Raw genomic sequence first — 144,179 nt, forward strand, 5'->3', positions numbered from 1 at the left:
TTGCTTGTTTTTTCAAGGGGCAACCAGAAAGCTGTTGACTCACCCGATTCTCCGCTCCAGTGGCAAACGGAGCTTCCTCATGATCCATCGATAGACCGTTCCTGACGTCTTCATGTCCAGAGCAAGTCTAATGTCATGATGACATCAGAAACAGTCCACTGTACAAGACTGGTAGACCATGGGGGGGGGGGGGGGGGAGACTCCGGGACCGGTCTTGTGCTGGGAGGATCAGAGGATTGTATAAGTTCACCTTTTTACAAAAAATAAATGCAATTTTTTTTTGCAGGCAAAAAGATTTGCATTTTTTCATTTTTATTTTGTAGGAGCCTGAAGCATTGCACCAGTGATCAGGAGATCGCTAATGCCATGCATGACTCCTGCAGACCTGTCAGTGTATCTGCTTGTTCGTACCTCGTATGGGCAAGCCGATGCACTTGGGAAGAATGAATGGACTACAACGGCGCTCACAGCACTGTGGTAGTTCATTGAGAAATAAAGCTGCTGAGGCTGGTTACCATGCACAGCTGCACCAATTTTAGTAAATCTCCCCCCCCCCCCCAGGGTCGTCTATTATTTCTCCTAAGCACCTGCCAAGTTGGCATAAACTCAGTGTAAGCTTTGACACCCTCTGACACAGAGCTTACACAGGGGGTTTGACTCCCAAGGAAAGAGAAAAAGTGGATCATTGGGGTGGACTTGTAAAAGATTGTCACTTTGACTTTAACGCAGTGACACCGTCTCCAAGAAAAATCATTAAATGATATTGGCAGAGCCCAGGTTATGTCATCAGAATACTGGAAGGATGTTTTGTGTATCCTATGGAATGGGTCACGTGTCGCAGCATCTGCAGGTTTGCTATAACCTGGATCCATAGATAAACTCCGTGTAGCACCTCAGGGTCTCATGCCGCGTACACACGGTCTTTTTTCGGCATGAAAAAAAACCCAAAGTTTTTCAGCATGTCCAAAAAACGAAGTTTTTCCAACTTCATCATTAAAAACGATGTTGCCTACACACCATCGTTTTAAAAAAATTATGAACAAAGCGCGGTGACGTACAACACGTACGACGGAACTCTGAAAGGGAAGTTCCATTCGCCTTTGGGCTGCTTTAGCTGATTCCTTGTTAGTAAAAGACGTTTCGCGCTTTTTTGTCTGTTACAGCGTGATGAATGTGCTTACTCCATTACGAATGGTAGTTTTACCAGAACGAGCGCTCCCGTCTCATAACTCGCTTTTGGGCATGCGCAGGTTTAAAACGTAGTTTTAGCCCATACACGATCATTTTTTACAACCCGAAAAACGACATTTTAAAAAACTTTTAAAAATGCAGCATGTTCGAAAAAAAAATTTGTCGTTTTTCAGAAGCCGAAAAACGATGTGAAGACCACACACGATTTTAAATGACATTTTTAAAAACGTCGCTTTTTTTAATGGCGAAAAACGACCGTATGTACGTGGCATTAGAAATAAAAATGTCAGCTTGATGATATTCAAGTTCCTGCATAACTTGTAAAATGTAATATAACATATAATTTATCAGCAGAGCTAAGCATGCATTCTGCCATAGAGTCTGCCAGGAAGGGGAAGTTAGCGGTCATTTCCTGCAGTGTTTTTAGAAATGCGTTTTTATAAGCCAAAGCCGTCTCAGATGTGTGGAGAATTGTCCATTTCATACGTCTGGAAATTGCTGTGTAATGATTTTTCATGAAATGCAATTATACCCAACGTCCTGTAAAGTGGTTAATGTCTCTTTTTATATATTAAACCTTTTGCCTGTTAAAGTGTCTGTGTGTTGTATTGCTTTGCTTTTCAATCAAGTGTTAAATATCAGTTTCATATTTAAATTAGGATAATTGTCTGCTTTAAAGGGGTTGTAAAGGTCTGCATTTTTTTTTAAATAACAAACATGTCATACTTACCTCACTGTGCAGCTCGTTTTGCACAGAGTGGCCCCAAACTGCGTTTTCTGGGGTCCCCGGCGGCTGTCTTGGCTCCTCCCCGCCTCAGATAACCCCCTCCCTGGGAAGTGCTCTCCCAAGGGGGTTACCTTGTGGGCATGCTCCTGAGTCCTGCATTCGGCATCCATAGCCACTGAGTACAAGACCCCCCCCCTCACCTCAGGGTCTGCAACCTCATAACTAAGTTTGGTCAAAAATACAGTTGAACCACCTCTTGGCTCTAAGTTAAATGGACTCTGCCGGTTCCCAGGTATTCCAATGTTGCTGTCCTCAGATCATATATGAATAAATAGGCTAAATAGTGTAATACCATTTAAACACTGGTTTTATTAAAAAAAAAATACCCAGGATACTCACACTTTAAAGGTGCTTCCAGCGCACCACTCTACAGCAAGCAATTCGAAAATCCCAATCCAATAGGCAATAAATACTTGTTTCTAGCAACAGCTACTCAGATAGCGCCTGAGCTGCCTCCTCCACCCTCCTGTCCCCTCAACAACGCGTATCGACACCGGGATATGACGTGTCTTCCTCAGGGGGATTCAGCTCTGAACCTCCACTTCTGGGGTCCCCTGCTGGCGATCTTGGCTCCTCCTCTTCCGTGTGCGTCACCATATTAAGCTGCTTCCTATGGGGGCGCACGTGTGGGCTCGCTCCTTAACTTGGCCGTGTGTGTCCATAGATTCGGCCCTGTTCTCACAAGATTTGACTGACAGCGAAAGGAGCCGGTGGCTCCCACTGCTGCCTGTGTCCTGTGAATGCAAAGAGAGAGCCGCTGGAGACGGGTACAGAGCTGGATCGAGTGAGGATGCAGGTGCAAGCATAAGGGGGGTGAGGGAGCGATGCAAATACTGGGAACCACTTGAACTCTGGAAGCTGTGCACAAAAAAAAAGAACTAGTCCCTATTATTGCTTGTGATCTTCCTGCAGCTGATTTTCCCCGTTACCGACTTGCCTTGTTCTGCATTGTGTCTCTGTGTGAAGGCATTTTTGAAAATATTTTATTACATCTTTTCATGTGACAACACTATCCAAGAGTCCTCTCTTCAGTGTTGTTACATGAAAAGGTATAATAAAATATTTACTAAAATGTGAGGGGTGTATAAACCTTTGTGAGATACTGTATACCACTTAGAAGCTGTTGGCACAGGGATGCCTAGGAACACTCACATACTAGGAAGTGCTCATCTGTTTTTTTAGGAGGAATACAAAACAAAAGGTAGATTTGTAGGATAAGTTCACCCTCTGGACAACGTTGCACTCATTTTTAGGGTTTAACATGCTCCAGACCTGTCCCCTAACGTGACCCCCCCCCCCCCATACCCTGTGACAGCTGGCAGCCCCCACAACCGCTGTCAAAGTTTAAAAACAATGTGGCTGTGAGGGGCTCCACCCACACAGCTATGTCATTCATTCAGAACTGTCTGTGAATGAATTAACTACAACTACCATCTTGTACTACAGCAGATAGCTTGTAGTTCTCAATGAACTGCGAAGGCACTGAATGTAAAGAAAACCCATTGCCGGCAATAAAAAAAAAATTCAAAAACGGCATGGGGTCCCCCTCCAAATCCATACTAGACCCTTATCCGAACATGCAGTCCAGGAAACGGGGGGACAAGCGAGTGCCCACTCGCCCTGAACCATACCAGGCCACATGGTGGGGCAGGATGTTAAAAGAGGCTTCCAGATTCCAATAAGCCCCCTGCCTGAAGACCCCCACAGCCACCAGCCAGGGTTGTGGGGAAGAGGCCCTTGTTCCCATCAACATGGGGACAAGTTGCTATTGGGGGGAGCCCCCCTGCCCCAAAGCATTCCCCCACGTTGAGGAGGGCATGTGGCCTGGTACGGTCCAGGAGTGGGGGGATGCTTGCTCACCCCGCCATCCCACCCTCCTTTCTGGTTTGCCAGTCTGCAAGCTCGGATAAGGGTTCAGTATGGATTTTAGGTGGGATCCTACACCATTTATTTTTGGCCTGGGGGTTCCCCTTAAAATCTATACCTGACCTAAAATGCCTGGTATGGATGGGGGAGACACCCCCCATGCTGTTTCTTTTTACAATTTTTTTTTTTTGCCGGCAATGTTTTTTTTTATTTAATGACACTTTAGACAGCCCATACAGTCGACAATTCAATTTTTTTTTTCTTTCCAAAATGGTTGAAAGAAAAAAAAAAGCTTGTATCCCCCATCAACACAGTCATTGTTGGTACAGGAATGCCTCCCGCAGCACTCTTGTGTTCTGCTGGCAGGGGGGCCCAAGGAGCTTTCCCAGCCAGCAGAACACTATTATTACTGCTAGCGGCTATAGCCACCGGCAGTAATTGCGTGAATTTTTTTGGACAGACTGGTTTCACCCAAGATAATTGATGGATCAACTTCGGTAAAATCAGCCTGCCCATAGATGGATGGAATATTTTCCGGTCCCCATTGAACCAGTCCAATTTTAATCCATGTTTGGCCACCTTTAGAAACTCAAACACAGAGGCCTGGATTCAGATACATTGGAGTATCTTTCCGGGTGGAGTAACGTATCTCAGATACGGTACGCCGCCGTAAATTTGGCCGCAAGTTCCGTATGCAGAAAGAACTTGTGCCCTTAGTTACGGCGGCGTAACGTATGTATGTCGGCGTAAGCCCCTCTAATTCAAATGGGGATGATGTGGGCGTGTTTTATTTAAATGAATGGTGACCCCGCATATTTTACGTTTTTTTACGAAGTGCACATGCTCGAAATTACGCCGCATATCGTCATTGCTTTAGACGTGGACGTAACTTACGTACAGCCCTATTCGCGAACGACTTACGCAAACGACGTAAATTTTTAAAAACTTGACGCGGGAACGACGTCCATACTTAACATTAGCTACGCCTCATATAGCAGGGGTAACTTTACGCCGGAAAAAGCCTAACGTAAACAAATGCGCCGGCCGGACGCACGTTTCTGAATCGGCGTATCTACCTAATTAGCATATTCATTGCGTAACTATACGGAAGCGCCACCTAGCGGCCAGCGTAAATATGCAGCCTAAGATACGACGGTGTAAGACACTTAAGCCAGTCGGATCTTAGGGAAATCTATGCGTAACTGATTCTCTGAATCAGTCGCATAGTTACGACCACGCACACTCAGAGATACGACGGCGTATCCGGAGATACGCCGTCGTATCTCCTTTCTGAATCAGGGCCAGAGATTTTAGAGTTATTGGGAGAGAAAAGAACAGTCAGGTTACTGGACTCACCGGCATCTACCACAAACTGAAATAATCAATCAAATATCAATTTTGGGTGCGCTGACTCTTTAAAATATGTATAAGAAGATATCAAATAGTCTGTTCCAATAAGCTGGATTCAGAAGCAGAGGGCACCCCAGGGTCCATAACAAGCAGATATGAACTTTTATGTGATCAGAGATAAAGGGTTTGTATGTCATTTTTTATATATTTCTATATAAATTCCAAAATATTTATTTCTATATCCAGTATACTGTATATTTCTATGTAAATATTTATTCCCGTATACATTTCTATACAAATATTTATTTTCATACTGCTGTCTTACCTTTCTGCCAACACTAGAGGGCAAACACAGCATAGCAAATGGTCACCAAAAATGGCCGGCCATCAGACCAATAACAAATCGCTGGGTTTTAAATAACCACATACAAGAAAGTTCTGACAAAAAAAACTTTATTAAACAATATATTTCAAACAGCTTACAAAATATAAGTGGTTTTTAAAATAACTTTGGTCATAAAAAGTAATCTATCAATTGATACATCTACAAATACAGAGTGTCTTGTATACTTTATTTATCTATTTACAGTGATCGGTTGTATTCGAAGAACCTGATTGATTTTATACAGCCAGGAAATTACCTAAAAAACGATTTGACCTATAAACGTTATGTTATCCGCTCCCCCATCTTCCCGCGGTACCCACAGGAAAAAAACGTTGGCAGTCTCATATGTATAATTATGATATGAAATCAGACACACAGAATTGTTCTGAATTCTCTAAAGGTGGCCATACATTGATCAAAATTCATCTGGTTCAAGGACCAGACAAATTTTGATCCATGTACGGGCAGGCTGGTTATACAGAAGTCGATCTATCGATCAGCTTCTGTACAACCAGCTTGTTGGTTTTTTCCTGAACGATTGGTGCCGCAGGCTATAGCCGGCAACACTGATCAGTGTGTCCTGACTGCAGGGAAGGCTCCAGGTGACCAATGGTGGGGCATCGTTTACTCACACTGGCCATAGTCCAGCCCCCCCAAAGTCTGAAGGACAGTAAACTGGCTCTTTGGAAAGATTAGAAACCCCTGCCCTAGATGAGCAGTTTACCCGTGCAGCACAGACCAGAGCTGGGCTTTAAAGTATATTGAAAGCCAAAACTGGGGAACTGGTTGAAACTCCTGTTCATTTTTCTCGTCATCTGCCTTTGGTGCACCAAAATCTCAACCAGCGTTGTCTTCCCTGCCTGGTTTCACCCCCATTGGACTACACAACACTTCCACCTTCTGGTATGGAGATTAGGAGGGGGTGTTCTGTAGTCCAGTCCTATTTAGGCGATTTCTATTCATGTTTTAACCTGTAGATATGACAGTGAGGGAACGATTTTCACCTTCCCGGAGACTTCTGCTCCATTTCTGTACTGGTGACAACCCAAAAATTTTTGATTTTCCCTTACTTTCAGCCCCAGTAAGGTAGAGCTGCACGATTAATCGTTAAAAGATCGTGATCTCGATTCAACCCCCCACACAACCTTAATCCAGCATTTCCACGATTCATGTAACAAGTGCAGAGCAGTTCCTTGCTCACAGCTGACAAAAAAAAAAGAAGCAGCCGGAAATGTTTATCAACAACATTGCTCAGCGCTGAAAGAGAGATAAAAAGAAACATTGGCCTAGATTCACGTAGGGCCGCTTTACGTTGTGCGGGCGTAGCGTATCTTATTTACGCAACGCCGCCGCTACTTAGAGAGGCAAGTGCTGTATTCACAAAGCACTTGCGTCCTAAGTTACGGCGGCGTAGCGTAATTCAAAGTAGGCAGGTCGTGGGCGTGTTGTATTTAAATTAAGCGTGACCCCATATGGATGCATGGGTGAACGAACGGCGCATGTGCGCGCATGCTCAGTATCACGTCGTATTTACGCCCAAAGATATGTTGGCTCAATGCCTGTGACGTGAAAGTAACCTACGCACAGCCCCATTCACGTACGACTTACGTAAACGTCGTAAAAAGATACGCTTGTTCCGATGTCCATACCTTGCATGGGCTGCGCCACCTAGAGACCTGCTTTATCTTTACGCCGGCGTATGTCTTGCGTAAACGGCGTAACTAATTTTGACGGGCCTACGTACGTTCGTGAATCGGCGTATCTTGCTCATTTGACATATTCGACGCGGAAATCAACGGAAGCACCACCGAGCGGCCAGCGTAAATATGCACCCCAAGATACGACGGCGTAGGAGACTTATGTCGGTCGTATCTTGGCCAAATTCAGGCGTATCTGGTTTCCAGAATTCGCCTAAAGATACGACGGCGCACATTCGGACTTACGACGGCGTATCTACTGATACGTCGACTAAGTCTCTCTAAATCTAGCTCATTGTATCTTTCTGTTCATTTACAGATCAAAGGGATGAACTTTGGTCTGTAAATGAAGTCAGCTTTAAGCAACATTGTCAAGTTAAAAAAATATATATCTTTATTTTCTTTGGTTTTTATTAAATTGTTCCTCTGTTTAACCCCTTATTAACCCTTGATTTACTCTAATCGGCCTTATTAACTCCTTATTCTCCTCCATTTAATTATTATTTTACTGCCGATTAAATTTTTTTATTTTATAAACTAATAATAATTAAAACTTTTTTTTTGTTTGCTTTGTTCATTAATATGTTCACACCTTTAACATATATTTACACATTGAAAAAAGTGCAAAATTTAAAAAAATGTTTTATATTTAATTTGTAAAATAACTTTTAATGCTTTGTACCATTGCTGACAGCTGAAGTGTAAACAAAAAAGTTGCGATAGGTATCGGTAATTGGCGAGTACTAAAAAAAAAAGACCCTAATATAACTTAATGGTCATTTTTTTTATTTATTTACACATTACATAATTTTTATTACATTTTTTTAAATTTGATTGAGGCAAAGAGTATTCTGTCTTATTTTATTGCCATCTTGTTTTAGAACCTAATGTTCAGGGGTTGTAAATCTTTAAAAAAAATAAAAAAAAGTTATTGTGAGAGAATCGTGATTTTTTTTTTTTTTTCGAAGCGAAAAAATTGTGCTTCTCATTTTATCCACAATCGTGCAGCTCTACAGTATGGTAATCAGGACGAACAAAGGGCAAATCCCACTAACGGGGGCACACAGCAAAAAAAAATACATGACGGAGTTTAACCCCTCGCCACTAAAAATAAAAAAAGGTTTACATAAATTTAAGGCCTATTGTGATCATTAAAACGTGAAACGGAGCATTTTTGAATTTACAAACAGGGTAAAGGCACGTGGGTTAAAGAAATGTCATTTCACAGCGATTTGATTTTCTGCTATACAGCATGCAGTTGAATTGCAGGATTTTAAATTTTCCGTTCAAAGAGATTCTCTGGCTGAGGATCAATGTGGTTGAGGTGCAACAATTACTTTCTTATGCCTCGTACACACGACCATTTTTTTCGGCAGGAACGTTTTTCCTGACGTGATTACTCTCCAGCCTGACTTGCATACACACGTTCATGCAAAAAAACGTCCGACCGAAGCGTGGTGACGCACAACACGTATGACCGGACTATAAAGGGGAAGTTCCTTTCAAATGGCACCTGCTTTTGGACTGCATACTTGATTCTGAGCATGTGCGTTTTTTTTCCCCCTCGGAAAAGCATACACACAACCGTTTTTCGCGACGAGAAAAAAACTGACGAGAAAAAAGAGAGCTGGTTTCAATTTTTTTGAGGGCAGTTTTTTACGTCGAGAAAACTGCTACGGAGCATACACACGAGCGGTTTTCACGACCGATATAAAAAATGGCAGTTTTCTTGTCGTGAAAACCAGTTGTGTGTACAAGGCATAATAGTTTGGGGCCAGCATTTGGTGACAAATATGATATGAAACAATATACACCTGCAGGTCTTAATAAAGGTGACGGATTGTACAGTTTGTACAGAAAAGTCAGGAAGTAAGTGATTATGTTGGATCTATTGCAAAAACAATTCGCTTGAGACATTCGCACAGCCGTCACAAATAATCTCATAATTTGTATATTTTCTTGCTGTGATCTTCAGCTCTATCTAGTGGCCATAATGCGGTATTTTCCTGAAATACTTCAATCAGGAAAATATTGGATTATGGCCACTAGATGGATCCCTCAATCATGGAAAAAAAAATTACAAGGATTATTGTTGATGCCCGTGCAAATGCTTGAGGAATTTGCATAACAGTTTTTTTTTTTTTTTTTTTATAAATTGACCCCATAGTGTTTGTAGATAATTTAACCAAAAATCTAAAATCTTATCTAAAACAAACACATGGTCAGTCAAATGCAGTTATTACTCGTCGCCTAGTATTTGTGGCATCACATTTAATAGCTTATCCATTAAAACAGCAGTGGGATAATTGTCCCCTTATGGCAGTGTTTGTCAGGCTAAAGCCTGGTACACACGATCGGATTTTCCGCGGACAAAGCGTATGACTTTTGTCCGAAGGGTGTTGGTCATGAACTTGTCTTGCATAGAAATGGCAAAGAATTGTCGGCAGGGCTGGTGCAAGGATTTTTGACACCCTAGGCAAAACCTAATTTTGCCGCCCCCCCTTGGCTCAACCCCCTTTTCCCTGCCCATGTAACACCTTTTTAATGAAGCGCCCATCTAATGTAGATATATAAAGTATACCCGCACTACCAAGGTGTGGGGGGGGGGGAGAGAGGGGAATCAGTGATGGCGGCGACAGCATCGAATGTGACACGCACATGCTCGTCGTAGTCAATGACGTCACCGCGTTCTTGCCTTTCAAAATAACCACAGTTCTTTTGAATGGCGGTAAGAGATTCTTGCCAAGAATCTCGTCAGGAAAAACAACGTTTTTTTCCTGACGAGATTCTGGCCCGTGTGTACAGGGCTTTAGTCTAGTTTATTAATAAAAGTTCTTTACTGTGGCACAATTCCACAGTAACATTGCATAAAATGATTTCCATACTGGATCAGTATGTCAATACAGTAAAACCTCGAATTGTTTGTAACATGCTTTACGAGCGTTTTCGCAATCTGAGCCGTTTTCTTTCTTAAATGCTGACTCGGTTTGCAAGCATTGTCTCGCAAGACGAGCAGGACAGGATTCAAGCCTCTGGGATGTGCAGTACCATATGTGGCCAGATGTGTGGGGGCGCCGGTGACGCTCAGAGACACTTGGAAACACTCCGTTCCCCAGTGTCTCCTAGTGGTGTCTCCAAGCGTCTCCGGCGCCCACGCCTCTAAGTGGTCTCCAAGCGTCTCCGGCGCCCACGCCTCTAAGTGGTCTCCAAGCGTCTCCGGCGCCCATGCCTCTAAGGCCTCGTACACACGATAGGATAGCCAGAGGACAACGGTCTGAAGGACCGTTTTCATCAGTCCAAACCGATCGTGTGTAGGCCCCATAGGTTAGTTAACCTTAGGATAAAAAATTAGAACTTGCTTTAAAATTTAACCGATGGACAGGTCAAAACCGATCGTTAGTATGCAAAAGCATCGGTTAAAAACCCGCACATGCTCAGAATCAAGTCGACGCATGCTTGGAAGCATTGGACTTTGTTTTTTTCAGCACGCCATTGTGTTTTGCGTCACCGCGTTCTGACACAATTGTTTTTTTAACTGATGATGTGTAGGCACGACGGACCATCAGTCAGCTTCATAGGTTAACCTAAGACAACGGTCCTTCAGACCGTTGTCCTCTGGCTATCCTATCGTGTGTACAAGGCCTAAGTGGTCTCCAAGCGCCTCCGGCGCCCACGCCTCTAAGTGCTCTCCGGCGCCCACGCCTCTAAGTGCTCTCCGGCGCCCACGCCTCTAAGTGGTCTCCAAGCTTCTCTGGCACCCTTACCTCTGGCCATATGCAGTACTGCATACAATAGCTGTGACACTAGAACAAATTATCTGAGTTTCCATTGATTCCTTCGGGGGAAACTCGCTTTGATATACGAGTGTTTAGGATTACAAGCATTCTCCTGAAAGGATTATTCTCGTAATCCAAGGTACTACTGTGTTTGAAATGATTGGAACGTTTAGATCATCACCCTCTTGAAATCATAAAAATGTATTATAAGCAGTTAAATGTCCGTCGATGATACATTTACATCATGCTTAGACATGGTGAGACTATCAGAAAACAGAATATGATGAGATATTGCAGATTGTTCTCCCATCAGGACGGGATACATACAGGGTTCATGCAGCATTTAATATGGTGATCATGCTCCAAGTTTGAAGTTTAAAATGCCCAGTGATGGTGGAAGACGTTTGCTTATAAATGGACAGAAATGATTGCTACATAAGTGGTGTTCCATTTGGTTCCATGGATAGAAGTGGAGTTTCCAGCATTAGGTTCTTCTGAGTGATGGAGAGTCGCTTGACAACCTTAGGAGAAAGTCGATCTATTTCAATAAAAAACTTACTCCAGATGTGTTTATGGGAATTTAGATCCGTCTTCTGTCTGCATGCCAGATCAAAAGAGCCCAAAAAATCCCAGTGGGCCGTATATTTGACTAAGTGGTCCATATAAATTCCATACATTGAATTGTGGACTCGGAGGACAGTGCGTACTTTGTGATCCCATGGCTTTAGCTTTCAAACGACTGAGAAAGAAAAAAAAAAAAGATGTAACCAGTCTGGACAAATTGCTTATCATCTTAAAAAAACGAAATGGTTATAGCGCCTCCAAATGGACATTAGGGGTCCATATTGCCAGTACTGGGCGAGACTAAACTTTCAGCTTAGAAACACTTAGGTAGATTCACGTAGGGGCGCCTAAAATTAAGGTCGGCGTAGCCTAGCGTGTTTACACTACGCCGCCTTAAGTAAGAGAGGAAAGTACATGATTCAGAAAGCACTTACCTCCTTACTTAGGGCGGTGTAGTGTAAACACGGCGGGCTTAAGGGCGCCTAATTCAAATGGGTTGGGGGGGGGGCGTGTTTAATGCTAATGAGGCTTGACCTCAAGTTTTTTGACGTTTTTTGCTACTGCGCATGCGCCGGGCGCCTACATTTCCCAGGGCGCATTGCGGCTAAGTACGCCGTACGGGCCTATTGATTTTGACGCGGACGTAAACGACGTAACTCCCGATTTGCGGACGACTTACGCAAACGACGTAAAAAATTCGAACCCCGCGGCGGGAACGGCGGCCATACTTTAACATTGTTATTCCACCTCATAGGTGGAATAACTTTAGGCCGCCTAAGGCCTTACGAAAACGACGTTAATCGACTGCGGCGGGCTCGCGTACGTTCGGGAATCGGCGTAAAAGCTAATTTACATTATCTACGCCGGCCGAAATGGAAGCGCCACCTAGCGGCCATCCAAAAAATTGCAAGCCAAGCTAGAACGGCGCAAGCCGGCCTATCTTAGCTTTGTTTAAGCGTATCTCTGTTTGAGCATACGCTTAAACAAACGCCGGCGTAGATTCAGAGTTAGGTCGGCTTATCTACTGATAAGCCGGCCTAACTCTTTCTGAATCTACCTAACTGTGTTGAATGGCACATAGGGCCAGATTCAGGTAGGGCAGCATAACTTTGTGCGGGCGTAGCGTATGGTATTTACTCTACGCCGCCGCAAGTTAGAGAGGCAAGTGCTGTATTCACAAAGCACTTGCTCCCTAAGTTACGGTGGCGTAACGTAAATGTGCCGGCGTAAGCGCGCCTAATTCAAATGAGGAAGAGGTGGGTGTGTTTTAGGGAAATTAAGCATGACCCCACGTAAATGACGTTATCAACGAACGGCGCATGTGCCGTCCGTGGACGTATCCCAGTGCGCATGCGTCGGATAGAATGCCTAAGATACGTCGAACACTGCCTACGACGTGAACGTAACTTACACACAGCCCGATTCGCGTACGACTTACGCAAACGACGTAAAAAGATAGGCTTGTTCCGACGTCAATACCTTGCATGGGCTGCGCCACCTAGGGAGCAGCTTTATCTTTACGCCGGCGTATCTCTTACGTAAACGGCGTAACTAATTGCGACGGGCGCACGTACGTTCGAGAATCGGCGTATCTAGCTAATTTGCATATTCAACGCGGAAAAAAACTAAATCGCCACCTAGCGGCCAGCGTAAATATGCACCTTAAGATACGACGGCATAGGAGACTTACGCCGCTCGTATCTTAGCCTAATTTAAGCGTATCTGGTTTCCAGAATACGCTTACATTTACGACGGCGTAGATTCAGAGTTACGACGGCGTATTTACTGATACGCCGGCGTATTTACTGATACGCCGGCATAACTCTCTCTGAATCTTGCACATAGGCACCAACTATGGTACCTAACTGTGTTGGTGGCATAGGGGGAGGACTCTTGGCACTGACAATGGTGCTTGGACTCTCCAAGTAGGGAAGACATTTTTATCTGGAGAATTACCAGCCTTCATATCTGTTTTTTAACCACTTCCAGTCCAGGCAAATTCTGACTTTCCTCTCCTACATGTAAAAAAAAAATGACTAAAAACCCCCGAAATATTATGATTTTTAAAGCAGATGCCCTAGAGAAAAAAATGGTGGGCGTTGCATATTTTTATGTCACACAATATTTTCACAGCAGCTTTTCAAATGCAATTGCAACTTTAATTTTTGATTAATAAACTACTAATCCCCCCATCTTCCACATAATGGAGATAAAAAGGAAGAGGCCTGTAAATTACATAGTTACTAACATCCCCCGCAGTAGCCAGGGGAGAGGAGAGAAGCCAGCAGCACTGTGGGCAGGGAGCCAACACAGGGGGGGGAACCCGAGCAATGGGAGAATTGGCAACCCACGTAGTGATTTGAGTGTGTGAAGGCCCATCTGGCACACCCCGTGCACATGCCTATGATAAAACCTAACTTCTTTTATTTGGTCTGTTTGATAAGTAAAAAAAATACTTGTTGATCCTGCCAGAAATTTCTCTTTGCCTATGCTGACTGTTATTAATTACATGGGTTTCAGCTATCTCTAAAGACTACAGACACATGCCCTTAATGGTATGATTAATAGGAGAGGGGCGGTATTCCTATCTGGTTTCGGTTGACCTGATACAGAAGGTTAGAATTGTCATCCTAAGATGGGAAGTGTGTTACTGACACCAGCTGAAAATAAGAGGAAAGAAAAACAGACAAAAAAGAAAACTAATGCAGCCACCACACTGATGGACTGGTAAGTGGCCATATATTACATTTTTGTGTTAGGCTATAGATGCACTTTCATATTCATAACGCTTAGCATCTATGTGATACAATTGATTGCACATTGAGGCCTCATACACACTGGGTGTTAATGCTGCAGTTAGGGGTATCTGGCATTTCTTTTTCTGCCTCTTAATGCCCCTGAATGGTGTTTAGAGGCAGAAAAAAAACCACTGCATCCATTAGCAGCATCGTTTTGGCCAAAACGTATGCAGATGTCTAAACGCGCTTCAACACTACCCACGTTTAGCTTTTCAGCAATAATTCATTCCAACGCCTATATTACATTATTATTCTGGCCAATGAAACAAATAATTGACGAGACGTGCCTAAACGCATTTACACGCATTTACAAGTGCCAAGAGTTTTTTTCTGCTGAAACACTGTTACCAGGAGGAAAACTGGGAGAGATGGGTAAATGTCCAGTGTGCATCAGGACTTCCAAGGAGTCATCGCAAAAAAAAAGCTAGCCATTATTCTCAGCCACTATCCTCCCAAACCACTATCCTCCCCAGCCACTATCTTCCCCAGCCACTATCGTCCCCAGCCACTATCGTCCCCAGCCACTATCGTCCCTGGCCACTATCGCCCCCAGCCACTATCATCCCCAGCCACTATCCACCCGGGCCACTATCGTCCCCAGCCACTATCGTCCCCAGCCACTATCCACCCCAGCCACTATCCACCCCAGCCACTATCCACCCCAGCCACTATCTTCCCCAGCCACTATCGTCCCCAGTCACTATCGTCCCCGGTCACTATCGTCCCCAGCCACTATCCACCCCAGCCACTATCCACCCCAGCCACTATCGTCCCCGGTCACTATCGTCCCCGGTCACTATCGTCCCCAGCCACTATCCACCCCAGCCACTATCATCCCCAGCCTCTATCCACCCCAGCCACTATCCTCCCCAGCCAAAACGCTGTTACCAGGAGGAAAACTGGGAGAGATGGGTAAACGTCCAGTGTGCATCAGGCCTTATGTTTTTGGTGAAATTTTTTTGAACACTATTTTATGTTCCAACCTGCAACACATGAGCAAGGTACAGCCAAGAAGGAGTGGGACATTTATCCTTCAAAGATATTTCCAAAGAGTCATAGCAGAAAAAAGCCAGCCACTATCCTCCTCAGCCACTACCGTCCCCAGCCACTATCATCCCCAGCCACTGTCGTCCCCAACCACTGTCGTCCCCGACCACTGTTGTCCCCAGCCACTATCATCCCCTGCCACTATCCACCCTGGCCACTATCCTCCCCAGCCACTATCCACCCCAGCCACTATCCACCCCAGCCACTATACACCCCAGCCCCTATACACCCCATCCACTATCCACCCCATCCACTATTCCCCCCAGCCACTATCCTCCCCAGCCACTATCCTCCCCAGCCACTATCCACCTCAGCCAAAACGCCGTTACCAGGAGGAAAACTGGGAAAGATGTGTGAAAGAAGTGTGCATCAGGCCTTTTGTTTTTGGTGAATTTTTTTTAACACTATTTTATGTTCCAACCTGCAACACATGAGCAAGGTACAGCCAAGAAGGAGTGGGACATTTATCCTTCAAAGATATTTCCAAAGAGTAATAGCAGAAAAAAGCCAGCCACTATCCTCCTCAGCCACTACCGTCCCCAGCCACTATCATCCCCAGCCACTATCCTCAGCCACTATCCTCCTCAGCCACTATCCTCCTCAGCCACTATCCTCCTCAGCCACTATCCTCCTCAGCCACTATCCACCCCAGCCACTATGCAACCCAGCCACTATCGTCCCCAGTCGCTATCCACCCCAGCCACTATCCACCCAGGAAAACTTTTTTCATGCTGTTTCCTCTGACTCGCCATCAAATGTAATTTACCTCTCATCACGTTGGATTCTATACTTTTGCAGGAGCTGCTGAGTTCTGTACACCAAACGCCGTGATCAATATGTTGACGATAACAATAATGAACACAAGTGCAGTAGCAGCATTTTCCAGCTTATCCAACAAGGCGTGTCTGGCAGGATTATTGAGATCGTACTTTACTGCAAACATAAAATAAACACACAATTTTAAATAACATATCTTCAAGGAGTTTTACATCATACATACTCAAAGATCATAACATTCCAATCCAAATCTAAGTGATCACAGCATACAAATAAATCTCATGTTCTCTAGACATTCTAGGTCAAATATGAATTGAAAAGAGTATAGCACCATACATTGAGAGGCTATTATCTGGACTGCCATGTGTCTTGGAACAAGCTGCTTGTAATTTGCTCTCCTATGTAAAAATCATCTTTTTTTTGCGAGAAAATTACTCAGAACCCCCAAACATTATATATGGTCTTTTTTCAGACACCCTAGGGAATAAAATGGTGGTCATTGCATTTTTTTATGTCACACAGTATTTGCACAGCAATTTTTCAAAACCGATTATTCTGGAAAAAAAAACGTTTGTGAATTAAAAAAAGACAGTAAAGTTGTCCAATTTTTTGTATAATGTGAAAAATTATGTTACGCTGAGTAAATAACATATCATGCTTAAAAACTGTGCATACAAGTGAAATTAAAAATAGCTACTTAAAAATCTCCATAGGCTACGCTTAGATTTTTTTTTACAGATTACCGAGATACGCTACGCCGCCGTACCTTACCTGGCTTTAAATCGAATCCATAAAGAATTTGCGCTGTAAGTTACGGCGGCATAGTGTATCTCAAGCGACGTAACGGCGCGGAATTCAAACCAGCGAGTAGGGGGCGTGTTTCATTTAAATGAAGCACGTCCCCGCGCCGAATGAACTGCGCATGCGCCGTCCCTAAATTTCCCGCCGTGCATTGCGCTAAATGACGTCGCAAGGACGTCATATTTTTTAACATAGACGTGAATTACGTCCATCCCGATTCACGGACAACTTACGCAAAAAAATAAAAAATTCAAAATAAACGCGGGAACGACGGCCATACTTAACATGGCAAGTCTAACTATACGCCGCAAAACAGCAGCTTTAACTATACGACGGAAAAAGCCGACTAGAGATGACGTAAGAGAATGCGACGGCCGCGCGTACGTTCGTGGATCGTCGGAAATAGCTAATTTGCATACTCGACGCGGAAAACGGTGAGAACTCCACCCAGCGGACGCTGAAGTATTGCATCTAAGATCCGAAGGCGTACAAAGCCATACGCCTGTCGGATCGAACCCAGATGCCGTTGTATCTTGGTTTGAGGATTCAAACCAAAGATAGGACGCGGGTAATTTGAAAGTACGCCGGCGTATCAGTAGACTTGCTTTGTGGATCTGCCCCTACCAGTTTAGAGTTAAAGAGGAGGTCCTGCACTAGATGTATTGCTCTTGTTTGAGCAAGATCTGGGGTTTGTTTATAAGTCCCCAGGTCTCTCCTCTAGACTGGAAAGCCTGAGATTAAAAAAAAAACGATATTGGTCTTTCCAGGTAAAAAAACAGCAGTGTTTACATCTTCCGGCACTGGAAGTGACATCATGAAGTTGCTGCCAGCCTCCAAAGGTCATAGAAATGGCTGGGGACATCTGGTCCTCGGTCAGCTCTATGGTAAACAGCCACCGCCAGCCGATTCATTCTCCTGCTCCCCGTTCACAAAGGCGATCCGGGAGAAGCACCGGCGGGCGACGAGAGGGGGGAGGAACATCACTTTCCTCTGCTTGTAAAAGCAATCAAGAAGCTAAACAGCCGCTATGATTGTTTTTACATCGCAGAGAATCACCAGGAGGAAAAAAATGATATCTGAATGATGTTTTGTCTAGGGGAGAGGAGAATCAGATTTACTTACCTGATCCTCCACTCCTCCAGCAGAAGGTATTCCCCTATGCTCCAGTGGTGGACCGTCCCTTGGTACCATCACGTCCAATGTATGCCAATGGACCCTGCTTTGATGACATCAGGAGCCTAGACCACTGGAGTTTGGGGGAGAATAAGCTGTGGGGACCAAGTCTAGCTGCAGGGAGGAGTCTACGATCAGTAAGTAAATCTCTGGATCAAAATGAGCAATTAACACATGCAGTGCAGGTGCAGTCCCACTGCAAGGGATAGTTTTTTAGTTGCCCAGTGTTGGCCTTTAAAAGAAACTCTTTCCCCTTGACCATGAAGGACAAACTGACAGTGTACAATAAAAGTAATCTCTTGCACTCAAGTGCGGTGTCTAATGACCAGATAATTTCCTGCTGTCCCAATTTAGGACTATAGGATGCCACCACAATTTGCTGCCCTCCTAGGACTTAGGATTCCCCGTTATGCACTAAAAAACAACCAAAAGAGGGTTAATAAGTCTAGCGCATTACCTTAATATACCTTTTATAATAAACCTATTATGCTCACAAACAAATGGGTTTAGTAAGCCCTTTAATGTATTCAAAGACATACAGTGATGAAAATAAGTATTTGAACACCCTGCTATTTTGCAAGTTCTCCCACTTGGAAATCATGGAGGGGTCTGAAGATGTTATCGTAGGTGCATGTCCACTGTGAGAGACATAATCAAAAAAAAAAAAATCCAGAAATCACAATGTATGATTTTTTTAAATATTTATTTGTATGATACAGCTGCAAATAAGTATTTGAACACCTGAGAAAATCAATGTTAATATTTGGTACAGTAGCCTTTGTTTGCAATTACAGAGGTCAAACGTTTCTTGTAGTTTTTCACCAGGTTTGCACACACTGGAGGAGGGATTTTGGCCCACTCCTCCACACAGATCTTCTCTAGATCAGTCAGGTTTCTGGGCTGTCGCTGAGAAACACGGAGTTTGAGCTCCCTCCAAAGATTCTCTATTGGGTTTAGGTCTGGAGACTGGCAAGGCCACGCCAGAACCTTGATATGCTTCTTACAGAGCCACTCCTTCGTTATCCTGGCTGTGTGCTTCGGGTCATTGTCATGTTGGAAGACCCAGCCTCGACCCATCTTCAAAGCTCTAACTGAGGGAAGGAGGTTGTTGCCCAAAATCTCGCAATACATGGCCTCGGACATCCTCTCCTTAATACAGTGCAGTCGCCCTGTCCCATGTGCAGAAAAACACCCCCAAAGCATGATGCTACCACCCCCATGCTTCACAGTAGGGATGGTGTTCTTGGGATGGTACTCATCATTCTTCTTCCTCCAAACACGGTTAGTGGAATTATGACCAAAAAGTTCTATTTTGGTCTCATTTGACCACATGACTTTCTCCCATGACTCCTCTGGATCATCCAAATGGTCATTGGCAAACTTAAGACGGGCCTTGACATGTGCTGGTTTAAGCAGGGGAGCCTTCCGTGCCATGCATGATTTCAAACCATGACGTCTTAGTGTATTACCAACAGTAACCTTGGAAACGGTGGTCCCAGCTCTTTTCAGGTCATTGACCAGCTCCTCCCGTGTAGTCCTGGGCTGATTTCTCACCTTTCTTAGGATCATTGAGACCCCACGAGGTGAGATTTTGCATGGAGCCCCAGTCCGAGGGAGATTGACAGTCATGTTTAGCTTCTTCCATTTTCTAATGATTGCTCCAACAGTGGACCTTTTTTCACCAAGCTGCTTGACAATTTCCCCGTAGCCCTTTCCAGCCTTGTGGAGGTGTACAATTTTGTCTCTAGTGTCTTTGGACAGCTCTTTGGTCTTGGCTATGTTAGTAGTTGGATTCTTACTGATTGTATGGGGTGGACAGGTGTCTTTATGCAGCTAATGACCTCAAACAGGTGCATCTAATTTAGGATAATAAATGGAGTGGAGGTGGACATTTTAAAGGCAGACTAACAGGTCTTTGAGGGTCAGAATTCTAGCTGATAGACAGGTGTTCAAATACTTATTTGCAGCTGTATCATACAAATAAATAGTTAAAAAATCATAAATTGTGATTTCTGGAATTTTTTTTTTTTGATTATGTCTCTCACAGTGGACATGCACCTACGATGACAATTTCAGACCCCTCCATGATTTCCAAGTGGGAGAACTTGCAAAATAGCAGGGTGTTCAAATACTTATTTTCCTCACTGTAGGTGCCAGATCCACAGCATTCATTCATTCATCAGCATTAGAAGAAACTACCGAGTTCCAATATGGCTGACGGGTTTCAAGGGGCGACCCCCTCTTTTTCAGAGCCAAAAAATGTGGCATCTGATTTGGGCTCTGACGAAGAGGGGTTACTCCTAGAAACGCGGCAGCTGTATTGAACCTGAATAGTATCTTCCAATGCTGATCAATGAATAATGAGTGAATGAATGTTGTGGATCTACCATCTATGTCTTGAATACATTGTAGGGCTTACCAAACTTACAGTGTCTCTGGCATACTACCCTGCTGCAACACTGCCCGGGCCTAGCAGCAAATCACTAGGCACCGGAGGGGGGGAGGGATCCGAAAAGCGGAGGTTTACTTTTTGCGTGGACCTCCGCTTTAAATACATTTCATTTAGCGCGCTCAATACTTTTTCCCTGTGTCATTTCATTTTATTACACATACAGTGAAACCTTGGATTACGAGCATAATCCGTTTCAGGAGAATGCTTGTAATCCAAAGCACTTGCATATCAAAGCGAGTTTCCCCATAGAAATCAATGGAAACAAAGATAATTTGTTCCACATTGACTTCTATTGCATGCAATACCGCATGTGGCAGGGGTGGGGGGTCAACGGAGAAACTCGGAGACCGCTCGGATGCACTCGAAAACCCCAGCAAAGGCTCGGAAACACTCGGTGGAGTATTTATGAGTGGCTCCAAACGTCAGGCTGGCCAAATGCGGTACTGCACACTTGAATTCTGCTCGTTTTGCGAGACAACACTCGCAAACTGAGTCAGGATTTGTTTTAAAATAATTGCTTGTATTGCGAAACGCTCGTTAACTGCGTTACTCGCAATCCGAGGTTCTACTTTAACTTGATTTCTAAACGTATTTGTTTTGGTTTCTTTGAATGTACAGATTGCATGGGTTGTTATTGACATGTGGAGAAAATTTCATGTCAATAGCACCTTTAGAATTATATTTACCTAGAAAAACGGTGACGTGTCCAATACTTATTTTACCCGCTGTATACAGGCGATGGTGGAAGCCATTGCCAGAGACACTGAGGTCTTGCCCTGTATGAGCAAGATGGCCAAATTCCTTCGCTTTCCTTTCTAACTTGAGCTGGAAAATGTAAATCTGTGTCAGCTGCCAATATTACTAAATCTTTCTGCCAGTTCTGACTGAGGCGGCCTGAGAGTTATTCAGGGTTATGCTTCCTTCTAGCAAAATACAGACAGACAAAGAATTAAAATAACATCACTGCGCTGGGCGGTATACGTGTCTCTTCTGAGCCATTCATGTGACAGTGAAGATTGTACTCCGTGTCACAGCTAGAAACAGCTGCCATCCAAGCTCCAGGCCTCGCCTTCCACTTCATGAATAAGAAATCTCCTCATATTACCGCCAGGAACTTACTTCAACTGAGTACACCATTCACACGCCACCTTCCCAGTACATTTCTGAAGCTGGAATATAAAATACTAATAGAACTAAAGACAAAACTATTTTTATTCATTTTGCATAGAGTAAGGCCCCTTTCACATTGAGTTTTTCAGGCGGTACAGCGCTAAAAATAGCGCTGCTATCCCGCCTGAAAAACTCCTTCACTGCAGACTCAATGTGAAAGCCAGAGGGCTTTCACACTGAGGCGATGTGCTGGCGGGAGACAAAAAAATCTCCTGTCAGCAGCATCTTTGGAGCGGTGAGAGGAGCGGCATGTTTACCGCTCCTTCACATTGAAAACAATGGGAAACCGCGGCAATACCGCCCGCAATGCGCCTCTATAGAGGCGCATTGCGGGCGGTATTAACCCTTTATCGGCCGCTAGCGGGGGTTAATACCGCACCGCTAGCGGCTGATTCCCGCGGCAATCTCGGCGGTATAGCGCCGCTATTTTTAGCAGCGTTTTAACGCCACCGCGGCTCCCGCCCCAGTCTGAAAGGGGCCTTAGGGAGGGTTATAACTTCTGTAAAGTACATTTTTTTTCCACAACTGAGGAGATTTCACTTCCTGTCCCATAGCCAAAACAGGAATATCCCTGAGAGCTTGAGGAAGTCATCACGTTTTACCTTACGTTTTAGGATGAAAGTAAGGTTCTGTGACCCCGAAGTGTATTTTTATATGCAGGATTAAGTTAATTTAAAGGGTTTGTAAAGGAATTTTTTTTTTATCTTAATAGCTTCCTTTACCTTAATGCAGTGCTGTTTTCATGTCCTCATTGTTTGTTTTTGCTCTCAAGTTCCTGTAATTCTTCTCTGATCTCCACACTTCCTGGTTGTCTGTTTCCTAATAACCACAGTGCTGGGAGCTTTCTCTCTGTGGTCACTAATCAAGGAGGTGTGATTACTGTGGGCCAGATTCAGAAAGATCAGCAGGTCTTTCTGCAGGCGTAACGTATCTCATTTACGCTACGCCGCCGCAAGTTTTTCAGGCAAGTGCTTTATTCACAAAGCACTTGCCTGTAAAGTTGCGGCGGCGTAGCGTAATTCACCCTGCCAAATTCAAATTCAGCGGGTAGGGGGCGTGTGTCATTTAAATGATGCGCGTCCCCGCGCCGAACGAACTGCGCATGCGCCGGCCGCGACTGAATCCCAGTGCGCATGCTCCAAATGACGTCGGCAAATCGTCATGCTTTCGACGTGAACAGAAATTACGTCCAGCCGCATTCGCGAACGACTTACGCAAACGACGTAAAAATTTCAAAACTCGGCGCGGGAACGGTCGCCATACTTAACATAGGATACGCCGCACATACCCCTCATATAGCAGGGGTAACTTTACGCCGGAAAAAGCCGCCGCGTCCTTAACAACCACGTCAAATGTCCATGGGATTCCCCTCTCCGCCTCCTCCTCCCCTCCCGCCAGGCATGGACTGGCCGGGGCCGCATGTCCTCTGCAGTGCTGGGTGTACTGACAGGCAGGGTCGTACCTACTGAAGAAAACAAGGCATTTTCTTTGTTGGGCGACACTGACAGGTGTGCAAGGGAGGAGGCCTCAGCAGAGGGTGAATGGATGATAATGAAAGCGATCCTCCAAGACACGTTCTTGTACAGCAGATCCCCCCTCCCTCCTCTCTTCAGTCGTCTCTCAGGGACTCCACTCACCCCCTTCTATAGAGAATGGATGGAATGGACTCTGCTTCCTCCAAATTGCTCAGCTTCACCCAACTGTAACAGCCCTCCCTGTCCTCACGTGTGTGCGTGTGTAATGCGGTGCCGGAGTTCTGCCGAGCTGGTTCCTCTTATCGAGATGGTTCCCTCCGGAGTGCACAGGCGCAATCCGAGGCATTGGAAATCTCAGAGCGGGAACAGCTGTAGACGCGCTCGCTTCCGATGCCTGATTATAGACGCCGCCGATGCTTGGTAATACACGGCGCTCTATACAGCGAGGGGTAGCAAGGGGCGGATATGATATTGACCAGTGCTTTTTTGATTGGTTATCCACGCCGCTCTTTACAGCAAGGGGCGGATGTGATATTGAGCAGTCCTTTTTTGGGGGATGGTTTTCTCAATAAAATAGACGTCTCACATCCGTCCCTTGCTGTATAGAGCGGCGTGGATAACCAATCAAAAAAGCACTGCTCAATATCACATCCGCCCCTTGCTGTGTAGAGTGGCGTGTACTATAGAGCACAGTGTAGGCATCAGGCATCGGGAGCGAGGTCGTCGAAGCTGACAATCGGCTGTTGAGGCTCAGAGATTTCCGAGGCCTCCTACTGCGCATGCGCCGCGCCTGTGCAGTCGAGGCAGGAACCTATACGATGGAGGAACCTGCTCGACAAGACACCGGCTCCATTCTGATGATTTGTATGTTGCTCTGGCTGCAGTGCATGCTGACATCTGTTAATGTGCACTGTAAGGCTCTGCAAGCTGAAGGATGTGATCACTCAGTGCAGCCCGGAATACACAAGATTCCTCTATTGTCGGTAGATCCCTTCATAGGAATGCAGGTTACGGAACAAGGTTGGGTTACTGGGGTGAGTCTGCAAGTAACCTAAAGGCTGTGCTGTGTGCGGTCACCTCCACCTGATGATAATCAAATGAAGGGTTATCGGCCATCATCTGATCTCTGTGAAGGTCCTGAATGGGAATATGAAATAAAGATTCTTCTGCACAACATTCTGATAATACTCTGATAGCTGTGCTGGGATCTTCACTGATTATTGAGGGCTCTCTGACTATTTCCTATGTAAATATCATGTCATCATACTATGCGCCATGTCCGCAGTCTCTGACTATCTGCAACCCCCCCTTCACCTCACTTACCCCCTACTTCCCCCACCCTGCCCTCAATTGCCCTCCTGTCCTCTCCCCCACCCTGCCCTCACTTACCCCCTATTGCCTCCACTCAGCACTCACTTACCCCCTACTCCCCCATTCTGTCCTCACCCCCCTACTCCCCCCCACCCAGCCCTCACTTACCCCCTACTCCCCCATTCTGTCCTCACCCCCCTACTCCCCCCCACCCAGCCCTCACTTACCCCCTACTCCTCCATTCTGTCCTCACCCCTCTACTCCCCCCCCCCCAGCCCTCACTTACCCCCTACTCCCCCATTCTGTTCTCACCCCTCTACTCCCCCCCCACCCAGCCCTCACTTACCCCCTACTCCCCCATTCTGTCCTCACCCCCCTACTCCCCCCCACCCAGCCCTCACTTACCCCCTACTCCCCCATTCTGTCCTCACCCCTCTACTCCCCCCCCACCCAGCCCTCACTTACCCCCTACTCCTCCATTCTGTCCTCACCCCTCTACTCCCCCCCACCCAGCCCTCACTTACCCCCTACTCCCCCATTCTGTCCTCACCCCTCTACTCCCCCCCCACCCAGCCCTCACTTACCCCCTACTCCCCCATTCTGTCCTCACCCCCCTACTCCCCCCCACCCAGCCCTCACTTACCCCCTACTCCCCCATTCTGTCCTCACCCCTCTACTCCCCCCCACCCAGCCCTCACTTACCCCCTACTCCCCCATTATGTCCTCACCCCCCTACTCCCCCCCACCCAGCCCTCACTTACCCCCTACTCCCCCATTCTGTCCTCACCCCCCTACTCCCCCCCACCCAGCCCTCACTTACCCCCTACTCCCCCATTCTGTTCTCACCCCCCCTACTCCCCCCCACCCAGCCCTCACTTACCCCCTACTCCCCCATTCTGTACTTACCCCCCTACTCCCCCCCACCCAGTCTTCACTTACCCCCTACTCCCCCATTCTGTCCTCACCCCTCTACTCCCCTTCACCCAGCTCTCATTTACCCCCTACTCTCCCCCATCCTGTCCCCACCCCCCTGCTCCCCCACCCAGCCCTCACTTACCCCCTACTGCCCCCACCAAGCCCTCACTTACCCCCTACTCCCCCCATCCTGTCCTCACCCTTCTACTCCTCCCTCCCAGCCCTCACTTACACCCTACGCTCTTACCACAGCCCCCCCTTCACCTCCCAAACCACCCCTCTACCTACTCTTCCTAGGCGATAGGTATCGGTAATTGGTATCGGCGAGTACATGATGTAAAGTATCGGTACTCAGTGTCAAAAAAGTGGCATCGGTGCATCCCTAATAAATAGTCTTTGCACCCAAAACTGGGGAATATGTATAATGACCAGGCAAATCCAGACACATTCACCAACGTGAATTTGCTGACAGTTGCTACATTTATAAAGTGGAAAACATGAAGGTATGATGGGCTGGTAGATCAGGTCAATAAAACCCTGAAAAGGTATGCTAAGAAAAATGGGTCCCCTGACCTATTAGATCCTACCCACCCCCTCTACAGATGCCAACTTACCGAGATCCGACACCTGCACTTGTACAGTAGAGCCCTACAGACGTCTATGGGGCTCTCCTGAGCAGGGCAGCCACCTGACTTGCAGCTTTGGACAGCACAGTGCTCCACAGGGTTTTCCCCATGTGACATGTTTTAAAATGGACATTCCTGGGAACTCCTGGATATATCCTGGGTAACATGAGGGCAAGAGGCCACAACTCCCATAAGTGTAATTGAACAGATTGCTCAAATGCATGATAGGATAGCGGCAGTCATTCCCCGTAGTTCCAGAATATATACAGTAAGCTCAAGACTCCAGAACTTAGAACTAGGTCAAAACCTATAACCTCGGAGAGAAAGTCTAACTTTACTACTTTTCAGGAGCTGAAGACTGTAAGGAATCAGGGTTAACCACCCTCAACTTCAGTCAAGAATTTCTTTTACAAACAAATGCCGCAGATGTTGGCCTGGAAACAGGCACAGGAAATTAATGGGGAAAAACATCCAGTAAACTAACCCCACCAGAGAGGAACTATTCAAAAGTGGAAAGGAGTGTCTGGCTATAAAGTGGGCACTAGAGTCATTAACCACTTAAGACCCGGACCTTTAGGCAGCTAAAGGACCTGGCCAGTTTTTTCAATTCGGCACTGCGTCGATTTAACTGACAATTGCGCGGTCGTGCGACATGGCTCCCAAACAAAATTGGCGTCCTTTTTTCCCCACAAATAGAGCTTTCTTTTGGTGGTATTTTATCACCTCTGCGGTTTTTATTTTTTGCGCTATTAACAAAAATAGAGCGACAATTATGAAAAAAAATCAATATTTTTTACTTTTTGCTGTAATAAATATCCCCCAAAAATATATAAAAACATTATTTTTTTCTCAGTTTAGGCCGATACGTATTCTTCTACCTATTTTTGGTAAAAAAAATTGCAATAAGCGTTTATCGATTGGTTTGCGCAAAATTTATAGCGTTTACAAAATAGGGGATAGTCTTATTGCATTTTTATGATTTTTTTTTACTACTAATGGCGGCGAGCAGCGATTATTTTCGTGACTGCGACATTATGGCGGACACTTTGGACAATTTTTACACATTTTTGGGACCATTGTCATTTTCACAGGAAAAAATGCATTAAAAATGCATTGTTTACTGTGAAAATGACAATTGCAGTTTGGGAGTTAACCACAAGGGGGCGCTGAAGGGGTTAAGTGTGACCTCATTTGTGTTTCTAACTGTAGGGGGGTGTGGCTGTGACGTCATTGATTGTGTTTCCCTATAAAAGGGAACACGCGATCAATGACAGCGCCACAGTGAAGAACTGGGAAGCTGTGTTTACACACAGCTCTCCCCGTTCTTCAGCTCCGGGGACCGATCGCGGGACTCCAGCGGCGATCGGGTCCACTGGTCACGGAGCTTCGGACCGGGTCGCTGGCGCGCGCCCGCGACCCATGGCTGGGCACTTAAAGAGGACGTACCTATATGTGCTTGTGCCCAGCCGTGCCATTCTGCCGACGTATATGTGCAGGAGGCGGTCCTTAAGTGGTTAATGTATTACTACTTTTTAGGTTGATAGTTCTGATTGATTACAAATACAAACCATTCTGCACTAATGGATGGCTGGGAACAATGCAAGGGTCACAAGATGGTTTCTGACTCTGCAAGACTTTAAAGTTTATGAAGATTGTAGAACATAGGCCAAAACACAGGAATGCTGATGGACTGTCACATGTCCATTGTATGTTGACAAAATGTGCTTCTTCCCACAGGTCTGAGTAGAAGGGGTGAGTATATGTCCAACTTACTGGCAGACTTTTGGATGGTGTATGTGTCACCTAATTTTCTCACATGTTGTGAGGAACTCCATGATTTATGTACCAATATGGAGATTTTTTTTTTCTCATAATCTTTATAAGTTCTGTGCTGGGTTCTGGAGTCCAGAGACTTTGTAGAGCTTTGGGTGTGATAGCCTCCATTTCTAGACCAACATCTTACTTGGATGCCAGAACACTAGCTTCAGCTGTCCACAGGTCTTTATATACAGTATGTGAGCTGACCAATGCTCAGTGCTCTCTTTCTCTCCCTGCTGTGGGAGAAGGCTGACTGCTGACAGAACACTAAAAAAAAGTACAAGTGTTTTTTTGGGGGGGACCTATTAGAAGAAACTGTTAGTTGGGAACTACCATGTGTTTAGTTAGTTTTATTCAATGGGCTAGCTGTGCAAATCCCTCCTACATTTAAACTGTGTTTTCAGCTTTACTCAATAAAAAAGTGTGGAACAAACCTGCTTTGACTGTTCCTGGGTGTCCCCGTCTTGTGCATGGTTGGCCACTGGAAATAACAGATGAGCCTGTCCCCCATACAATATATAGGGGGAGATATACTAAAACTGGAGAGTGCAAAATCTGGTGCAGCTGTGCATAGAAACCAATCAGCTTCCATTTTTTATTGTCAAAGTTTCATTGAACGAGCTGAAGTTAGAAGTTGATTGGCTACCATGCACAGCTGCCCCAGATTCTAAATGTTGCAGTTTTATAGCTAGATTCACGTAGGGTTACGCCGGCGTATCAGTAGATACGCCGTCGTAACTCTGAATCTACACCGTCGCAAATTTAAGCGTATTCTGGAAACGAGATACGCTTAAATTAGGCTAAGATACGAGCGGCGTAAGTCTCCTACGCCGTCGTATCTTAGGGTGCAATATTTATGCTGGCCGCTAGGTGGCGCTTCCCTTGAGTTTGGCGTAGAATATGCAAATGACTAGATACGCCGATTCAGAAACGTACGTGCGCCCGGCGCATTTTTTTACGTACGGCTTCTTCCGCCGTAAAGTTAGTCGAACAAAGAGCTGGCCTAGTCAATGTTAAGTATGGCCGTCGTTCCCGCGTCGAAATTTGAAAATTTTACGTTGTTTGCGTAAGTCGTCCGTGAATGGGGCTGGACGTAATTTACGTTCACGTCAAAACCAATACGTCCTTGCGGCGTACTTTGGAGCAATGCACACTGGGATATGTACACGGACGGCGCATGTGCCGTTCGTAAAAAACGTCAATCACGTCGGGTCACCAATCATTTACATAAAACACGCCCCCCTCATTTGAATTAGGCGCGCTTACGCCGGCCCCATTTACGCTACGCCGCTGTAACTTAGGAGGAAAGTGCTTTGTGAATACAGCACTTGCCTCTCTGACTTAAGGCGGCATAGCGTAATTACGAAATACGCTACGCCGCCTGAAAGATGCGGCAATCTACCTGAATCCAGCTAATAGTCTCCCCGATAATGTGTTTGTGTATATACACAGGGAGAATGAGGAAAACCAGGTGAAAACGTACTGCTGGGTTACATTCTGTTCTTCCTCTCCAATAGCAATTTACACTTGAACGTCAAACTTCGAGTAAACTGCAAATGTTTAAACACATGACAACTCTGTCAATAGAAAACCAACAAAACAGTTGGGGTTCTCCACCAACTCGGCAGATTATTTCTCAGCTGTCAACTAGACCTCTGGCTTTAAACAGTTAGGACTCAAATACATAGGTAGATTTAGGTACGTTGGCGTAACTTTGCGGCGGCGTAGCTTAAGGAATTTAAGCTACACCGCCGTAAGTTAGCGAGGCAAGTACATGATTCACAATGTACTTGCCTGCTAAGTTACGTCGGCGTGGCCTAAATCGGCGGGCGTAAGGGCGCCTAATTCAAATGTGCTTGAGGGGGCCGTGTTTTATGTTAATGGCACTTGACCTCACGTTTTTTACGTTTTTTGCAAACTGCGCATGCGCCGGGCGCCTACATTTCCCAGTGTGCATTGCGGCTAAGTACGCCGCACGGGCCTATTGATTTTGACGTGGACGTAAACGACGTAAATCCCGATTCACGGACGACTTACGCAAACAACATAAAAAATTTGAATTTTGACGCGGGAACGGCGGCCATACTTGACATTACTATTCCAATAGGGCCTAGCTCTAACTTTACGCGGCCTATCTCTTACGTAAACGGCGTAAAAGTACTGCGTTGGCCGGGCGTACGTTCGTGAATCGGCGTATCTCCTCATTTACATATTCTACGCTGACCGCAATGGAAGCGCCACCTAGCGGCCATCCAAAATATTGCAATCTAAGATAGGACGGCGCAAGCCGTCGTATCTTAGATATGTTTAAAGCGGATGTGCCACTAAAAAACTATATTAAAAGCAAGCAGCTACAAATACTGCAGCTGCTGACTTTTAATATAAGGACACTTACCTGTCCTGGAGTCCAGCGGTGATCGCAGCAGATGACGAGCCGATCGCTCGTCACCCTGCTGCTCCCCCCTCCATCCACGGTGAGGGAACCAGGAAGTGAAGCGCTCCGGCTTCACTGCCCGGTTCCCTACGGCGCATGCGCGAGTCGCGCTGCGCCCGCCGATTGGCTCCCGCTGTGTGCTGGGAGCCGAGTGTTCCCAGCATACAACGGGGGGGGCGACGGGAAGCGGAGGAAAAACCCGTCCTTTGCCCGTATCGTAGGGCCGGAAGTGGGTGCAGATACCTGTCTGTAGACAGGTATCTGCACCCCCCTCCCCCCTGAAAGGTGTCAAATGTGACACCGGAGGGGGGGAGGGTTCCGATCAGCGGGACTCCACTTTAGAGTGGAGATCCGCTTTAAGCGTATCTCTGTTTGAGCATACGCTTAAACATAAGGCCTCGTACACACGACCGAACATGTCCGCTATAACTGGTCCGTGGACCAGTTCCAGCGGACATGTTCGGTCGTGTGTACGACCTATCGGACAGTTTTCCAGCGGACATTTGTCCAGCCGACCGTTTTCCAGCGGACAACAATTTCTTAGCATGCTAAGAAACATGTCCGCTGGAAACCTGTCCGTCGGACATGTTCGGTCGGTCGTCTGTACGACTCACCGGACATGTCCGCTCGGCCAAAAGCCCTCGCATGCGTTGAAGTGATTTGACGCATGCGTGGAAGCATTGACCTTCCAGGGTCGCGCACGTCGCCGCGTCATTGGCGCGGCCACGTCACCGCGTATCCTGTCCGCGCGGATTTCTGTTTGATGGTGTGTACAACCATCAGACAGAAATCTCCGAGCGGACATGTCAGATGAAAACGGTCCGGCGGACCGTTTTTATCGGTCTGTACGGGGCCTAAGTCGGAGTAGATTCTGAGTTAGGTCGGCTTATCTACTAATAAGTCGGCCTAACTCTTACTGAATCTACCTAACAGTATGCACACACTTAGATATATACATTATTTAGAAGAGTAGCTCCCCAAAGCCTCATGAGCATCAATCTACAAAAGAGTTCAGTAGGCTTCTAAAGATGGCTATTCAAACAAAGAGGCACCCACTGGTTTGCTACCAGAACAAGTAAAATAAACTAAACTACAGAGGCAGCCAGTCTGCTGATAAGGAAGTAACTCTGCCATAGTAACAAAGCCACAGTTGCTTCCTCCTATCTGTCTGCACATTTTGTTTTGTCTCTCGGCTGTGGGAAAGTTCATGGGGCTCTGTAAACTTTCATAGAGCACCAGGGACAGGGAAACCATCAGAAATGTTGGGGCACCTTACACAGCTTTAGTCCTGGACCACCAACATTCCTCAGGGCCCACACACTGGCTGTCCTACCGAATCAGCCCACTGGCCATCCCACCGAGTCATCACCCGCATCCCTCTCCACAATGTAAATCACATCCCCACCCAGAATCATTTGCCTCCCTCTCCAAGAGAGGGATGGGTGATTCTGTGTGGGGATGTGGATAATAGAGAGGGATAGATGATCCGTGGTGGGGATGAGGATGATGGAGAGGGATGGATGATCCGGGGTGGGGATGAGGATGATGGAGAGGGATGGATGATCCGGGGGGGATGAGGATGATGGAGAGGGATGGGTGATTCTGTGTGGTGATGAGGATGATGGAGAGGGATGGATGATCCGGGGGGGGATGATGATGACGGAGAGGGATGGGTGATTCTGTGTGGGGGTGAGGATGATAGAGAGGGATGGATGATCCTGGGTGGGGATGAGGATAATAGAGAGAGATGGATGATCCTGGGTGGGGATGAGGATGATGGAGAGGGATGGATGATCCGGGGTGGGGATGAGGATGATGGAGAGGGATGGGTGATTCTGTGTGGGGATGAGGATGATGGAGAGGGATGGATGATCCAGGGTGGGGGTGAGGATGATGGAGAGGGATGGATGATCCAGGGTGGGGGTGAGGATGATGGAGAGGGATGGATGATCAGGGGTGGGAATGAGGATGATGGAGAGGGATGGATGATCCGGGGTGGGAATGAGGATGATGGATGATCCGGGTGGGGATGAGGATGATGGAGAGGGATGGATGATCCGGGGTGGAGGTAAGGATGATGAGGAGGGATGGATGATCCTGGGTGGGGATGAGGATGACGGAGAGGGATGGGTGATCCAGGGTGGGGGTGAGGATGATGGAGAGGGATGGATGATCCGAGGTGGGAATGAGGATGATGGAGAGGGATGGATGATCCGGGTGGGGGTGAGGATGATGGAGAGGGATGGATGATCCTGGGTGGGGATGATGGAGAGGGATGGATGATCCGGGCGGGGGTGAGGATGATGGAGAGGGATGGATGATCCTGGGTGGGGGTAAGGATGATGAGGAGGGATGGATGATCCTGGGTGGGGATGATGGAGAGGGATGGATGATCCGGGCGGGGGTGAGGATGATGGAGAGGGATGGATGATCCTGGGTGGGGGTAAGGATGATGAGGAGGGATGGATGATCCTGGGTGGGGGTGAGGATGATGGAGAGGGATGAATGATCCGGGGTGGGGATGAGGATGATGGAGAGGGATGGGTGATCCAGGGTGGGTATGAGGATGATGGAGAGGGATGGATGATCCAGGGTGGGTATGAGGATGATGGAGAGGGATGGATCATCCAGGGTGGGGATGAGGATGATGGAGAGGGATGGGTGATTCTGTGTGGGGATGAGGATGATGGAGAGGGATGGATGATCCTGGGTGGGGGTGAGGATGATGGAGAGGGATGGATGATCCTGGGTGGGGGTGGGGATGATGGAGAGGGATGGATGATCCTGGGTGGGGGTAAGGATGATGGAGAGAGATGGATGATCCTGGGTGAGGATGATGGAGAGGGATGGATGATCCTGGGTGGGGATGAGGATGATGGAGAGGGATGGGTGATCCAGGGTGGGGATGAGGATGATGGAGAGGGATGGGTGATCCAGGGTGGGGATGATGGAGAGGGATGGATGATCCGGGGTGTGGATGAGGATGATGGAGAGGGATGGATGATCCAGGGTGGGGATGATGGAGAGGGATGGGTGATCCAGGGTGGGTATGAGGATGATGGAGAGAGATGGATGATCCAGGGTGGGGGTGAGGATGATGGAGAGGGATGGATGATCCTGGGTGGGGATGGGGATGATGGAGAGGGATGGATGATCCAGGGTGTGGATGAGGATGATGGAGAGGGATGGATGATCCTGGGTGGGGATGGGGATGATGGAGAGGGATGGGTGATCCAGGGTGGGTATGAGGATGATGGAGAGAGATGGATGATCCAGGGTGGGGGTGAGGATGATGGAGAGGGATGGATGATCCAGGGTGGGGGGTGAGGATGATGGAGAGGGATGGGTGATTCTGTGTGGGGATGAGGATGATGGAGAGGGATGGATGATCCTGGGTGGGGGTGAGGATGATGGAGAGGGGTGGATGATCCTGGGTGGGGGTAAGGATGATGGAGAGAGATGGATGATCCAGGGTGGGTATGAGGATGATGGAGAGGGATGGATGATACTGGGTGGGGATGGGGATGATGGAGAGGGATGGATGGTCCAGGGTGGGGATGAGGATGATGGAGAAGAATGGATGATTCTGGGTGGGGCCCCTTGGGACGCTCGGGCCCCTTACAAGTGTGGTGGCTGTACCTGATGGTGGCCCTGACCAGGGACATACAGCAATACCTAACACCAACTACTGCATTTGCAGACATGCTAGTCTTACACCTAGGGAGTCCTAAGAAGCTTGGAACCATGGACAGAGGCCATCTTTATCCCGCCCCTTTTCCCAGGATAAAACAAACCAGAAAAAAAAATACAAACCAATGAATATGAGCAGGACTCCCACGAAAACCTGGAAGATGAAAGATATGGAGATCAGGACAATGAGGGGTACATAGTACGCGAAAGAGGGTCCCTCTTCAATGACAGCTTTCAGTTGCGACGCATTGGCCATCAGAAGAGCAATATCCAGCATGCTTTCTGCAGCACTCTTCTTATTGGCATAATGGTTCATATTCAGGTCCCGTCGGCCTCGTTCAGGTATACCCTGCAATACAGAGATAGGAGACTTGGCATGAGAGAGGCACATTCCATTCACATACAATACATGGGATTTCATGGAACTGGGTATTATTAAACCTTGTTGGGTATTGTAATTCAATCCAAATACCCTTCAGGTTTCCTAACACAACAATGATTTATTACAAATGAAAAGAAGGCTAGATCCAAAATGCATGTTAAAAACGTAATTTACAGGAAAGACTTTAAAGTTTAAAAATAAGGATTATGTTTAAAAAAACATAATTAAATCAAATCAATATGTATTCAGAAGTCAGTCTGTCCAAAAGTCTACGGTCATCTTTTTGCAGATGATGGGAGTTATGCCCTGTACACACGATCGGTTCATCCGATGAAAACGGTCTGATGGATTTTTTCATCAGATATCCGATGAAGCTGACTTTGATCAGTCGCGCCTACACACCATCAGTTAAAAAAAACGATTGTGTCAGAACGCGGTGACGTAAAACACAACGACGTGCTGAGAAAAATGAAGTTCAATGCTTCCGAGCATGCGTCGACTTGATTCTGAGCATGCGTGGATTTTTAACCGATGGACGTGCCCACAGACAATCGTTTTTTTAACCATCAGATCATTTTAAAACAAGTTCCTAGTTTTTTCACCGATGGCTAAAAAAACGATGGGGCCCACACATGATTGGTTCGTCTGATGAAAACGGTCCATCAGAAAGCTGAAAATTGGCTTGGGCGGGAAGGTGCGTAAGTGCCCTGTATGGAAGTGGTTAATGAACTGTGAAGGAGCTAATGAGCACCCTCGTAATTCATTGACACCCCTTACAGCTTTGCAACTGTCTACCCTATGGAGATACGGGTAGGGAACCCGGAGGCACTGTCTAGAGGAGCCTTACATTGCACTTGCGATCTACTGATTGTGGGTACTGATCTGCAGGCTCATCAGAAACAAAATAATAAATGCAATTTTTTTTACTGCAAAAATAGATGAATTTATCATTTTTTTCTTAAATGTGAACTTGGCCTTAAAGTAGTCACATTTTTTATCAAATTCACAGGCACATTGGAAGTAAAAATAAAATGGTGGAAAGGAAAAACGCTGCAAGTAAGCATCTAAAATGTTTGATTTTTCTGTGTTTTTACTTGCATTTTGTAAACCCCCGTATTTTTTCACCTTAATGCATCCTATGTTTTACTCACCTGAGCCCGTTCGTTCCCATGGCGAAGACGCGCTCTACCTCCCTGCCCGTTGTCTCGTCTCTTGATTGACAGCAGCGGGAGCCAATGGCTGCGCTGCTATCAATGAAATCCAATGATGTGGGCATCGGGGGCGGGGCCGAGTCCTGCATTCTGTGTGAATGGAAACAGAAGCAGGACTCGGGAGCGCACACGCACGGGTGTGCACCTTAGGAGAGCCTTTTCCAATGTGGGCACTTAATGCGGGGAGGAGCTACCAGTGCCGCGGGGGGACCCCAGAAGAGGAGGGCCAGTGGAGGTAAGTATGATATGTTTGTTATTTAAAAAAAAAAGACAGTGGGGTAGATTCAGAGAGAAGATACGCCGTCGTGTCTCTGAGTCCGGACGGTCGTATCTATGCGCCTGATTCTTAGAATCAGTTACGCATAGATATCTATTAGATCCGACAGGCGTAAGTCTCTTACGCCGTCGGATCGTAACTGCATATTTACGCTGGCCGCTAGGGGCGTGTACGCTGATTTACGCGTCGAAATATGTAAATCAGCTAGATACGCGAATTCACGAACCGGCCGACGCAGTACAGTTACGCCATTTACGTTAGGCTTTTCCCGGCGTAAAGTTACCCCTGCTATATGGTGGCGTAAGTGTGGCGTACCAATGTTAAGTATGGCCGTCGTTCCCACGTCGAAATTTGAAAAAGTTACGTCGTTTGCGTAACTCGTCTGTGAATGGGGCTGGACGTCATTTACGTCCTTGCGGCGTACTTTGGAGCAATGCACACTGGGAAATTCCACGGATGGCGCATGTTCACGCCGTTCATGAAAAACGTCAATCACGTCAGGTCAAGCCTGATTTACATAACACACGCCCACCTCTTCACAATTTGAATTAGGCGGGCTTACGCCGGCCTATTTACGCTACGCCTACGCAACTTTTTTATAAGAATACGGCACTTGCCTGTAAAAGTTGCAGAGGCGTAACGTAAATAGGATACGTTACGCCCGCACAAAGTTACGCCATTCTACGTGAATCTAGCCCAGTCTCTTTAAACCAACTGACATGTTTTTCTGTCTCTTGGACTCTACTGGTTAGATTCCAGTGCCCAAGTTCCCAGGTCTGCACATCTGCTGTGAGCAAAATGAGGGGTTTCGATTTTCTCTGCTGTATTTGTTATATACATTGTTTTATATTTAAAGTGGCTGTAAACCCAAACATTTGTTTATCATATGTTATGTTATGTTTATCATAATATGAGGTGATCCACAGTATAAAAAGTGAGAAATCCACCCCTCCCCTACATAACACATCCTGGTAATATATAATGAACTGTGGATCACCTCATATTATGATAAACATGTCCAAGCTAGATATGTAAATAACCTGTCACTCAAAGCAAGGAGAGAGGAAAGGACTTTTTTTATTTAGACAGGTTTTTATCTGGAAGTCTGTTAATTTTCACTGAACAATAAAAGAGGATTGCTCAGAGCTGGATTAACGCTGTGTGGCAAGACTGGGCACAGATGATAGGAAATCTTATACTCTACATTGTGACATAAAAAAAAAAAAAAAAAAAAATGGGGTTTACATCCACTTTTATGTATAGTAAGTAATATATTATATACTATATATATTATAGATCACACAAATGTGGATGAGAATACATCTGATTCCCAGGTGGCCAGGAGCAGAGTCAGGAAATATGGCAAGGAGATCTGTGTTGAATACCCGACATATAAGATGTTAAACAAAGATACAATGCGGGAACTTTGAAATTACGTGGCGTATCAATAGATACGCTGGCGTAATTTCTTTGTGGATCTGCCGCTAAGTGATCTAGTTGACCCAAGATTCACACATTTTTTTATTAGATTTAATCAGGAAATTGTGTGAGTCTTGGGTGAAAACATACTGTATATAAAATATAATAATAATAAAATATTAATTTCTTCTGCATTTTGCTTCGTTCTCTATAAAGAGTTTAAAACAAATTGCCAAGAGGACTTTAGCAATTTTCTATTAAACGGCAGTACTTCTGACCTACTGTATTTCAAATAAGAAATTTTAGAATGTTTAACAGAGCTACAGCTCTGCGGCTGCCTGCCAAATAGTTTAACGTGGTCATATAAAACAGACACAAATAATAGTACAAAGACAGTATACAGCAGCCAGTGCTGGGGCGAGCTGGCAAATCCTAATTGCCTGACCACTCTTTGTACTTGTCCAGTAAAGCTTAAAATAGTGGATTATGTCACTACGGGATGTACTTCATAGACAGACGCTTGCTACAGCAGTCAATGAACTTTTTTGTTTGTTAAATACACCATTACAATTGTTTTGTTATTAAAAAAAAATGATATATACATTTTTTAAAAATAAAAAAAAATTGTTTTGTTATATTTCTTCGATAAGTATAAAAGATACTTGTTGATCCTGCCAGAAATCCTCAATATCTGTGCTCTTTGCCGCTGCATCATTGTTATTGGTCGCATTGTTCCCAGATATCTCTATGGATTACAAAATCGTCCCCCACATTGTGGAAAAAACAAGTGTGGAAAAGAAGTGTTGAACAGTAATGGGTCACTACCAATCTTCCCTGGATAGGAAATGGGTTATTACCAATCTTCCCTGGACAGGAAATGGGTTACTACCAATCTTCCCTGGACAGGAAATGGGTTATTACCAATCTTCCCTGGACAAGAAATGGGTTATTACCAATCTTCCCTGGACAGGAAATGGGTTATTACCAATCTTCCATGGACAGGAAATGGGTTATTACCAATCTTCCCTGGACAGGAAATGGGTTTACCAATCTTCCCTGGACAGGAAATGGGTTACTACCAATCTTCCCTGCACAGGGAATGGGTTATTACCAATCTTCCCTGGACAGGAAATGGGTTACTACCAATCTTCCCTGGACAGGAAATGGGTCACTGCCAATCTTCCCTGGACAGGAAATGGGTTACTACCAAACTTCCCTTGACAGGAAATGGGTTATTACCAATCTTCCCTTGACAGGAAATGGGTTATTACCAATCTTCCCTGGACAGGAAATGGGTTATTACCAATCTTCCCTGGACAGGAAATGGGTTATTACCAATCTTCCCTGGACAGGAAATGGGTTACTACCAATCTTCCCTGGACAGGAAATGGGTTACTACCAATCTTCCCTGGACAGAAAATTGGTTACTACCAATCTTCCCTGGACAGAAAATTGGTTACTACCAATCTTCCCTGGACAGGAAATGGGTTACTATTTTCTTTGCTAAGGGAATCTGTTGCTGTGAGTGCTATATCATAGTGTAGCAGCCAATTTTTACCGCGATTTTGCCATGATTTGCATTTTTTGTTACACTGTAAATAGCTGGTTGCTAAGGAGAGCGCCGGCGTCCTTAACAACCAATGAGTCATCAATGTAAAAATGTTTTTAAAAGAATTTCCAGCTGAAAAAAACAAATTGCGAAAAAAACCAGCGAGCCCCCCCCCCCAGGTCCATACCAGGCCCTTGGGTCTAGTATTGATTCAGTGGGGACCCCCCCCCCCCCCAATTGAAAAAAAAATGGTGTGGGTTCCCCACCAAAATCCATACCAGACCCTTATCCGAGCATACAGCCCGGCAGAGCAGGGGAAAGGGAGGGGACAAGCGATCGCCCCCCCCCGAACCATACCAAACCGCAGGCCCTCAACATGGGGGGGTGGGTGCTTTGGAGCAGGGGAGGTTCTGCACCCCCCACCCCAAAGCATTTTGCCCCATGTTGATGGGGACAAGGGCCTCTTCCCGACAAAATTGGCCATTGGTTGTCGGGGTCTGTGGACAGGGGGCTTATCTTTTAATTTCTCTTGTCTTCTTTGTCCGGTGTTCTTCCTCTGCCACTGATCCCGCCGATGACTCTCCTCTGATGCTATGTCTCGCTGATCTGTCCGTGCGATGTCAAGCACTTCTTAGATAACCATGGGGCATGGCCATCAGGTGACTTCATCCAGAAGCCCCGCCCCCCACGTAGTCACAGAACCAGCATGCCCCAGGCGGTGATGCCACAAGGGGGTGGGGCGTCCGGATGAGGTCATCAGATGGCCACACCCCAAAGTTATCCAAGAAATGCTTGACATCTGCGTGGACAGATCAGTGGGACGCAGCACTGGAGGAGGGTCATCTGTGGGAGCAGCGGTGGAGGAGGAACACCGAACAAAGAAGACAGAAGAAACAAGAAGAACGGGAGAAGAAGCGGGAGAAGGAGCAGACCGGAGCAAGAAGGAGAAGAACGGAGGAAGAAGCGGGAGAAGCCAGGAGGAAGGAAGAAGTGGGGAAGCGGGGTCTTTTGTCATACTACACTACTTTTTTGGGGTGAATGAGTAGGGGTACAATGTACCCAATACCTATTCACATAGGGGCCAGGGGCCAGGATTTTGGGGGGGACCCCACGCCATTTTTTTTTATTTTGGCGTGGGGGGTAGGTTCCCCTCCGAATCCATACTAGACCCAAGGGCCTGGTATGAACCTGGGGGGGGGGGTTCACAATTTTTTTTTACCCATCAATCAAATTTTTTTTTTTTACATTCAGCTGTCAGCGGGGAATGTCTCATCGGTTGTTAAAGCTGTGGCAGCTGGATTTCCGGCCCCCTCCTTAGCAACCAGCTATATACGGTGTAAAAAAAACGAAAATCGCAAAATGGCGGAAAAACGCCTGTCCAAAAACGTGCCAAGCACCGCAAAAAGCACTGCAGAAACTCATAGATAGGAATCAAGCCTTAAAGCGGTGGTTCACCCTGCAGAACAACATTGTAGCATACAATTCGGCATAGTAGCGCGAGCTACAGTATGCCGGTCTTAATTTTTTTATCGCCGTACTCACAGTGTAATCGTACATCGTAGATTCCGTCTGCCGCGGGGAATGGGCGTTCCTTTCAAGAGGGAGGGTGATTGACGGCCGGCTCTGGCGCGTCACGCTCAACGAAGACAGCCGGAGTAGGTCTCGGCTCTTCACGGCGCCTGCGCACAGGCTATGCGCAGGCGCCGTGAAGAGCCAAGCCTATTTCGGCTATTTCCGGAGAAGCGTGACGCGCCAGAGCCGGCCGTCAATCACCTTCCGTCTGGATTGGAACGCCCATTCCCCGTGGGCAGTCGGAATCTACGATGTACGATTACACAGTGAGTACGGCGATAAAAAAATTAAGACCGGCATACTGTAGCTCGCGCTACAATGCCGAATTTTAGGCTAGAAGAAAAAAAAATGTTTTTTTATTTTATAGGGTGAACCCCTGCTTTAATATGTTATGTTAATTAGTAATGGCGGCTATTCTTTCACTTTACTTGTTGGTCCAACTGCTTACTTCTCTTGTTTTGCTTCTAATTTCAATACAAATTATTGGAATAGGAAGTGAAAATCAAAACTAAACATATAACTTTTTTAGGATATTCTGATATCTTGCAATAGATGACACATCTTCCTTATTCTTAGTATGTCCATCTTTCAGTTTTGCTTATTCTTAGTGGAAAATATAATTTTGAAATCAGACTGTAGGAAATTTCAAATGAAAAAATGTGGTTTGAAGGACTTCCAAGTCCTAAACTCTTGGCTCATTTCATGTGACTTTCTGCACCCACGTCTCACCCAGAGCCAGCTACGGTGCTTATATTGTATATAATATATATTGTATACCGTATATACTCGAGTATAAGCCGACCCGAATATAAGCCGAGGCACCTAATTTTTACCACAAAAAAATGGGAAAACGTATTGACTCAATAGCTAATTTGTGGGAACAAAATGATAAAAGATTTCTTTGGATACAATGTAGTATGACATTGTCATTCAAATTGCGACAGCGCTGAAAGCTGAAAATTGGCTTGGGCAGGAAGGTTTATAGGTGCCTGGTATTGAAGGGGTTAATTATGCTTTGAGAAGTCTCCCTGTATGGTAAGGTGGCTTTTCAAACAATATTTAATTTTTGAGTTTTGAGAGGCCACTTTAGCATGCCTTGAGTGTTTTTATTAATGAATAAGCATGTGGGCAAAGATAGGCAAGAAGAATCACTAATTATTTGTATAAACTCAAGTTATATCTGACTTTTTTTCTGCTAGTCTTTGTCATTTGTGATTGTATCAGTGTGGGTAGTCATCCTTTTATGACTGACCACGTGTCATAACAATGTGAGGAGGAATTGTAATCTGAGCGCTTAGAGGCGGGGACGCGGTCTATAAATACTCACAAGATATACACAGGCCTTGATAATACACTATATTGTCATAAGTTTTGGGACACCTGTCTTTAAATGCATGTGACTTTAAATGGCATCCCAGTCTTGGTCTGTAGGGTCCAATATTGAGTTGGCCCACCCTTCGTAGCTTTAACAGTTACAACTCTTCTAGGAAAGCTGTCCACAAGGTTTAGGAGTGTGTCTATGGGAATTTTTGACCATTCTTCCAGAAGTGCATTTGTGAGGTCAGGCACTGATGTTGGGCAAGAAGAACTGGCTTGCAGTCTCTCTTCTAATTCATCCCAAAGGTGTTCTATCGGGTTGAGGTCAGTACTCTGTGCAGGACAGACAAGTCCTTCCACCCCAAACTCACTCATCCATGTCTTTATGGACCTTGTTTGTGCACTGGTGTGCAGTCATGTTGTAACAGGAAAGGGCCATCCCCAAACTAGTACAAACAAGTATGAAATTGCCCAAAATGTCTTGGTATGCCGACGCCTTAAAGATGAAGTAAACCCTGATGGGTTTTAAATCCTCTTTTTCCCCTGAAAAGTAAAAGCATAATGGGCTAGTATGCATGGCTGGCCTTTCTTCGTGCGATTATGGCCTTTCTTCGGTGCGCATGCACCATTGACATAGGGGCTTGCCTATATGGTAAATATCTCCTAAACTGTACAGGTTTAGTAGGTATTTTCAGTACCTACAGGTAAGCCTTAATATAGGCTTACCTGTAGGTAAAAGTGAATGTACACGGTTTACAACCACTTTAGAGTTCCCTTCACTGGAACTAAGGTGCCAAGCCCAACCCCTGAAACACACCATAATCCCCCCTCCACCAAATGGTTTGGACCAGTGCACACAACAAGATCCATAAAGACATGGACGAGCGAGTTTGCAGTGGAGGAACTTGACTAAACCCGATAGAACACCTTTGGGATGAATTAGAGAAGAGACTGCAGCCAGGCCTTCTCGTCCAACATGAATTCCTGACCTCAAAAATGCGCTTCTGGAAGAATGGTCAAGCCTTCCCACAGACGCACTCCTAAACCTTGTGGACAGCCTTCCCAGAAGAGTTGAAGCTGCTATAGCTGCAAAGGGTGGGCCAACTCAATATTGAACCCTACGGACTAAGGCTGGGATGCCATTAAAGTTTACATGCGTGTAAAGGCAGGTGTCTCAATACTTTTGACAATATAGGGGTAGATTCACGTAGATCGGCGTTTCTTTGTGCGGGCGTAACGTATCCTATTTACGTTACGCCTCCGCAACTTTTACAGGCAAGTGCCGTATTCTTAAAAGAAAGTTGCGGCGGCGTAGCTTAAATAGGCCGGCGTAAGCCCGCCTAATTCAAATTCTGAAGAGGGGGGCGTGTGTTATGTAAATCAGGCTTGACCTGACGTGATTGAGGTTTTTCCCGAACGGCGCATGCGCCGTCTGTCGAATTTCCCAGTGTGCATTGCTCCAAAGTACGCCGCAAGGACGTCATTGGTTTCGACGTGAACCTAAATGACGTCCAGCCCCATTCACGGACAAATTACGCAAACGACGTAAAAAATTCAAAATTCCACGCGGGAACGACGGCCATACTTAACATTGGTACGCCGCACTTACGCCACCATATAGCAGGGGTAACTTTACGCCGGGAAAAGCCTAACGTAAACGGCGTATCTGTACTGTGTCGGCCGGGCGTACGTTCGTAAATTCGCATATCTAGCTGATTTACATATTCTAGGCGTAAATCAGCGTACACGCCCCTAGCGGCCAGCGAAAATATGCAGTTAAGATCCGACAGCGTAAGAGACTTACGCCGGACGGATCTAATAGAAATCTATGCGTAACTGATTCTATGAATCAGGCGCATACATACGACCGGCCAGACTCAGAGATACGACGGCGTATATGGAGATACGCCGTCGTATCTTGTCTGTGAATCTACCCCATAGTGTATGTTACTGTGTACAATTATGCAGCTCTGTGTTTCTAAGACATCACATACAGTATGCAGGCTGCACATAAATCAGTTTTGCATCTATTTTGTTTTCGGAATTGATTGGAAATTTGGATTTCCTGCGTTCCAGGGAGGAAACACGAGGATCTGAGAGCAGAAGTGGGAAACCCCATGACTTATGATTTCACGTCAAACCCAGCAAATCTTGTTGGTTGTTTATATTGTAAAGCCTGTGATTGTGTAGCAGTGGCCTGAGTTTCAAACTTCCACAGGAAACCTAAAATAATCCTATTTATTTCTGCCGTTTGGACCTTGCCTTGTGTATCCTGTGTTTGAAGAGGCACGCATTAAAGCTGCTTACATATTTAAAATTATAAAAATGATTCCCCACCCCATGCTGATTAAAGTGTTATTAACCACTTGCTGCCCATAAGACAATTAAAAAGTATCATTTATTATAGCTGATGATCGGCTGTTCAGGGATCGGAGCAGCTCTACAGCCACCCTCATTTGCTTTTGGCCCCTTTCACACGGGGCGGATCAGTAATGATCCGCCCCGTGAACCTCTGCTTGCTCAGCGGGGATCGCTCCGTTGATCCCCGCTGAGCCGGCGGATGACAGGGGAGCGGTCCCCGCACACTGTACAAGGACAAGGGGTATCGGATGAACACGTTGTTGCTAGGCAGAACTCCTCTAGGTAGATTCAGAAAGAGTTAGGCCGGCTTATCTACAGATAAGCCGACCTAACTCTGAATCTGCACCGACCTATGTTTAACCACTTGACCACTAGGCACGTAAACCCCCTTAATAACCAGACCAATTTTCAGCTTTCGGTGCTCTCACAATTTGAATGACAATTACTCAGTCATACAACACTGTACCCAAATGAAATTTTCGTCCTTTTTTTCACACAAATAGAGCTTTCTTTTGGTGGTATTTAATCACCGTTGGGTTTTTTATTTTTTGCGCTATAAAAGAAAAAAGACTGAAAATTCTGAAAAAAAAAATAATTTTTCTTTGTTTCTGTTATAAAATTTGGCAAATTTTGTATTTTTTCTTCATTCTTTTGCATAAATGTGAAAGATGAAGTTACGCCGAGTAAATAGATACCCAACATGTCACCCTTCAAAATTGCACACGCTCGTGGAATGGCGCCAAACTTCGCTGCTTAAAAATCCCCATAGACGACGTTGCAGGGTATTGCGGAGTATTGTGGGGTATTGCGGAGTATTGTGGGGTATTGCAGGGTATTGCAGAGTATTGCGGGGTATTGTGGGGTATTGCGGAGTATTGCGGGGTATTGTGGGGTATTGCGGGGTATTGCGGAGTATTGCGGGGTATTGCGGAGTATTGTGGGGTATTGCGGGGTATTGCGGAGTATTGCGGGGTATTGCGGAGTATTGCGGGGGATTGCGGAGTATTGCGGGCATTGCAGAGTATTTTGGGGCATTGCAGAGTATTGGGGGCATTGCAGAGTGTGGGGGCATTGCAGAGTGTGGGGGCATTGCAGAGTACGGCTGGTACTGCAGAGTATTGCACAGGGAGGGATCGATGGCTGGATCTGTGACTGCATTTGTCACAGATCCAGCCCACAGCAGCTGCTGCTGCTTCCGCTCTCTCCCCTCTCCTCTCTCACACTGTACCGTTCGGTACAGAGAGGAGAGGGAGGAACCGGCGTCATCACATGACGCCGGTTTGTTTACTAGTGATCGCTCCGTCATTGGACGGAGCGATCACGTGGTAAACCGCCGCTATCAGCGGCGATTTACCGTGATCCGTGATCAGCCGGGTCCAGAGGACCCATCGGTCACGGAGACTCCCGTGTGTGCGCTCCACAGGGCGCGCGGGAGCGCGATTCTAGGAGGACGTACATTGACGCCCTCCTAGAGTTAAGCAACCGCCTTGTAGACATATTTCGTCTATAGGGCGGTTGCTAACTGGTTAAGTGTATTCTCTAACAGAGATACGCTTAAACATATCTAAGATACGACGGTTTGCGCCGTCCTATCTTAGATTGCAATGTTTCTGATGGCCGCTAGATGGCGCTTCAATTGCGGCCGGTGTAGATTATGTAAATGAGGGGATACGCCGATTCACGAACGTACACCAGGCCGACGCAGTACTTTTACACCGTTTACATAAGAGATAGGCCGCGTAAAGTTAGTGCTAGGCTCTAGTGGAATAGTAATGTTAAGTATGGCCGCCGTTCCCGCCGCGAAATTTTTACGTTGTTTGCGTAAGTTGTCCGCGAATCGGGATTTACGTTGTTTACGTCCACGTCGAAATCAATAGGCCCGTACGGCGTACTTAGCCGCAATGCACACTGGGAAATGTAGTCGCCCGGCGCATGCGCAGTGACAAAAAACGTGAGGTCAAGCCTCATTACCATGAAACACGCCCCCCCCCAACCCATTTGAATTAGGCGCCCTTACGCCCGCTCGTTTTAGGCTACGCCGCCGTAAATTAGCAGGTAAGTATATTGAGAATCATTACTAGCCTAGCTATTTTACGGCAGCGTAGCCTAAACAGGCTACGCTACGCCGCCCTAAATTAACGCCATTGTACCTGAATCTACCTAACAATCTGCCTTCTTCCTGCACCGCGGTGCTTCTCCTTACTAGCCTACGCTGAACAGACTCCTGGGAATGTAGTGTCATAATTTCCCCGGAGTCTGAGCGCTCCTAATTGCCGAAATATTGCATGATTTAGGTTCAGCAAATGACGCGATTGGTGCTGTTTACATGACAGTGAGTCATTAATAGTTTTATCTGTGTGGGGATTATGTTACCTTTGTTGTCATAGCAACGGGGCAGGACGTTCCTCCACCGCCCCCCTGTTGTTATGACAGCGGCACTCTAATGCGCATGCGCGGGATTTAAAGCTAACCCTGCATGCACATCTCGCCGGGAAGAGTGAAAAAAATGTACTGGGCTTCAATTGCCCACACAGGAGAGGGAAACGGCCACATCGTTATGGACAGCAGTGGAGGCAAGTTTTTTATTATTTTACACACCGATGTGGTATGTTTGAAGCTCTTAAATGGGAACTTTATCTACATAATATTTAAATGGCCAAAAAAAAAAAACGTGACTGGAACCCCGCTTTAATTTACATGTGCATTACAATACATTTTTGTATATTTTTCCTTGAAAATTTGCCACCATTTTATTCTCCAGTCAGGGCCAATCCGCCCTATAGGCTCACTATGCAAGCCGCTTAGGGCCCCGCAAAGCTACGAGGGGCCCCCCAAATTAAGAGGCCCCGCTTGGTGAGAAGTCAATTTTGGCCCCTCACCCTGCTTCTCAACTCGCTGGCTGCATGGGAGAAGAGGTAAGAAGTCAGCACCCCCCGCTTCTCACTTTAATGTAAGATGCCATTTCTGACAGCCCCCCGACTTTCAACTTTAATGTGTGTGACATGTCACTTTCGGCCCCCCCCCCCCCTGCTTCACAACTTTAATGTGACATGTCATTCTCGGCAGTCCGTCCCCCCCGTTTCTCAACTTTAATGTGACATGTGATTTTGCTTAGAGCCCCAGGGAGGTCAGGATCGGCACGGTCTCCACTTTCAAAAAATATATAATGTTCTAACAAGAAATTCTAATTTTAACCACTTCCCTACCGGCCCATAGTAAAATGACGTCCACAAAGAACCTCTGCCGTTCTGAGTGGACGTCATATGACGTCCTGGGCTTTGTGGGGGGATATCTGAATGATGCCTGCAGCTAGAGGCATCATTCAGATATCCTTCTAAACTGCCGGCGATTCTGCACAACGTAAGAACGATCATAGCGGCGGTTCCGCCGCTAGATCGTTCTTACAGGCGGCGGGAGGGGACATCCCCCCCCTCCCGCCGCCATCCGGTGCTTCTCCGGGCTCTCCCGTGCCATCGGGGGCCCGGAGAACGAATCGTCCGGCGCGCGCAGGAAGCATAGAGATGACTGGTGACCAGATGGTCACCAGTCATCTCTATGACCGTCGGAGGACCCGGGCGCGATGTGATGACGTCACGCCCGGGTCCCCGTAAGTAAACAAAGCCGCGATTGCGGCTGCTAAGCAACCACAAGCATGAGATCGGTGAATTTTTTTTCACCGATTTCATGCTTTCCAGCCTGGAGGAGAGATGTGGGGTCTTATTGACCCCGCATCTCTCCATAAAGAGTACCTGTCACACACATTCCTATTACAAGGGATGTTTACATTCCTTGTAATAGGAATAAAAGTGATCAAAAAAAAAAAAAATTAAAAAAAAAAGTGTAAAAAAAGAAATAAATATATAAAAAAAAAGAAAAGAAATAAAATTTATTTTTTTAACGCCCCTGTCCCCGGTAGCTTGCGCGCAGAAGCGAACGCACACGCAAGTCCCGCCGACATATGTAAACGCCGTTTAAACCACACATGTGAGGTATCGCCGCGTGCGTTAGAGTGCCAGCAACAATTCTAGCACTAGATCTCCTCTGTAAATCTAAACTGGTAACCTGTAAAAATTTTCAAATCGTTGCCTATGGAGATTTTTAAGTACCGAAGTTTGGCGCCATTCCATGAGTGTGCGCAATTTTAAAGCGTGACATGTTAGGTATCTATTTACTCGGTGTAACATCATCTTTCCTATTTTACAAAAAAATTGGGCTAACTTTACTGTTTTTTAATTTTTTTAATTCATGAAACAATTTTTTTTCAAAAAAAAGGCGTTTGAAAAATTATTGCGCAAATACCGTGCAAGATAAAAGGTTTCAATGACCGTCGTTTTATTCCCTAGGGTGTCTGCTAAAAAAACATATATAATGTTTGGGGGTTCTGCGTAATTTTCTAGCAAAAAAATTATGATTTGTACATGTAGGAGAGAAGTGCCAGAATAGGCCTGGTATGGATGGGTGTATAACTGCCCGGTATGGAAGAGGTTAACATACACAGCAGTGTACAATCTCTTGTTATTTTAGCACTCACTTCTTTGTAATTCCCCTTTGAGACCTCCACAACAGAACTAAACTTTATCACTCAACATACCGCTAGTCTATTTTTAATGCTTATGCTGCTAGCCTTGGTAAATAGATAGGAAGGTATATTATGTTTACTTGTTTTAAACTGGTTTCTTTTTTTTTTTACTTTACTTCGGCTGCTATCTGATTGCTTGCCTAGGCCTAAATGATGTCATACATTCCAAGAGACTTCAGGGTTTTTTGTTTTTTTCCCCCATCTGGATGAGGGGCTTTCCCAACTTAGCACGCCCTCCTGCCTGCATGTCTGAGCTAGGGGCAGATGGATTGCAGGAAGTAAATGCTACATTGCGTGTTGCCGATATACGCTGCTGGCTCTTTGAAGATGGCTATCTCTGTTATGGCAGCAGCTAGCTGCCATGACCCAGGTAATCCTCTTCTTCAGCCGGCGGTCCAGTTTCCGATAAGGGTGGTCTTTGCAACGAATTCACAGCAAGATCGGGAGGTGAGAGAAGGCCCCCCCCTCCCACCGCTCTCCTGTGCCCTCCGCCGCTTACCGGAGCCATCGCGTCCTTCTGGTGGCTGGGTATGGAGACGAGTGAAGGGAAGATGGCCCCACCCATCTTCATACCATAGCAGGGCGGAAGCAATGTCAAAACGTCACTTCCGCACATAGCTCGTAAAGTGCCATTTTTTTGGGGGGGGGGGGGGGGTTTTTTTCAAATTACACTTTTTTTGTATTATTGCATTTTAGTCTAAATATGAGATCTGAGGTCTTTTTGACCCCATATATCATATTTAAGAGGACCTGTCATGCATTTTTCTATTTCAAGGGATCTTTACATTCCTTGTAATAGGAATAAAAGTGACACCATTTTTTTTTTTTGCTTGCGTGCAGAAGTGAATCCATACGTGAGCAGCGCCCGCATTTAAAAACAGTGTTCAAACCACACACGTGAGGTATCGCCGCGATCGTTAGAGCGAGAGCAATAATTCTACCCTAGACCTCCTCTGTAACTCAAAACATGCAACCTGTAGATTTTTTTTAAATGTCGCCTATGGAGATTTTTAAGGGTAAAAGTTTGTCGCCATTCCACAAGCGGGCGCAATTTTGAAGCGTGACATTATCTTTCACAATATAAATACGGTGTGACTTAAAGTATTGCAACGACCGCCATTTTATTCTCTAGGTTGTTAAAAAAATGTATAATGTTTGGGGGTTCTAAGTAATTTTCTAGCAAAAAAAATAGTTTGTAACTTGTAAACAACAAATTTTAGAAAGAGGCTCGGTCCTTAAGTGGTTAAGGTGATTTCTCACAAAAGAAGAGCATGGAGACAAGGATGGATGGGTGAGTTTGCTTTGAATATTAAAAATAAATGTATTAGCCTTTTCAGTTTGTGGTGCTCAGATACAGTTATACTTCACTTTAGTATAGGAACTCTATATCTGGTAAAATAGTTGAGTTCTTGGCAGTCTTTCTTTAACCACTTAAGGACCCCCTACCGACAATATAAGTCGGCAGAATGGCACGGCTGGGCACATCCACGTACATGTACGTGGCTCTTTAAGCCCAGCCGTGGGGTCGCGGGTGCGTGCACGGTACCCGGTCAGAAGCTCCATGACCGTGGCCGCGGGACTCGCGGACCCGATCGCCGCTGGAGTCCCGCGATCGGTCCCCGGAGCTGAAGAACTGGGACAGCTGTGTGTAAACACAGCTTCCCCGTTCTTCACTGTGGCGGCGTCATCGATCGTGTGTTCCCTTTTATAGGGAATCACAATCGATGACGTCACACCTACAGCCACACCCCCCTACAGTTGTAAACACACATGAGGTCACACATAACCCCTTCAGCGCCCCCTTGTGGTTAACTCCCAAACTGCAACTGTAATTTTCACAGTAAACAATGCATTTTAAATGCATTTTTTGCTGTAAAAATGACAATGGTCCCAAAAATGTGTCAAAATTGTCCGTAGTGTCCGCCATAATGTCGCAGTCACGAAAAAAATATGGTCACCAGTCATCTCTATGACCGTCGGAGGACCCGGGCGCGATGTGATGACGTCACGCCCGGGTCCCCGTAAGTAAACAAAGCCGCAATTGCGGCTGCTAAGCAACCGTAAGCATGAGATCGGTGAATTTTTTTTCACCGATTTCATGCTTTCCAGCCTGGAGGAGAGATGTGCGGTCTTATTGACCCCGCATCTCTCCATAAAGAGGACCTGTCACACACATTCCTATTACAAGGGATGTTTACATTCCTTGTAATAGGAATAAAAGTGATAATAAAAAAATAAAAAAAAGTGTAAAAAAAAAGATGTAAAAAAAAAAAAAGAAATAAAAAATATTTTTTTTAACGCCCCTGTCCCCAGTAGCTCGCGCGCAGAAGCGAACGCACACGTAAGTCCCGCCGACATATGTAAACGCCGTTAAAACCACATATGTGAGGTATCGCTGCGTGCGTTAGAGTGCCAGCAACAATTCTAGCACTAGATCTCCTCTGTAAATCTAAACTGGTAACCTGTAAAAAATTTCAAAGCGTTGCCTATGGAGATTTTTAAGTACCAAAGTTTGGCGCCATTCCATGAGTGTGCGCAATTTTAAAGCGTGACATGTTAGGTATCTATTTACTCGGTGTAACATCATCTTTCATATTTTACAAAAAAAATGGGCTAACTTTACTGTTTTGTTATTTTTTTAATTCATGAAACAATTTTTTTCCAAAAAAAAGGCGTTTGAAAAATTATTGCGCAAATGGCGTGCAAGATAAAACGTTTCAATGACCGTTGTTTTATTCCCTAGGGTGTCTGCTAAAAAAACATATATAATGTTTGGGGGTTCTGTGTAATTTTCTAGCAAAAAAAAATATGATTTGTACATGTAGGAGAGAAGTGCCAGAATAGGCCTGGCATGGATGTGTGTATAACTGCCCGGTATGGAAGTGGTTAAAGCGCAAAAAATAAAAACCGCAGAGGTGATCAAATACCACCAAAAGAAAGCTCTATTTGTGGGAAAAAAAGGACTAAAATTTTGTTTGGGAGCCACGTCGCACGACTGCGCAATTGTCAGTTAAAGGGACGCAGTGCCGAATCGCAAAAACTGTCCGGGTCCTTTAGCTGCCTAAAGGTCCGGGTCTTAAGTGGTTAACCCAGAGCAAGACACAAATCAATGTACTGACAATAGTCTGATCTATGTTGGCTGGCTCTGTGCTCTGGCCAGGATGGAGGTACCGTAGCTATCAGTGTTGGAATGCTCAGCAGGAGGTGAAATTTGCATTTTAATATACCTGTTTCTTTCGTGTCAGGTAGGTGTTCTCTGCGATACAGGAATGCAGCATGTGTAGCCCAAACCAAACGTAATTATTAACTCCAGTGATAAGTCAGGGAAGGTTTACCTTGGGTAAGCAGAATTTATCACCGGTGGAAAGAACGGTCTGATGTTATTTAGCTGTGAACACTGCAGAAAACATGTATTTGTTAAGGGCTGTTTACCTTTGCTGCCTCATGTTAAGATATAATATGACTTATTAATTACCTGTTACCTGGTGGTGTTGCAAAGCCCAGAACCTAAGTGCACCTGTCTGTATTCGCCGGCTAGAGAGGTCAAAAGTACTAATCCCTCTTGTTTGGAGGAAGCCATCTAGATATCTGTACCCTGGTGTTTTTAACCACTTCATTACAGGGCATTTTCACCCCCTTCCTGCGCAGACCAATTTTTAGTTTTCAGCGCTGTTGTAAGTTAAATGACAATTGCGCGGTCGTGCGACGTGGCTCCCAAACAAAATTGACGTCCTTTTTTCCCCACAAATAAAGCTTTCGTTTGGTGGTTATTGATCACCTTTGCGGTTTTTATTTTTTGCGCTATAAACAAAAGAAGAGCGACAATTTAAAAAAAAAAACACAATTAGCCAGATTCAGGAAGAGTTACGCCGGCGTATCAGTAGATATGCCAACGTAACTCTTATATTTAAGTGTATTCTCAAATGGAGATACACTTAAATCTAGCTAAGATACGACAGCCTGCGCCGTCGTATCTTAGCTGTCTATTTAGGCCGGCCGCTAGGGGCGTGTACGCTGATTTACGCCTAGAATGCGTAAATCAGCGAGATACGCCTATTCACGAACGTACGCTTGCCCGTCGCAGTAAAGATATGCCGTTTACGTAAGGCATTTTCAGGCCTAAAGATATTCCACCAAAAAAGATGGCGCAGCCAATGTTAAGCATGGACGTCGGAACCGCGTCAAATTTTTAAATTCGTCCGTGAATGGGGCTGGGCGTAATTTACGTTCACGTCGAAACCAATAAGTCTTTGCGCCGTAATTTGGAGCATGCGCACTGGGATATGTCCACGGACGGCGCATGCGCCGTTCGTTCAAAACGTCAATCACGTCGGGTCACGATTCATTAGCATAAAACACGCCCAACTCTTCACAATTTGAATTAGGCGCGCTTAGGCCGGCACATTTACGCTACGCCGCCGTAACTTAGGACGCAAGTGCTTTGTGAATACAGCACTTGCCTCTCTAACTTACGGCGGCGTAGCGTATATGAGATACGCTACGCCTGCCTAACGTTAGGCACCTCTACGTGAATCCAGCTTTTACTTTTCCTCAGTTTAGGCCGATACGTATTCTTCTACATATTTTTAGTAAAGAAAAAAAATCGCAATAAGTGTATTTGATCGGTTTGCGCAAAAGTTCTAGCATCTACAAAATAGGGAATAGAATTATGGCTTTTTTATTTTTTTACTAGTAATGGCGGCGATCTGCGATTTTTTTATTGTGACATTGCGGCGGACATATCGGACACGTTTGACACATTTTTGGGACCATTCACATTTATACAGCGATTAGTGCTATAAAACTGCACTGATTACTGTGTACTGGGAACACAACATCGGTCTCCTCACCTCTGACAGGACCGTGGATCTGTATGTTCTTTTTTTTTTTGTGGATCTGTATGTTTACACACACAGATCCATGGTCCTGCCGTGATTTCCGGCAATCGCGGGTGCCTGGCGGACATCGCGGCCACCGCGCACCGTGTCCCGAGCAATGCGGCGGGTGTGCGCGCGCCCCCTAGACGGCCGGACACCATATGACGTTCGCCCAGAGGGACAAGAGCTTCCTGCGGACGTCATATTACTATACGCCGGGCAGGAAGGGGTTAAGCCTGAACCCACCTATCTGCACTAGACTTTAAAAAGAGACATAACGCATATTGCAAGACTTTGCGAGTTATGGAAATGGAAATGTTGCTGTACAGCAGCCCCTGCAATACGCGGCCTTTTCAAGTCTCTCAGTGTGGAAAAAATACATGAATCCAGAGTAGCAGTGCCTTTGAAGAACACACCCTGTACAGGAGCTGCAAAACTCATTCATAAAACACCAAAGCAAAATTATCCTTGGCCTGAGGGTTTATTATGACTCGAATTACGTCTAGGTTTCCAGTACTTTTATTTTCCTCCTACAGAAATAGTTTTATACAGAATGTGCAAGCTCATAATATTCATTATCAATAAATGCAATCAATAAAGCAAAATGTACTCTTAAAAGGAAAATCCTTTGGATGACATCTATTTATAATGGATCTGATTTTTTCACTTTCCCCAACAGTTTTTTCTCTCTTGCAGACTGTTTGTTCTGAATTCCTGTGCTACACATCACCTGTATCCATAACAGAGTGTCCTCCTTTATCCCCGTTGGTGTGTGTGTGTGTGTGTGTGTGTGTGTGTATATATATATATATATATATATATATATATATATATACACAGTCCTGATCAAAAGTTTAAGACCACTTGAAAAATTGCAAAAAATCATATTTTACATAGTTGGATCTTATCAAGGTTCCAAGTAGAGCTTCAACATGCAACAAGTGAAAAACTGAATACCTCTAGCTGGGTGGAATTTTTAAGGCAACAAAATATTTGTGACAACTAAGGTCATAAAACGTTATATTTATTACAGTACATAATTGTATCAAAAATTACAAAAGTATCAAAAACAGAATTAAAAGAGAACTTTTCAAGAAAATACTGTAAGTCACCGCATGCCCAAGGACTTTTTTTTTTTTGTTGAAAAGTTCTCTTTTAATTCTGTTTTTGATACTTTTGTAATTTTTGATACAATTATGTACTGTAATAAATATAACTTTTTATGACCTTAGTTGTCACAAATATTTTGTTGCCTTAAAAATCCCACCCACCTAGAGGTATTCAGTTTTTCAATTGTTACAAGGGATGATGGCAACTACATGAGCTACCTTTTCCAACATGCAACGAGAAGAAATGAGAGTGGGACAAAACATTTTTTGAGCATTCAATTTAATGAAAACAACGAATAAACTGAAACAGGCTGTTTTTCAGCTGATCAAAAGTTTAGGACCACATGCCTTTAACCACTTAAGCCCCGGACCATATTGCTGCCTAAAGACCAAAGGGGTTTTTACAGTTCGGGACTGCGTCGCTTTAACAGACAATTGCGCGGTCGTGCGACGTGGCTCCCAAACAAAATTGGCGTCCTTTTTTTCCCACAAATAGAGCTTTCTTTTGGTGGTATTTGCGCTATAAACAAAAATAGAGCGACAATTTTGAAAAAAATGCAATATTTTTTACTTTTTGCTGTAATAAATATCCCCCAAAAACATATATAAATTTTTTTTTCCTCAGTTTAGGCCGATACATATTCTTCTACCTATTTTTGGTAAAAAAAACCGCAATAATCGTTTATCGGTTGGTTTGCGCAAAATGTATAGCGTTTACAAAATAGGGGATAGTTTTTTTGCATTTTTATTTTTTTTACTACTAATGGCGGCGATCAGCGATTTTTTTCGTGACTGCGACATTATGGCGGACACTTCGGACAATTTTGACACATTTTTGGGACAATTGTCATTTTCACAGCAAAAAATGCATTTAAATTGCATTCTTTATTGTGAAAATGACAGTTGCAGTTTGGGAGTTAAACACAGGGGGCGCTGTAGGATTTAGGGATCACTGTGTGTGTGTTTACTAGTGTAGGGGGTGTGGCTGTAGGATTGACAACATCGATCGAGTCTTCCCTATATAAGGGATCACTCGATCGATACGCCGCCACAGTGAAGCACGGGGAAGCCGTGTTTACACACGGCTCTCCCCGTTCTTCAGCTCCGGGGAGCGATCGCGACGGAGCGGCTAAAAACAAATAGCCGCGCCGTCGTCCCGGATCGCTCCCCGAGCGGACCCGACCTCCGCATGTACCGGGGGGGGTCCCGATCGGACCCCCCACCCACGTCTAGCAGAGGACGTACAGGTACGTACATGTGCCTGTCCGTGCCATTCTGCTGACGTATATGTACATGAGGAGGTCGGGAAGTGGTTAAAAGGCCAAATCGGTGCAAATATGTGGATTCATTGTCATTTTCTGTCAGGTAGTCACACGTTGTGATGGCAAAGGCAAAAAAATTCTCCCTTTTTGAACGTGGTCGGGTTGCTGAACTGCATAAGCAGGGTCTCTCATCAAGACACTGGACTATCCTCAACCCAAATTGACCTCCCTGGCGGTATGATTCTTTCAGAAAAAAGGTGCTGAAAGCGGTACCATTATTTGCATGGAAATTTGGCGTTTTATACTGTAGGTGTGTAATTTTTAGGAATAACTCACTTAAATCTGTCCAAACAAGAGTCTTGTAGGCATCCCGGGTATGACATTTTTTTTAAAACAAAATTATAAATTATAATATAATAAATAATTATAAATAATTATAACAAATAATATTATAATAAAAATAAAAATTATTCAATAATGTAATCAACTCAAAATCACTGAAATTTGCTCAGTTGCAGAATTGTCGCTGTCATTACTTTTATTTTTTTATGACGAATTTCCCCACAAATCGCTATCGCACAATTCTGCAAGTGATTATAATTTATTATCGCTGTTTTTTAGCTGCTCTAAAACCATTTTTGACGTAAAGGGACACTTTTGGTTGCTATGGACAATCTACAGTTTTCAGGCAGAAAAAAAGGTTTTTATTATATAAAAGTACATGTAGGACACTGGGCAGACCACTAGGGACAAGGAGGGAGTGTATTTTTTACATACAGTACTGTAATCTATAAGATTACAGTATACTGTATGTAATGTGTTTGTTTACGTTTTTGAATTTGGCGCCGTTCTCCGCTCCCGTGTGTCAAAACGTCGCAGGGGATGGAGATCGGCGGCACAGGAGGACGCTGTGTGAATCGAGCGAGGTCCCGCTCGCTCACACAGCGCGGTGGCATCGCTGGATCCAGGGACAAGGTAAGTAAACACTGTCTGTGGATGCTGCGAGGCAAGCCCGAGTCTGACTCGGGGTTACCGATCGCAGCACAGAAATCTAACCCAGAGTCAGACTCGGGAACACCGCCAGGAGGGTTAAGACCCGTACTGGTGCTGACTGCAGCCCCATAACCATCAGACGGCATCTGAGACTGAAGGGCTTCAAAAACAAAAAACGTCTTCAAAAACCTCGTCTCCTTGAACGCCACAGAACTGCTCGTTTGGACTTTGCAAGAGAGCACCAAACACGGGACATTCAAAGGTGGAAGAAAGTTTTATTCTCTGATGAGAGAAAATTTAACCTTGATGGTCCTGATGGTTTCCAACGTTACTGGCATGACAAGCAGATCCCACCTGAGATATTTTCTACGCGCCACAGTGGAGGGGGCGCCATCATGGTCTGGGGTGCTTTTTCCTTTAGTGGAACAATGGAGCTTCAGGAAGTGCAGGGGCGTCAAACGTCCAGATGTTGCAGAGAGCATTCCTCATGACTAAGGGCCCTCGTCTGTGTGGTAATGACTGGGTTTTTTAACAGGACAACGCTACAGTACACAATGCCCGCAGGACAAGAGACTTCTTCCAGGAGAATAACATCACTCTTTTGGCCCATCCTGCGTGTTCCCCTGATCTAAATCCAATTGAGAACCTTTGGGGATGGATGGCAAGGGAAGTTTACAAAAATGGACAACAGTTCCAGACAGTAGATGGCCTTCGTGTGGCTGTCTTCACCACTTGGAGAAATGTTCCCACTCACCTCATGGAAACGCGAGGCATCAAGCATGCAGAAACACATTTCTGAAGTGATCAACAATAACGGCAGAGCTACTCATTACTGAGTTCATGTTTGGAAGTTGGATTTCTGTTTTGGGGGGGGTTTAGTTTTTTTTTTGAAAGTGTGGTCCTAAACTTTTGATCAGCTGAAAAACAGCCTGTTTCAGTTTATTCGTTATTTTCAATTAATTGAATGCTCAAAAAATGTTTTGTCTCAGGCCTCGTACACACGGCCGAGGAACTCGACGTGCCAAACACATCGAGTTCCTCGGCCAGTTCAGCCCTGAAGCCGCCGAGGAGCTCGGCGGGACGAGAGCTCCCATAGAACAACGAGGAAATAGAGAACATGTTCTCTATTTCCTCGCCGAGGTCCTCGTCGGCTTCCTCGGCCGAAAGTGTACACACGGCCGGGTTTCTCGGCAGAATTCAGCCAGAAACTCGGTCGGAAGCTGAATTCTGCCGAGGAAACTGGTCGTGTGTACGGGGCCTCACTCTCATTTCTTCTTGTTGCATGTTGAAGCTCTACTTGGAACCTTGTTAGGATCCAACAATGTAAAATATGATTTTTTGCCATTTTTCAAGTGGTCTTAAACTTTTGATCAGGACTATATATATATATATATATATATATATATATATATTAGGGATGCACCGATTATCGGTGGCCGATACATATCGGCCGAAAATAGCATTTCTGGCTCCCTGCCGAAATAAAGTTAAAATGCCGATATAAAGCTGGGTGATACCATTTTTTTTTTACTAGAGGGGGGGAGGCAATGTTCACAATGAATGCAGACCCACACGCTGGCCGCCAGACCTGCACATAGCGCGAGCAGCGACAGTGGCACTGTACAAACTGTGTGCCGACTGCTGATCGCGCTCCACCTTGTCCTCCTAGCTCTTGGTTTAGTCCGGCGGCGTGAGCCGCGTGACGTCACGGCCGGAGGCGGGGAGGACTCGGAGCGCGCAGGGAGCTGTGTCGTCGGAGCATCAGGCTGAGAGACTGAGGCAATCACACTGCCTGCCTAGGAGGAACCTAGCAGTGTCCTCCACTAAAGTAAGCACTCTAAGTTCTGTACAAAACCTGTTAGGACTAACTACTGTGGTCAATCTGTTAAATCGCTAGTTCCTGGTGTGGGGGGCAAGTGGTTAACTGAGGTGACCAGGTAAAAAAAAAAAAAAATTATCTGCCATTTTTTCACAGTAGCACAGTGAGGCTGCAATTGATATTTGTTTTGGTAGTCAGATAAGGCAAGCATTGCTCAATAACACACAAACGTTTTCTTTTAAAAAAATGTTTGTGTGTTATTGAGCCATGCTTGCCTTATCTGACTACCAAAAAAAAACATTAATTGCAGCCTCACTGTGCCATCACATACAGCCACTGTGCCCATCAAACGCAGCCACTTCGCCATCACATGCAGCCACTGTGCCAACACATGCAGCCACTGTGCCAACACACGTCGCCACTGTGCCCATCAAACGCAGCCACTGTGCCATCACATGCAGCCACTGTGCCATCACATGCAGCCACTGTGCCAACACACGTCGCCACTGTGCCCATGAAACGCAGCCACTGTGCCAACACATGCAGCCACTGTGCCAGCACACGTCGCCACTGTGCCCATCAAACGCAGCCACTGTGCCAACACACGTCGCCACTTTGCCCATCAAACGCAGCCACTGTGCCATCAAACGCAGCCACTGTGCCATCAAACGCAGCCACTGTGCCATCACATGCAGCCACTGTGCCATCACATGCAGCCACTGTGCCCATCAAACGCAGCCACTGTGCCATCACATGCAGCCACTGTGCCATCACATGCAGCCACTGTGCCAACACACGTCCCCACTGTGCCCATCAAACGCAGCCACTGTGCCCATCAAACGCAGCCACTGTGCCCATCATGTAATACATACAATTATTGAAAAAAAAATTGAAATAGGGGGAAAACAAAGAAAAGTCATTTTCGGTTTCGGACTGAATTTTTTTTTTATTTCGGTTTTGTTTCGGTTCTGAAATTTCCATTTCGGTGCATCCCTAATATATATATATATATATATATATATATATATATATATATATATACACACACACACACACAGTGGGAGAAATAATTATTTGATCCCCTGCAGATTTTGTAAGTTTGCACACTTACAAAAAATTGAAGGGTCTATAATTTTTATCATAGGTGTATTATAAATGATGGCGAGAGAATATCAACCAAAAATTACGAAAAAAGACATGATACAAATGTTATATAATATCCTTTTCATGACTAAAGCCCTGTACACCAATCGGATATCTGATGAAATCTAATCCGATGGATTTTTTCGCCGGATATCCGATGAAGCCGACTTTTAGTCTTGCCTACACACTATCAGTCAGAAATCCGACCGTGGCAAAACGCGGTGACGTACAACACTACGACGAGCCGAAAAAAATGACGTTCAATGCTTCCGAGCATGCGTCGACTTGATTCTGAGCATGCGTGGATTTTTGTCCGATGGAGTTCCACACAGGCAATCTGATTTTTCTATCGTTTTTTTATCCATAGGAAAAATTTAAAACATGTTCTAAAAAAATATAAAAAAAAATGTTAAAAAAAACATTTCTTTCAATTTCTTAATTTTTCAAAACAATTTTAAAAATATTATAACTTTAACAACCTCGCTATGCATCTTATTTAACACCTTGGACTGTCTACTTTTCAAAAAGGGTTAATTTGGGGATATTTGTACTGTCCTTGTATTTTAGGGCTTCAAGAAATGAAATAGGTTGTCAGTACATCAGGATTGATCGATTTTTTGTCAAAAAAAACAACTCCGCAATGAAAAAAATACCACCAAAAGCTCTATTTGGTTAAAACAAAATGATAAAAAAAAATTCATATGGATACAGTGTGAAGGGGGTAAAAGTGCCCGGTATTGAAGCAGTTAAACAGAAGGTTGGGCCTTACAACATCAATATATGTGACTAAGCAGAGGCAATATTGGGACTCCAGCATTTCCATGGGGCTGTGCTGTGAGTTTTACATCTGCTGGGGGTTTTCCAGATTATTAGGAAATATTTAAAAAAAAGTTTATGACCTTTTCCCACCCTGTCACCATCCGGAACAGCCAGTCCTTTCACGGGTCACAAAGATGTCGATGAAATCACTTGAATGAACTGGCCAAGAATAGGAGGGCACTTTCAGAGGTTTAGTGCAATTAAAGAAAAATATACTGGGCCAGATTCTTAAAAGGCTTACGACGGTGCAACGCCATTTGCGCTGTCGTAAGTCCTAATCTGGCCCAGGGTATCTATGCGACTGATTCTTAGAATCAGTTACGCATAGATACCCATTAGATCTGACAGGCGTAAGGCTCTTACGCTGTCAGATCTTAAATGCAATTTTTTTTCCCGCCACTAGGTGTCGCATCGTCGTTTTCCCCGTCGTCTATGCAAATTAGCTAGTTACGCGAGATGCGCGGACGACGCAGTGATTTTACGATGTTTCCGTAAGCGTAAACTTGCCCCTGCTATATGAGGGGCAAGTTTACGTAGGTCCGTCGTATGCCATGTTAAGTATGGCGTCGGGTCAGCGTCGGCTTTTTCCGTCGTTTACGTCGTTTTCGTAAGTCGTTCGCGAATACGACTTTACGTCATTGACGCTCACGTCGGCGTCATTGACGTTTTCCGTCGTGAGCTGGAGCATGCGCACTGGGCTATTTTTATGCCCGGCGCATGCGCAGTTCGATCGTCGCGGGGCGCGCTTAATTTAAATACAAGCCTCCCCCTTTGAATTACGCGGGCTTACGCCGGGCCATTTATACTACGCCGCCGCAAATTACGGAGCAAGTGCTTGGAGAATATGGCACTTGCTCCAGTAATTTGCGGCGGCGTAGTGTAAATGGCTTACGCTACGTCGCCGCAGATTCTACCAGAATCTGGCCCACTGTATACTGTAGCCTCTATTTTACATGGTTGCTGTCTCATATTTCCATTGTAATACCTGTACAGACAGGTAACTTCATTTCTAGCAATAGTGATTCTGCAGCCTTATGGCCAGAAAAGGAGAGATGTTTATACGAAAGGAAATGGCTGCATATCAGGTAAAGTGACAACACACACTGGATAAGGATGCAGAGCTATGTAAGGGCTCTATAGGGACTCTAAGGAAGAGAGGGTGGTCCTTAGGGAAGTATTGTGACCCAGGACCGCCACAGGAGAGCAGGTCACATGCTCCTTCTCGTTCCTCTGCATTCTGATTGGCTACTGAGGAACGAGAAACTATGTTGGGCCCAGGTAAGACAAGTATAGGGGCTCAGAGGATGTCCTTGCAGATTTTGGGCCGGATTCAGATACATTGGTGTATCTTTCCGGGTGGCGTAATGTATCTCAGATACGGTACGCCGCCGTAAATTAGGGCACAATTTCCGTATTCAGAAAGAACTTGCGCCCTTAGTTACGGCGGCGTAATGTATGTGTGTCGGCGTAAGCCCGCCTAATTCAAATGTGGATGATGTGGGCGTGTTTTATTTAAATTACATGTGACCCCGCGTATTTGACGTTTTTTTTACAAACGGCACATGCGCCGTCCGTGAAAAAATCCCAGTGTGCATGCTCGAAATTACGCCGCAAATCGTCAATGCTTTAGACGTGAACGTAACTTACGTACAGCCCTATTCGCGAACGACTTACCAAACGACGTAACGTTTTTTAAAAAAAAGACGCGGGAACGACGTCCATACTTAACATTGGCTATGCCTCATATAGCAGGGGAAACTTTACGCCGGAAAAAGCCTAACATTAACGGCGTAAAAAAATGCGCCGGCCGGACGTACGTTTCTGAATCGGCGTATCTACCTAATTAGCATATTCATCGCGTAAATATACAGAAGCGCCACCTAGCGGTCAGCGTAAATATGCAGCCTAAGATACGACGGTGTAAGACACTTACGCCGGTCGGATCTTAGGGAAATCTATACGTAACTGATTTTACCATCCCTGTCCCATTGCAGAGATTTCCCTTCACTTCCTGCCCCATAGCCAAACAGGAAGTGAGTGGAAATCTATGCAAATGAAGGGAATTCATTTCCTTGCTCATGATTGGATATTCTTTGCAAAGTGAAGCTTTACCTCATTTACTAATCTCTGGAGAAAAGTGCACAGTCTATTTGCCTTTAGTAAATCAACCTCACTGTTAGAAAACATCTATAGGGTATGACACCTAGGGCAGGGGTCGACAATATCCGGGCGCCAGGTCGCAATTGCGACAAGAAATTGTGACCTTGCACCCGCGCCCGCCGGTAAATGAGACCGCGGCTTTGCGGCCTACAAGGCCTCGAAGCCGCGGCCTCAATTACTGGCCGCCGCGATCGCGCGGCGGGGGGAGGTGGGGGCGCACGGAGGCACACAAGCTCTTTGGGACGGGGCACGTTTTCTGGCTCCTAACTTTTTTAGCTGGCTCCTAGATTCCAAGCAAATTTGTCAAACCCTGACCTAGGGGATGATTTACTAAAGGCAAATTGACTGTGCACTTTTCAAAGTGCAGTTGCTCCAGAGATTAGTAAACGAGTAGAAGCTCACCAACCACTTTCATCAACCAATCATGTGCAAGCAAACATGCATTTTTTTTTTTCTTGCATGTGATTGGGTATTCTTTGCAAAGTGAAGATGTACCTAATTTACTAAGCTCTGGAGCAACTGCACTTTGCAACATGCACAGTCTATTTGTCTTTAGTAAATCAACCCCTTAAATCGTATTCACTTTGAGGGCCCTGCTCACCTATACACACCAAAATCAGCTTGGTATTATAGGATTCTATGCTACACATCATCATCATTGCTGCTTTTTTCTCCAAGTCTTTATCTGTCTCTGCAGCCTTTGTGGGTTGTTACCGCTCCCATGTTCTAAATATCACAAGGAAATTAGCATTTTCCTTGACTTTTGCCAGAGATAGACAGAAGCTCCAAAGTTGCTTTTGCATGAAGTCTTGTTGCCAAATAGGGAGTGATGCTTCTTTGGGTGTGACTTTCAAAAAAAAAAAAAATTCATAAGACACTGCGCCCCAAGCCCACCCAGTTGTGTGACAATAGCGAATTAATATTTGCTATTGTCTTCCCGATTCTCCTTCCGGCCAATCAGGAAGTGGGACTAAAAAAAAACATCACTTGATTGGCCAAGAGGAGAAGCGCTCCTATTGGCCGCCAAGGAGGAGGAGACACAGGGGAAGCACCAGGAGGAGGAAGCACTGCCTGCGACCTAGAATGGGGTAAGTGCAGGGCTAGTGGGGGAATCCGTAGTGGAGAAGGATCTGGGGGTTTTGGTAGATCATAAGCTCAATAATAACATGCAATGCCAAGCTGCGGTTTCCAAAGCAAGCAAAATCCTTTCTTGTATTAAGAGAGGTAGGAACTCCGGAGAGAGAGATATCATTTTGTCCCTGTTCAGATCATTAGGAAGACCTCATCTGGAATATGCAGTTCAGTTTTGGGCCCAAGTTCTCAAAAAGGATATCGGGGAACTGGAGAAAGTGCAGAGAAGGGCAACCAAACTGATAAGAGGCATGGGGTCCATATAGTGAACTTGGTGTTGAGTTATTCACTTTACGATCAACACAGAGGACAAGAGGGCACTCTTTACGTCTAGAGGAAAAGAGATTTCATCTCCAAATACGGAAAGGTTTCTTCACAGTAAGAGCTGTGAAAATGTGGAACAGACTCCCTCCAGAGGTGGTTCTGGCCAGTTCAGTGGATTGCTTTAAGAAAGGCCTGGATACTTTCCTAGATACACATAATATAATTGGGGACTAACAATTATAGTTAAAGGTGATCCAGGGAAAATCCGATTGCCTCTCGGGGGATCAGGAAGGAATTTTTTCACTGCTGTAGCAAATTGGATCATGCTCTGCTGTTTTTTTTGCCTTCCTCTGGATCAACTGTGGGTATAGAATTGGTTATATGAGATTGTACGATTTATATTTTTTTATGGTTGAACTGGGTGTCATTTTTCAACCTAAGGTTGAAAGGGGGGGGGGCGTGAATGTGACCAGACGAACCGACACTGGGGGGGGGCGTGCGGTCATAGTGTTGTACGTCACCGCGTTCTTGACAGTCGGAATTTGGTGTGACAATGGGCTAGATTCATAAAGCCCGCCGTAACTTTGTGCGGGCGTATCGTATCTCAGATACGCTACGCCGCCGTAACTTAGTGAGGCAGGTTCTGTATTCATAAAGAACCTGTGCCCTAAGTTACGGCCGGCGTAAGCGTGCCTAATTCAAATTGTGAAGAGGTGGGCGTGTTTTATGGAAATAAAACATGACCCCACGTAAATGAAGTTTCTAACGAACGGGGCATGCGCCGTCCGTGAACGTATCCCAGTGCGCATGCTCCTAATCACGTCGCAAATAGTCAATACTTTCGACGTGAACGTAATTTACGCAAAGCCCTATTCGCGAACGACTTACACAAACGACGGAAAATTCGACGCTGTCCCGACGTCCATACTTAACATTGGCTACGCCTCATATAGCAGGGGGAACTTTACGCCGGAAAAAGCCTTACGAAAACGACGTAAAAAAATCCGCCGGGCGCACGTACGTTTCTGAATCGGCGTATCTAGCTCATTTGCATATTCTACGTGGAAATCAATGGAAGCACCACCTAGCAACCAGCGTAAATATGCACCCTAAGATACGACGGCGTAGGAGACTTACGCCGGTCGTATCTTAGCAACATTTAGGTGTATCTCAATTTGAGCATACTCTTAAAGATACAACGGCGCAGATTCGGACTTACGACGGCGTATCTACTGATACGCCCGTCGTAAGTCTTACTGAATCTAGCCCATTGTGTATGCAAGACAGCTTGAACGGAATTCCGTCTGAAAAATCCGTCAGAGTTTATCCTGACGGAAATTCCGATCGTGTATACAAGGCATTAGTTGATGTCAGGGCTGTACTTGAGGCTCCCCATAGCAAGAAAGTTGACTACTAATCTAGCAGAAGGTCCTTTCTCCAGGTAGAGTACTATGAAAATTCTAAATACCTAACAAACTAGTTCAGAGTACAAAGTGAAGGCAGTGGACTGGATCATCCAAAAGTGCTTACTGAATATTTTCCCAGGCCTGTGTAAAAGTGAAAACTTAACAAATCATTACGTTTTGTAATCTGAGGTCAGAATTGAGTTTGGTTCCTCTAGAATAATTAGAGAACTGAAAATAAACAACGTAGTTGTGCAATGACCAAAGACAGGAACAATCCCAAGGCATTTCACCATATAGATCAGGGTTACTATTAGATATTAGCAGTTTGGCTGCCTTAATAAAACAGATTTAAAGGAATTTACTGTCTTTTCAATGACTTCATTTTAGATCTACAGGTCAACAAGGCAGATAAGCTTTTTTTATTATTTTTGTCAATACCTAGTTTCTTGGCACAGTTCATAATTATATATTATACACGAGGGCAACCATATTATTCATTACATTACATATATAGGGCCAAATCCACAAAGATCGTGCCTAACTTATTTTTTTTCCATTTAAGTTACACTGCCCTAAAATTTCTACCTAAGTGCCCGATCCACAAAGCACTTACCTAGAAATTTTGGGCTGTGTAACTTAAATTCCGCCGGCGCAAGGCGTTCCTATTGTAATGGGGGTGATTCCCATTTAAAATAGGCGCGCTCCCACGCCGGCCGTACTGCGCATGCTCGTGACGTCATTTTCCCGACGTGCATAGCGCGAAATTACGTTACGTCGAGCTTTGTGGATTGCGACGGGTCAATAAAGTTGCGTCGGGAAAAAAAAAAGATACGGCGGGAAAAAAAAAAATTAAAATTAAAAAAAAATCCCGTCGCTGGACAGAAAGGTCTGCTTTTACATGGTGTACTAACTTTACACCTTGTAAAAGCAGCCCTAATTTTGCGTATGCAAACTAAAACTTACAGAGAAAAAACGAAGCTGAAAAGCTTTGTGGATCTCTGTAAGTGCTAATTTGCATACCCGAGGCGGCATTTCGACACAAAATGCCCCCAGCGGCGGATGCGGTACTGCATCCTAAGATCCGGCAGTGTAATTCAATTACACATGCCGGATCTTCTCCCTAACTATGGAAAACTGATTCTGTGGATCAGTTCCATAGTTAGGAACAGGGATACGACGGCGTAACAGCAGTTACGCCGTCGTATCCCTTTTGTGGATTTGGCCCAATATCTTTAGCTCAACATCTGAGAAACTTTACTCCTCTCGTGATCAAGCATTGTCCTGCTGTGATCTGCGGTCCATGTGCAAAAGTCAGAGTCCTGTGCTGTAATATTTTTCTCAGGCAGCTGACCCCCAATGACGCATACCAGCTCCACCCACTGGCTGATGCGATTTTCTGTTCCTGCAGCATCTTGGGATATGTTAAAGTGGTTATAAAGGCAGAAGTTTTTTTTTTACCATAATGCATTCTATGCATTAAGGTAAAAAAAAATTCTGGGTACAGTTCCCCCCTAGCCCCCCTCATATTTACCCGAGCCCCATCTTGATCCAGCAATGTGCATGAGAGCAGTGGCTCTCCCCAGTCTCTTTCTCCTCATTGGCGCATGTCAATCAGAGGCAGTGAGCCCATGAGAAGAGAGTGGGGGCGGGGCCGAGCCACGCTCTGTGTGTGAATGGACAATGTCTATTCACAGGAGCGTGGCCTGGGAACGAGCCTGTTTAAATGCCCCTTAGCAAGAGGCTTGCTATTGGGGGCACTGGGTAGGGGAGAGGAGCCAGAGTAGCCGACAGGGGACCCAAAAAGTAGAGGATTTGGGCTGCTCTGTAAAACCACTGCAAAGAGCAAGTACTGTATAGCATGTTTCCTAATTAAAAAAGTACACAACCTTTATAAATCACTTTATCTGGGATATTCCTGGAGGCCGTGGGAGCACTGAAAAGTCATTTTTGTCCCATCGAGAATGAAGGGGTGAAGAGAGCTGGGTCGCAGTAAAAAACAAAACAAAAAAAAACAATTGAAATTGTAAAAAAAAAGAAAGAAAAGAAAAACCTCCATTTTGACTTTATGGAGGGGTACGTAATGCAGGGAGGAAAAGTTGTACCCAGAAATTAAAGTAGAACTTCACCCAAAATGAGAAGTTACACTGCTTTACTCTCTCCCCCTAGCCTGTAACTGAGTTGTCGGGGGGGTGGAGTGAGTACCAATTTTTATCAGTGCCCACTACCACTTGTAATCCCTACCTAGGTGAGTATGGCGTCTCTTGTCCCTTTCCCTCCCGTAGCCTCCTGGGACACGCCATATGTCCCACGAGGCTGTTGGACCATGCACAAAGCACTGCCCGAGCTTGTGCATGCACAGTAGGAAGCTGGCTGTGGTTCCTTACAAAGCCACATCTGGTTCCCAGTATCCAAGATGGCGGTACTTGCGACCCGCAGCGGTAAAAAGATCTAACTTCGGGAACACAGCATTGGACCCAAGACACTGGTAAGTACCAGTATTTTTAGCTGCTGAATCAAACTAAAGTTCCTCTTGAAAGTTTGCTTTAGGCAGCTGGGTAGTGTCATTCCTGCAAATTAACCCGGCGTCTGGTGGCCTAATCTACAAATCTTAACATTTATTATAGTAACAAAAAAAGAGGAATGCAAGCATGTAAAACAAAACTGTAAAAACAGCTAAAAAATATGTGCTCAAGGAGAACATGCTATACATTCCCTCAATGTTGGCCACACACAATTCAAACTATCATTCAATTTTACGAAATTCACAACATTTAAGTGGCATTTCTTTAAATTGCTTCATCATTATCACAGTAAAAAAGAAAGATAAACAAGCAGATGAGTAAGAAAATGTTATATATATATATATGTATATACATTTATTACACTCAAATATACACCTACTTAGTCATGCAATTATCCAAATAACCAATCACAGGGCAGCACCGTAATGTAAAAATGCAGAATATTCAGGGAATGCTCTCCAGAAAGGGAAAACATGATGGTATGCTGTAGAGCTGCACGATTAATCGCGGAGAGAATCGCAATCTCGATTCTCCCCGCCCGCGATATCCCCGCGGAATGACCCGCGACTCTTCTGTTTCACGGCCGGTTCCACGTGACCAGCGTGGAACGCAAATGGCGCCGATATCGGAACCGAGGTCAGCAGCCTGCGCCGCTGGATGGATGCCTGGGCTTCTCTTGTAGATCTGTACAACTGTAGTGTGTATCCATGCGCAACCCAGTGGTTGCCGGCGGTACTGCTTCTGATGTATAAAAAAGAGACTAGTGATATGTCTATAATGTTAAAGACCATATAACTCCTGCTTTTTTCATAGGAGTTATATGGTCTTTAACATTATAGACATATCACTGGTCTGTTTTTTATATATTCATATTTTCAGATAAATCACAGGTTTATTTATTTATTTATTTGGGGGGGTCTGGCATTCAGTTTTTGAGAATCGTGAGAGAATCGTGATCTTTAGTCTAAGCAAAAGAATCGTGATTCTCATTTTGACCAGAATCGGCGGGCAGCTCTAGTATGCTGACAGCAATGTCTCGGGTGTCTGAGCCAGGAACAGTGGCTTCCTATGGCCAGTCTTCTCCTACCATCTGCACCTCCATCAGGAAAAAGAGGCTGGCTGCAGAGTGAAGATGTTATGGTGGCAAGAACTAGGCTGTGGAGAGAGGGTGGAATAGTGGTGTGGGCAAAAGAGGAAGTCAACATTGAAAGTTTACATACCCTTTAAATAGGGGTGCAACGGATCAAAAAACTCACGGATCGGATCAATCCTCGGATCAGGAGTCACGGATCGGATCATTTTCGGATCAGCAAAAAAAAAAAAACGACAAATCTTGTTACACCCACCAGAGTTTTAGATTTCACAGTTCTTCTCAACACAAAACGGAGCTTATATGCTTAAATACAGTGTTTGGAAATCCGACTGACTGTTTATTGCTAATGTGACAGAACACCTCTGATTTTCACATTTAAACAGTCCGTCAGATTTACAAATACTGTATTTAAGCGTATTAGCTCTGTTTTGTGTTGAAATAACTGCATCTCGCAATACTTATATGTGCAGCCAAGTGGAAGTCGCAGCCCCATGTACGAAAGTGGTGTCACCAGTTCCCTACTGTGACCTGAACTATCCCAATCATCAGATCCCTTTAGTGTCATTGATCGGCGGGCTGAGTGTCTAGTGAAAATCCCTCCTACGTGCTCAGTCCATACAGATCCCCCCGATCGCCTCCTCTCTCTTCTCTGGCAAGCAGCAGGACGCCCGGTGCGGCGGCGGCAGCGGCTCCCCGTGTGAATTCCTCAAGGTGCAGCATGGAGCTCATCGCTGGGCTGTTAGGAGTCAATGACATATTGAGCTCAAGTGCCCACAAACTTCCGAGGAGCAGCCTGCATCCCCCGCGCCGGGTGGACCTCGATGGCCGCCGCTTCGATAGCTAGGCCAAAGCCGCGGCCTTTCCTATGGACCGGGAGGCCCGTGGATCGCTGTGTGTCCCGACCCGAAGGTGCTGATCCGTACGGATCAGTTGCACCCCTAGTGACAATACTTGATGTGTTCCCACTGTCATATGGCATTCTTGTGCCACAGTGCCTACACACCGTCACGGTTTTATCCACTAACCTCTTTCCTTCATCATTATATTTGACAGGGAAGCCAAAATGCTCCCATACAGGGGATTTAAATGACGCGGGGCATTCAAGCTCCTCTGTTCGCCATGACCACGCTGTGTGTGGACTGAACATGCGCAAATTATTATTATTATTTTTTTTAGAAAACAATCCTCGGATCACGTGTGTGCGGTTCGGATCAATCTTTTTCGGTTCGGATCACGGATCAATGACGATCCGTTGCACCCCTACCTTTAAAGGTTCAATTTCTTGTATTTTTTGTTGTTAGTTTATAGCAGTGGTCTCCAAACTGCTGCCTTTTGTTTGTCTTTATCTGGTCCTTAAGGCAATATTCCTGCCACTAACACTAACAATGGGGCTCAATTTCTGCCACTGACACCAACAATGGGTCACTATTCATTCCACTGACACCAATGATGGGGCATAATTGCTTCCAGACAACAAAAATGGGGCACTTATCCTCCCGCTGACACCAACTATTTCTCCCCCCTAATACCAAAGATCAGGCATTGTTTACTCCCACTGGGCACAGTCTGGCCCCCCTAAAGTCTAAAACCAGTGTTCTGTCAAAATAGCCAATTCATCGAGATCTCCGATCACGTCACTCCTGGTTACTGTAAGACCCCTTTCACACTGGGGCGTTTTTCAGGCGCTTTGGCTGTAAAGCGCCTGAAAGAAGCCTCATCTGCAATCCCAATGTCAAAGCCCGAGTGCTTTCAGAACCCTTTCACACTGCCAGCGCCTGAAAAACGCGGGTAAAGCTCCGCTAAGACCCCTTTTACACTGTTTTTTTTTTCAGGTGCTTTGACGTTAAAAAAGCACCTCAATAAGAGGGGCGCTTTAGAAGCGGTGTATTCAACGCTCCTAAAGCGCTGCAAAGGACTTTTTTTGACGCCCTGCCAGCGCAGCGCCTCGGTGTGAAAGCACTCGGGCTTTCACATTGGTATTGCAGATGCAGCTTCTTTCAGACGCTTTACAGGCGCTTTTTTTTAACGCTAAAGCGCCTGAAAAACGCCCCAGTGTGAAAGGGGTCTAAAGTATCTTCATTTTCTTTGCTCGTCGTAGGGTTGTACGTCACCGCGTTCTTGACGGACGAAATTTCAGAGAACTTTTGTGCGGCCGTGTGTATGCAAGCCAAGCTTGAGCGGAATTCCGTTGGAAAAACCATCCATGGTTTTTCCGATGGAAAATCCGATCGTGTGTACGCGGCATCAGAAATGGCTTATGTTAAAGTTGAACTCTGTGGGCCAGATTCACAGTGAGAGTACGCGGGCGTATCTACTGATACACCGGCGTACTTTCAAATTTGCCGCATCGTATCTTTAGTTTGAGTCCTCAAACCAAGCTACAACGGCTTCTGGCTTCGATCCGACAGGCGTACGGCTTCGTACGCCTTCGGATCGTAGGTGCAATACTTCGGCGCCCGCTGGGTGGAGTTTGCGTCGTTTTCCGCGTCGGGTATGCTAATTAGCTTTTTTCTGTCGATCCACGAAGGTACGCGCGGCCGTCGCATTCTCTTACCTCGTCACTAGTCGGCTTTTCCAGGCGTGTGGCGTATAGATAGACTTGCCATGTTAAAGTATGGCCGTCATTCCCGCGTTGAATTTTGAATTATTTTGAATTTTTTTTTTTTGTGTGTAAGTCGTCCGTGAATAGGAAAGGATGTAACTCACGTCTACGTTCAAAACGTCATTTCACGCAAAGCACGGCGGGAAATTTCTAAACGGAGCATGCGCATTTCAATCGGAGCGGGGACGCGCTTCATTTAAATGAATCACGCCCCCTACCCGCCCAATTTGAAATACACGCCGAGAGATACACTACGCCGCCGTAACTTACGGCGCGAAATCTTCCTGGATTCGAAATTCCGCCAGGTAAGATACGGCGGCGTAGCGCATCTCTGATATGCTGTGCCAGGGCAATTCTTTGTGAATCTGGCCCTGTATACCTTCTTTCAGAATTTGTATCTGTATGTAGAATTCTTAAAATAAAGATTGTTAAAAAAAAAACAATAGAGCGAACATTCTAAAAACTAATTTTTCAAAAATGAAATTCTCCTGGTATATGGCCAGCAAAAGTTAGAATGTAACAGGATTATTCCACAATGCATTTTTTGTCTCGATAAGCTCCAGCTATTCAATGGTCAAAGCTGCACGCTACGCGTACGTTGTCTCCTTGGACTGTATACTCCCTATTTACACTTCCAACACTGCACTTGTCAAGCAGACACTGGAACCCACAAGGGCCTCATTGTTCTGAAGAGGGATTTCAGAATTCATACAAAGCTTGTGGAAGAAGGAGAGGAATGTTATCTACAAAATGTATTTAGGATTTATATTTGTAGGAACAGGCGGTTATTCCGTCACATGAACATGTGCACTCCTGGTGATAAGGGGTTAACACAAGTGCACTGGTTATCTATTCCCCGAGGCAGACGCCATAAAGAACAAGTGTTTGCGAATAAACAAAGAGAACGTAATACTTCACATGGGCTTAGTAGCACTAGAAGTGAACTGGCATGAGGTCACCCAGAATTTCCCAGAGATGTCCCTTTGCCCATATGATGTTACACCATGCAATGCTATCCTGATAATTAGGCATTCCAGGGGCATTCCCAGGTATTGAGCCATATCCCTGTGTGCTGTGGAAATTCCCTGGAAGTCTATGGGCCCTGCCAATAATTTGGGGACATTGCCTAGCAGGACACAGCAGTCAAAAATGTAATGTCGCATACGCACGACCGTTTTTCATGACGAGAAAAATGCCATTTTTTAAATTGGTCATTAAAAACGGTCGTGTGTAGGCTCCAGAGCATTTTTCTCGACGAAAAAAATGACCATTAAAAATGTAGGACCTGCTCAATTTTTTCTTGACATTTTTCACGTCGTCGTTTTTCTCGTCGTGAAAAACAGTCGTGTGTACGCTTTAAAAACACGAGCGTGTTTAGAAGCAAGTTATGAGAAGAGAAATATGCATAATCAGCCCAAAGGGTGGCGCCATTCGAATGGAACTTCCCCTTTATAGTGCCGTTGTACGTGTTGTACGTCACTGCGCTTTCCTCAAGCATTTTTTATCACGATCGTGTGTATGCAAGGCAAGCTTGAGAGGAATCACGTCGAGAAAAACATAGCATTCATGGCATGAAAAATGGTCGTGCACTGATGGGCACCGATAAGGCGGCACTGGTAGGCCCCGATAAGGCGGCACTGGTGGGCCCCAATAAGGCGGCACTGGTGGGCAATGAGAGGTGGCACTTGGTGGGCGCTGAGAAGTGGCACTAAAAGGTGGCATTGATAGGTGGCACTGATAGCTGGCAGTGATGGGCACTGATGGGTTGCACTGATAGGCAGCACTACTAGGTGGCACAGAGATGGCATTGATAGGTGGCACTGGTGGGCATTGATAGGTGGCACTTGTGGGCATTGATAGGGCGTCTCTCACCATACTTTTACTAACACGAGGATCAGCAAAAGCCGCCCAAAGGGTGGCGCCATCTGAATGGAACTTCCCCTTTATAGTGGCGTCGTACGTGTTGTACGTCACCGCGCTTTGCTAGAGCATTTTTTTTTCACGATCGCGTGTATGCAAGGCAGGCTTGACAAGAATCATGTAAAAAAAAACTTCGTTTTTTTCTAGGACAGTAAAAATGGTCGTGTGTACGCAGCTTTAGGGCCTGTTCAAACTTGATGATCAGTAGAGTAGTACCCCCTTACACTGAAGATCAGTGGAGTAGTACCCCCTTACACTGAAGATCGGTGTAGTAGTACCGTCTTACACTGAAGATCAGTGGAGTAGTACCCCCTTACACTGAAGATCAGTGGAGTAGTACCCTCTTACACTGAAGATTGGTGGAGTAGTACCCCCTTACACTGAAGATCAGTGGAGTAGTACCCCCTTACACTGAAGATCAGTGGAGTAGTACCCTCTTACACTGAAGATCAGTGGAGTAGTACCCCCTTACACTGAAGATCAGTGGAGTAGTACCCTCTAACACTGAAGATCGGTGGAGTAGTACCCCCTTACACTGAAGATCGGTGGAGTAGTGCCCTCTTACACTGAAGATCAGTGGAGTAGTACCCCCTTACACTGAAGATCGGTGTAGTAGTACCCCCTTACACTGAAGATCAGTGGAGTAGTACCCTCTAACACTGAAGATCAGTGGAGTAGTACCCCCTTACACTGAAGATCGGTGTAGTAGTACCCCCTTACACTGAAGATCGGTGGAGTAGTACCCCCTTACACTGAAGATCGGTGTAGTAGTACCCCCTTACACTGAAGATCAGTGGAGTAGTACCCCCTTACACTGAAGATCAGTGGAGTAGTACCCTCTAACACTGAAGATCAGTGGAGTAGTACCCCCTTACACTGAAGATCGGTGGAGTAGTACCCCCTTACACTGAAGATCAGTGGAGTAGTACCCCCTTACACTGAAGATCGGTGGAGTAGTGCCCTCTTACACTGAAGATCGGTGGAGTAGTACCCCCTTACACTGAAGATCAGTGGAGTAGTACCCCCTTACACTGAAGATCGGTGGAGTAGTGCCCTCTTACACTGAAGATCGGTGGAGTAGTACCCCCTTACACTGAAGATCGGTGTAGTAGTACCCCCTTACACTGAAGATCAGTGGAGTAGTACCCCCTTACACTGAAGATCAGTGGAGTAGTACCCTCTAACACTGAAGATCAGTGGAGTAGTACCCCCTTACACTGAAGATCGGTGGAGTAGTACCCCCTTACACTGAAGATCAGTGGAGTAGTACCCCCTTACACTGAAGATCGGTGGAGTAGTGCCCTCTTACACTGAAGATCGGTGGAGTAGTACCCCCTTACACTGAAGATCAGTGGAGTAGTACCCCCTTACACTGAAGATCGGTGGAGTAGTGCCCTCTTACACTGAAGATCGGTGGAGTAGTACCCCCTTACACTGAAGATCAGTGGAGTAGTGCCCTCTTACATTGAAGATGAGTGGAGTAAGATAAGATACTTTATTGTCATTGCAACAAGTCAAAACATTTTTTTTTTATAAAACAATAATAATAAACAAACAACAATAACACTTCATACAAAATGAGTCCCATCCCCTCCCTCCACCTAGTAGGAACAGTGTTACAGTAGGTGCCTAGTCGCCATTTATGACTATCTCCCTTTCCCCAAAAATGTATTTACAGACTTACCGTAACTGCTCTTGAGAAAAAGCTTTCCCGGAAACGATTTGTCCTCACCCTGATGTTTCTGAAACGTCTGCCAGATGGCAGCAGTTCAAAAACATGATGTCCAGGATGAGACAAATCGCTCACTATCTTTTCAGCTCTCCTGGTACAGCGGGACCAGTAGTACTCCCTTGCATTGAAGATGAGTGGAGTAGTACCTAATTACATTGGAAATCGGTGGAGTAGTGTCCCCTTACATTAAAGATGAATAGAGTAGTACCTAATTACATTGGAGATCGGTGGAGTAGTGTCCCCTTACATTAAAGATGAATGGAATAGTATCCCCTTACATTGGAGATCAGTGGAGTAGTGTCCCCTTACATTGGAGATCAGTGGAGTAGTGTCCCCTTACATCGAAGTTTAGTTGAGTAGTGTTCCCTTACATCGAAGATCAGTGGAGTAGTAACCCTCTTACATTGAAGATCAGTGGAGTAGTAAACCCCTTACATTGGAGATCAGTGGAGTAGTGTTTCCTTACATTGAAGATCAGTGGAGTAGTAACCCTCTTACATTGAATATCAGTGCAGTAGTAACCCCTTTACATTGAAGATCAGTGCAGTAGTGTCCCCTTACATTGAAGATCAGTGGAGTAAGTAACCCCCTTACATTGAATATCAGTGCAGTAGTAACCCCTTTACATTGAAGATCAGTGCAGTAGTGTCCCCTTACATTGAAGATCAGTGGAGTAGAAACCCCCTTACATTGAAGATCAGTGGAGTAGTAACCCCCTTACATTGAAGATCAGTGCAGTAGTGTCCCCTTACATTGGAGATAAGTGCAGTAGTGCCCCCTTACATCGGAGATCAGTGGAGTAGTGTCCCCTTACATTGGACATCAGTGTAGTATTGTGCTCTTACATTGTAGATCAGTGGAGTAGTAACCCTCTTATATTGGAAATCAGTGGAGTATTGTCCCCTTACATTTAGCCCTGGTTCACACTGGGTACGATTTGGAACGATTTGAGATGCGATTTGACATGCGCATTTTACCGCGATTTTGAATTCGCAGCAGTGTGAACCTAGGCTAAAGATCAGTGCAGTAATGTCCCTTTACATTGTAGATCAGTGGAGTAGTAACCCCCCTTACATTGGAGATCAGTGGAGTAGTAACCCCCCTTACATTGGAGATCAGTGGAGTAGTAACCCCCTTACATTGGAGATCAGTGGAGTAGTAACCCCCTTACATTGGACATCAGTGGAGTATTGTCCCCTTACATTGGGGATCAGTAGAGTAATACCTCTTATAGTAGAGATCAGTGAATAAGTGCCTCCCCTTGCAGTAGAGATCAATGGAGTAGAATCCCCTAATACCGGTGGTCATTAATGTGCTCTACACTGGTAATCACTTGTAAGAATACTCCTGTTAAAAATAGCTGAAAAGATCACAGATGTCCCCGTTTCCTTATCTAAGAGGCAGAAGTTGCTCATTGCTTAAGAAACCTTGAGCAACCTGTAGATCGATCATCATTTCCCAACCGGGGTTTCTCCAGAGCTTGCTCAGCTCTCCCGTGGTAATGAGAAGTCTGATTCCCACCCACACTGCCCACCAATGTACAGGGTGACTTATGTATACACTGCCCACCAATGTAAGGGGTCACTTATGTATACGCTGCCCACCATTACAAGGGGTCACTTATACACTGCCCACCAATGTACGGGGTCATTTATACACTGCCCACCAATGTACGGGGTCACTTATGTATACACTGTCCACCATTACAAGGGGTCACTTATACACTGCCCACCAATTTATGGTGTCACTTATGTATACACTGCCCACCAATGTACAGGGTCAATTATGTGTACGCTGCCCACCATTACAAGGGGTCACTTATACACTGCCCACCAATGTACGGGGTCACTTATACCCTGCCCACCAATGTACGGGGTCACTTATACACTGCCCACCAATGTACAGGGTCACTTATACACTGCCCACCAATGTACGGGGTCACTTATATACTGCCCACCAATGTACGGGGTCACTTTTACCCTGCCCACCAATGTACGGGGTCACTTATACACTGCCCACCAATGTACAGGGTCACTTATACACTGCCCACCAATGTACGGGGTCACTTATATACTGCCCACCAATGTACGGGGTCACTTATACACTGCCCACCAATGTACGGGGTCACTTATATACTGCCCACCAATGTACGGGGTCACTTATACACTGCCCACCAATGTACGGGGTCACTTATACACTGCCCACCAATGTACGGGGTTACTTATGATGCCCACCAATGTACAGGGTCACTTATACACTGCCCACCAATGTACGGGGTCACTTATACACTGCCCACCAATGTACGGGGTCACTTATACACTGCCCACCAATGTACGGGTTCACTTATACACTGCCCACCAATGTATGGGGTCACTTATACACTGCCCACCAATGTATGGGGTCACTTATACACTGCCCACCAATGTATGGGGTCACTTATACACTGCCCACCAATGTACGGGGTCACTTATACACTGCCCACCAATGTACGGGGTCACTTATATGATGCCCACCAATGTACGGGGTCACTTATACACTGCCCACCAATGTACGGGGTCACTTATATGATGCCCACCAATGTTGGAGTACATGGCAATGTTTAGGGCTCATGCACACGGAGCATACTGTTATAAAGCACAGATGTATATAGATGTGTACAGCCGAATCCCACATATACAACAGGTGGAGGGACACGGGGGGGGGGGGGGCACCCACCTTACTGATCAGGATGATCTCCTGTGATGATCAGTGATAGGAGGATCATCCTCAGTACAGGAGATGGAGAGCACAGTACAGTGTGTAGAATACAGTAATCCTAGATTGATACTGACAGGTCATCACATTACACTGAAGAGTCCGGGGGATCTATATTCGGTCACGACCCCCCCCCCCCCCCCCCATCTCTGTCCTTGGCTGCCCTGATCACCCGCCCGGTGCCCCCGGTGTACTGGCATCCCTCCCCTCCCCCCTTACCTCGTCATTATGGAGGCGGGCATTCTCCCCGATCCCGTTCATGGCCACATCTTCCCGGTGGGTGCCCATAGTGCTGATCTCAGCGTACAGCGCCGGTCCCCGTCCTCTCCCGGTCCCCGTCCTCTCTCGGTCTCCGGCCCGGCTGTCCTGGAAGTGAGAGTGGCCGGGGAAGAGGCAATGATGACGGTGATGGCCGGCCTGACACTCCCCCTGCTGGCTGATACTGAAAGTGAAAGTAGGAAATCCCCAAATATGTGTGACACACAACACCGTCCAATCACCCCAATCCCACTACATTGGAATGTCCTTACATCTATATACCATACATCTATACATATATATATATAATCATAGGTGTGCGCCCCAATCCCACTACATCGTACTGTACATGTCTCTACATCTTTATACCATTCATCTATATACCATTCATCTATATACCATACATCTATATACCATACATCTATATACCATACACATCTATATACCATTCATCTCTATACCATACATCTATATACCATACACATCTATATACCATTCATCTATATACCATTCATCTATATACCATTCATCTATATACCATACATCTATATACCATATATATAATCATAGGCGTGCGCCCCAATCCCACTACATCGGACTGTACATGTCTCTATATCTATATACCATTCATCTATATACCATACATCTATATACCATACATCTATATACCATTCATCTCTATACCATACATCTATATACCATACACATCTATATACCATACATCTATATACCATTCATCTATATACCATTCATCTATATACCATTCATCTATATACCATACATCTATATACCATTCATCTATATACCATTAATCTATATACCATACATCTATATACCATACATCTATATACCATACAAATCTGTACACTATACACCATACACATCTGTACACTATACACATCTGTACACTATACACCATACACATCTGTACACTATACACCATACACATCTGTACACTATACACCATACACATCTATACACCATACACATCTGTACACCATACACCATACACATATGTACACTATACACCATACACAGCTGGACGCAAGTTACGCTCACGCCGAAATCAATGACGTCCTAGCGACGTCATTGGGAGCAATGCACGCTGGGAAAATTCGCGGACGGTGCATGCGCATTTAAATCGGCGCTGGGACGTGCCTGATTTAAATGCTACACTCCCCTAGCCGCGGAATTTGAATTCCGCCGGGGGATTTACGATCCGCCGCCGCAAGTTTGGAGGTAAGTGTTTTGTGAATTACCCACTTGCCTCTCAAACTTGCGGCGGCGGATCTTAAATCACATAGGTCACGCGGATCTAAAGATCCGCTGATCTATGTGAATCTAGCCCATACTTTTTATCTATATATATATACACATACATATGCACACTTTTTTTTTTATTTACTGTTGCGCACTACTTTACTGTTATGGAAAGCACCAATATTGCATTATAATTTATTTTACCACTTCCACCTTCATTACCATTTGACACTTTGGGAAGCCCCATCCTGAGTTCTCATAGTCCTCATGGCCAGTAAATCAAAGGAAAATAATGACATTGTGCCCAACCAGTCAAACCAGGCCTACCTGAGGGAGTTGGTAACCCTGACTGGCACTGTAGCTCACGTGTAGCAGTGGCTCGGAGGAACAGTTGCATCCAGGAACAGTACAAAAGGTGGTCACCCTGAGCTGGAAGGAGATCAGTGTCACTCATTCAGACAGTGCAGCCGTGTGTATGGCAGCACAAGGAGATTCAGGTGTCTCAGCGGAAGATCAGGCTGCCAAGGATACTGGATGACAACTCACTGTGGTAACTAGAAACTTGCTGGCTATTGTTACCTTCTAAAGATGGGGAGTGACAAGGGGAAAGTATCACCAACCAGGAGTCTGGAGGCCGGAGCAGCATGGAAAAACTCAATGAACCTTCTCTGGTTTGGGTCCAAAGAATGCAATATCACCAGCACACCTTCTTCAACAATGGAAAGTGGAGTTTTTGCCACTTGTGGATAACAAATAAATGTCATGTTTACATTACAGTAGGCAGACCTGGCATATTGAGCATGCACTTAGGTTCACTTTCTGGTTTTACAAGCCCTCAGTAGCCTCTGGGGAATGTGGAGTATTTTAGGAGATATTTCATTGCTTTTGGGAGATACAGTATGTAGCCCCTTTCCGAGAGAGGGGGCTCCAGCTCGCTATGGGGGCTCCAGCTCGCTATGGGGGCACCCGAGCCAAGTCCATTCAAACATGGAGCTGTTGCCTGGCCCCACCCCCTTTCTCTTCTCACTGGCTGACTGACTTTGACAGCAGCGGGAGCCAATGGCACCACACTGTTGTCTCAGCCAATGAGAAGGGGAGTCCTGGATGGCCAAGACAATCCTAAAACATCGCTGGATAGAGAGAGGTCTCAGGTAAGCATTGGGAGGGGGGGGCTGAGGGGGGCTGCTGCACACAGAAGGCTTTTTATCTTAATGCATAGAATGCTTTTCTGCCTTTACAACCACTTTAAGCTATTCAGATCATTTGTTTTTTAGTGCTGCCATCTGCGTGACTTTAGTCCAGATCAGGTAAGCATGCTGCTAAAGTGATTTAGAAGGAGATAAGTAGTGTTAGGGATTAGTTTATCAACCTTAGGGTCAGGTAGCCAGATTCAGGTACGTTTACGCCGGCGTATCAGTTGATACGCCGATGTAACTCTGAATCTACGCCGTCGTAAATTTAAGCATATTCTGGAAACCAGATAAGCTTAAATTAGGCTAAGATACGAGCGGCGTAAGTCTCCTACACTGTCGTATCTTAGGGTGCATATTTATGCTGGCTGCTAGGTGGCGCTTCCGTTGAGTTCGGCGTAGAATATGCAAATGACTAGATACGCCGATTCACGAACGTACGTGCGCCCGTCGCAATTAGTTATGCCGTTTATGTTAGAGATACGCCGGCGTAAAGATAAAGCTGCTCCCTAGGTGGCGCAGCCCATGCAAGGTATGGACGTCGGAACAGGCCTATCTTTTTACGTCGTTTGCGTAAGTCGTACGCAAATCGGGCTGGACGTAATTTACGTTCACGTCGAAACGGCGTATTTTGGAGCAATGCACACTGGAAAAAACGTCAATCATGTCGGGTCACCAGTCATTTACATAAAACACGCCCCCTGTTCCACATTTGAATTAGGCGTGCTTAGGCCGGCCCATTTACGCTACGCCGCCGTAACTTAGGAGGCAAGTGCTTTGTGAATACAGCACTTGCCTCTCTGACTTACGGCGGCATAGCGTATATGCGATACGCTACGCCGCCTCAAAAGTGAGCCGCCCTACCTGAATCCAGCTAAGGGAGTTAATACACATATTGTTGCATAAAAATTGCATTTATTATTTTTCCCTGCATGAGTCTACAAAGCATTGCACCCCTAATAAGTGGATTTCAGGTTCCTGCAGACATTTCTTCCAGTTTTCTGCCTATACCTCTGTACGGGACTTTCTGTTAGAAAGTTGGAGGAAGTGTCTGTGAACTACAAGGGCGCTCATCAGCACATTGGCAGACAGGTTGGGCCAAATTCTCAAAAGAGATACGCAGGCGGAACTGCTGTTCAGCCTGCGTATCTCTGTGCCTAACTTTGGAAACGATCCTCAAAAGGCTTTTTCCAAAGTTAGGCAGAACATCTGACATGTGTAAGACACTTACACGGTCAGATCTTAGGATGCAGTACCGCATCCGCCGCTGGGGGCATTTCTCATTGAAATGCCGCTTTGAGTATGCAAATGAGAATTTAAGCAGATCCACAAAGCTTTTAAGCATTGTGATTTCTGCGTAAGTTCCGATTTGCTTGCGCAAAACTAGGGCTGGTTTTACAATGTGGAAAGTTAGTCACACCATGTAAAAGCCCATTCAAGCGACGGCATTTGGTATGCATTCCTGAGGGAGAACTCCACGGCAATTTGTAAAATCAAAACCGGCATGGGTTCCCCCCCAGGAGCATACCAGGCCCTTAGGTCTGGTATGGGTTGTAAGGAGACCCCCCCTACGCCGAAAAATCGACGTAGGGGGTCCCCCTACAATCCATACCAGACCCGTCCCATCATGCTCCGGTAGGTACCCACGTGGGTAGGCACCCACCACGTGGGTACCTACCAGAGCATGATGGGACGGTGATGCCTATATAAATGGGATGCAAGGCGCGCTTCCATCATTACAGCGACAAGAGGCGTCGGGTCAACATCGGAAGAAGGGAGGAGAAGAGAAGAGAAGAAGATGACGTCACAGAAGACCGCGCTGGCTGCCTGCGCTGAAGGAGAAGGCACCGGACAGCTGGAGAAGAACCGGGGTGCGCCGAGTCAACAGCGGAGAGCGGCGAAGATAGAAGAAGACCCCCGGAGAGCGGAGAAGACCCCCCCCCCCGGAGAGTGGAAGAAGAAGCCCCCCCCGGAGAGCGGAGAAGACCCCCGGAGAGTGGAAGAAGAAGCCCCCCCTGGTATTAGAGCTAAAGAAGACGGGGGGGCCTCCGGAGCAGACTAATAAATGATTTTAAAAACCCTTGTGTTGTGTGTTTAATAACTATCACTTTGCCTCCAGGTGAATGGGTAGGGGTACGATGTACCCCATATCCATTCACTTAGGGTGGGGGGCCGGTATCTGGGGGCCCCCTTATTTGAGGGGACTCCCAGATTCCGATAAGCCCCCCGCCCGCAGACCCCGACAACCAACGGCCAGGGTTGTCGGGAAGAGGCCCTGTCCTCATCAACATGGGGACAGGGTGCTCTGGGGTGGGGGGGCTCGCAGTGCACCCCCCTGCCCCAGAGCACCAAACCCCCCCATGTTGAGGGCATGCGGCCTGGTATGGCTCAGGAGGGGGGGGGCGCTCGCTAGTCCCCACTCCCCTTCCTGGCCGGCCGGGTAGCGTGCTTTAGATACGGGTCTGGTATGGATTGTAGGGGGACCCCCTACGTCGATTTTTCGGCGTAGGGGGGGTCTCCTTACAACCCATACCAGACCTAAGGGCCTGGTATGCTCCTGGGGGGGGAACCCATGCCGGTTTTTTCTTTGAAAATTGGCATGGAGTTCTCCCTCTCAGGAATGCATGCCTAGCGACGCTGTCAATTTTTTTTTTTTTTATTTGGTTTCCCGGCGCGTTTTTTTTTTTCACCCGTCGCAACTTTATTGTCCCGTCGCAATCCACAAAGCCCGGCGTAAATTACGTTCGCGCGCTGCACGTCGGGAAAATTACGTCACACGCATGCGCAGTACGGCCGGCGCGGGAGCGCGCCTCATTTAAATTTTAAACGCCCCCTGGAGAGGAGGACCGCCTTGCGACGGAGGCACTTAAGTTACACGGCCTGAAATTTCTAGGTAAGTGCTTTGTGGGTCGGGCACTTAGGTAGAAATTTTAAGGCCGTGTAACTTAACTGCTGAAAGTTAAGTTAGGCAGCTTTTTTGAGAATTTGGCCCGTTGTTTCTTAATTCACAGATTCCTGTGAATAAATGGCCTGGATAAAAAGAAAGGACCAAGGTTGAATTCTCGACAAAATAGCTGCCGCATTAGGCCCCTTTCACACTGAGGAGTTTTTCAGGCGGTTTAGCTGCATTGTCAATGTGAAAGCCTGAGGGCTTTCACACTGAGGCGATGCGCTGGCAAGAGAAAAAAAAATCTCCTGCAAGCAGCATTTTTGGAGCGGTGAGAGGAGCGGTGTGTTCACCGCTCCTTCCCATTGAAAACAATGGGAAACCGCTGTAATACCGCCATCAATGCGCCTCTGCAGAGGCGCATTGCGGGTGGTATTAACCCTTTTTCAGCCGTTAGCAGGGGTTAATACTGCACCGCTAGCAGCCGAATACCGCTGCAATTTTGCGGCAATTCAGACGGTATAGCGCTGCCATTTTTAGCAGCGCTATACCCAGGCCCGGATTTCCCACAAGGCCACTGGGGCCAGGCCTTGGGGCGGCAGGACTCCAAGGGGCGGCAGTGGCATGGAGTCCCCCGACGCCCGAAACATACAGTTAAGGGCAGTAAGTTGTGGGGGAATCCGCTCACTCGTTAACAAGTGATTGCGGCGATGTCGCCAAAATCACTTGTAAAATATGTGCTCAACACGGCTGCCATCGAGGCGGAGGGATGGCAGACCAGGCACCACCAGCGGCACACTACCACGGATGCAGGCTCAGACGAACGCAGTCCTCACCCGCATTGCCCTTGCGTCGGAGGGCAGGCAGCCAGCATCTCACAGGAGGGACAGAGCAGGGGATGATCCTCCTCCTGATGCCCCACCCCCCCACCCGAGGCTCCCCCCAGACAACTGAGGAGCCGGAGCCGTGGCACCATGCCTGGCCCACGACAGGGCAAATGAGTGCCTTTTTTTTGCTCAGGTTATGAGCTTTTGGTTTTTGTTTGCTCAGGTTATGAGCTTTTAATTTTCTTTGCTCAGATTATGAGCTTTTTTATTTTTGTAGTGACTGCACACGGTCAGTAGTGCAGGCTACAGTGTGACTGGTGTGTGAATGTGGGTGACATGCCTGCCAGCAAGGTGTGTCACCTTGGGTCGTCAGGGAGAGGTTATTCCCACGACCGTGTGAATGTGGTATGAATGGACAGCAACACCATTGGGGCCTTGGCATGGCGTGGCTGCTCCCAAGTCCTGCATGGTGGACTTGGGCTAAACCAATGTGAAGTGGATGTGGTGTGTGTGAGCACAGGACCCCAGATGGCAAGTCACCTTTTTTTTATTTAAAAAAAAAATGTTTTTGATATTTTTAAATGTATTTTTTTATTCTTTTTAGTTCCTTTTTTTATATATATTTTTCTTTATTTCGTCTTTCTCAATTCACGGCAGCACCCCCCCAGGCCCATGCCTTAAGCTGTGTAAGGGGCCCCATAATTCCTGATGGCGGCCCTGCCTGGCATGTTGGCATACAGGTGTTGTCCTGCAAGTGTGGTTGCTCAGCTCATCCGTAACGGTGCTGCTGCAGCTGCTCTCCAGCTGACCTGTGCACGTCTGTTGCTGAGTTACACCTGCTTTATGAGGAATAACTTTAGGCCGGACGTATAACTTACGCGCACATCGCGTAGCCTGCGCCGGGCGCATGCATGTACGTTCGTGAATTGCCGTATCTCCCTCATTTGCATATTTGAATAGAAAATCAATGTGTGCGCCAGATGCGTCCAGCGTAAATATGCGCCCACAATACGCCGGCGTAGGCAAGTTACGTCGGTCGGAAGACGCCTATTTTCAGGCGTATCTAGTTCTGTGGGCACAGATACGTCAGCGCATAGTTACACTTACGCGGCGTATATCTAGATCTTTGTGAATCCGGGCCTGTAACTTTTGCGCAAACCAGTCAATATATGCTTATTGTGTATTTTTTTTACCAAAAATATGTACAGTAGAAGAATACATATTGGTCTAAACTAAGAAATTCGTTTTTTTTATATATATATATATATTTTTTGGGTGATATTTATTATAGCAAGAAAACATTATTTTTTTTCAGATTCGTCAGCTCGGAGCTGAAGAACGGGGAGAGCCGTGTGTAAACACGGCTTCCCCGTGCTTCACTGTGGCGGCGCATCGATCGAGTGATCCCTTTTATTAGGGAGACTCGATCGATGATGTCAGTCCTACAGCCACACCCCCCTACACTAGTAAACACATACACAGTGATCCCTAAATGTTACAGCGCCCCCTGTGTTTAACTCCCAAACTGCAACTGTCATTTTCACAATAAACAATGCAATTTAAATGCATTTTTTGCTGTGAAAATGACAATGGTCCCAAAAATGTGTCAAAATTGTCCGAAGTGTCCGCCATAATGTCGCAGTCACGAAAAAGATCGCTGATCGCCGCCATTACTAGTAAAAAAAATAAAAAAAATAAAACTGCAAAAAAACTATCCCCTATTTTGTAAACGCTATAAATTTTGCGCAAACCAACCGATAAACGATTATTGCGATTTTTTTTACCAAAAATAGGAAGACGAATACGTATCGGACTAAAAAAAATGTTATATATGTTTTTGGGGGATATTTATTACAGCAAAAAGTAAAAAATATTGCATTTTTTTCAAAATTGTCGCTCTATTTTTGTTTATAGCGCAAAAAATAAAAACCGCAGAGGTGATCAAATACCACCAAAAGAAAGCTCTATTTGTGGGGAAAAAAGGACGCCAATTTTGTTTGGGAGCCACGTCGCACGACCGCGCAATTGTCTGTTAAAGCGACGCAGTCCCGAACTGTAAAAACCCCTTGGGTCTTTAGCCAGCATATTGGTCCGGGGCTTAAGTGGTTAAGGTTAATTATTTTCCAAAGTCTGCAATGCAGCTGGGGAAAAGTCTTAGCAGTCAGAATGGGTGGTTATGGATCTTTTCTTTCCATAACGTCTCTAGAAAATAATTTTATGGTCACACCTAATGTTAACATTAAGATAGAATTGTTTAGACAATGAGAAGATGTAGGAAAAACAGAAACTCAGATTCTGGCATCCTGGCTCGTTGTACACCGTGTCCTCAGCCTGAAGGCAGCCTATGACATTTCATCCACAGTTTATTTGTTCCATGAAACGAAAGTTTAGGAGCAAATGAAAAGGATATGTTTAGTTCCAAGTTTGTTCAGTGCCACAGAAAATCGTAGGTGATTAAGAGGTATAGAGATTGTGAGAACTTTAGGTTGGCATTAGACCAATGTATAAACAGTCTTGGTTTACCATGCGGTACTGCAATGAAGAGTACACATATTCAGTGGTGCATTGTTGGGATATTATGAATGGCACTCCAACTCACCGTACACATGAACCTCATATGTGTTTTTTAGGGTACCACATACCGTATATACCCAAGTATAAGCCGACCCAAGTATAAACCGAGGTACCTAATTTTACCACAAAAAAATGGGAAAACGTATTGACTCGAGTATAAGCCTAGGGTGAGAATGCAGCAGCCACTGTAAGCGGAAAAGAGGGTCAAATGTCCATTTGCATGCCTCACTGTGCCCATTGCGACCTCACTGTGCCAACCTCACTGTGCCCATTGCAACCTTACTGTGCCAATTCTCACTGTGCCCATCCTCACTGTGCCCATTACAACCTCACTGTGCCAATTGTCACTGTGCCCGTCGTCACTGTGCCCATTGTCACTGTGCCCATCGTCACTGTACCTGAAATTGAGAGGCTGCGGTCGTCCATTCAATGTTTGAGGCCGGATTCACACTAGTGCGGTTCCAGCTCTGTTATCTCTGAAAAAAGATAAGAGAGCTGTTCAGCAGATCATCTCCGTTTTACCTGCAAATTTGGAGACCTGGGAGAGGGGAGGGGGGAAGTGTATTGAGTAGAATGAGAGAAATCCTGATGAGAAATGAACACATCTGCGAATCAGATGCGTGCCCATAGAAGATAACGGGCCTGAATTCGCACCTGAGCCACACCGCATTGCCTAGAAAACGCACGCATTTTTTCGGCATTGCGCAGTGCACTCAATTCGCATAGTTGTGAACCCGGCCTAAAACTCGCGGTCACTTGCTCTCTTCCATGATAGGCGCTTCTCAGCTGACACAGCTCCGCCTATCACGGTCGTTCTCTCATCCTCGGACTCATCCTCAGACCCAGCAGACACTGTGTTCAGTGTTCCGCCAATCACGGACATCCTCTTGTCCGAGGATGAAAAGGTGCCCGTGATTGGCGGAACACAGTGTCTGCTGGGATGGGTGAGGATGAGAGAACGTCCGTGATAGGTGTTTCTCAGCAGACAGAGCTCCGCCTATAACGGAAGGGACAAGAGGAGACCGCGAGTTTTAATTGATGGATGCCCGCAGCCTCTCAATATTTCCAGGTACACTGACTCAAGTATAAGAGGAGGGGGGCATTTTCAGCCCAAAAAAAAGGGCTGAAAATCTCGGTTTATTCTCGAGTATATACGGTATGTGTTTTTCAGGGTACCACAACCTACATACAAGAACCATGTTGTGGTGTGTTGATGGTTTGTTGATGTACTATAGAATGCATTAATAGGGTTGAAATATGTGAAAGTTTTATTTCCGTTAAGCCCTGTACACACGATCAGTCCATCCGATGAGAACGGACTGAAGGACCGTTTCATCGGTTCACTGATGAAGCTGACTGAAGGTGCCTACACACCATAGGTTAAAGAAGCATTCGGTTCAGAACGCGGACATGTATGACGTCACTATAAAGGGGAAGGCCAAAGCCTTTGGCGCCACCCTTGCCTCGGCTTTTGCTGATTCCGTGTTACCACGTGTTAGTGAAAGTTTGGTGAGAGACGATTCGTGCTTTTCAGTCCGTTACAGCGTGACAAATGTGCTATCTCCATTACGAACGCAAGTTTTACAAGAACGAGCGCTCCCGTCCCCTCATTTAGTCTGAGCATGCGTGGACTTTGAACCGATGGTCGTGCGTACTAACCATCGGTTTTGACCGATCGGTTAAGTGTCCATCGGTTGAATTTTAAAGCAAGTTCAACATTTTTCGACCGAAGGATAACGGACCGATGGGGCCAACACATGGTTGGTTTTGACCGATAAAAAGGTCCTTTAGTCTGTTTCCATCGGTTTTGACCGACCGTGTGTACGCGGCCTCAGGCCTTGTACACACGACCGAACATGTCCGCTGAAACTGGTCCGTCGGACCAGTTTCCGCGGACATGTCCGACCATGTGTAGGGCCGACCAGACAGTTTTCCGGCCTAGCCGACAGGTTTCCAGCGGACAAATGTTTCTTAGCATGCTAAGAAACATGTCCGCTAGAAGCCTGTCCGTCGGACATGTCCGATGGTCAGTACGACTCATCGGACATGTCCGCTGGCCCGAGAACCCGCGCATGGCGTCGAAGTGATTTGACGCATGCGTGGAAGCATTGAACTTCCGAGTTCGCGCACGTCGCCGCGTCATCGTCGCCGCCACGTCACTGCATCGTCACCGCGTCGTCTGTCCGCGGGGAATTTGGTCTGATGGTGTGTACAGCCATCAGACCAAATGATCCCAGCGGACATGTCCGCTCGTCTGTACGAGGCCTTAGAGATATAATCTGAACTACCCACTGGATTCTTATAGCTCTAGACCACTCTGTCAAGAGATCACTCTGCCATAATCCGTGATCTTTAGATATAAAAAGGTAGCCTAAAACATAAAGCCTACCTCTGGCTAGCAGAAAAAATTACTCTTTCAGTGGCCTTCCTCTTCCCACCCACTGCACTGCCACTTGCCGAAAAACCACGTGCCTGTAGGTCATTCTGCTTCAAGTAGTGGTGTAGCAGCTGCAGGCATCACCCGGTACTGTTTTTTAGCTGACGGTCGGCTTTCTTGTGATAACAACCGATGTGGCTAAGCAGCAGCTTGATTGTCATTACAAGCAGTAATCTCCCATCCCATCACTTCCACATCATCATCATCAGCATCACATCATCCCATCACATCTGCCGGCTGGCCGAAGACCCACACAAATCCGGAATCGCTTTGATCGGGTCTCGGATCTAGTAACCCGGAAGCGACATCACAACGTCACTTCTGGTGTACTGGAGCCTTAAAGGTGCCAGATTTAAAAAAACTATTTAGTATTCAAAACAGCCGAACTTGGCATTTTGAATGCTTTTAAAGCGTTTGTTAACCCCAAAAAATTATAATATATGGATCCTGCTCCTTTAAAGCATTTTACACTAAACAGTGCTTGTGCTGTGTAATTAGGCACCCTGTAACACCTGTAGTACCTGGCTGATCCTGCCAGTTTCTCTTCTCCCCTCTACAAACAGACCATGATAATCATGGCTGCTAAGCCCCTGACATTGTGGTTCTATTTGGGTGATTTCGTCATCCGCAGCTCTGCTCTCCTGTGTCTGTCTCCTCTTTCTCCCTTCCCCTCTGTATGTCACCTAGTGACAGTGCTGTGGGGGTTGCAGACTGGCGCTGGTTGACCTTAGGCAGTCTCAGTGGGGTAGATTCAGGAACAATTTCCGCCGGTGTAGACTGAGATGCGCGGCGTAAATGCCAATTTGCGCCGGCGTATCTCCGCGCCGTATTCAGCAAACAATATTACGCTGTAACGTAGATTTTTTTTTTTTCGTTTGGACCTTTCCACGCCGGTGCGGCGTGGGCGCCCATTTACGCTGGTCTGAACTAGCGCGGCCCTGGTTTTTCTATTTTAAATATGCAAATGAGGGAGTTGGTCCGATTCAGCAAATTACGAATTGCCGGCGCAGGCTACTCCCGGTGCGTGTAACTCTGGTTTGCAGCGGAAAGTTACCCTTTATAAAGCAGGGGTAACTTTACACCACACTTGCACAGGTCATTTGGAGAGCAGATAAAACCACATCGCTACAGACGAACTGAGCTGCAAGTACACTTGCTGGACAACACCTGTGTGCCATCATGCCAGGGGCAGCCGTGGTCCTTGCACTTCTGCGTCGACGGGCACGTAGGAGGGAACAGGAGATAATCTTCCGCACACGCATTAATGTTTTTGGCATGGGGGACACAGAGGTGTATCGCACCTACAGGTTCAGCCGTGAAGCCATACTGGAAATCACCAGATTCCTGCAGGATGACCTCACAAGCCCCACACTCCGCACACATGCAGTGCAGCCACTGGTGAAGGTATTAGCCACACTTCATTTCTTGGCCACTGGTTCTTTTCAAAGGACAAGTGCACTGTCGGCTGGGATGTCACAACCCATCGTGAGCAGGTGTGTTCACCAGGTGATACCAGCAATATTGAGACACATGTCCCACCTCTTCATAAAACCCTCCCAGGAGGTCCAGCGGATGAAGACAATGCAAGATTTTTATGCAATTGATAGATTTCCTGGCACAGTGGGTGCAATTGATTGTACACATGTGGCACTTCAGCCCCCCCGTGACATCGAGCACATTTATTGTAATCGAAAGCACTGGCATTCGATTAATGTGCAGATTATAGTAGATGCCCAAGGACTAATATGGCACGTCCGTGCCAAACACCCCGGCTCGTGCCATGATAGCTTTATTTATCGTCATAGCAACATCCCAGATGAATTTGACCAGAACGTCTACGGGGACAGCTGGCTGGTTGGTGAGTGACATGGGTGTCAGGTATGACTGTCCCCCCCCCATGATATAGACATCACGAGGGGCACATGCATGAGTAACATCCTCCTGTCTTTTCCCTTACAGGTGATGCAGCATATGCACTTGGACCACATATGATGACCCCATTCCGGAACCCCCAAACCCCAGGAGAGAAGAGATACAACCTAGCCCATGCACGGACCCGTGGAGTTGTGGAGCGAACATTTGGTCTGCTGAAATCTCGTTTTCGCTGCCTGGATAAGTCTGGGGGGACCCTGTTATATTCCCCTGAATTTGTTTGCAAAATTATCGGGGCTTGTTGCATTCTCCATAACTTTGCAGTGAGAAGGGGCCTGGAGATTGAGCTACGTGAGGACCTGACCCCCCAACCACATAATCCCCCCCTGCCAGAGGCTAACCCGTCTGCTGAAGGAAGAGCAGTCAGGAGTCGCCTCGTCGAACGTTATTTTTCACGATTAAATTAATGTTAATGGATGCATGCACATCACTGTGGTCCCTAACACATACACCCCACATTCACACAGAATTGGATTAGACCGAAGTACCACCCATGGTACTAGGGAGCAGCAACGCCGCGCCAAGGCTCCAATTATGTTGCTGTCCATTCATACATCTTTATGAATAAATCATGCACTAACTCCCGTGTGCATATAAAATAATAAATAATTCTCATAACTTGAGAAAATAAAAATAAATTTTTGCAATACATGAGTAAAATGGAAAAAATATTCTCATAACCTGAGTAGAAAAATAACATTTTTTAAATAACATGACTATAAAAAAAAATAAAAACCTGAGTATAATTAAATTTAACCAAAATCAACGGCCCTGTCGTGGGCTCTTTCTTGGCCCTCGGCTCCTGGGGCGCAGTTGCCTGCGGCGAGCCGGGGCTGGTGGGGCCGGGGCTGGTGGGGCAGGGGGTGGTGGGGCCGGGGCTGGTGGGGCAGGGGGTGGTGGGGCCGGGGCTGGTGGGGCAGGGGGTGGTGGGGCAGGGGGTGGTGGGGCCGGGGCTGGTGGGGCAGGGGGTGGTGGTGGTGGTACCTCCCCCAGTCTCTCCCTAGCTGCATCCCTGCCCTCCATTGCCACGGCTAACCTATTAAGGTAGATATTAGTTGCAGCCTGCATCCGCAGCCGGCGGGTCACATTGCTGCGCTGCTGGCGCCGTGTCAGCCTCCCCTCCTCTCTTACTGCACCTGCCAGGCTGCGGACCTCTGCCACCAGCTCGCTTGTGGTGGCCTGAAGCTCACCCAGAGACGTGAGAAGGGCTGCCCCGTTACCCACCACGTCCTGGAGGCTGTCGTTTATTAGTAAACTCTGGCCAGCCTGCTGAGTAATGGCCTCCTTCATTGCCAGAGTGCAGGCAGCCTGGCTCTCTGCAGAGGACTCCAGGCTAGCAGCCACCCGTGAGAGATCCCCCGCAAGAGACCCCATATAGCGGGTCTGTTTAGTTTGGTCCCTTGCCAGAGACACCTCCAGCTCGTCATGGACTCTCCTCCTTTTTTGACGAGCCATCCTTGGGGCAGGAGTAGATTGAGGACGGCTGGAGGGGCTTGGGTCCTGTGAGGGCCCGGCCTGGGAGGGGCTTGGGTCCTGTGAGGGCCCGGCCTGGGAGGGGCTTGGGTCCTGTGAGGGCCCGGCCTGGGAGGGGCTTGGGTCCCTAGGTGGGGAATCCCTGATAGGGCTAGAGAGCCCTGAGGGGGTAAATGTCATGAGGGGGGAGGTGGGGGAGGGGTCAGGAATGGGGGTCTCCAAAAATAAAATAAACGTTTCCTCCTCCTCTTCTACGGGCTGCTCCTCCACCACTTCCTCCACCACAGAGGTAGGGGCAGTCTCCACCCTGGATGTGGTGGGTCGGTCGGCAGCCGATGATGGCCCAGCTCCATCCTGCACATCTGTGGAGGACACAAAAAATTCAGATGTTGGTGGACCCACACAATTGTCACTTGTTCCCTCCCCCCCACACACACATGCAACACACCAGAAAGAAGAGAAAACACACTTACCTGTCCTCAAGGGCTGCTCTCCAGAATCAAACCCATCCAGGCCCTCCACCACCGAACGATCTAGGAACCTGGCCACCACAAGGTCCTCTGATGTCAATGTAATTTTTTTTGCTGGCCCACCACCTGTTCCCCTGGCATGTTTACGCATTGCCACCAACTTGTCTTTAACCAGTTTGTGCAAATCATTAATTTTTTTTCTGATATGTTTGGGCTGCCTCTCCGCAACCCCCAAAGCATTGACCTGGTTAGTAATGATGGCAAAAATTCGCTCTTTATCAGATTTGCCAGTGTGCCCACTCTGTGGCCCATAGAGGCGGTCCCCATGTTGGGAGAGCCCCTCAATAATTACTGCCCTCTCCTCAGGGCTAAAGTTGGTCATCCGGACACCTGTTGCTTCTTCAGCAGACATAATAATGCACAGACAATAGCAAGAGCAATAACAAATTACCTAGCAGTTGATAAAATTGCTTGGGAACATTTGCACCTGTAGGGCGGAACTCTGGTCTGATTTATGGCCTGGGCGTAGGCAGTGGGCCGGCGTAGCGCAGGTGTCACGCCGGGGGGCAGTTCTGAGCATGGGCAGATTGGGGCATTTGCCCCAGGGAGCACACTGCGCATGCGCGGCCGACTCTGCGCCCCGCCGTGACCCCTGCGCCATGCTCCCCGCTTCATTAGCATAGGGAGCCACCCATTTTATTCTACCCCGCCTTACGCCGCGCTACGCCGCCTTACGCCGTGTAAAATCCGCCACGCCGGGGCAAGAGACAGGAAAAAAGTTTCCTGAATCACTAGCATGCCTCTCTGCGCTGCTCCGGCGCAGTGTAAAAAAGATGCACTGCGCCGGACCAAAGATCCGCTGATGTTCCTGAATCTGGCCCAGTGTGTTTGACCCGGGTGGCCACCCATGAGAGAGGGATCTCAGAACAGGAAAACAACAAGACACAGACGCGTTGTGGCTGAAATCATCTCTCTAACTTTTACTGATAATACTATGAGGATATATGCATTACAGAAAAGGGGAGGGAACATAATCCATTAATTTGGGTAGTGAACAAAGAAATATTATGTTAGCAATATGTGATTGGTTAATACAGAACAGCGTATCCTGTAGACATAGTGAAATAACACCTGCAAAAGAAGGTTACAGAAAGGAGAGAATGTTCTCACCATGAGAAAGTATCCAACATTGTTAGTCTGACCAGTTACCAAAAAAGATTCCCACAGTACATAACATCTGTGAGAATGAGGAGCAGAAAGATACATCTTCTTAGTAATAAGAAAGAAATGCTGCATGTGTAATCTTTTCTCAAAGATAAAACCTTACAGAAAACTATGTGTACAAGGCCATTTAGAATTCTACTAAAATGAGTGAAATAATATTCACTCTAAAACCTATTAACCCTTCGCAACCATATGTATAGTTAAGGAAGGATCCTAACTATAGAACCTTAACCCCTTACAGTTCCCCTCTTAAATCAAAAATTTGATTTTCTCCTAAAGAAGTGGGATCAAGGGTACTGAGGGCCTTTTCCACCCACCTTAGATAATGGGGTTCTTTTCCCTTAGTTGCCTGTATCTCTTAATATATTCAGCATAGCTTGATGGAGTGGGATTAAAAGGGGATGTTTGATCAGGGAGTAAAGAGGGGTACATAGAAAGATTATCAATTCCTTTACTGAGCATCTTCCTTAGACAAGGGAAAATGCAGCACACTACGATACCTATAAGGCGGCGTACACACCATCGGATCTGTCCGCTGAAAACAGTCCGTCGGACCGTTTTCAGCGGACAGATCCGCTGCGTCCGGCTGCCGGATTTCTGTCTGATGGTTGTACACACCATCAGACAGAAATCCGCGCGTAAACAATACGCGGGGCGTGGCCGTGCCGTCGCCACGACGATGACGCGGCGACGTGGGCGGCCTTGAAGTTTAAAGCTTCCACGCATGCGTCGATTCAGTACGACGCATGCAGGGGATGGCGGTCGGTCGGACGTGTCCGGTGAGTCTGTACAGACGACCGAACACGTCCGACGGACAGGTTTCCAGCGGACAGATTGCTTAGCATGCTATGAAATTTTAGTCCGCTGGAAACTGTCCGATCCGCCGGACAATTGTCCACTCGGGCCTACACACGACCGCATCAGTCCACTGGAACTGGTCCGTCGGACCAGTTTCAGCGGATAGATCCGGTCGTGTGTACGGGGCCTAACTGTAAGTATGATTACTACAATGATCCCTAGCTGGATAAGAGCTTGTTTCCAGCTGGTGAACCATCCAAAGTATTGATCCCAGGGGTTGTCTATACCAGAGTTCTTTTTTAACTCAACTGACAGATCTTCCAGTTTCTTTATGGCTAATGTAACCTTACCCTTAGGGCCAGTATTGTCCGGAATGTAAGTGCAACAGCCTTCTACCCGGTCAATAAATTTACATGTTCCCCCTTTCTCGGCAAGGATCATATCTAGGGCCATTCTATCCTGGAATGCAGTGGCGGCTGGTGCTCAAAATTTTTGGGGGGGCGCAAAGGAAAAAAAAAATGCAGTCTCACTGTGCCCAAACACAGCCACTGTTACATGCCATCAAATGCAGCCACTGTGCCATCAATTCGCACCACTGTGCCATGCCATTAAACGCAGTCACTGTGCCATGCCATCAAATGCAGTCACTGTGCCATCCATTGTCACCACTGTGCCATGCCATTAAACGCAGCCACTGTGCCATCCATTGTCACCACTGTGCCATCCATTGTCACCACTGTGCCATACATTGTCACCACTGTGCCATGCCATTAAACGCAGCCACTGTGCCATCCATTGTCACCACTGTGCCATGCCATTAAACGCAGTCACTGTGCCATCCATTGTCACCACTGTGCCATCCATTGTCACCACTGTGCCAAAACATTGTCACCACTGTGCCATGCCATTAAACGCAGCCACTGTGCCATCCATTGTCACCACTGTGCCATGCCATTAAACGCAGTCACTGTGCCATCCATTGTCACCACTGTGCCATCCATTGTCACCACTGTGCCAAAACATTGTCACCACTGTGCCATGCCATTAAACGCAGCCACTGTGCCATCCATTGTCACCACTGTGCCATGCCATTAAACGCAGTCACTGTGCCATCCATTGTCACCACTGTGCCATGCCATTAAACGCAGCCACTGTGCCATACATTGTCACCACTGTGCCATGCCATTAAACGCAGCCCCTGTGCCATACATTGTCACCACTGTGCCATGCCATTAAACGCAGCCACTGTGCCATCCATTGTCACCACTGTGGCATGCCATTAAACGCAGCCACTGTGCCCTTTAATGGTCGCCGCTGTGCCAATTGTCCCCACTGTGCCCTGTAAATTGCGTTTCCCCCCCCCCCTGCCCGGCACTTACCTTTACTGGCGTCAGGCATCCACGTCCCACGATGTCTTCTCCCGCCCTCGATGACTGACAGGCGTCTCAGCCAATCAGGTTACAGGTAGCCAGAACCGGCCAATGTGATTGGCTGAGACGCCTGTCATCTTATTCAAGGGGCGTACAGTCTGTGCGCTCCGAGAATAAGCTTCCGGCTGTATTGGGAAAGCCTATCAGAGCCGTTGGCTTTGATAGACATTTCCCTACAGCCAACCAGCTGGCGTTATTCAGATGGCCGGATATTGAGCGCCGACCATCTGAATAACAGCGGCAGCGGCGAAAATAACATAGATTCATGCAATGCATGAATCTATGTTATTTCACTCAGTGGCGGTGAGAGCCAGAGGGGGCGGCGCTCCAGCGCCCTCTATGGACGAACCGCCACTGCTGGAATGTCATCTGAGAGGTGGCCTCTAACTGTTCTGCCATTCCCTTTAGAGCATCCCATGTGTAATTGACAAATCTCTGTTGATTGTAATAAATGTAGTTAATCCAGTCTACGTTTTTATTTATAGTTACCAGGGGAAACAGGGATTCAAAGCCTGCCGCAACTTGGTCTCTGGCTTTGAATTCATCTGGGACCCCTCTTGGCACCCCTATTGCATCTATGTATACATGTGGGTCAAAGCTACCTATAGGGACTCTTCTTTTCCTTCCTGAAGGGGAGTCTGAATGAGACTCAGCCTGTCCCTCAGAAAGGATGTGTAGGGGCATAATAATTTTTGCCAATGCACATTCTCCCTTCCAAGGAGTATCTAACTTAGTTCGAATTTTCATATCACCACATATCCAGTAAATGTCTCCTAGTGATCGGGTCTGATTGGCTATGATTGTTTTTCTATTTTCAAAGCAGAACCCTGAAGGAAAAGACTTAAAGGATCACTAAAGGAATTTTTTTTTTTTAGCTTAATAGCTTCCTTTACCTTACTGCAGTACTGGTTTCATGTCCTGATTGTTCGTTTTTGCTTTGAAGTTGCTGTAATTCTGCTCTGATCTCCACACTTCCTGGTTGTCTGTTTCCTTATAACCACAGTACTGGGAGCTTTTCATGGTGGTCTAAGCTGTCATTACTGTGTCTCTAAAACTTAACAGAACCAATCAGATTCATTTTAAAAACATAACACTGCCCTGGATTTGTTTGTTTTTGTTCTGTGTGTCTCTCTAGTTCACAGGAACATGAAACCAGTTTAAAAGTGAAACTAACCTGCAGGCACATTATATGATTGATTTTTATCTATTTGTAATCATTTTTAAAAGGAATCAGTTAACTTTTATGTCTCTATACCCTGTAAACAGTCATTTCAGCAAAAAATGTTTTTTCCTTTAGTGACCCTTTAGGGTCTCTGCCCCTCGTTGTGTTACTCACGTAGCAGGTGTAATTCCCTAGATATATGGTGATTCCATCCCCTGGATTGGAATTCTTTGATATGATGGGGTACTATGTGTGTGTGTGTGAACAGGCTCAAAAAGTATTTTCCTGGTCCACCGGTATGTGTATGGGCACAGTTCCCAGGTGAGGCCTGGCCCTACCACACACATAGCAGTTAGACTTATTATGTTGCTTCCCTCATATTCCCCGTATCACCCCCAACTCTTCTGGGTGATATATGTAGTTAGCTGTAATCCAGACAAGGGAAAATACTGGAAATGAAATCAGTCCTATTAGTAGCCACAGTTTGCCAGACTCCGGTGATAACAGGATTGTCCTTTTTTACAGGGTCAGTGCTGTCCGCCCCCGTTAATACCCCCTTTTCTTGACTGTCCTGTTCGAGGTCAGGGCTGTCCGCCCCCGTTAGCACCTCCTTTCTTGACTGTCCTGTTCGAGGCCAGGGCTGTCCGCCCCCGTTAGCACCTCCTTTCTTGACTGTCCTGTTCGAGGCCAGGGCTGTCCGCCCCCGTTAGCACCTCCTTTCTTGACTGTCCTGTTCGAGGCCAGGGCTGTCCGCCCCCGTTAGCACCTCCTTTCTTGACTGTCATGTTTGAGGTCAGGGATGTCCGCCCCCGTTAGCACCTCCTTTCTTGACTGTCATGTTTGAGGTCAGGGATGTCCGCCCCCGTTAGCACCTCCTTCCTTGACTCTGGTTCCTCTGACTCAGGGTCCCTGCGTACCAGCAGCATGGATCCAGGTAGGACTGTGTTCAGTTAGGATTGCAGCGAAATCCTGTTGTTTCTTTCCCGTCTTCAGCTGTCTTATCACCACTACATCTCCTTCCTTGAAAGGGTGAGTGCTGCCCTGTGGAAGAAACGGAAACTTGCGAGTAACATTGTCTTTGACTTCTATTAAAGTTTCAATCAACTTTCTCATATATTAATTCCTAATGTTGTCAAGATTGTCCTGTGTCATGAATGTGTGTCTGGCCCAAAGTGTTGGGAAAAGCCTACCCATCAGGATTTCAAAAGGAGAATATCCTAGGGTTGCATTTGGTGTCATTCTTATCTCAGCAAGGACAGCTGGGAGGTATCTTTTCCAGTTTTCAAACGTACCTCTCGTAGCTTTCCTCAGCTTGTCTTTGATTTGGGAAGTATGGGCCAGATTCACGTAGACTAGCGGCGGCGTAACGTATCGTAGATACGTTACACCGCCGCAAGTTTTCATCGCAAGTGCCTGATTCACAAAGCACTTGCGATGAAAACTACGCCGGAGGCGTAAGCCCGCGTAATTTAAATGGGCGTGTGCCATTTAAATTAGGCGCGCTCCCGCGCCGGACCTACTGCGCATGCTCCGTTTCGTAACTCCCGCCGTGCTTTGCGCGAAGTGACGTCATTTTTTTGAACGGCGACGCGCGTAGCGTAATTCCGTATTCCCGGACGTGTTACGCAAACGACGTGAAATTTTAAATTTCGACGCGGGTACGACGGCCATACTTTAGACAGCAATACGTTTGCTGACTAAAGTTAAGGCACCAAAAACGACACCTAACTTTGCGACGGGAGACTAGACAAGCGGCGATGTAGCGAACGCGAAAAAAAAACGTTGTGGATCGCCGTAACTCCTAATTTGCATACCCGACGCTGGTTTACGACGCAAACTCCCCCCAGCGGCGGCCGCGGTACTGCATCCTAAGATCCAACAGTGCAAGACAATTACACCTGTCGGATCTTATGGATATCTATGCGTAACTGATAACTCAGAATCTGCGCCGACCTATGTTTAAGTGTATTCTCAAACAGAGATACGCTTAAACATATCTAAGATACGACGGCTTGCGCCGTCCTATCTTAGGTTGCAATATTTAGGCTGGCCGCTAGGTGGCGCTTCCATTGCGGTCGGCGTAGAATATGTAAATCAGTAGATACGCCTATTCACGAACGTACGCCCGGCCGACACAGTACAGATACGCCGTTTACGTAACGCTTTATCAGGCCTAAAGTTATTCCAACAAATAGTTGGAATAGTAATGTTAAAGTATGGCCGCCGTTCCCGCTTCGAAATTCGAAAATGTTACGTCGTTTGCGTAAGTCGTCCGTGAATAGGGATTTACGTCATTTACGTCCACGTCGAAATCAATAGGCCCGTGCGGCGTACGTTGCCGCAATGCACACTGGGAAATGTAGGCGGACGGCGCATGCGCCGTTTAAAAAAAAACTTCAAAAACGTCAGGTCAAGCCCCATTAGCATAAAACACGCCCCCTTAGCCTATTTTGAATTAGGCGCGCTTGCGCCCGCCGCTTTTACGCTACGCCGCCGTAAGTTAGGAGGCAAGTACTTTGAGAATACAGTACTTGCCTCTCTGACTTAAGGCGGCGTAGCGTAAATACGCAGGGCCGTCTTTACCGCAGGGCAAATGGGGCAGGTGCCCTGGGCCCTGTCACTGTTGGGGGCCCAAAGCAACCCCCTTAAAAAAAAAAAAAAAAAAAAAAAAAAATTTTTTTTTTTTTTTTTTTTTTTAGGGGTCCGGAGGCCCCCAGGGGCCCGGAGGACCCCAGGGCCCCAGATGGCAACCCCCCCCCTTTTTTTTTTTTTTTAAATAATAAAAAAAAAATTATATATTTTTATTAAAGGGACAATTTAATATATTTTTATTTTATTTTTTATTAAAGGGCCAATTTTTTTTTTAGAGGTCTGGGGGTCCCCAGGGGCCCATAGTTCCCCAGGGCCCCGGATGACAACCCCCCTTTTTTTATAAAAAAAATCTTTTTATATATATATATATATATATATATATATATATATATATATATATGTTTATTATTATTATTATAGGACCCAGAGGTCCCCAGATGGCAACCCCCCTTTTTTTTTATAATTTTTTTTTTTTTATATATTTTATTTCTTTATATATATATATATATATATATTTTTTTTGTTTTATTAAAGGGCTCAGAGGTCCCCAGGGCCCCATGTGGCAAACACCCTTTATCTTTTTTATAAATGTTTATTTTTTTATTTTTGTTTATATATTTTTTTTATTTTTTTTTTATTTAAGGGCCCAGAGGTCCCCAGGGCCCTGGATGGCAACACCCCTTTTTTATATATATTTTTCTTTATTTCTTTTTTTTTTATAAATGTTTCTTTATATATATTTTTTATTAAAGGGCCCAGAGGTCCCGGATGGCAACCCCCTTTTTTTGTAATTTATTTTTATTAAAAAAAAAAATATTAAAGGGCCCAGAGGTCCCCAGGGCCCCGGATGGCTACACCCCTTTTTTATATATATTTTTCTTTATTTCTTTTTTGTAAAGGCCCCCCGCTTCTAAATTCGCGGCAGCCCCCCCCCTGCTTCTCAATTTCAGGCGGCAGCACCCCCCATCCCGGTTCTCTGCTCCAGGGGGCCCATGCCTGAAGCTGTGTAAGTGGCCCCATAATTCCCATTAAGCCCCTGTGCTGCCCACAAATCAGGCTGAAAATCATCAGCGGCACGCAGCCAGTGACAGTACCGCTTCCCTTCCCAGTGTTTTAAAATGTACAGCACCCCTGGCTTCCCTTTAGACGCGCACTTCTCCCTTCCTGCCACTGGGTGCTGCTTGTATATAAAAGTGAATTAGAATTTGATTTTATAACATCCCCAGTTTGCTCTTCCTGAGGCTGACTTCTTCATGTCCTGCTCCTCAAGGTATGTCACTGTTTGCTAATCTATATTGTAAATTGAAGTTTTCTGTAGAGTGTGCCCAAAGTCTTTATAATATGTGATGATTCACTGCAGGTCTGGTCAGTGTTTTAAAAAGTTCCTCTATTTTACACATGGCATGGGGTCACAGCACCGTCTGTCCATTCTGCTTTAGCACCATGGGACCCCATGCCATGCCATGTGTAAAATAGAGGAACTCTTTAAATCACAGACCAGACCTGCAGTCCAGGCTGAGTAAGGTCTCAGAGCACATGGCATTACTGTCTGTATTTAACGGCTTGATGGGCTTATTTTGGGCCGGGCTGGTTCACATGTATGTGTTTTGGCGGCCCACATTTGCGCAGGCACAGCAGCCCATTCATTTGAATGGGCCGCCATGCCTGCGTTTCCTGCAAAGAAAAGCGCATGTCTCATGTAATAGGCTGCGCACACGGCACGTCTATGCCCATCAAGCACTGAAATACAGCACTGTCTGTCCATTCTGCTGTCTGCTGTGACTTATCTGCAGTTCCCGCACTGTCAAACTTGCTGCATTTTTAGACGTTTAGGTCACGCTTTTAAAAACACAGTGCGTTTGTGTGTGCAGGAAATGCAGGTAAGTAGCATGGTGCAAAAGCAGAATGGATTTCAAGGCAACTGTATTTTTAAAATGCTGAATGCACCTTTTTTCTGCAGGAAACGAAGGCATGGCAGCCCATTCAAATCAATAGGCTGCTGTACCTGCACAAATGAGGACCGCCAAAACATACATGTGAACCAGCCAGGCCCAAAATAAGCTGGAGGGGGGCCCAAAAAAAATGTTTGCCCTGGGCCCAAACCATATTAAAGACGGCCCTGTAAATACGATACGCTACGCCGCCTTAAAGTTGCGGCGATCTAGGTGAATCTACATAAGAATTCATTGATAGGTGCATTTGACCTATATCTGTTCTCCTTCTTACCTGGATTTGACTACTTCACATGGGTTTTGCATTCTCACAGACTTGCATGGGAACGCAAAACGCATCTGATGCAAACAAAAGTCGATCAACACAGGCCCTAAGGATCGCTCGCATATACAACGTAGTTTTCTTAAGAATAGCTATAGATCTAAATGCTTCATCACATTCTGGTTTCACATTAAAATCATAGGCCGCGATTCAGTTACATTTTCGTATCTTTGAGCGGGCGTAACGCATCTCCTATGCGCTACGCCGACGTAACATTGAGAGGCAAGTACTGTATTCAGAAAGCACTTGCTCCCAAAGTTACGTCGGCGTATCGTAAATGGGCCGGCGTAAGCCCGCGCAATTCAAAATAGCAAGGCAGTGGGCATATTGTATTGTAATGAGCCGTGACCCCATGTAAATGAGTGGCCGATCGAACGGAGCATGCGCCCGCATGCTCAGAGTCACGTCGCAAATACTCCCCAAGATACGTCGGCTCAATGCTTTGTCGACGTGAACGTAACATACGCCCAGCCCCATTCACGTACGACTTATGCAAACAACGTAAAATACGACGCTGTTCCGACGTCCATACCTTAACATGACTTACCCCTGCTTTATGAGGGGTAAAGTTACGCCGGACCGACGCCTTATGTAAACGGCGTAGCTAAATCTGACGGGCGGAAATACGTTTCTGAATCGGCGTATCTAGGTCGTTTGCATATTCGACGCGTAAATCAACGGAAGCGCCCCTAGCGGCCAGCGTAAATATGCACCCAAGATACGACGGCGTAAGAGACTTACGTCGGTCGTATCTTGCCCAAATTCAGGCGGAACTGCCTATATGAATGAGCGCGTAGATACAACGGCGCTCATTTGGACTTACGACGGCGTATCTGGAGATACGCCGTCGTAAGTCCTTTCTGAATCCGGGCCATAATGTTCAGTTCCCATAACTGTGAATGTCGTCTCCCACTTCATCCATTCAGCAATGGCTTTGTCATGTTAAAGATATTAAACTTGTGGAGGACGTGACCAATTCCCACAAAGGAACGGATTCTAAAATTCACAATACATTTTACTGGATATATTTCTCATTCTTAGAGGAATACAAACAACTCCTTTTAGGTTCAACTCAGTCTACTACATCCCAGTTATCCTCTACCTACAACAACATTTGTGAAGAGACAGTATGAGTATGCTTTTACTTCAGAGTGCATGCGCCGGAGAAGTCACCTGCTGCTGCTCACTGAAATATCTCCTTAGGCCCCATACACACGAGAGGATTTATCCGCGAATACGGTCCAGTGGACCGTTTCCGCAGATAAATCCTCTCTAGGATTTGTGCGGATTTCCATGCCATGGAGTGTACTCACCATCGCATTGAAATCCGCGCCGAAATCCTCTGGCGATGACGTATCGCGCCGTCGCCGCGATTATGACGCGGCGACGTGCGCGACGCTGTCATATAAGGAATTCCACGCATGCGTCGAATCATTACGACGCATGCGGGGGATCCCTTCGGACGGATGGATCCGGTGAGTCTATACAGACCAGCGGATCCATCCGTTGGGATGGATTCCAGCGGATAGATTTGTTTGGCATGTCAGCAAATATCCGATCTGCTGGAATCCATCCCAGGGGATAAATATCCGCGGAAACAGATCCGCTGGAGTGTACACATCGTGTGTATGGGGCCTAAACGGTGCACGTTGCAGAGATATTAATTTTACCTACAGGTAAAGTTGCAAAGCGGATTTTAAAAATATGGGGGCAGATTCACAGAGGAAGTACGCCGGCGTATCTACTGATACGCCGGTGTACTTTCAAATTTCCCGCGTCGTATCTTTAGTTTGAATTCTCAAACCAAGATACAACGGCATTTGGGTAAGATCCGACAGGCGTACGGCTTCGTACGCCTTCGGATCTTAGATGCAATACTTCGGCGCCCGCTGGGTGGAGTTTGCGTCGTTTTCAGCGTCGGGTATGCAAATGAGCTATTTCCGTCGATCCACGAACGTACGTGCGGTCGTCGCATTCTCTTACGCCGTCGCATTCTCTTACGTGGAGTTTGCGTAGTTTTCAGCGTCGGGTATGCAAATGAGCTATTTCCGTCGATCCACGAACGTACGTGCGGTCGTCGCATTCTGTAGTCGGCTTTTTCCGGCGTAAAGTTAAAGCTGCTATTTTGTGGCGTATAGATAGACATGCCATGTTAAAGTATGGCCGTCGTTCCCACGTCAAAATTAATTTTTTTTTTTTTTTTTTGCGTAAGTCGTCCGTGAATAGGAATGGACGTAAGTCACGTCGAGTTTTCTAAAAACGACGTTGTTGCAACGTAATTTCACGCAAAGCACGGCGGGAAATTTCGAGACGGAGCATGTGCAGTACGATCGGCGCGGGAACGCGCCTAATTTAAATGATCCACGCCCCCTACCCGGATCATTTGAATTAGGCGGGCTTGCGCCGGTGGAATTTACGCTACGCCGCCGCAACTTTACAGGCAAGTGCTTTGTGAATCAAGCACTTGCCCGTAAAACTTGCGGCGAGGTAACGTAAATGCGATACGTTACGCCGCCGCAGATGTACCTGAATCTGACCCATGTCGTTTAAAGTCCATAGCCTGGGCATAGTTGCACCCTAAACCTCTAATTTGCGTAGGTGTATGCCTTATATGTTTCTTTTTAAAAAGGGCTTCTGTTTATTTGTGCAAGTTGGTTGTGTGCATGTAATGGGCTTCCGCTCCATAGGGCAAGGGGGGGCAATTGACCCCCCTGGAAAATTGAGAAGGTGTTGAAGAGTCTTGCGGCTGTGGGCTGTCTGAGCAGTCCCGGGCCGGATGTCACACAGACAAAGCGAGCAGAGTGAAGCCACCTCCCCCTCCAGTGTTTGTGTACACAGGGAACCTGCTGTGCCCATGCCGTGCTGATGACTGATCTGATGTACTGAATGGGATGGGGGGGGGGTCCGTCTGTGCTGAAGTGGGGGGCTTTTGCTGAATGGAAGTCCATCTGTGCTGAAGGGGGGGGGGTCTGTGCAGAATGGGGGGGCTGTGCTGACGCGGGGGTCCATCTGTGCTGAATGGAGGGGTCTGTGCAGAATGGGGGGGTCTGTGCTGAATGGAGGGGTCTGTGCTGAAGGGGGGTCTATCTGTGCTGAAGGGGGGTCTGTACATTCTCTAGGCTATATTTATATGGGCATGGAGTGAAGCTGAATTATCTCAAGAGCTATTTCACACTGCCAGTTGGCCGCGTTATCGGTAAAGCGCCGCTTTACCATCATTTTAGCTGAGCTATTTGGCCGCTAGCAGGGTGCTTTTAACCCCTGCTAGCATTTGAAAAAATGGTAAAATGCGACTGTGTGTTGCCGCTGCAGAAGCCCCCCCCCCCCCCCCCCAGAAAAAAATTCAGTGGACGCCCATGGTGCATGTACATTTTTTTTTTTTTTTTTTCACCTAGATTATGTTACAAGTGTGTCAGCTCCCTAATATATAACGGATTCTCTTCATGGATGTTAAAAAGATCCCGATATCTCCCTGCGTAGTACAGACAAAAATCAGGAACAACTGTGGCCACATTAACATTCATTCAGAAATGTTTAGAACTGCGCTTGATGTCACTTGCAAGCAGATCATTAGTGAAGTGAACATGAGAGATTCCTGTTTATGGATCCCCCCGGCTCACGATCCTGAGTGCAATCTTTAGCAGTCAAACTGATAATAGCAAGACAAGCCAGTCTTAAAACAGGAACTGTAATAGCGGAAGTGGTTTGCCATTTAACTTTGGCAATGTTGTATCCAGAATGCTTGGTTTATAGTTAGAATAGTTAGGAGCACCATCTTGTGGATGTTTTAGAATATTACATCAGCCTTAAAGTGGTTCTAAAGTCAAAGGGCTAGATTCAGCAAAGAATTACGCCGGCGTATCCATTCAAAGTAAATTCAAAGCTGCGCCAGCGTATCTACTTTCTGTATTCAGAAAGCTAGATACGCCGACATTAGCCTAAGATCCGACTGGCGTAATTCTATTACGCCGTTGTATCTTAGGGTGCATTCTCACGCTGGCCGCTAGGTGGTGCTTCCGTTGTTTTCGGTGTAGAATATGCAAATTACCTAGTTACGTCGATTCACAAACGTACGTGCGCCCGGCGTTAGTTTTTTACGTTGTTTGCGTAAGGCTTTTTCGGTGTAACGTTGTGCCTGCTTCTATGAGGCGCACTCAATGTTAAGTATGGACGTCGTTCCGGATTAGATTTTTGATTTTTTTACGTTGTTTGCGTAAGTCGTTCGCGAATAGGGCTGGACGTAATTTACATTCAAGTCGAAACCAATGACGTCCTTGCGACGTCATTTGGAGCAATGCACACTGGGATATGTACACGGACGGCGCATGCGCCATTCGTACAAAACATCAATCACGTCAGGTCAACATACATTAACATAAAACACGCCCTCCCTTACACATTTGAATTACGCGCGCTTACGTCGGCCCCATTTACGCTACGGCGCCGCAACTTACGGAGCAAGTGCTATGTGGATACTGCACTTGCTCCTGTAAGTTGCGGTGGCGTAGCGTAAATACGCTACGCTGCGCCGCCGTTAGATTGCGCGCCCCTACCTGAATCGAGCCCAAAAGGTTTTTTGCCTTATGCCGTGTACACACGATCATTTTGAGGCATGAAAAAAAAATTGTTTTTAAAAAATGTCATTTTAAATGATTGTGTGTGGGCTTCACATACTTTTTCAGGTTCTGAAAAACAACTAAAAAAAAAATTCGAACATGCTACATTTTTTTAACGTCTTTTTAAACTATGTCGTTTTTCGGGTTGTAAAAAATTATCGTGTGTGGGCTAAAACGATGTTAAAAACCTGCGCATGCTCAGAAGCAAGATATGAGACGGGAGCGCTCGTTCTGGTAAAACTACCATTCATAATTGAGTAAGCACATTCATCACGCTGTAACAGACAGAAAAGCGCGAATCGTCTTTTACTAACAGGAAATCAGCTAAAGCAGCCCAAAGGCGAATGGAACTTCCCCTTTATAGTGCCGTCGTATGTGTTGTACGTCACCGCGCTTTGCTAGATCATTTTTTAAAAACAATGGTGTGTGGGCAACGTCGTTTTTAATGATGAAGTTGGAAAAATTGGTGAGCCCCACCCAATGGAATTTGGGATTAGTAGCCTTTCTAAACAGCGATTCCATTGCTTAACCATACACCGTGACTACACACCCCAGGGATCCTTGCTACCAATCGAGGAGACTTCTGGGAAAGTCTATAAAGGAGACCGGAGATCTGCCCCACGCGATCTTCTTCCTGGGACTTGCGGAATGCACAAATCTCTGTGACAGGGAGAGAGAGGTTGTGGCCGCCAGGGCCGGACTTACCATTGGGCTTGACTGGGCTGAAGCCCATGGGCCCCGTCCAATAGGGGGCCCCAGGGGCCCGGAGGCCCCCTGGGCCCCAGACGGCAACCCCCCTTTTTTTATTTATTTTTTATTAAAAAAAATGTTTTTATATATGTATATATATATATAAAACCCCCTTTTTCTTTTTCTTTTTTATAAAGAAATTTACATTTTTTTTTTATTAAAGCGGAGTTCCAACCACAATTAGCATTTTGTAAATGTATGTCCTTTCATCCTGCATTTTTATAATATAAATCCGGTCACTTACTATTTTACAATCCGCCGCCGATCTGCATAGATATTCAAAAAAGATAGTTTATAAAACTATGTCTACACCGTTGGCATTTTGCTTGTGGGCATTGACTACAAGCATTTACTTCCTGGAAGTCTTGGATGGGGTGTGATAATTGGACAGCGCACTGCATCCTGGGAAATTCTGACACACATTTCCCAGGAGCATTAGAGGGAGATGATGTCAGAATCATAGGTGATTTCAAAGGCAGATTTCGTAGGACCGCTTAGCAACAGGCATTTCCAGATGAGTAAAAACATTTGTTTTATATTTTTTTTAACTTTTTTAGGTCTAATGAGCACAATAATGAAAAAAAAAAATTGGGATGGAAACTCCCCTTTAAAGGGCTCAGAGGTCCCATGTGGCAACCCCCCCTTTTTTATTTATTTTTATAACTGTTTATTTTTTTATTTTTGTTTATATTTTTAAATGTTTTATTAAAAGGCCCAGAGGCCCCAGGGCCCCGGATGGCAACCTCCCTTTTTTTATGTATTTTTTATAAATGTTTATTTTTTTTTTTTTTTTTATTAAAGGGCCCAGAGGTTTCTTTTTTATTTTTATTAAAGGGCCCAGAGGTCCCCAGGGCCCCGGATGGCAACCTCCCTTTTTTTATGTATTTTTTTATAAATGTTTATTTTTTTTTTTTTTTTTATTAAAGGGCCCAGAGGTTTCTTTTTTATTTTTATTAAAGGGCCCAGAGGTCCCCAGGGCCCCGGATGGCTACCCCCTTTTTTTATATATATATATATATTTTTCTTTATTTCTTCTTTTTTTTGTAAAGGCCCCCCCCACTTCTCAATTTCAGGCGGCAGCACCCCCCCCCCTCCCGGTTCTCTGCTCCAGGGGGCCCATGCCTTAAGCTGTGTTAGGCCTCGTAGACACGACCGAACATGTCTGCTGAAACTGGTCCGCGGACCAGTTTCTGCATACATGTTCGGTCGTCTGTACGGCCGACCGGACAATTTTCCGGCGGATCGGACAGGTTTCCAGCAGACAAATGTTTCTTAGCATGCTAAGAAACATGTCCGCTGGAAGCCTGTCCGTCGGACATGTTCGGTCGTCTGTACGACTCACCGGACATGTCCGCTCGGCCGAAAGCCCTCGCATGCGTCGAAGTGATTCGACGCATGCGTGGAAGCATTGCCCTTCCAGGGTCGCGCACGCCGCCGCGTCATCGTCATGGCATCGTCACGGCAACGGCGCGGCCACGTCACCGCATTCGCTGTCCGCGGGAAATTTGGTCTGATGGTGTGTACAGCCATCAGACCAAAATCCGCCAGCGGACATGTCCGATGAAAACTGACCGTTTTCATCGGACATGTCCCGTCGTGTGTACGAGGCCTAAGGGGTAGAGTTGCCACCTTTTCTTCAAGCCAAACCCGAACACTTTAGCGGCACAGGGCACATTTTTTTCGTAGTATACACAATAGGATTATAAAAGACCCGGGGCACCTTTGGGTGCCTCAAGGAGAGTGGTAATGCAGCGCGCTGCGGCAAACAGTGGGTGTAGCCAAACTGCTCTTGCTGACATCATGGCTCCCCCTCAGTGATGCCAAACCTGCCCCCAGACAGCGGCCCGCATCTCCCGAATGGCAACAGATTTTTGTGTGACTACCTCAGTTACTTTGGGAGCCACAGCCCAGTCTAAATAATGTGTCCGGGTTTCAGGCAGACTGAAACCCGGACACAAGATCCCAAACCCAAACTGTCCGGGTGATTCCTGGACAGGTAGCAACCCTAGTAAGGGGCCCCAAAATTCCTGATGGCGGCCCTGCGCATACCTCCCAACACGCACAGATTCTGCTGGACTTTCCCGCACAGACAGCTTCTTCCCGCAGTCCCACGAAAGGGTTAATTTTTCCGCACTGCAAGAGGAGGCAGCACGGAAGCAGGAGGAACCGGAGCGGTGTGTGGAGGACTGTGAATGCTGAAGGGAAGAAAGCCGACAGCCGGGCTAATGACAGTCTGTGGCCCCGGCTGTCGGCACAGGTGAGAGGCACCCCCCCCCCCCCCCCCCGCTCAACAACTGCAAAACCCCCCCAGGAGGAACCGGAGCGGTGTGTGGATGTCTGCTTAAGGGAAGAGAGCCTACAGCTGCCCCCCCCCGCTCAACAACATTAATGCGCCCCCCCGCTCAACAACATTAATGCGCCCCCCTGCTCAACAACTTCAATTCGCCCCGCTCAACAACTATGATCCCCCCCTCGCTCAACATCTTTGACCCCCCCCCAATTCTCGGCTCCAGGGGGCCCCTTTAACACTCAAGCCCAGGGGCCCCCACCACCCTAAGTCCTGCCCTGGACATAGCACTCCTATGAAAATGTTCAGGAGGGAAAGGGGCCTCACTTGAAGCATAGCCCCCAACTGTCCCTGATTTCAAGGGACTGTCCCTGATCTGGAACAATGTCTTTCTGTCCCTCTTTCCTCCTCATTTATCCCTCATTTTGATCTGATCTATATAGTTGTATTTAAAATGCACTATTTATCTATCAAAAAGTGTTTCACAGTGCTAAACCTTTCATCTGATTTCTAAATTGTTGCATTTGTAAATGTCAAAAGCCAGTTTAAAGGAATAAAAGTGGTTAAAAAAAAAAGCACTGGGGGTTTAACAAATGATTTTTCTTGTACAATTCTCCACTAAGGGGGCGTGGCAGGGGGGTGTGTCCTATGCTTAAATACTTTTGCTAAGAGGTGTCCCTTGTTTCCTTCTCAAAAAGTTGAGAGATGTGCTTATAGGGCTTTCAGCAATTCTTACCAATTGCTCCATGAATGTTAACTACATTAAGATTAAAGGTCCATTCACTCTTGTGCGACTTGTCATGTGACTTTGACATGGCAAGTCTCATGAGAGTCAAAGTCACAGCCCATTGTTTGTAATGGCACTCATTTAGATCAGTGCAGCTTAAAATCGCAGCAATTTTGAAAAGGTGCCTGCACAACTTTAGTGTGATTTTGGATGCAACTTTGGTTCAGAGAATGTAAATTTGGATCAAAGGTGCACCAAAAGTCCAATCAATGTCGCAGTGGAAATTGTGGGACCTTGGTGACGCACTTTTGTGGACGGAGCCTTACACATCATCAAAACTTCAAGAATTTCCTTGCAATGAAAGTGCAGGTAATGTGCAAAGCAGAAGGCTTTCAGTAAGGAACACAACTCACACAAGGAAAAACCCATATTGCTTTATTGGAGTTTTGTTTTGAGTCTGCTCAGTACATACATGGCTATTTAAAACTAAAGGTGAATATCACTAAGCACTCTCATTAGGATGCAGAAGCATCTTCTCCACACTTCCTCTGCATTTTATTAATCAGCCATAAAAAAGCAGGTCACTTTGTGAAATCTAGTGTCCTTAGGAGTGTTCTTTGAATAATGCTGGAGAAAAAATTCTGTGACAAGTAGACAGATCATGTGAACTGCCTATCCTCCTCCCTAGACTTTTTTTTCTTCCAATTTATTGAAAAATTAATATGGCTTTGCTTGCCTAAAGTCCCACAACAAGTAAAGCCGAAAAACTCACTATATATATATATATATATATATATATATATATATATATATATATATATATATATATATATATAAGTATTAATATTTGAAAAACTTTTATGAGGTTTACTTTTAGTGCTGAATATTTTAAGTGAGCTGCATTGCAGTAATTCTACAGTACTGTAGGTTTATGCAATCAGCTGCAGTTAGCTTATCTGCCACTAGATGGAGCATGGCCTTAACTTCTAAACACAGTACATCTTGACAAGCTTTAAACTAATGTTTTTAAAAGTATAATAAAATTGTAATGTGCCTACAAGAAGGATTATTTCCCTTTCCTTCCTTGCCAGAGATGTAAGTAATGGGCACCAGTCCACCCTTTTAAAACCTTGTGAACAAGATCTAACATAACACTAGGCTGTGCGTAAACATGACTACAGGAGATGAACTAGTAAAATTAAATAACACTTTACAGGGGGTCTTTACTGAGAAATACATTGGACATGGTGAAAAACAATACCTTTACGAATACTGAAATAGAACAAGTGTGCATATCAGAAGAATCAGAATGTGTGAACTGCATACTTCTGGTACAGCGTCTTATTTTAAATCAGCACAGCAGCCAGGCAATTAGCATTTTCAGAAGGTGAGGTCATACATGGCAGCCTTTATTATTCCTGAGTACAGGCCTCTTAGGTGAGCAGACAAGCAAACATATTTTTAATGACAATCTATTTTCTAGAATCCAATATTTGTAGTCTACTGCCAGGAAAAAAAACTATTTAAAATGCACAAGACGTGTGTAGCCTGTTATTTTTGTTATTGTGACAATGCCTTCTGATGTTAGACACATAAAAATAAATAAAAATAGAGGTTTCCGATCAAAAAATGCACAAAAAATGACAAGACCATATACAGATTTACAAAAAAAAAAAAAAAAAAAAAATTATTTGTACAAATGTAATATACATTTTAAAAAATATAAGTTCATGTACCATATGCTCTCAATTGCATAAAAAACAAACATTTGTCTGCTTATGACCATCCTGAACACTCCTATAGATTTTACTTGCTCACTTCTTCAGGACAACAGCATACATACACTGTTTAATTTTTTTCATTCAGTCAGCAGGAAACAAAAACTGAACCGATCCACTGTCAGAATACACAGATCCGCGCTGCAGCTATTGGTTGCAGCCGCTGATCAAGCAGGTTTTACTCGACAGGACGATTGAACAGAAGTCAATCGATAGATAAACTTCTTTTTAACTGCAGTGGACACACATGGATCATAATTCGGCCAACTTAAATCTGAACTTTACCAATACCAACCTAATAAAAAAATGATGTTCTTTGGCTAAGAATATAGGGCCAAATCCACAAAGACCCGGCGTAACGGCGAATTTCTAATTTAAGTTACACTGCCTTAAAATTTCTACCTAAGTGCCCGATCCACAAAGCACTTACCTAGAAATTTCTGGCCGTGTAACTTAAATTCCGCCGGCGCAAGGCATTCCTCATTTCATGGGGGCGATTCCCATTTAAATGAGGCGCGCTCCCGCGCCGGCCGTACTGCGCATGCTCGTGACGTCATTTTCCCGACGTGCATAGCGCGAAATTACGTTACGTCGGGCTTTGTGGATTGCGACGGGTCAATAAAGTTGCGTCGGGGAAAAAAAAAGATACGGCGCGAAAAAAAAAATTCAAATTCGAAAAAAAAAACACGTCGCGAGACAGAAGGGTCTTCTTTTACATGGTGTACTAACTTTACACCATGTAAAAGCAGCCCTAATTTTGCGTATGCAACTTAATACTTACAGAGAAAAAACGAAGCTGAAAAGCTTCGAGGATCTCCGTAAGTGCTAATTTGCATACCCGAGGCGGCATTTCGACACGAAATGCCCCCAGCGGCGGATGCGGTACTGCATCCTAAGATCCGGCAGTGTAATTCAATTACACATGCCGGATCTTCTCCCTAACTATGGAAAACTGATTCTGTGGATCAGTTCCATAGTTAGGACCAGGGATACGACGGAGTAACAGCAGTTACTCCGTCGTATCTCTTTTGAGGATTTGGCCCATACAGTCTACGTTAAAATTAGTGTGTGCTGTAAATTGTCTCTAGCATTGCTCCATTTTATTCTTGCTGGAGGCCAATATTTTGTTGAAGCCCAGAGCAGTCACTTTCCATATTGAGAACTCTATTAACATGTGTGCAATTCCAGCCTTGATTGTATGTCTGGGCCCAGCTAGATAGGAAGGCTGCAGTAGCTGACAGTGCTCAGGTTCACAGCTGCTGAGTGAGGTCTATACCCAAAGTAAATATCAGGTAGATGAGGAAATATCCTTAAAAAGGTTAACTTCTTTGTGTCACTCTGTCAGCAGAGTTTGTCCTGTCACCTCTCCTGCTTTTATTTTTCTTCCTCCCCAATCTGTCTTCCATTGGCACAGTCTGTGTTATTCAGCAGCAGTAAATCTTTAGGCTTTCAGCAGATCGGCCTGTAGCAACTCACTGATTATTGGCACAATGCCGAGAATACAGGACAGCTGAGGCTATGCAGAGCAGGTTGAGGCAGTACCTTAATGGATTTAAAAACAGCATAGGTACTTATTTTTAATGTTTTACATAGCTATAGCACATCCTGAAGCGCTTCACTTTTTCCACATTTTGTTATGTTACAGCCTTATTCCAAAATGGACTAAATTCATTATTTTCCTCAAAATTCTACAAACAATACCCCATAATGACAACGTGAAGTTTATTAAAAAAAATTGCAAATTTATAAAAAAATAAATCACATGTACATAAGTATTCATAGCCTTTGCCATGACACTCAAAATTGAGCTCAGGTGCATCCTGTTTCCACTGATCATCCTAGAGATTGTTCTACAACTTGATTGGATCTGTGGTAAATTTGATTGATTGGACATCATGATTTAGAAAGGCACACACCTGTCTATATAAGGTCCACAAAAACCAAGCCAAGCCAGGGAGTCCAAGGAATTGTCTGTAGATCTTGAGACAGGATTGTATCGATGCACAGATCTGGAGAAGGGTACAGAAAAATGTCTGCAGTATTGAAGGTTCTAATGAGCAGTGTCCTCAATAATCCATAAATGGAAGAAGTTTGGAGCCACCAGCACTCTTCCTAGAGCAGGCCGCCCGGCCAAACTGAGTGATTGGATGAGAAGGGCCTTAGTCATGGAAGTAACCAAGAACCTGATGGTCACTCTGACAGAGCTCCAGTGTTTCTCTCTGGAGAGAGAAGAACCTTCCAGAAGAACAACCATCTCTGCAGCATTTAGCCAATCAGGCCTGTATGGTAGAGTGGCCTGACAGAATCCACTCCTCAGTAAAAGGTACATGACAGCCTTCCTGGAGTTTGCCAAAAGGCACCCGAAGGACTCTCAGACCATGAGAAGCTAAATTCTCTGGTCTGATGAAACAAAGATTAAACTCTTTGGCCTGAATGGCAAGCATCATGTCTGGGGGAAACCAGACACTGCTCATCACCCGGCCAATACCATCCCTACAGTGAAGCATGGTGGTGGCAGCATCATGCTGTGGGGATGTTTTTCAGTGGCAGGAATTGGGAGACTAGTCAGGATCGAGGGAAAGATGAATGCAGCAATGTACAAAGACATCCTTGATAAAAACCTGCTCCAGAGCGCTCTGGACCTCAGACTGGGGAAAAGGTTTATCTTCCAAGAGGACAAGAACCCTAAGCACACAGCCAAGATTACAAAGGAGTGGTTATGGGTTAACTCTGTGAATGTCCTTAAGTGGCCCAGCCAGAGCTTAGACTTGAACCTGACTGAACATCCAACTTGATGGAGCTTGAGAGGTCCTGCAAAGAACAATGGGAGAAAGTGCACAAAAATAGGTGTGCCAAGCTTGTAGCATCATACTCAAGACTTGAGGCTGTAATTGGTGCCAAAGGCTGTGAATACTTATGTACATGAGGTTTGGTAATTCATCTTTAAAGCAGGAGTTCACCCATAAAACAATTTTTCCCCTTAGATGGATGCTCGTTTTGTCTAGGGGAATCGGCTAGTTGTTTTAAAATATGACCTGTACTTACCGTTCGAGATGCATCTTCTCCGTCGCTTCCGGGTATGGGTCTTCGGGAGCGGGCGTTCCTTCTTGATTGACAGTCTTCCGAGAGGCTTCTGACGGTCGCATCCATCGCGTCACTAGTAGCCGAAAGAAGCCGAACGTCGGTGCGGCTCTATACTGCGCCTGCGCACCGACGTTTGGCTTCTTTGGGAAAATCGTGACGCGATGGATGCGACCGTCGGAAGCCTCTCGGAAGACTGTCAATCAAAATAGGAACGCCCAGTCCCGCAGCCCATACCCGGAGGCGGCGGAGAAGATGCATCTCGTAAACGGTAAGTACAGCTCATATTTTAAAACAACTAGCCGATTCCCCTAGACAAAACGAGCATCCATCTAGGGGGAAAAAGTGTTATGTACGGGTGAACCCCCGCTTTAATAAATTTACAAAGATTTCAAACAAACTTATTTCACGTTGTCAGTATGGAGGATCTGCCAGAGACCTGTTCAGTATTCATGGATGTGGAGACCCTATACTTCTATAAGGTTTGAAATACAAAATGTTTCTTAATAAGATGGGTGGGTACTGAGTGGCAGTATTACAATTATTTTGTTCCTCGGTTACTCTATTTTATTCTTACCCCTAATGCATTTACTTTTGGTGTGCACCACTTTCTGCAGGTGCAGGGGGTTGCAATGGGAACCTACTTGTGCCCGGACGGATGCAAATCTACACCTGGGAGGGCAGGAAAGACATCTTTCTTTTTTCATGTGAAGCATCAATTTACATGTGCCATGTGGTGGACTGACACAGGTACATAGATGATAATTTGGCCTTGTGGTCAGGAACCTAAAAAAAAATTCTGGGCTTTGTGAAATTTATGAATGGCAACACATATAAACAATGCCATACAGTGACTGCAAATTATAATTCCTTGACCTCAGGAATAAAATAAATGAAGGGTAAAATTGCAACTTCATTATTTAGAAAGCAGCCAATGTAACGTGTGAATGGGTCTCTCGCGCTACTGTGAGTAGATAGTGAATGTGAATAATACAGAAAACATATACAACTTAATTGGGCGCTATATGGGTGGACTCTTACATGGGAAAACATTAAAACAAGCAAACAATAAAATCGCTGCGTTTCCAGCGCCTCCTTACGTCACTTCCGGTCTACGTCTGCCTCTCCCTAGGGAGTGCGAGAGGCAGATGTAAACCGGAAGTGACGTAAGGAGGCGCTGGAGATGCCGCAATTTTATTGTTTGCTTGTTTTAATGTTTTCCCATGTAAGAGTCCACCCGTATAGCGCCCAATAAAGTTGTTTACAATATGTTTTAAAATACTACACTATTGGAGGCCTCTTCTTCTCTTCCTCCCTTATTCCTGCACCCCAAATTTTGGAGCTTATGGTGATAGGATTGGTGAAAGAAATCGGATACCTACAGGAACAGCGGTACCTGATAGCCAGAGCTACCACAGAGTTGGAGAAAATAGATGAGAGGGTTTGGAGAAAACATAGCTCGAGGCTGGATCACATGCATGTTCTATCTATGTGAATTGCTACTCATATTGAGGTGAGAGTTCTGGGAGATTATTCACCTTTTCCACTGTTGAAACTCCTATATGGACTTGTCCATTTCACACAAATAGGTGGATTCAGAAAGACCGCCGCATCGTATTTACGCTACGCCGCCTTAAGTTAGATAGGCAAGTACTGTATTCACAAAGTACTTGCCTCCTAACTTACGGCGGCGTAGCGTAAATGTGGCCGGCGTAAGCGCGCCTAATTCAAATTAGGCTGAGGGGGCGTGTTTTATGTTAATGGAGGGTGACCTGACGTGATTGAAGTTTTTTATGAACGGTGCATGCGCCGTCCGTGTACATATCCCAGTGTGCATTGCGGCAAAGTACGCCGCAAGGACGTATTGGTTTCGACGTGGACGTAAATTACGTACAGCCCTATTCACGGACGACTTACGCAAACAACGTAAAATTTTCAAATTTAGACGCGGGAACGATGGCCATACTTAACATTACTAGTCCAGCTATTTGATGGAATAACTTTACTCCTGAAAATGCCTTACGTAAACGGCGTATCTTTACTGCGACGGGCGGACGTACGTTCGTGAATCGGCGTATCTATGCATTTACAAATTCTACGCCGAACTCAACGGAAGCGCCACCTAGCGGCCAGCCTAAATATTGCACCCTAGGATACGACGGCGCAGGCTGTCATATCTTAGATAGGTTTAAGTGTATCTCAGTTTGAGAATACACTTAAACTTAGGACGGTGCCGATTCCGAGTTAGGTCGGCGTATCTACTGATACGCCGGCCTAACTCTTTCTGAATCCACCTAAAACTGTCACTTATTCCATAAGAAGGCTTTAATTTATCAAGTTTTTTCCACTTGGATTTTATGTCCATATATTATAGTCATTTTAGCAATCACAGAGACTCTTTTATTATCCTTTTTAACAGAGGGACAATTTACATTGATTGCTTTTACCCACTGTTTTTCACCCACATTTCTACAGCATTTTGTTATTGCACGTTTTTATCACTTTCCGTAATAGGGTGTTATTTGGAGTGATGTTTCTCATTAGCGCAAGATCACCTTTGTATGTAGACAGCAGCCAATGCCATCCTGCATGCCAACTGTCTTCATCCCCGAAAACTAATATACAGTATCCCTATTGGACCGTTCCTTAGGGTACAGCAGATTTGCATTCCGAAAGAGGAATAATAAAAAATAAAAAAACAGCTGACAAATTAAAAATCTTTTAAATGAGTGTATGCACAAGCTCCAAAAAGTCCAAGGGCACCATTACAATTTCAAGGAGAACATTTGTCCAGATTAGTCCTTTTATTACTAAATGTAGCAATCAGGCTAATGCATTGTATAACATTTTTATGAAAAATTGTCATTTATGACAAGGTAGAGTCTAAATTTGACAGCAAGCCAAATTAAGTTTTTATAAGTTTGCATCTTTGAGAACACGACTAGGGTTCAAACTATTTACCATCTTTTAAAAGGGATCCCTGTGGTAGGCTGTCATGTGGCACATTTAAATGTGGTATTGTAAATATATTTGTGTGGTCCTATGGTATACTTTCTGGTGCATGGAGGTATATATTAATCATGGCATTGAGGGGCACAAAGAATCAATATCATACACTTAAATCGCAAAATCACCTCTTTAAAGCATATGGTCACCATTAAAAAATCCCCAGTCCCCTCCCTAGCCCCCTCAATTCTTTATCCTTTGCCATCTCCCCTGCAGGTCTGTTCTTACATTTTCCAATGTCTGCAGCCCAATCAGCAATGCCCATGTCTGCACACTTCTATAGACTTGAATGGCTTGTACCCATACTGAAGGAGGAATGTTCCATTCAAATGTATGGAAAGTGAGTGCATAGTTAGCCCTACACTTTAGTTTACCAACTGGGCTGCAGACAGCAAGGTAAATCCAGACCTGTGGGTATGGGCAGGGAGGTGTGGTGGTGCAGGTTGGTGCATTGAGGGTGGTAGGGAATTATTATTATTTTTTCTTAAAGGAGATAATGTGCGTTAACCATTTAGTTGTGATTTGCAGAGTATGTTAGGTGCACAACGATTGGTTTTACTACTGCTAAGAATTATTTATGTGCCGTCAGTGGAAATGTTTCGTAAACAGCATTAGTTACGGATTGATTTTGCTTGTTCCCTGGTGTTACACTTTAGCACAGAAGCAATGTGTGCTTGATAGAGTTATTCATGCACACTGATTGATTTTACTTATTGCAGAGTTCACTGTAGCAAAATTGCAGTGTGTCCCAGATAGTTAGCTGTGCAATGACTGATTTCACTTATTTGGAGACAGAGTTATACTTTAGCACAAGGGCAATGTTTCCTGTAGAGCAGATGTTCTCAGCCTTTTCACCATTAGCTAACTTTCAAGTCTCAAGGAACCCCTAACAAATATAATTATAGGTATAGCTCAAGGAACATAGGCATGATATGCAAGTTAGAGATAGAATATATATAACAAATAAAAGATAGTGTAAATGACCATCCAGGGATCCCTAGACCAGTGCAGATTGCATGTGAGAATTTAACTTACATTTACTGTAAAGTCTGTCAGAAAAAAAAAAAAATGCCTCGCACTCAGTGGCAAAAATTAGGTGTGATTTTATTAAGTAGCTGTTGGTGACTTTAGGTAGCCCAGTCACAAAGTGTTGAGTTCTGGAGTGCACTGCGTACAAAGGGCAGAGTTCAGAAGTGCGCTTCATACAGAGTGTAGAGTTCAGGAGTGAGCTATGTACAGAGGGTAGAGTTTAGAAGTGTGCTGCGTGCAGAGGGCAGTGTGGGCAGAGCCACTTGCCCTTCACATCAGGGTACATCAATGCTCGGGCCCAGGCGAGTACAGCGGTCATGAGTAAATCAAGCATTATGGCGGTTCCCCAGCTTAGAGTTGAGTCTTGTACAGTGTTGCGGCTCACAGTAAAGTGCATCCGCCCCCAGCTGCCGTGCAGAAACTCCCAAGGCCGGCAATGACAGAAGGGATTTAGCAGCAGCGGATACAGAGCTATTGCCTAAATTGGATGGATTACTACATGTGTGCAGTGTGTGGCAGGGCACAGTGGGCCCTGCTTCCCTCTGGGCCTGTGTGCTCTACAAACACTTGCACCTATTATAATATGCCAGTGCTTAGAGGAGCAGGCACACACACACTACAGTCCCAAATCAGGTCTTACTCACAATGTCCCAGGAGCGGTTTGCCACCCAGCATCCTCAGTGTGGGAGGTTAAAAATCTTTCCCCAGACCAGCACTTCAGGACAGTGCCATCCTGCATTAATCCATTAGCAATCTCCTCCAGGCCCTCAGCTAAGCTCCTGCTGAGGCCCAAACTGCAATTCTTGTAACTCAATGAACTATCTCTTGCAGCCCCAGGAGAATTGGAAGAGGAAAGAACTATCTGGAATGTCCTTCCAAACATTTGCCACTTACCAAGACACCTTCTGGATGCCTCCTTCCAGGGATTGGCTGGGGCATGATAAATATTCATACTCGTCATTTGACTTTCCCTGCCCCATATTCTTAAAGCTTCTGGAAGCAGGTGAGATAAATCAAACACCCAGCTAAGGAACCCTGACCAGACAAAAATAATAGATCACTGCTCTACTTACTGCAGTGAAGCCAAAAACTAAATTTAGCCTAGCAGCCTAACTAGAGAAGGGTGCTACATGTATATGATAACAGTGCCTGTAGAGCAGTGCTCAATGTACAGCATAGGACTTAGGCAGTATGTGCAAAGCATTGCACCATGCACACCTTGTGAAGGGCGATCTTAACCCACGCAGATACACAGGAGTCCTGTGCATTGATTATGCACAGATGTACACAGATATATTGATGCTATATATTGGGCAGTAAGGTTGGTAGAGAAAAAAATATATAAAATTCTGCAAAAAAAAATAATATTCGGAAAAAAAATGTCTATGCATTTCCCTGCAACAACAGATCACTGCAAAAGTGATCTGTTGCTTTGGATAACCACAAGAAAACTGTGATTCAGATGTGCATTGAGGCGCTAAATCAGGTCTCCCCTGAAAAAAATAAAAATTTAAAAGAAATTAATCACTTTTAATAAAACATAAAATCATTTGAAAAGATGCAATGTAATGTAAGTGTAGTGCTAGCCCCAAGGTAGGGGGCGAGTAATCAGACTAGGGGATGTCGTTCTAGGATTTTTCTTGCTGAAGAATTTGGATGGGATGAAGGATGGTATAGGGTACTCCAGATTTACTGCAGGGCCTGAAGATGTGGTACTGGGCTCAGTAGCCATATGGACAGCTAGCACTGGGACTACCTACAATTTTGCTACACCTGTGGTCCCTGCCTGCAGAGGGCATTCACCTTAGGCCTGTCTAAGTCAATGCCAGGCCTACAAATCAGTGCTGGCTGATGCGTGAAGTGCAAGCAAGTGATGTGCTGGAGGTGTTGGGGACAGATAGTCTGCAAACAAGCGATGTGCTGGAGTTGAAGGCTGGAGTTGTATATACAAGAGGTGTATATAGTTTGGCCCCATTTATTTTCTGCAATCAGTTGGGTATCTCATGAATATCCCATCCCCATCCACGTTTATTCCCCTCAAAAAAAAAAAAAAAATACAAATGGCAGAATGGAATCTCTTTTTAAATGGTTATCAAAGACAGGACTATCACTGACTTTTCCACCCAAAAGGAAACGGCACACAGTCACTAGGACCTTGAACTCAGGTCAGTACTCACAATATCATCTTGGACTCACTAGCCCCACCTGCTGCCAGCTGCCATAAATAGCTGCACTTCCAATCTCTTAGCGCCGTTTGTGTGGACTAGCTCCCTGGGTGTTGTGACTGCTTGTGATCTTGAATATCATGTTGAACTTCTGCCTGAATTCCTGACTACTCTCTAGCCTGCTGATTTTGTACTTCACCACCAGCTCGTGTATGTCCTTTGCCTGCCTGACCACTTTCTGGATTTTGATTGTGTACCGCTTTGCCTGATCTGTTGCCAACCTAATCTGCCTGACAATGTTTTCGCCTGAATCCGCAGCACACAAGTTCCACTTCGGACACTACCTATCACAGGTACCTTACAGCCACTCACAATGCCACAAGACAGTCAGACCCCTTCCAACTTCAACCAGGCACTCTTCAGTGAGCTCTTGAGACCAGGTTCTTCGGTGAAATTTCTTTGACTAGCTTCAAAAGAAAGATTTTAGTCCTCAGGTTGGGGACTTCTCCACTAGGACAAAAACCTGGCTGCTCCAAGCCTTAGACTATTTGGGTGCTCTTTAGCCACCTACTGGACATACCTCCCTAGGGATTGTCTGAAGTGCCATAAATATTCAGGCCCAGATTCTCGTAGATCAGCGTATCTTTGTGCGGGCGTAACGTATCCTATTTACGTTACGCCTCCTCAACTTAGACGGGCAAGTGCAGTATTCTCAAATCACTTGCTCCGTAAGTTGCGGCGGCATAGCGTAAATATGCCGGCGTAAGCCCGCCTAATTAAAATTTGGAAGATGTGGGCGTGTGTTATTTAAATGTTGTGTGACCCCACGTAAATGACGCTTTTTATCCCAGTGTGCATTGCTCCAAAGTACGCTGCAAGGACGTATTGGTTTCGACGTGAACGTAAATGACGTCCAGCCCCATTCACGGACGACTTACGCAAACGACGTAAAATTTTCAAAATTCGACGCGGGAACAACGTCCATACTTAACATTGGTACGCCGCATGTACGCCTCATATAGCAGGGGTAACTTTACGCCGGGAAAAGCCTAACGTAAACGGCATATCTGTACTGTGTCGGCCGGGCGTACGTTCGTGAATTTGTGTATCTAGCCGATTTACATATTTCTAGGCGTAAATCAGCGTACACACCCCTAGCGGCCAGCGTAAATATGCAGTTAAGATCCGACGGCGTAAGAGACTTACGCCGGTCGGATCTAATACAAATCTATGTGTAACTGATTCTAAGAATCAGGCGTATAGATACGACCGCTCAGACGCAGAGATACGATGGCGTATCTGGAGATACGCCGTTGTATCTCCTTTGAGAATCTGGGCCTCAGACTGCTTATTTGACTTTTCAGCCCAATAGATTCTAAAAAAAGGCCAAAATGCAGGGGGAAATAATCAGACCTGCATCCTGTGAAACACAGAACAGCCCAAAACAATCAACAACTGCTCCACTAATTACAGAGGAGCAAAAAATAACACAATTTGTAAAACAACCTGGCATCCTAACTAGGAAGGTGCTACATTAAAATGGAATGGGATGAGATGGGATGCTCCACCCCCTTCATCCCATAAAATGCATGTCCTGAGCCAAATGGTGTCTTAAACATCTCTAGAAGGAGTTTCGAACTATAGCATATTTTGCTTCAGATAATGTAGCTTTCATTCAGATAATGACAGATGATTCATCATAGATTATTATTTATAAGCAATCCCACAAGAAAGGCAATGAGAATGCAAAGCAGATTTTTCTGATGAAATTAAAAAGCCTGCAGATTATTATAGGATAGCGCTGCTTCTCCAAAGGCTATTAAATAAACTGAACTATGCATCATAATTTAAGAAACAAAGAAAATTGTGTATAGGGGACAAGGCTCCAGTATTGCTGGCTGCTTGTGGTCTGTAATGTCTTTTCTCCCTAGGGTGTTCATAAAATGTACAGAATTACTAAATGCCAGACTATGTAAAGGCACTGAATAGCAAACATTCTTCTTGAAAGCTTTATACATCTATTACATGACACATCTGTGCGTTATCAGGTTTAAATGCTAGTGATTGACACGCAGCAGCTTAAAGTCTTAATCATGTGTGTTTGCTATTCATGAGCCCATCCTTAGTTTGGCTTCCCATCACGGTTAGCTTTTTTTGTATTAAATGCATTTTTAACCAAAACCTATCTTGGCATCAGCGTCTCGTCATCTTTGGCACTGCAGTACTTAGATGGGGAGACGAGGTGTCAGTACCAGAAGCCAATCAGACTCTGCTGGATGCACATCTGCTCTCAGGGAAATATGGTGACTGGAGGAGACAGCAAAGCAAGCACAAAGATGAGACCATTAATCAGCATCCGCTCCTTCACTGTCCAAAGGCAGGATGGTGTCAGAGGTATGTTCCTACATTATGACAGAGAAATGGGGCTTCTGCATGTTAGATGGGCTACTCAGAGGCCAGACAACTTGCCTATTCTCACCACACAAAGCCCAACACAGACCTATCCTCAGGGCCGGCCTTGGGTGTTCAGGCGCCCTGTGCGAGATAATCCTATGGCGCCCCCCCATATTCACCCCTCGCTCCCGGGTCACCTAAACATACACAAAGAGGAAAAAAATATTTGCAACAAATAATTTGTTTTAATTTAACTTTACATTATACAGTCCCCTGCATCTCTGGACCCCTTTACATTACACAGCACCCTGCACCCATTTACATTACACAGCACCCTGCACCTCTGGACCCCTTTACATTACACAGAACCCTGCAGCTCTGGACCCCGTGCATGTTACACAGACCCCCTTCAGTGTATCCACCCCTTCAGTGCAGCCCCCCCGTTCAGTGCAGCCCCCCTTCAGTACCTCAGATCAGCGTGGCAGCACATGCACAGCAGGTCCCCTCCCCCTGTTTACACATAAACAGAGAGGAGGGGGAGGCGGCTTCATTCGGCTGTGCCTGTGTGACATCTGGGATCGCACAGACAGGCACCCCCCTCGCACACCCCCTTGCCACTGTAGCTAGCTCACCTCTCCCTGCCACCGCGGGTGTAATACAATCGCAGAGGGAGGTGCCGGTCTGTCACCCCCCCCAGTGTGTGGTACCCGGGGGCGCTTCGCCCCCCCCCCTTAGTATGCCTCAGGGTGGCCGCATGGCGCCCCTGTTGCCCCTGGCGCCCTGTGCGGCCGCACAGCTCGCACACCCCAAAGGCGGGCCCTGCCTATCCTGTACAGATGTGATGGATGGTGAGTTGAAAACCCACTTACACCATCTCCCTGGTCTACTACATCACTGATCTCACCATTCCTCCAGGAGTTATTTACACTATAAGGCCTTGCATTCCTCACGTGGTTACTGGTTAAGGCTCCAAAAGTCCAGCGCCTGGTGTCCATGGCACATAGGGGCTCAGGTCACCTGAAGCGTGTTCTATTGAGGAGTCCTCTCTTTATCACTGGGAGGGCAGCCTCTTTCCTTAACCACCACCAACTCCCGACCCTACCAGGTTTACATATATACTTCTATTTAGGATCCTGTTCACCTGCACCAGTGTAGCATGTTATGAAACAACACCTGTTCAGCCTCATTGGTGTACAGATTCATCTTAAGCCTCGTATACACGATCGGATATCTGATAGAATCTAGTCCGATGGATTTTTTCGTCGGATATCCGATGAAGCTGAATTTCATCAGTCTTGCCTACACACCATTAGCTAGAATCACAGAGATTGGCCCAACTTTGCGGCGGCGTAGCTTAGCGTGTTTAGGCTACGCCGCCGTAAGTTAGCGAGGCAAGTACTTGATTCTCAAAGTACTTGCCTGCTAAGTTACGGCGGCGTAGCCTAAAGCGGGCGGGCGTAAGGGCGCCTAATTCAAATCTGTCTGAGGGGGCGTGTTTTATGGTAATGAGGCTTGACCCGACGTGATTGACGTTTTTTCATCAACTGTGCATGCGCCGGGCGCCTACATTTCCCAGTGTACATTGCGGCTAAGTACGCCGCACGGGCCTATTGATTTCGACGTGGACGTAAATCCCTATTCACGGACGACTTACACAAACAACGTAAAAATTTCGAATTTCGACGTGGGAACGACGGCCATACTTAAACATTGGCAACGCCACCTAGGGCCCAGCTCTAACTTTAGGCGGCCTATCTCTTACATAAACAGCGTAAATGTACTGCGTCGGCCGGGCGTACATTCGTGAATCGGCGTATCTACTAATTTACATATTCTACGCCGACCGCAATGGAAGCGTCACCTAGCGGCCAGCCTCAATATTGCAACCTAAGATAGGACGGCGCAAGCTGTCGTATCTTAGATATGTTTAAGCGTATCTGTTTGAGAATACCCTAAAACATAAGTCGGCGTCGATTCTGAGTTAGGTCAGCTTATCTGTAGATAAGCCGGCCTAACTCTTTCTGAATCTAGCTACATCAGTCTAAATTCCGAAGTGCCAAAACGCGGTGACTTAAAACACTACGACGTGCTGAAAAAAATGAAGTTTAATGCTTACGAACATGCGTCAACTTGATTCTGAGCATGCGTGGATTTTTGACCGATGGACTTCCACACAGATGATCATTTTTTTCTATCGTTTTTTTTTTTATCCATAGGAAAAATTTAAAACATGTTCTATCTTTTTTTCACCGATGGAAAACAAACCGATGGGGCCGACACACGATCGGTTTGTCCGATGAAAACAGTCAATCGGTCTGACAGTGTGTACAGGGCTTTACACGTTACCACCAGTCGGATATTTAGGCATCCTCTTTGAATAGCACCCCTCCAGCCAAAAGACAAATTTATTTTCTCTTACTTCCAGCAAATAAAGTAATTACATTGGTATTGTAAGAAAGTAACATATAGTTACAGTTCAAAGAACCAAAACCTTCTGGACTATTTGTAAGTCCTCATTCTATAAGTGCCTACAAGTGCACTGACTTAGGTTTGTGCTTACTCAAATTTATTAAAGTCTGGTCCCCCTGGTTATGTTTTTAGATCCAAGCTTGCAATCAATCCCTTGCCTCTAATGCCACGTGCACACGGTTGGAACTTCTGACAACAAATGTTCGATGTGAGCTTGTCGGAAAATTTGACCGTGTGTATGCTCCATCGGACATTTGCTGTCGGAAATTTCCGACAACAAAAATTTGAGAGCTGGTTCTCAAATTTTCCGACTACAAAAGTTCTTGTCGGGAATTCCTATCATCTGTATGCAATTCCGACGCACAAAAATCCTATGCATGCTCGGAATCATTGAACTTAATTTTTCTCGGCTCGTCGTAGTGTTGTCCGTCACCGCGTTCTTGACGTTCGGAATTTCCAACATTTGTGTGACCTTGCGTATGCAAGTTTGAGCCAACAATCTGTCGGGAAAAAATCCACGGTTTTGTTGTCGGAATTTCCGATCGTGTGTACGCGGCATTAGGATTAGTTGAAGTTATCATTGTCAGTGGCCTACAAATGCATCCTCCCAACACACTTGAATTGCAGCGCACAGCAATGAGCTGTAATATGCTACCCTGTTATGTAACGTGCTGTTCTCACCAAACTTGGTGCAAGAGTGAATTTTGTTCCATTGTAGTGTGTTGGCAGCTCATTCACAAGATGTTAAAGGGCACTTAAGTGAAATGAAACGCAAATTTGCAAAAAACGCTGACCGGCCAGCAGGGGCGGACTGACAACTCATGGGGCCCCCGGGCAATAGAAGATTATGGGGCCCCCGGGCTTACAGATGGCCACCAAGCCAGGAGGCAGTGCAGAGGTGGGGTAGCTAAAATCTCAGGATTTTCATATTAAAAGCATGTCGATTTTGAACATATCAGGGACAGATGTACAAAAAACACAGATTTTTACATACTGTCCCTGGTTTTACTGAGCATGGCAACCCTGATGGGGCCCCCTAGTGGCATGGGGCCCTCGGGCAGTGCCCAAGTTACTCAATGGTCAGTCCGCCCCTGCCGGCCAGGTTTTTAGAACAGAAGAGACCCTAGAGGGTTGACTAGCAAGTCTGTCATAATGTGCTAGTAATTCTTTTTGGCAGAGTTTTATACCGCTTTAAAATGTTGCTATAAAATTATTAACATTTATCCCCTTACCTACTGTTATTCCTTCATAAACAGCGAAGTGGTGGATGTTTATTAAGCATACGCTCGCCTTTAAAACATGTTACACCCGTATTTTAGGTGTAACTAACATGTTCACGCAGACCCCCCTCTCCTCCCAATCCCGCCCTTCCCTGTGACAGCGGGAGGGGGATTCTTCCCCCCCCCCTAAAGCCAATGTCACATTTCTAAACTGGCAAGGTGGTGTGAGTATCCACCCACACAGTCACATCATTCATTCACATTTATTGTGAATGAAGAAACTACAAGTCCTGTCTGCCACGGTGGGTAATGGTTTGTAGTTCTCAATGTACTGCAAGGACGCTGATAAGCACCTTCGTAGTTCATCGCAGTTCAGCTTTCCTCAAACTTTCGAACAGAAAGCCCTAAAAGAGGTACAGGCATGAAAGCTGGAGGATGTGTCTGCAGGAGCCTGACATTGCACCCTCGATCTACTGATTGTGGGTGTAATATTCTGAAAAAAAAAAAATGCACTTTTTTTCCCCATGCAAAAATATTTATAGGTAGATTCAGAAAGAGTTAGGCCGGCTTATCAGTAGATAAGCCGACCTAACTCAGAATCTACGCCGACTTATGTTTAAGTGTATTCTCAAACAGAGATACACTTAAACATATCTAAGATACGCCGTCCTATCTTAGGTTGCAATATTGAGGCTGGCCGCTAGGTGGCGCTTCCATTGCGGTCGGCGTAGAATATGTAAATCAGTAGATACGCCGATTCACGAACGTACGCCCGGCCATCGCTGTACATTTACGCCGTTTCCGTAAGGCATCATCAGGCCTAAAGTTATTCCATCTAATAGATGGAATAGTAATGTTAAAGTATGGCCGCCGTTCCCGCTTCGGAATTCGAAATGTTTACGTCGTTTGCATAAGTCGTCCGTGAATAGGGATTTACGTTGTTTACGTCCACGTCAAAATCAATAGGCCCGTGCGGCGTACTTAGCCGCAATGCACACTGGGAAATGTAGGCGCCCGGCACATGCGCAGTTGAAAAAAAACGTCAAAAACGTAAGGTCAAGCCCCATTAACATAAAACACGCCCCCTTACACACATTTGAATTAGGCGCCCTTACGCCCGCCCGCTTTAGGCTACGCCGCCGTAACTTAGCAGGCAAGTACTTTGAGAATCAAGTACTTGCCTTGCTAACTTACGGCGGCGTAGCCTAAACACGCTAAGCTACGCCGCCGCAACTTTGCACCATTCTCTCTGAATCTACCTATTACAGTTAATAATTTTTTCAGAAATAGTAACTTATCCTTTAACCTTTGCACCCCTTTTGTATATCTCAGCACCATCTTGTCTCTGCAGTGACCTGAAAATTAACCCTTTGTTTCCCTTGTCATGCTAATCTGAACTAAAATCCCATCATCCTTGTCCATTGTATGTGACCTGTACATTCACCCCTTCCTCCCTCCGCGTTTCTAACCTCTTTAATTCCAGCATGTTTCTTCATTTCCAAAAAATTGTGGCAATAGATTGGATTTCTTTGGGGTGTCTGCTTTCCAAAAGGGGTAATTTTGCAGGGGTTCATATTGTCCTGACATTTTTATTCAGATATGTTTTATAACAGAAAAGTAAATGAAACAGTTTTTTTTTTTTTGCCCCAAATAAAAAAAAAAAATGTAGCGGTACCCTGTAGGGACTGCCGAATATAGTGGTCAGTCTGTCACCCTGCCCCAGCCAGGCAAACACTTTTCTCTTGCTCAGAGATGTGAAAGCAGTCCTTGCACTTGTTTTTTTTTTTTTTTTTATTGAGGGTAGGGATGGGAAACTTATGAGATGCCCTGGTAATCAAGAGTCAATATTGGGACCAACTATATACAACTCGATATATACAATCTCCTCTTATCCTCCTGCACTTCCTTGCATGCAGACTCCGGACTAGCTAGCACTGCAGGCCTGACACTGGCTCAGCCAGGCCGAAAGCAGATGCCCTTTGCAGGCAGAGACCGCGGGCCCCTATGGTGAAGCAAAAATAGGAAAGTTCCTGTGCTAGCTGTTCCTGTGGCTACTGCTCCCAGCACAACCTCTTCTGGCACTGCCAGCCCTTCTGCTGCAGCTGCCCTTTTCCACTGCCCGTGCCACCCCAATCCTCCAGACTGGCTCTGCACCCATCCCAGACTGCTGCATCTCAGTCCTCTCAGGCGTGCCTCCCAGTCCTCCCCCAACTGTGTACACTAATCAGGCCTCTTGGCTGCCTTTGTGGAACTCCTGGAGACTTGCCTGGCAGTGTTCTTCCACTGTCCTCTTTTGCTTCTCTTGTACCTCCTGGTCAGGACATCTCTGTGGGCTGTAAGAGGGTTCAGTCCACACCTGAGGCCAGGCCCAAGGTCACCCCCCCCCCCCCAGACTGGGGAGCTCCCTCAAAGCCCCCAACAGCTTAAAACTCCATCCTCCACCCAATCAACTCCTCTCCAGCTGGGCTGACCCTGGGTATTTAAGGAGGCCTGCCTCCTGCCAATCCAGATTGGAGATTAGTTGGGGCTCCTCAGAATACCCCAGGTGACTTCACCTCTCCTCTCCACCTCTCTTTCCAGAAGGCACCAGAAGATTCTGGAAAGAAGTGGGAGGTCCTAGTGACACCACCTGTGAGTCACCCAGCTCTATTCTAGGTCACTCCCAACCCAGATCACAAAAACACACCCAGGCTTGGTGTTGCCTTGAAATGTAGCTGTTCTCAAAGAAACAAATGTACTACTCTTCCAGCACACTAGAGGGCGCTACAAAAAAAAATATTAAAGCGGAACTTCAGTCTTTTTTTTTCATGTTTCCATCTAGTAAATCATCCGCCCTTGTTGTTTTAGCTTTGGGTAGTAAAACTTTTTTTTCCTGCCAGTAAATACCTTATACAACCCACTTCAGCACAGCATTCACAGATGCACAGAGAGCTCACTCATGAAGCTGGGAGATGATATGTTTCATTGACTGGTACACTCAAATTTTACATGCAACACAGAGGGGATGGCAAGGAATTCAATGGATGCTATATGACCCACAACAGGAAGTTGGCCTGGTGCATACAGATAGCTAGCTGCAACAATAAATGGACATAGGGGAATCGATCAGCCATGACATTACAGACTACAGCCACAACATGTGAGCTTGTCATTACAAGGTAAGGAAAACAAACACCATAGGGAATACAACTACACTAATATTTAATTAAAACAATGAAAACATTTAAAAGTAGAAAATGCCTTTACGCAATTAACACACACCTAGGAATTAAAAGAGCTTTGAAACAAGCCATCTCTGACTTCTCTATCTGCAGAAACACCATTTCATTAGGTATCTGGCCGGGTGTCAAAATAAATTCTCTACAAAAATAAAAGATAATAAATATATATATATAATTCTTATTTTTTTGGGGGTATGCGTTCTCTTTAAGGACCTTCAATATAATTTCTCTTTCACTGTTGACATAAATGTATCACAGTGACAACATCTTTCTGAAATCTGATTCTCACTGAAATGCATGAAAAATGTATACTCTCAATTTGTTTACCCTTACTGGCAAAATTTCCAGCAGTGAAAGCAGTAGCTGACATTAATCTAATTTAGATATTATCACCCCATGCAAATTCTACTAACATCATCAACATAAGTAAAATATTACAATTATCCTAACAGGCGCCATATCTATTCGGAGTCAGTGAGTGAGGGCACATGAGGATGGGAGCACAGCACTTTTTTGCCTTCCATTGCACATCACTGTCATTAGAATATTGGAGCACGGATTGCACATTAAGGGATAAACTTCACTGTTTGCAATAAATATATGCACAGATTTATGTTTCACTATATGAACTTCTTTATGAATTTCACTACATGATACTCTTTATGAATTGATGTAATATTTCACTTATGTTGATGATTTTAGTAGAATTTACACGGAGTGATAATATCTAGTTTTTGCACAAGATTTTCATTGTTAGCGCTGCGTCCACACATTTTAAATTTTAAAAAGGACTCCATACTTTGCACCCAGGGCCGGCCTTTGTGGTGTGCGAGCTGTGCGGCCACACAGGGCGCCATGGGCAACAGGGGCGCCGTGTGGCCATCACAGCTCGCAGAATGTGAGTCGCAGTCAGTTACTCACATGATCATCACAGGAGTCCGACTCCTACAAGTCACAGCAGCAGCCGCTGCCAGGTACCCCTGCCCTGGGACTGGGTGAAGAGCAACGCATCGGCTACGGCACCTGAAAAAAAATGGCTGCTGCCGGCCCCGACAGGCACACTGTGCATGCGCCGACGCTGCTCGGGAAAGCCTGAAAACGCTTGGCTATTCTCGGGCAGTAGCCTCTAAGCGCCGGGCGGCACCATTTTTAAATGCAAAGCCGCACCGTCCACCGAAAGGTAAGTCACACTGCGTACCTGGCCCTGCATGCATCTACTTTTTCAGATAAAAAGAAAAAAGAAAAAGTATTTACTTTTTATAGCCAGTCTACACACAGAAGGGGAGGAGGATATAAGGGACCTCTTTGTGTATGTTTAGGTGACCAGGGGGCGAGGGGTGAAGATGGGGGGGGGGGGAGGGCCACAGGATTAGCTCGCACAGGGCGCCTGAACACCTAAGGCCGCCCCTGTTTGCACCTCAGCAGCAGTCTATAATATTAGAAGCTACACTGGTACACACACTGTAGCGTGGGGTCACCAATATCTAACTAATCTAATCTAAGCATGTTTGTGCAGTTATATTCACTTATACCTAGAATGGCAGAAGACACTTGGCATGCATGGTTAACATTTTTCCATCTAAGGTTCTATTAATACCCATTTATTTTGGTGTGTTAGAGGCATGATCTATGTGCATTGTGCTTTCGTGATTGCTTTACATGCATCATTATTTATGCATATGTAATGTGTGTGTGTGGGTGTAACCTTATGTTAATATATTATATTTTTCAGTTAACCCTCTGTACACCGTTAAACCCTTCTACCAAACTTTTTCATGAAAGCACTAATTCTTGGTTTACATATATGAAAAGGATCACTTTGACCTCTTGATCAGCTTGAATAGGTTTTTCAATAGGCCTCGTTCACATGGGATGTGTCAATATGTACGTACACTGCAAGAGGGCTGTGTTTACCCGCATGGGGATGCACAGATGTTCCGTGCATTACCTGTGCAGGCAGCCCCATTGATATTATAGCACTACCCATGAAGGAGCCACTGGATCGGATGAGTCCTCAGTTCCTTGCCTCCTCAAAAACTTAAGGCCCTGTACACACGATCAGTCCAAACTGATGAAAACGGACTGAAGTTCAGTTTCATCGGTCCAAACCGACCGTGTGTGGGCCCCATCAGTCTGTTATCCTTCAGTCCAGAAATTTAGAACTTGCTTTAAAATTGAACTGATGGACTGGTAACCGATAGGTCAAAACCGATGGTTAGTACGCAAAAGCATCGGTTCCAAACTCGGGCATGCTCAGAATCAAGTCGACGCATGCTTGGAAGCATTGAACTTCACGTTGTTGTGTTTTACGTCACCGCGTTGGGCTCGTTCTGTTTTTGAACTGATGGTGTGTAGGCACATCAGACCATCAGTCAGCTTCATCGGTGAACCGATGAAACTGAACTTCAGTCCGTTTTCATCAGTTTGGACTGATCGTGTGTACAAGGCCTAAATGATAAGTTTACAAAAAAAAGGGATACCTGTTTGCAGGTAAAAAAAAAGCATTTTTATTTTATTTTACTAGGAACCTGGAAAGCATTGCACCCACAATCAGCAGATCGCAGGTGCAATGCAGGACTCCTGCAAATTGTCTGTGGAAGCTGTCTGCTTGTACCTCATACAGGCAAGCAGTCACCTTCTGATGTATATATATACGGACACACTAAGGGGCAGATTCTCGTAGATCGGTGTAAATGTCGGCGGGCGTAACGTATCTCATATTTACGTTACGCCGCCGCAAGTTTTACAGGCAAGTGCTTTATTCACAAAGCACTTGCATGTAAAGTTGCGGCGGCGTAGCGTAAATCACCCGGCGCAAGCCCGCCTAATTCAAATTAGGCGGGTAGGGGGCGTGTAGCATTTAAATAAGCGCGTTCCAACGCCGAACTCTCCAAATGACGTCGCAAGGACGTAATTGGTTTCGACGTGAACATAAATGGCGTCCAGCCCCATTCACGGACGACTTACGCAAACAACATAAATTTACAAATTTCGACGCGGGAACGACGCCCATACTTAACATTGATTGCGCCTCATATACCCAGGGGCAACTTTACGCCGGGACAAGCCTAGCGTAAACGGCGTAACTTTACTGCGTCGGACGCGCGTACGTTCGGGAATTCGCGTATCTAGCTAATTTGCATACTCGACGGGGAAAACGACGGAGGCGACACCTAGCGGACAAAAAAATAATTGCATTTAAGATCCGACGGCGTAAGAGCCGTAAGGCATAGATAACCATTAGATCCGACAGGCCAGTTATGCATAGATAACCAGTTATGCATAGATAACCATTAGATCCGACAGGCGTAAGCCTGTCGGATCTAATGGTTATCTATGCATAACTGGTTCTAAGAATCATAGATTACGCATAGATACGACGGCCCAGATTAGGACTTACGACGGCGTACATGGCGTTGCGCCGTTGTAAGCCCTTTGAGAATCTGGGCCTAAATACTTTAACATAGGCCTACATAGGTACGATAGCCCAGCAGAGTGATCCTAATCTAGTGCACAACACTCTTGTGTTCAATTAGTAACCTCACGTGTTTAGCGCTACCCCCGTAGGAACCGCTTAATATTTGTTTGGTTCTGCACTCTGCCGCTCAACCCCAAGAACTGTCTCAACCCCTCTGGCACACCTGCTTAACAATGTTGGTGTAGAACCCAGCAACAGAAAGTGACACAATAATGAAGAGCATATAGTATATTTACCTAGACCCTGGGTTCCGTCACTTCATCAGTTGTGGCAGTAAATAGAGACTCACACAAGCTATCAATGAACAACTTGTAAAAGTTTACTCTGATGAAAAATGGTGAAGAATAACATAAAGAAATGGTGTGAATAACAGATATATAACACAATGAAAAAAGTGAATATTACCGCGCTTATCAGGGGAGAGGGGAAGAGGGGGGGAGGGAGGTGGGAAGGGGTAAGGGTACAGCTGTGGCACTGAAAGGTGTATCAAACCATAAATACTTGATAATAGGGAGGGTAGTGCTGCGCTAATGGGTGGTGGGTGGGTAGGTATATGGACAAGTGGGGGAAGGGAATAAAAGATGGTATAACTGAAAGTGGGAACAGTGTAACCAAAATAGCATAAACAAAAAACTGATCAGTGAACAATACTGGTGCAAATCATAAAACTCCACACATTTCTCTTAATGTGATAAAATTAAATAAGGTAATGGATAGTGCAAAAAACAGTAATTAGTGTATAACACAACACCCGAATAACTGTGATGGGTAACAGTATTAAACTGGTGATAAAAAGTCCATAGACAAGGCTTGAACTGTGTCAGCCAAAATAAATATGGATAATAATTAAACAGTCCAAAAAATAAGAAAAAGTGCTGGTGTAGGTCCGCAGTGTGAGGTACCATCTTTTATTCCCTTCCCCCACTTGTCCATATACCTACCCACCCACCACCCATTAGCGCAGCACTACCCTCCCTATTATCAGATATATAACACAAGTATTGATTGGCAGAGATATTTGTTCAAAGAAATAACGTCACGCCGCTGTATCCAATAGCAACCTGATAATGGTATATGTGAACAGGTGCACAGTGGAATAGATCCTCAATACCTGTATTGAAGCACCTCCCCACTGAGGCCTCAGCACACAGACCACTGCATGCAGAATACACAACAGTGAACACAGTAATAAAAGTACAAGTTCCAACTGTATGTTGCTAAATGGCTGCCCCTAGAGTACAGTTCAGAGTGATACACAATTGTATAGCAGTAAAGCCTTGTATAAGAATAAAGTATTGAAAGTTCCTCCAGTTCCAGTTTTCTAGTCTTCAGCTAGCTTAATTGTACTGCAGTGTGATGTGGTGCACGTATTTGTAATCCAAACTAGCAAAGGAAACAGTAACTGTAGAATATGGTGAGATTGATTACTTAGCTGCAAACTATCCCCACTTGTATTTCCTTCTGTGAGTGAACAGTACAGTACTGACCCCGCAGCATGGGGGAAAATGAAACAGAAAACCCCAGGATCCAGTTGTAGAATACTCAGGTGCAATTGATCCACAACAGTGAAACTACAGGTCTCAGCAGCAGTCTGTATAGCAGGCAATCACTTAGCAATAGTACAGTTACTACATGGATAGGCAAATGCCTTCTCACCACTCTGGATCCCAGCTGGCTGTGGACTCCATCTTTGTAGATGGCACTCTTCGCGCCGTGCTGCTCCTCCCAGTGTGCTGGAAGGCAAGTGGCCCCAAAAGCCCCGAAACGCTGGCTGGCTCTCCTGCTCGATCAGCAGGGCTGTTCACAAGGATCCTTCTGGGGCAGGCGATCCGCTCTCTGCTATAGGCCACAGGCTCTCCCAGCCCTGGGCACACACACACAGGCCTCTTGCTGGTTGTTGAATGTTGTCCAGAGAGAGAGAGAGAAAGCAGGCCATGCCTGCCCTTTTATCTGCTTACCCAGCAGGCTGTGCTGTGACTTGGAATTGTGGGTTTGTAGCTTGCATTGTGGGTTTGTAGTTCCCAGCCTGATATAACAACATGAGTACTTCCTCATTATCCTATATATCCCACAATGCAAGCTGTTTTTCTTAACCAAAAGGAAATATCCTGATAAAGTTTCAATGGCCACTAGAGGGAGCCAAACCCTTTCTAAAGAACAATACATTTCTTAAATGATAACTTTGGTAGTAGACCTGTGCTACACATGGTTAGTAGATGGCCACCTTTGGAGGTTACTCTCCAGGGGATAGGTATTGCCATGCATTTTTACGCACACATTGCCAATTGATCCCAGTATTTACCACACTGTGGTTCAATTAGCACTTACACTTTTCATACCGTTAGTCATTCTCCAGGTGATAGGCAGCGCCACCCACCCCTGCACATATATATATATTTTTATTTTATGCTTAAATTGTGGAGCCCCTAGGGGAGACAGCAGCCCAGCCTTACTTAAGCATGGTTACCCATCATTTATAAACACAGGCAGATGTGCTCACATGAATTTAAAGGACTTAAAAAAAGAAAATGTTTTTAAAGCAGTCCAGAAAAAACTAGATCACCATTCCCCCTTTGCCTGAAGGTTCTCTGGGAGCTGTAGTGTAAAGGGTTTATGAGTCTCACTCTAACTGCTGCCCTGAACTTCAATTCCCATGATCCTCAGTATTCTGCATAGGTGTCCATAGGGTTCCCAGGCCATAGCTCTCCACCTGCTGGCTGGAGGGAAAAGTGCAACACAATGTCCAGCATAATGGTAAAAAGTGAATGCAAGCTGACTGAGAAGAATCGCAAACCTGGTTACAATGTCTATTAAGATGCAGCAGCTGCACAGACAAAGTCGCTGCCAACAATATGACATCTGTGTGGGTGCAGGTGCATGTTCTTGAACTCACACTGTCTGCATTTGGGGTCAGGCACTCACACCCACACAAATGTCATACCGGGAGCAGCGACGTGTTTATGGAGCCACTGCGTCCTAATAGGCATCAATGGAACTGCCTGTACAAAGATGCATGGGACACCCGTGCACAGACTCACATGCGTTGATGTGAACAAGGCCATAAATATGAATCAAGAATCTGTGTATGTAAGATTTGCTGGAAGTGTATAAAAGCATGCAGAACGTTATCATTAGTCCTAAATAAAGCATGCAGAGGGCTATCCTTTCTCATGAACAGATCCTCATTTCATAATGTTAAATATCTGTACATGTACATGTATATGCACTGGAAAATATAACCTCTAAATAATGAAGGAAAACAAAATTATAATGCAAATCACATTTTTTGTAATACCTCATTATGAACATGTTAATAAAGGGATTAGTTCATACGCTATAGTTAGACAGCAAATGCAATGTCCCTGCTTGTGTGCCCTTGTCTGTCAGTATACTGCATGTACAGCTAATCAATCCACAAATCTCCTGAAAATACAGCGGACGTGACTTGATTTACCCCAGAAGCCTCAAAAGGCCAGCACTGAGAAGTGATAAAGATTTGTAGTAAGTGGCTAGAGAATGAATCAAGGTCATTGCATTATTTAAAAGGAAAGTATGAAACTCAAAAGGGAAAAAAAGGTTAGCAGCAGTGACAGTCAGAACCAGAAAGAAAAAAAAAAAATGTCACCCAAAACAGCAAAGCCAGTAGCAGAAGCAGGCAGCGGACACAGAAGAAGTAAGTCTAAAGACTAAAGGAGGCCTGGGGCCTTGTGGCATATTTGTTTGTGGGTGGTGCCACTTCACCTAGCGTGTCAGGGTACCTTTTTTTCACTTGTATGTGCTCATCAATGCCCGGGACCAGGCGGGGCTGTGTTCATATGAAAGTCTAATATTATGGCGGAACCCAGCTTAGAGATAAGCTGTACAAATGTGAAGTGTTTACATTTAGGAGGGATACCGCTGAGCCCATGCCCTCTCCACCAGTCCAGCGTATCTCTTACCTCACTCGCAGTGACAGATTGGGGTCCCACCATGAACATAGCATGGACCTTATGCGTGCTGTCACTTAACTCCTTTTCTCCCGTATCATGCGTCTAGGTACATAGGGCTAGATTCAGAAAGGATTTACGACGGCGTATCTCCAGATACGCTGTCGTAAGTCCGAATGTGAGGCGTCCTATCTGGGCGCCTGATTCAAAGAATCAGATACGCCAGAATTTGTCTAAGATACGACTGACGTAAGTCTCTTACGCCATCGTATCTTAGGTGCATATTTACGCTGGCTGCTAGGGGCGCTTCAGTATATTTCAGCGTTGAATATGCAAATGAGCTAGATACGCCGATTCATGAACGTACTTGCGCCCGGCGTATTAAAATACGCTATTTCCGTAAGGCGTACGACCGGCGTAACTTTACCCCTCATAAAGCAGGGGTAAGTCATGTTAAGGTATGGACGTCGGAAACGTCGGAACAGCATCATATTTTACGTCGTTTGCGTAAGTCGTACGTGAATGGGGATGGGCGTAGGTTACGTTCACGTCGACTAAGCACTGAGCCGGCGTAACTTAGGGAGAAAATTTGACATGATACTGCGCATGCGCCGTTCGTTAGGCGCGTCATTTACGTGGGGTCACGATTCATTTTCATACAACACGCCCCCTACCAGCCTACTTTGAATTACGCGGGCTTACGCCGGCCCATTTACGCTACGCCGCCATAACTTAGGGCGCAAGTTCTTTGTGAATACGGTACTCGCCTCTCTAAGTTACGCCGGCATAGCGTATATAAGATACGCTACGCCCGCCTAAACTTAAGCCATTCTTTCTGAATTTGGCCCATAGAGTCTCTGCACCGCAGGTTCAGCCCAATTGCTTTTGGGGCACTAACACTAGGGAAGGAGGCAGAACACAACCTCATCGCTACCAAAGGCCTGGTCACCCCTGTCAAGTACCACGCGTCATGACCGGCTGCTAGTACTTTGCACTAGTTACTGGTTACCCATGGTACCTACATTCCTCCTCCAACTTGTCTTGCCGAGTTAACCTTTTAGTAGTGGCTTAATTTCATTCCCTACGTGTGGTTTACTGAACCAGTCCTTTCATACACCAGAAACCATCATGCCCTCCTTTAAATGACTTCAGACTAGGCTCGAAACAGTTTGATAACCGTAATGCCACTCTACATGGCAAAACAAATAACAAGAACAGCATAGTTCAGATACAAAACATTTCTGGAATGTGGTGTCATTTTAGTTTGTGCTCATTCTCCTATCTGGGGTGATCCTATGATTGGACAACTATACTACAAAAACACTTGCAGGAAGGACTACAAAAAGACAGTGGGCTAGATTCACATAGATTAGCGGATCTTTAGATCCGTGTAATCTATGTGATTAACGATCCGCCGGTGCACTTTTGCGAGGCGAGTGCTGTATTCACAAAGCACTTACCTTGCAAATTGCACCGTCGGATCGTAACTCCCCCGGCGGAATGCAAATTCCGCGGCTAGGGGGAGTGTACAATTTAAATCAGGCGCGTTCCCGCGCCGATTTAAAAGCGCATGCGAAATTTCCCAGTGCGCATGCTCCAAATGACGTCGCTAGGACGTCATTGTTTTCGGCGGCTACGTAAATTCCGGCCATCCGTATTCCCGATCGACTTACGCAAACAACGTCAAAATTTGAATCTCGGCGCGGGAACGATGGCCATACTTAACATTAGCTACCCCTCATATAGCAGGGGTAACTATCCACCGGAAAAAAGCCGAACGCAAACGACGTTAAAAAAAAGCGACGGGTGGGCGTTCGGTCTTGAATCGGCGGTTCTCCTCATTTGCATAGCCGACGCGTAAAAAACAGCGGCCGGCGGTAGATTGCAGCCTAAGATCCGACTGATGTAAGTCACTTACACCAGTCGGATCTAAGGGAGATCAATGCGGAACTGATTCTTATGAATCAGTCACATAGATCCGACCGTCTCTCACAGATCCGACGGCGGATCTCAGAGATACGACGGCGGATCAGGAGATCTGCCGTCATATCTCTTGATGAATCTGGCCCAGGCACTATGAAGGATCACAGAGCTTATTATAAATACAGACTGCCTGTCTGTATAAATTCAGTGTGTGGTGAACCCATCCAAGGGGTCACACACCCCGCTACCGAGCTAACCCCTTACAATACCAACAGACAAAGAGGAGCAAGAAAAAAAGTACACATAACCGAATAGAAAGAAAAAGAAGGATAAGGAACAAATAAGGACTACTATGAATGTACCAAAGCAGGAACAAAAACTGTCTCTGGACAGCCGCACTCTGAACAAATTGTAGCCTTTATTAAAAGAAGGACAGCACTACAAGTCACAGCAAAATAAAATAAAACTTGACTGCTGACATGTTTCGCACTGAAACTAGTGCGAAACCCGTCAGTGGTCGGGTTTTATTTTATTTTGCTTTGTGATAGACTGGGAATGAGGGATTTACCCACATTAATCAGATGAGGAACCAGCATGGTTTTTTATAGATGAAAAAAAATGGTGGGTGTCTCAAAAAAAGAATAGTCAACAAATTAAATGATACATTCGGCTGTAAATTGTGCACCACCATCTTGTGCACCTTCTTACAGAAACATGTAATAATGGGCCATTCCCACCATGAGTATAAGAAGGTCCCCGTCAGCCCACATCCCCTCCAACAGCTTGGTGAGACACTTGGATAGATCACTGCCAATCTGCCTGGAACTCTGTACCATATGATAAGAGTCCTCTGGGCTTAGTGGTTAAAGTCAAAGCAAATCCTACGTTTCACTTCCATTCTCACATGAAGTAGGGTCCTGTTGTGATTCCAAACTAAGAAGCAGTTTATTTTACAAAACAAAAGTGGTCTAATCTCTAATGCCCTGTACACACGATAGGTTAGTCTGATGAAAACGGTCTGATGGATTTTTCCATCAGTTATCCGATGAAGCTGACTGATGATCAGTCGCGCCTACACACCATCAGTTGAAAAACCGATCGTGTCAGAATGCGGTGATGTAAAACACAACGATGTGCTGAAAAAAACAAAGTTCAATGCTTCCAAGCATGCGCCGACTTGATTCTGAGCATGCATGGATTTTTAACCGATGGACGTGCCTACAGACGATCGTTTTTTTACTATTGGTTTGGGGACTTTTTTTTTTTTTTTTCTACTGGGTTTTTCGGTCCTTCCTTTCCCCTCCTCCTTCCCTCAACGCCGGAGATGGAGGGATTAAAAATAACCTCCATGAACGTTAAGAGACTTAACGTTCCTGAAAAACGCAGGATGTTGATGAATGACCTGCGAATAGCCGGGACAGACATAGCCTATATTCAGGAGACGCATTTTAGAACGGAGGGGTATCCCCTATTGCAAAATAGGTTCTTCCCATTAGCTTATCACGCAGGAAACCAGGAAGCAAAATCCAAAGGGGTCTCTATATTGATATCAAATAGAATCCCTTGGACTTTGGAAGATAGATCCAAGACCCAAAAGGAAGATACCTCTTCCTGAAAGGGACGATAGGAGGAATTAAAGTAACCCTAGCTACGGTCTATCTACCTAATGTGCATCAAGATACCTTTACGAGGAAAATCTTGAAAGAGTTGATGGAATTTTCAGAAGGGAAATTAATCCTGGGGGGAGATTTTAACATCCCCCTGAACCCAAAAATGGACACCTCGAAGGGAACCTCGTCTACCACAGAGGGGGTTAGACGGGGGGTCCTGCGCAGTCTTTACGAAGTTCAATTGGTGGACGCATGGAGAACGATGAACGGAGAGGAAAGGGATTACACTTTTTACTCCAATCCACATCAGGTGTATTCTAGGATAGATCTGTTCATGATCCCCCACTACCTGATCTCCTCTGTGGTAGAGGTATCCATTGGTAGTATAACATGGTCGGACCATGCTCCGGTCAGTTTACGTATCATACTGTTTAATACAGGGCCCGCCCAGGAGAGAAGGTGGCGACTAAATGAAAGCCTTCTGCAGAACAAGGAAGTGAGGGAAGACGTCGCTCGGGAAATTACAGAATATTTCCAAATAAATGATACCCCCGGGAGCAATCCAGGGATGGTATGGGAAGCGCATAAGGCGGTGATTAGGGGGGTCCTGATTAGACATGGAACAAATTTAAAAAGGAAGCGAGAACAACAGGTTAAAAATATACTAGCAGAAATTCAGGAACTGGAACTCCAACATAAAAAATCACACACCCCCCAGATAGGCAGAGAACTGAGCCACCTGAGAAGACAGATTACAGATATCTTACGTTATAAAGCTAAAGCAAGCATACAAAGAGGAAGGAAAATAAACTATGAATTTGGAGATAAGTGCAGTAAATTGCTAGCCGGGAAACTGAAAGAGAAGAGCCAACAGACATATGTCCCACAAATCAAGGGGAAGGAGGGTCAATTAAAACGGAAACCAAAGGACATAGTGGAGGAGTTTGGTAGATATTACTCCTCTCTATATAATCTGAAACAGTCATCAGTAGTGCTATCAAAAATAGAAGAATATCTCTCAGTAACTGAATTAGCTAGGCTGTCACCAATTGCCCGGGACAGTTTAGAAACCCCGATTTCGACAGAAGAATTAGAGGCCGCATTAAAAACTATGGCGGACGGGAAAGCCCCGGGCCCAGATGGCTACACAATAAGATACTATAAAGAATTTGGAACATTACTGGGAGGGCAGTTAACAAAGCTCTTTAATGAAGTGGGCCAGACGGCTGCTTTCCCGCCGGACTCTTTATTGGCCCATATTACAGTTATCCACAAAGAGGGGAAGGATCCGGCGGAGTGTAGCAGCTATAGGCCGATTTCGCTACTAAACTCCGA

At 45.7% G+C, this 144,179-nt stretch overlaps 1 protein-coding gene across 1 annotated transcript; it reads right to left on the reverse strand.

The window, feature by feature from the left end:
- Positions 1–11,138: 11,138 nt before the first annotated feature.
- On the reverse strand, positions 11,139–78,814 carry NINJ1 (ninjurin 1). Its single transcript, XM_040359291.1, has 4 exons — positions 78,596–78,814; positions 34,227–34,452; positions 16,228–16,394; positions 11,139–11,791 (listed from the first exon to the last, which is right to left on the reverse strand). Exons 1-3 carry the CDS (start codon positions 78,662–78,664, stop codon positions 16,246–16,248), a joined length of 444 nt encoding a protein of 147 aa, XP_040215225.1. The 5' UTR covers positions 78,665–78,814; the 3' UTR covers positions 11,139–11,791; positions 16,228–16,245.
- Between the last annotated feature and the right edge of the window lie 65,365 nt (positions 78,815–144,179).

This window comes from Rana temporaria, chromosome 7, assembly GCF_905171775.1.
Source record: "Rana temporaria chromosome 7, aRanTem1.1, whole genome shotgun sequence".
Taxonomy (NCBI): Eukaryota; Metazoa; Chordata; class Amphibia; order Anura; family Ranidae; genus Rana; species Rana temporaria.

Coding starts and splice junctions, on each gene's coding strand:
- NINJ1 (XM_040359291.1), bottom strand. CDS start 78,664: ATGGGCACCCACCGGGAAGATGTGGCCATGAACGGGATCGGGGAGAAT. Junction 34,453..78,595: donor CCCGCCTCCATAATGACGAG/GTAAGGGGGGAG, acceptor TCTGTATTGCAG/GGTATACCTGAACGAGGCCG. Junction 16,395..34,226: donor AGTCCTGCTCATATTCATTG/GTTTGTATTTTT, acceptor TTATGTTTGCAG/TAAAGTACGATCTCAATAAT.